This window comes from Castor canadensis, chromosome 10 (genome assembly GCF_047511655.1).
Source record: "Castor canadensis chromosome 10, mCasCan1.hap1v2, whole genome shotgun sequence".
NCBI lineage: Eukaryota > Metazoa > Chordata > Mammalia > Rodentia > Castoridae > Castor > Castor canadensis.
In genome coordinates, this window is record NC_133395.1 from 49060843 (window position 1) to 49205021 (window position 144179).

A 144179-nucleotide genomic window follows, 5' to 3' on the forward strand; every position below is an offset into this window, starting at 1 on the left:
TTCAGCTTTTCTCTATCAATAGCTTCAGCCTTGTGAATCACTTTTCTAAAATTTCTGTCTTCCTTTTTAAAATAGCCCTCTAGAGCTTCTATAAATGGTTTAGTGATAACATTTCTGCAATTTTTATTGCACAACTCTTACTTTGCTATTGTCAGTACTGTATTTTCCAGGTTTCTTGTCTTTTACATTTGAAATATATTTTGAGGAATCTGTGTCTTCACTATAGGATAAGCCTAGTACCCTGAAAGAACATATTCCAATGGAAATAACCAAGTTAAAGATGCTGTATTCCAAATCTAAGATTAAATGCAAATGCCTCATTAAAAAGCAAATTCTTTATTTAAAGTTATTCAATGGGATGGAACTCAAAATATCCAATCTGGTTAAATTTAACATACTGAAAAATCTTATTCAGAAATATTCAATGGACCCGGAGAATGTTAGATCAATCAAGTTGCTATCCTAGTGACTTTTTTATATATGCTATTCTCTTCAATGGCAGCCCTTGCCATTCTTATTCAATTTTGTTAGAGAATTTTAGAGAAAATTTTGGTTCAAATTTCTCTCTATCCAACATACTTTTCTAGATAATTCTGACTTCATGATATCCCAATATTACACATTTAAATACTGAAGCACAGTTTGTGTGTTGTACATTTTAACCTAACAATATCTTCTTTGTAATGTTACTTCATGCATTTATATTTTGTTATAATTAGATTTAAAGTATTTTAGTAGTATATATGTGATTTTACTTGTATATAGTTCATAAAACATATATGTATAAAATGTTTATTATATAGATAGGGGGTTATTTATGTAGACAGACATATAAAAGTGTTATGTGGAAATAATACTTGTTTGAGATGATATATTTTGTCTCCTACAACTTCCACAGTATTTTTTTTGCAATTATTGCCTTTCTAGTAATAGTACCAAAAATATATTGTGGAAGTATAAAAGGAGATAGGATAAAAGATAATATGTAGCTGTGAAAAGGAGTTTCTGTGTATGGCTATCATTTAATTGATGAAAAACTGAGGGAGGGTGAGAAAGAACAATATGAAAGATGAATTTAGCTTGGCAATATCAAAATCATCAGTAGTAAGTGAAAAGATATTATTTTGGAAGTGACAGAAAGCATAACAGAGTCCTTCAGGGAGAAAAATAGTACAAAATTCCTACTGCTGAGCTTTAGACACAAATACTGGGCAAAGGGGTGCAGTTTGTGTAGTATTCCAAACTTGCATATCATTTTATTCCTTTGAAAACTGATGTGAAATGAAGAGAAGATTTCCTACTGAGCATCTTTGATGGAGCCTACCATCCCCTCTACTGTACCTATCCTGCTTCCATTCATTTAGCCATTCATTCATTCCTTGAATACTTACTGTGTGCCCCACACATTCCTGAGTGTCTGGGTTAGGAAAATATTTTTTCATTCTTTGTGTCTTCAGTTTTTGATGGAATGGATTCATTCTTGAAGGAAGTACTGGTCTATCATGAAAGAAGCAAGTTTTATTGAAAGAAGTAACTAAGATTTAGTGAAGGGAATATATATTTTTACAACCAAGTTAAAATGTACAACTGGTAGAGATTATGTGTTTTACATTATATCTGACTTATTTTTCCAGGAAATTTTAGTGTGTAATCCTTATCATATTTTGCAGCAAATGTTTTCTGATCATGTTCTCACTTTCTATTAAAAAGCTCTTTCATTCAAATGAGTTATTTATTCTAAAACTTCATCGTGCCTCACACTAACACATTATTCTCTATATGGGTTTTGTTCACGACATTTTAATACAATGACCTTTTGTCTCTATCACATCTTACCCACTATGTCATCCATCATTCTGCATTCTGTGGTGAGCCTATCTTTAATTTTTCTTTTAAAAGCAAATGATTGAGGATTTTTAAATACATAGTGTCACTCTACCCCATTTTGCAGCTTGATATTTTGTAATTTAAAAGTTTAAAAAAACACTTTTTTAAGAAAAGTGTTACATTATATACTTAGGATGTCTTCTTTTACAGTCTCATTGGTTGAGTTCTCCTATGTGTTCATCTCCCAATTCAAGTTCACAGTGTATTTACTTTGCATGATGGATTACCTCCTACATATTTCCCTTACTCTATCTTGGTGTTTATAGTTGCTTCTTCCTCAATAAACTACTCCAGTGAAACCCTTTCAATTCCTCTTTTATATTCCTTTCTACTCTTGTTATATTCTCCTGCATGAGCAAGGGGCCACCACAGTCATAGAGATTAGACACAGGGATTTATTTTCATTAATCAGTTGAACAATATCCATAGTAACTAAGAGATTGTTTCTATTTCATCTTTTAAAGGGTTTAAAATTAAATTTAGATATTTGTTCAATATTTCTTGGTGTGCTAAGGTTCTTTTTCTCCCTTCAATTTATGCAATTCCCCCATATGACAATTTGTTATTCTCTGTATTAAGGAAATACTTCAATCTAGTTTGAAAAGAGATTGTAACTAACTACCTCATTTAGGGGATAAAGACAATCACGCAATAATTTAAAAATATTTGAAGTATATTTTGTTGTGTTAATTAAATAGACACACACACATAATTTTGATGAAAAACTGCAGGATGATTTAAAGTATGCTTTTCTTAAGAGATTTCCGACACAGCTCCAGACAGCTATGTTTTTTACTTAGTTTTAAAGGGAGAAATGACAGCGCTCAATGAATAAAAATCAAAAGTAAATTCCACAATCAGGAGGTCTACTTGCTGCAAGCCCTTGTTCCATAGGACTTGAGATTATACCCCGGGCAAACTAATAGCCTGCTGATTTCAACCTCAGTGAATGACAGGAGACCCATGGTGACAAAAGATCTAAAAATATACTGGGATTTGGCCATTAAAAGCCTTATCAGCAAGTAACAAAAATCAACAGAGCATTAGGATTGCCAATGCAGGGATTTAAAAAGGTTCCTAGCAAGGGAATATTACTAACCATCCTGATAATCTGTTGACATACAATGCTGGCTGCCTCTGTCACCACTTTCTGGCTGAGAGCTTTATGTGATGAAAGGCAGAGTGGGTGGAGGTGGGGTGTCTGCGTTGATACTGACAGCCTCATGGTCATGCTGAGGCAAGTGGTGAGCAGACGTGTGCTCTACATCTGTCTAAAAGTTTAGCATCCACTCTAAGGTCAGCAGGTCATTAGATTAGCGTCCACCTGAAAAAAGTTTATATATTTTTATATTCTCTATAATATCTCATCAGATCTTTATTGGTTTTAAAACTGTGAATACTAATTAGTCAAAGCACACTGCGTTATTATAGTAAATTCATATTTTTTATTGTCCCCAGATACCTCTTGGCACAAAATTTTAAGGAAATGGTAGTGTATTAAATTATTAATAGTCACTATGTCACTATTTGTGGTTTTATACTGCTCCCATAGAGGGATATAAAAATGGCATGCCAGGATACATTTGAGTAGCACTAGTAATTATTGACAAATGTGGAGTTTCCTGTTTCCATTTCCCTGTCTCCTGGTGAATAATTCTTTTTTTTTTTTTTTTTCTTTTTGTGAAATAGGTTCTTGCTATGTAGTCCTTGCTGGCCTTGAATTTGTGATCCTCACCTGCTCTCCTGATGGATTCTTTGGACTGACACATCAGATATGTGTTAAATGGATTGATAAATACCACGGTTGGGAGTCATCCTGTATTACAGTTGATCCATAGGAGCAGGTAAGAATCAGAGGTGGGTTTCTATTTATTTTGCTAGGACAGGAACACTCTTAATTTCCTCCAAGACAGAAAGTGGAGATAAGAATCAATCCAATTAGTTAAAGAAATAGAAAAAAATAATTTACCACCTGATATTCAGAATAAGAACTTATCCCCAGGGATGAAAAGTAGAAAGAGAACTATCGACAGTGTGAGAAGGGTTAAATGGAGCCAATAATGCTGGGAATATAAAATATAAACCAAAATGAGCAAGTTAGGCTTGCCAGGGATGCAGTCATTTCCAACTCAAGTAATCAGCACATATCATCAGTAGAGAACTGGTGGATAAGCCAATTAATGGCAGGTTCTAAAACACTTTTGTAGATAAGTTAGAGAGCAGCATTTTCTAAAGATCCCTTTGTGAAGTGGAAGAAGGAATTCCTTACCCCAGATATAGGTGTGATTCTATGTTTTAGTTTAAGGTATTTATAGTAGCTGCACTAACAATTTTCTGTCAAGAATCTGTCAGGAGTTCTCAGTCTGATGTTCAATGACACAGTTGGGTGGGGAAAGTCAATAGTAGAAAATTAAGAAAAAATGCAATAAGAGATTAAGAATATAATGTAAACATGAAAATTGCTTAGTAGATTTTATGATCCCCCATTCCCACTTTAGCATCCCTTTCACCACACATACTCTACCCCTGCTGTAGCCATCATAAGCCATTGTAAAGGAAAAACACAGTTACAAAAGAGCAAATGGCAGCCTGAACGAGGCACACAGATTGAAGGTGAGAAAGAAGACACGTTCAGCATTTTTGTTCTGGTGACACCAAGGGGATGAGCACATATGGTGGAACTTCTCCTTCCTATACTGCCACACTTGTGTTTTCATTATCTGCTTGAAAGTTTGAGGTTTACTAATTCCAAATCATTAGTTACAACATATCTAGAGGTAGCTCTCATTTAGGTTTTGAGTAAGTAGTGATTGCCTCTTTCTACATAGCAAGAGTTATTAAATATTCAGTACTTCTGAAATCCCTCAACTAAAATAATTCTTTGATGAGGTTGGGCTTTCAGCTGATATTTTGCATGACCCTTGCAGTGGCATTGACCTATCACTTTGTGTTCTAGAGCAAGAGTTATTGGAAATTGGTGAAATGATTACCTGCATCAGCTCAGTTTGCAGGGGTCTAACAAAAATGCTATTAGGATGGTGATGATGCAGCCGATGATTGGTAAAAGCTATGATAAAACTTGATCTTGATAACTTTTGTTTACTTATTTCCCATATAGCTCAATTACTGGTATATTTGTACATTTTGATAGTAACACATTGCCTAATGCTTAGTATGCTAAGAAGAAAAGCGTCTCCCTACTTTGAAAGCTGAATGACCAAGATCAGATAACCCCCTTTGTTTATTAGCTTTCTGGCTGTGTCATAGCACAGCAAAGAAGTGGATGGGAAATGGCTGTGGGTAAAAGGGATCTAGCACATGGTGTGGCCTTGCTTTATAACTCTCTCTGTACTTATCCAGTCCCAAGAGAGCTAGAAATCTGATGAGAAATCATTAATATATTCATGAGTGTGGGTTCCCCATGATTTAATCACCTCCCACTAGGTCTCACCTGTTAAAGGTTCCACCACCTCCCAACATTGTCATACCAGGAACCAAGTTTCTAGCACATGAACCTTTAAGGGACACACTTAAACTAGATTCAAACTATAGCACTAGTGTATAGAAAAACTGTTTTTAGGTCAGAGACCACGCTCAGTGATGCCATGACAAAGTGGCTGGAATAGAGAATCTCCAAGATGTTTTCTAGCTCTAATGCCCTATGATTGTATAGATGGTCATGAAAAAAAAAGTATGCATTGTTCAAAGGGAAAATAGGGAGAATGTGACTGAAAAATGACTCCATTTTTAAAAATAAGCTAACTTTAGTGGGTTTATGTTATCACCTTTGAAAAATCCTTTTTCTACTGGTTCTAAAATCAAGGATGAGTACATCCATTAGAATGTTAGCTTTATGCTATGAATGTAACATAACTAAATTCCTAAGATGAAAGCTGTTTTCTTAAAAAAAAAAAAAGCAGACCTCAGCATTTACTATATCTGGAAAATAACATATACGGTATATTCAACTCTGTTAAATATCAGTGAAAGTAAAAATAACTTTCTCTTGGAGTATTGGATAAAAATACAAAAAAAGTCAGTTTGACTCTGAATAGTAAATGTATCCAACGATCTTTAAAGACTTTGTGTTCATCAAATGCCATTCAAAGCACAGACATGAATGGCAAATATCCCTGTGATCTTTCAGTGGTGGCTCAGGAGTTTTGTGGATCACTCTCTCAAGCTGTGACATACCACCAAGGTCAATGATTCAATAGAAAACATTCATAAGCAGTCAATTATGAAGTGTTTGACTCTAAGCTTGTGTCTACGAAAAGCAAACACATGTTTGGCAAGTAATAAACCAATGTATATTACAGCAGGCACTAGATTCTTAATGAGAGCTTCACAGCAGCTCAGCAAAACTTTCTGTCTATCATTTTTTTAAAAACCCATCTATTTTAACTCACTTACTGGAGAAGTTAAGTCACATTGATCTTTTAAAAACTAATAATGCCACCTCTCTACAAGTGAATTCTGTAAGGTTATAATATTACTAAATGAGAAAAGAGGCCAGTTTGATGCGGGGTGAGGGTGATTTTTCAGATTATTAATTTCATAAGTAGTTTGGCTTTCATTGTTGGCATTTAATATAAATATCTTGTTGGAAGAATATGGGTGGGGAGGGACTATAACATAAATTGTTGCCATATATGTGAAAAGACTTTTTTTCAGTAGACAGGGTATTAGAACTCAACTCTCTTTTTTGCACACAAAATATCCACAGATATATGAATAAATCAAATTTATTTTTATAAAATGTGCTTCAGATAAGCTTGAATGTAAGGGGAAATTATAACCACTTCATGCTAGTAAATGCATTTTGTATATATTAAAATACAAATACATCCAACTTCTATGGTCTGTCTTTTGTTCCCTTTCTGGTTGCCCCAGAGACATGGAGATTGAGAGTGATGCTTACACTTTGTGATGATGTTTTGTGTTCACATTTGAAACATAAATTTCAAAGTATACATTTGAGCACAATCTCCTGAGAATAGTAGATCATGTCATTGCAAAACCCAGTGTTTATTTATCAAGAAATAAAAAGATTCAAGGTTTTTCAACTTTCTTTAGGATCTCCCATTTTCTGTTTTTCATATAAATCTGAATCTGGTTAATAAAATAAAGATGAATTTGAGAAAATACGATACTACAAGAGCAGTGGGGATATACCTGGGGCTTGGCGTGTGTGTGTGTGTTTGTGTGTGTTCAAAGAGGGTGGAATTGTATTCTGATGGCTCAGTTGTCTGGTTGGAAATGGTTTTGGACATCTTCAATGGGTTTCAGCTTAAAAAACTTCATGGTGAACCCATTTTTGATAGAATTGGATTATGTAATTCAGTAAGATGCCTGCCTATTGGAAGTTAGCTTCCTACATTGGTGGTGATGGGAAACCTGTAAGTGTGTCTTGTCATTTTTCATATTCTTTCTTTCAGTCCCATAGTTTTTAAGCTATTCCACACAAGAATATAAACACATTTGAGAAGCTTAGAACATTATCTGATAATTCGAAATGTGAAAATTGTTATCTGAGAACTCAGGTTTCTGAATCTAGACATTTTCTTAGTCTCCCTATTCTTTTGGTAGGAAGCAACCAAAGATCTTGAATGTGAAATGATTTGTTTGAAATCATACTGACCTAGTCCCTGACAGTCTAGTAAATATGGACTCTTCTGGTCAACATGTGATTGATGCTAGTAAACCTTGCCAAGTAATGAACATTGCATAACAAAATAATTTAAGTAGAATTAAAAATTATTAGATTATTAACAATGGAAATATGGTCCCTGAGATTATGGAAAAGATTCCTTTTCATAGCTTAGTATTTGTGGTTCTAGAAATGATGTGCCTGCCCTTTATATGTAGCTATTTCCAATTATTAAAACAAATTATTTATTTTGGTATTTCATTTTATAATTTACCACTTGTGGATAGATTATTTTGCATTAGCTGCACAATCATTTATATTTTAAAGCCAAATCTAGAGAACATGAAATTTCATCTCTTTATGATTTGATTATTGTGGTCAAAATAATTATTTTGATTGACACAGTGAAAATGTGATATGGAGGATGTCTACAATGCACACTTTTAAAAAATGTATACATTATTCCTTATGATATCATAGAAAGTCAACCAGAGTCATGGCCTAAAGCAACAGAATCTGAGTATTTCTAAATAAAGAGAATTAAGAATTAATGTTTTTAATTTTCTTGAGTTCTATGATGACCTCAAAAACTTGCCTTAGTTATAAGGTAGATTATGGTCAGATATATGCATATGGTGTGTTAGAAGTTGCATATTCTTTTGCAGTATCCTTATTAGCAAAGAAATAAATTGATCCTCCTGGTCATACACCCATATGCCCCTGAATTAAATGACACAGTGACATTTTATATTTCAGACTTCTTATGTGTGAAATGAATTTCTGTTTGTGTGAATGCACATAACATTGTAAATATTTATGAAAATATCCATATGCAATTCTTTTCTTTTGTAAATCTAAATAGCTTGTTGCTTTTCAATTTGCCTGTTTTACAGTAGAAATGATTGCAGGCCTCCTTAAAATCACTTGGCCTATTTCTTCTTTTGTATTTTTTTCTTGCAAGACTATTGCTGCTTAAGCCATCAAAAGTTAATTTGTAGATATATTTTTATTTTTCCCTCGGTCTTCTGTACAAACTGCAAAGAAACATTAATATAAAAATGCACTTCAATCCAGAACTTTCAACTGTCTACCTCTAACTACTTACCTACTTATTTATACCTTTCTGGTCAGCCATTTTTCTTGATTTTTATTGGAAAACATGAAGAAATACTTCTGAATATAAATATTTATTATAAAGGTATTCTGCAATACACCTTTGTTTATGGTTTTTGTTTTAGCTACTTGTTGTCAACTGAGACCCAAAATTATTAAATGGAAAATTTTGGAAGTAAATCATTCATAAGTTTTAATGTGCATGCCATTTTGAGTAACATGACAAAATTTTAGGCAATTGTGCTCTGACTTATTAGGACATGAATCATCCCTTTGTTCAGCATATCCAATATATACTACCCATCTGTTAGATGATTACTGAGTAATCATCTCATTTTTAATTATGGCTATTGCATTATTTTAGAGCTTATGATCCAGAAACACTTATTTTACCTAATACTGTCCCTAAAACACAAGAATAATGATGTTGGCAATTTAAATATGTCAAAGAGAAACTTCATTGTGCTTACTTTAAACCAAATCTCACATCTTCACAAGAAGAAGGGTGAGCACTGTATAATAAGATATTTTGAAAGAAAAAAAAGAAGCAGGAAGAAGAGGAGGAGGAGGAGGAGGAGAAGTCTGAGAATATTCACATAACTTGATTATAATATATTATTATAATTGCTCTATTTTATTATATATTGTTTTTGAGCTCCTGTGTCTAATTTATAAACTAAACTTCAGTACAAGTGTGTTTGTATATGGTAAAAGTATAGTATATATAGGGTTTGATATGATCTGAGGTTTCAGGTACCCACGGGGGTCCATGAGATATATGGCCTGTAGATAGTGGGTACTATTACACACACACACACACACACACACACACACACACACACACACACACTTGTTAACAACTGCATTTTGCATATACTTTGAAAAGTGTTTGATATAATGATAGTTCTTTTATTTTAGTAAAACATAATGACCACCATCATTATAGAGCACTGTAATAAAATCACTGACAACACTGAGTAATAAAAGGTTATGAAACTTTTTGATGATTGCCTTAGCTTTCAAGAGATTATTTTCAATCTTGCTGTGCTGAATCATTTTCTTCAATCTCTTTTCCCACCAAATAGAATGTGTGATTAAACTATAGGATAAGGACTAGCACTGTGTCTGAAGAAATACTGTTATATTTCTCAAGATCATGTTTACAGTAACAATTGAAAATGCTTAGACAGCATGTACTGGATGCCAGACTCAAAATTATTTATTTACTTAAATGACCTCATTTCATCTTGAAAATAATCCTATGAGGAAAGTAGTATTCTTTTACTGATGAGGAAACTTAGGGACATGGCTCTATAGCTTGTATAAGAATCAAAGCAGGTTGATCCAGAGTCTTTCTGTTAACCTGTTTGCTGATAGTTATGAGTGTCTTACTTTTGATTATCATGTCAGTTCTCTTAGACAAATACATATCATTTATTTCCTTAGTATATGGATGAGGGTACTGGGACTCAGGAATGTGTATGATGTATCCATGATCACTCATTCAGTCTAAGTAACAACCAAGATCCCAAGCGTGCATTGTTAACAACATAAGGTCAGTTAGGTTTAGTGAAAAATAAAAATACATTTTCCAAAGATGGTTTAGCTAATCCATCCAGCTCCCTTAAAACAGGAGTGAATATTATGTACTCTCTCACTCTTTCAATATACTTTATCAAGCTTATAAATTCAGTTTTAGAGATAATAAAGGCTGTCTTTCTGTGACTCTAAATAGTAACTTCATTCAAGGATAGGGTTGGAAGAAGAAATCGTGACATGGCTAAATATGAAAATCTTGCCACATTTTATTAAAATGCCTGGGATTCTTCCAATCCATTAGCATATTTTCTACTTTTGCCTTCTTTGCTACAGTGGGAATAAAGAGGTAACCTCATGTTTTTGCATTCTTTCTGTTTATATATATAAAGACTAAATTTGCATCTTAACCTCAATATGGCACTGCTATTCATGATTCTTAAATATGTTATTTATTTTTACTTAATTGTACATGACTTCTTGAAAATAGGAAGTTACAGAATTTGGATATAGCACCTTGAGCTGCCCCTGACTACATTAATTCTGTAGGTTTTTATTCATTTCCAAGTTTGCTACTTATCCTATAAATGTTGATGGAGTTCTTAGAAACTCCAGTAAGAAGGACTCAAAATAAAAGAAGAAATCAAACTCGTTATAGGTACAAATCATGACAAGTAAGACTGGGGTGTTGTTTAGTGGTATTGTGTTTGCCTAGCATGCACAAAGACTTGAGTTTGATCTATAGCACCACAAACAAACAAACAAACAAACAAAAATCAAGTAAACCATTTGTTTTCTCATCTAAATTATTAGTGCCCTGACACATAGAACTTGCCACAAATTCCATGCTCAGCTACCTGGGATGACAATTTAGGAAGCAGAGCATGATATCCTCTATTGGGCTGAGTGAGCAGAAGTATCGATGGACGTTTCACAGCAGCTCTTTCTTCAGAGACTATTTTTCTTTTGCAGATTGGACTGTCCAATTTTATTATAACCTTAATACGTGGAGAGAAAAATAGAATAAGGTGAATATCAAATTTTCTTCTCCTTCACTTGTTTTCTGGACAAGATTGTGGTGATGCTGGCTTTTAGTCACCTTACAGATAGTATTTTTTTTTTTTGCAGGTGTGATGATTTCATTTTATGAATACAGATAAGCTAAAGAAGCTCTGTAAAGACTCTTAAAAAATGATTTTAGAAGAACCCATCAGAATGCTTATGTTTGCTAACCAGCAATAAAAAATGCTAATGTACAGAAGGCCCAGGGAAAGAAGCTTTAATTCATAAAATGTAGTGCATTGTAGGAAAAGATGGCTTTCTAATGGGTTTTTAAAATGTAGCACATTCACAGTTTTTTGATCATTTAATAGCTGGTGTGATTCCTCTTTATATTTATGTTTTTATAGAAAAATTTTAGGGTTTTTTCTTCATGGATGAGAAACTTGATAGATTTAATGAACATTAAAATAAAAGATGGGTTTCATCTTTCCGACATGTCCAAAAAGCGTTCACAGAACAAATGTTCCATATGCAGTATAGACCCATAGAGACATCATCAAAGTACAAGATGAAGAGAACAGGATGTACTCAGAAATACAGCAATAGTATTAATGCTTTTAAACTGGGAATTTAGCACAACCTTTTGTTGAGATCATCAGAGGTACTGTGTTAAAAAATTAAAATTTCTATTCCATTAACATAGCAACTGATTATATAGCTATCCACATGTAATCTAACATGAATGGATTAACCAGATTACAGTCTTTTCATTTTGTGATAGTGCCAAATATTTAGTTTTCTCAAAAAAATAACCATAATAAAAATATGGCACCAGTACAAATCAAAACAGCATTTATGACAGGTGCAACTCCAGAGATGGCAACTACACAGTGCAATAGGGGCTTGGCTTGTGCTTTTTCTCTGGTCTTTCTGGGTAGTGGAGTGACTTAAAATTATTTAAAAATCATTGAAGTTGTTCTGTAATGAGTAAGAGATGTGCTTACTATTTAAGCAAATCTTAAATAAGCTGTGGCCACAGTAATGGTTGCAGTGAAGGCCAAAAGGAGCCTTCACTGTAATGCACTGCACTCTAGGCAGTGCCCCTGACACTCTGGCTCTTTACTACTGACAGCCTGAAAAACCAACCAACCAACCAACCAACCAAAAATTCCAGAATAAAATAGATTTTCCTTTATACACTATAAAGCAATACCTTTAAATGCAAGACAGTAGCAGCTTTGTTGGAGTATGGAGGGCTGACAGAAGCCCTGAAAACAATTGAATATTCAACCTTTAGCATAGAATAGGCAGGATGCTAGGATTTTTTTTTTTTTTCTGATTTGGTATTTTTTTCACTTCTTACTTTCCCTTGCCCCTTTTTGTCTTTTGTTCATCTTTCACGCCCTTTTCTGATATGGAAAGTCACAGTTCAGGTGCTGCAGAGTCTAAATCATCTAAAGCAAATCAGGCCAGAAATGGGCTGATAATGAAGGCCAAAAAAAAAGCATGCTTGCTTTTTACCAGTGAATCATCAGTGCAACAAAGGAGTCTAAAGATTCTATTAGCATCACAGAAGCTCTCAGGAAGCAATCTGCTTTTTCTCTCAAAAATTTTACTCTTGGTATTATAGAACCTTGATTATTAATTGAGATTGGTGCCACTGAAGCTCAGCATGGTGAGATGCTTCCTTTTCATTATTTTATTATTTTCTTTGGTTTGTTTTCTCATAAAGAACTTTTGCAATTGTTATTCTATTCTACTTACAGTTTCTGTCTTCCTATCTTATGCATTGGGAATTCTCTTTCATTGAATCACTCTGTAAACAATTATGGAATACTTAGGATTTATCAGACACTGCACTGAGTGCTAGACAAAGAGGAGAAAAAATGGTAAAAATAAATGCTTTTTTAGATCATGTAGTATGCACAAGTATTTAAAAACACATTTTCACTCAGTATCCTCTATGGGTCATTGGGTTTCTGAATTATTAATAGGTTATGTGAAGGTGTTCAGCTTACTTAAAAAAAATACATATCTCTGTTCCTTATAAAGGTACTGACTAAAATGAAATTGTTTGGAATTTTGATATTTAACAAAAGAAATAAGTTTTAAAAATTTAAAAATTTTTTTACATTACTGGAGTTTGAACTCAGAGTATCATAATTGCTTGTCAAGTGCTTTACAACTTTACCCACACCAACCCTTACCCAGAACTTAACCCTTTTTGCTTCAGTTATTTTTTCAGGTAGGATTTTGCATTTGTACCAGTCATCCTGAACCTACTTATGCCTACCTACCTATGCCTCCCATGTAGCTGGGATCACAGGTATATACTACCATATCCAGATTTTCATTGAGATGAGGTCTCATTAACATTTTGTCTGAGCTAGCTTCTAGTCACTATACTCCTGATCTGTGCCTACTGAGTAGTTGAGATGACAGGTGTGAGCTACCATGCCTGGCCCATTTTCATAAATTTTATATTCCATAAATAGTATATTCAGCATATGTCTAGTAAATAATTTTTTGGACAGTACTGAAGCATGCTAGCAAGTGCTCTAACACTTGAGCAATGCCTGCATCCCTTTTTTGTTTGTATTTTGTTTGTGAAATAGGGTCATGCTAAGTTTGTCTGTGGTGGCCTCAACCTCACAATCCTCTTGTCTCTGCCTCACAAGTAGCTGTGATGTGTGCTATCATGACACATACATAAATTGACAATTTATATAGTTGCACTAAAATATAGTAAGTATCAGTATTGTCTTTCCAGTCCTGGACAGTTTCACCTCCCTAATCTCTGTGCCCCCCAGTAGTTCACATAAGGACAACTGGCAAGAGTCACTGTCTGGGTGCCACTCACATTGAACTATGCAAGACTAGTTATTGTCTTTGTGTTATTATTTTTTTGGCAGTACTGGGGTTTGAACTCAGGGCCTGAACCTTGCTAGGCAGATGTTCTACCACTTGAGCCACACTTCCAACTTTTTTATTTAGTTGTTCATTTTGGATTTGGCCTCACACCATGATCCTCTTACCACCACTTCCTATGCAGCCAGACTTAGAGGCATGTACCACCATGGCCATCCTCTTTTCTGAGATAAGGTCTCACTTATTTTTTCTCTCTGGTTGGCTTTGAACCATGATCCTCCTATCTCCACCTTTTGAGTAGCTGGGATTACAGATATAAACTACCATGCTCAACCTCTCTCTGTCAATTTGATAGGAGAAATAGCAAGGGAACGAAGAAGGGAGGGAGGTATCTGTTCACCTTGTGAAGGAAAGAAGGCGGCAGCAAAAAGGTTTTAAATATCACATTGTCTTAATCATATCACAGTTCTTGACCTGTTTCCTCACAATTGTAATATGCTGTCATTTGTACATTTCTTTGTGATGTGTCAAACTTTGGAGAGTAAAGATAGGGAAAAGGAGTTACATCGGGTTTCTCTGATATTAGATTGGGTAAGGCCTCATTTGCTTTGAACATGAGGGAAGGACAAGATTGAAGTTACCTAGGGATTTTTTTCTCAAAAGTTAATATGATTATTAGGAACCTGAGAAACTGGGAGGATCTTCTCCATAATATTTATTCTGTCAGAAGTGAGAGAAAAGTCTCCCAAATGAAACAGGGTGGGAGAAAGGACCAAGCCGTGGACTTGTCTCATTATAGGTGAGCACATACACCTGCATACATGCAGCACTCAGGCACATACCTATGTATTACAAATTAGTTGTTAGAATCTGACTTCCTATTTGTCAGCTTTTGCTATTTCTGCAGTGGTGAACTGTATCCTCTCCTGTGTTTCTGCCAGCACTTGCTGTAGACAAATGATCCAGGCTGGGACAATTGGTTCATCCCATTCCCAGTGGACACATTAGTTAAGGGATAAACACAGGCCCCACTCTTGGACAATGAGACTCAATTCTGACACCTCCTTTGGAACACAAAGTCATTTTTCCTAACAGAATTCTTAAGATGATGTAAATAAAGTTGCTAGAAATCCTAAAAGTATAGAAAAGTATATAAGAACAAGGCATTCCAGGGAGAAGTAGACCAGAAAAATGGGAAAGCATTTGATTCTTGATACTATTGAAGACTCTAGATCAAGCAGCACCTGAAGATAAATAACCCCCAGATCTTTTAGTCATGTGATCCAAGTCCTCTTTTTTTTTCCTCTTTCATTAGTATAAGCTTGGGACTGGAGGTGCAGATCAAGCAATAGAGCACCTGCTTTGAGAGCATGAGGCACTGAGTTCAAAACTTCAGTCCCATAAAATAAAAAGAGGGAAATGTTAAATTAGCATGAGCTGGGTTTCATTTCCTTAGAAGAGAAAATATTCTGAATTCATGACACTCAAAGCTTGTTAGGAGTTTTCTCTTCAGATGGTTTTTGTCCTGTTCCTGTTTTCAAAATTGCTACTGAAAAACTAGTATATAATATTTAACTACTTTCTTACTTGCAATCAATAAAGTCTTCTCCAAAATGATTTATCCTTCAGGAAAGTAAAGTATCCATAGGAAAGACAAAATTCACAAGAAGAGACTGAGTATGCAAAAATATATTTATTGACTTTTCAGTTAACTCAAGTTTACCTTTCATCTTACTTTTTATATGACGCATAGAGAAGAAAAAGCTATTTGGAGATATACCTACATATCATGGCAGTATCTTTTCTTGTTTTCCTCATTTTTTTTAATGTATCTATCATTTCCTGTATATGTGAGATTGCTCAAAGGACATCCCTGTCTCAAATTCAGTATACTCCAAATGAAGCCCATTGTCTTTCCTTCAAACAGTTCTTCCTGCTTTCTCCATTTTAGTTTGTGGCTCCAATATTAAGCTCGTTCCACAAACTAGAAATGGAGTGGTCAAGTTTGACAGTTTCTGTGCTCATCCTGTCTCAGTCAGCTCAGACTGTTAAGACAAAAATGCATTGACTGAGTAGTTCATGAAACAGACATTCCTCACAGTTCTAGAGGCCAGAAAGCCCAGGATTAAGGCACCTGTAGATTTGGCTCCCAGAAAGGTCCCTCTTCCTGACCTGCAGACAATGTCTTCTCATTGTGTCTTCAAATGGAAGAAGAAAGAGAAAGAGAGAGAGAGAGAAAAGAGAGAGAGAGAGAGAGAGAGAGAGAGCATGCATGCATGAGAGAGCACACTGGTTTTTCCTCCTTTACTCATAAGACCCACTTTTCCTATAGGGGGTGTCCCACCTTAATGACCTCAACTAAAACTAATTACCTCTAAAAGGTCTGACCTCCCAAACTATCACATTGGATATTAGGCATCAGCATTTAAATTTGTGGTGTTCACAAACCTTCAGTTAATGACACCCTTGCTGTGCACATCAAATACCACCCTGCATCTTCTAGTTTTATCTTCTAAATTTTGCCTGAACTGACCTGCACATTGTCATCTCCATGATCACTATTCTAATGAAAGCTCTCCTCATTTCTCACCCCAATAATCATGATAAAGTGCAGTTTGGTCTCATCACCATATGTGTTTTAAGAAAATATGCTCTTCAGAGTAAAACCATTGCAGTCTATCCAAAATACAAGTCAGACCACATTAGTCTTCTGATTAGCATTATTCAGTGGATTTCTCAAAACTCTTGGCACAATATAGTAGACACCAGCGGCTTGCTCTGTATCTACTGATCTAGTTTCATATGAGATTATTGCAAAGTTTACATTTTATGTCTTCATGATGATGTACTCACTATTTAAACATAAAACACACACACACACACACACACACACACACACTCTGTAGTTTCTCACATCTATAACTAGTCAATGCTATTTTCTTTGTGGGAGCCATGTTCTTTCATTACTTACTTGGACAACTCACTTGGATTCCAAATTTCAGAGTGGGATACCTTCTTTTATGATTCTCTAATTGCTTATTCATGTGTCACTCATTTTGTTTATCACTCTGTCTTAGAAAATTAGCATCTTATTTGTCATATGACTATTTTTCCTCAGTGGACACTTTGTTCCACAAAGATATGATATATATATTAATTTTTACCCCATGTCTGGTATAACATTCAACAAAAGTAAGAATTTACTTAAGAATCCAATCATTTATCATACAAACTAATATATTGTTATTATTATTAATATATGTTAATTATTGACCACAATGAACTTTAAATGAATCTTATTGAAATGATGATTATTAAGCAGATGTGTGAAAGAAGACTAAGTCTGAACTCAACTGAAACTGTGCTCAGCACTCTGTAAGTCTGAATTGTAAAGATATCAAGTTCATAAAAGTAGAGCTTTAAAAAGGGAAAGGGAGAGTGAAGCAAATATTCAAGATAAGAGAAGAAAGAAGATAAAAATCTCATTAAACGGAGTTGTGATAACTCAGAAAATCTTATCAGGATATTTTTAAAAAAAAGTACTTTGAGTCTCTTTTTATTTACTAGGATGCCTTTTCTCCATGTAATATTTTTCAAAGCAAGAACACAATATGAAAATATGCAAAATAAAATCTCTATCACCATTGTCATACTCCCTTTGTTCCTCAAACTTAAAGCACTTTACAAAAATTTATTTTATTTTTTTTTCTGAAAAATAATTTTATTTCATAAGCAGGAAACAAATTCCAGCAGTGTATCACATACTCTTCTTCTCTTTTCTCTCTCCTTTTTCCCCCTGGGCCTATCTATACCATCACGCCAAGTTCAAGTTCTCAGAAGGGCTCAGCTGCTTCTTAAGGAGGACATTCATGTCAACTCCATGCGCTTTCACAGCTGCACAGCAGCAGGCACCAGGTTACAGCATTGCCACTTCCAGGTTTGTCATTTTTACAAAAAAGAAACAAAGCCTTTTTCCCCCTGAAAAAAGTACCGGAACCACTTAATCACTTATCCCATTGTGTTCCCTATACTGTGTCCCCTCAGCAGCACACTTGTGCATGTATCTGTGCTACTGCTTCTTTTTTTTTTTTATTAATTTAAAGAAGTAATGGCCTTCTCCCTTCCTCCAGGACTCACTAATTCCATAAACATAATTTTCCCAAGCCAGATGCCACCTAGTCCAGAAGACCCCATCACTCTACCTAGCTTAACTCTGACGTTCTTTCTCCTACTAGCGTGCATATTTGTTAAAAAATGAAAGTGTTCAAAATGCACCCAGCACACACACACACATACACACACATGCCCAGAATTTATGAAACAACAAAAATTTATAATTGTACTGAGACGTACAAGCATAGAGGGTAGAAGAGCGGGCTCTAGAGCTATTCAAGTCCTATGTCTTCCCAGTTCTATCAACTTTGTCAAATTTCTATTTTCCAAAGCTTGAATTTCCTTATTTGCAAATTTGATTAATAATAGTACATACCCCCTATTGTTGACTTGATGATTAAATGGTATACTGCAGCTAGACTGGTTATTGTGGTCCACAATAAATGATATATTACTATCATTATTTCTAATCAGCTATATAATAAACAATGTAAATTTGAAAAACAATGAATCAAGTTACGATTTCTCAAAACTTTTAATAGACTGATGTGTATTCACATATACATTATATTTTAATGTATATTAGATTTCTAGGAAAGTAAGTGGATTTTATAATAGTTTTTTGTCTTGTGTGACGATGGTTTCATTTTACTGTAGCCCATACCATGAGGTTGCTGTTTCACGTGACTCATTTAAGTAAATGCTACTTTAAGTGAGTGATACTAAACTGAGACAGAGTGAGAATTAACAAGAAAAAAGTAGCACAGAAAGAGCACAATAGAAGCAGGGAACAAAAGTATAGCTTCACGCAAATGGATTTATGAATAAACCATACTGTTCTAACATACTGTCATTATCCTTGGGTTGGCTGCAATCTTGAAGTTTCTAAAACTCATCAAAAACTTGCCATGAAGTTATAGATATTCCTTGTAAAAATTAAAAGCAGCAAAACAATTATTCACATGTAAAAATTAGAAAGTTTCTTTGTGAGAAATATGCTTCTAAACAGTTTGTTAATCTCAAAGGAATTCCATATATTTCTCATTTATCTCTTTTTGTTCATTTTCTACCTTGGGAACTTGTATATAATTTAAGTTTTTAGGAGATATCAGTGTCTCGTGAAAGGAGTAATCATGTCTGATTTATACTAGAATGACATGGAGACCTTTTTATCATAAAGAAATGTTGGCTGAAAGTCACATGCCCATGGGGTGCTCTGATTTGTAAGCACCACTATTTAAATAAAGCCCTTTTACACATTTCATAAAGCTTTACTAAAGCATGAAACACAGAATATTGGATACTGAGTCACAACTTAGCAATCACATAACAAAGGAATTTTATGGAAATAGGAAACTAGTCAATTTTAGGATCCACGTTATTTGCACTTACATTGTACTATGAGAGTGTTTAAAACTAGAATTACATAAAAATGATTAATATTTGCTATAGATACTTTGTTTTTACTTCTTTTATCATTAAGCTGAGATAAGCAAAAGCTATTCAATTTTACTACATAGTAAATGTTTATGGAGAACCTATGGGGGTGCAAAGTATAATTTTAGGATTTGTGAATGAAGCATGAACTACTAAGATTAATAAAAATTAAGGAAACTTGAAACTATGATAAGAGTAAAAATTATGCAATAGAATGTAGTAATGGTACTTGTCTATTTCATAAAAGAAGATATCCATTTATTCAAAGAAATTAGAGAACATGATTTTGGATGGGTTTTTGAGGAATACAAAAGATCCTGAAAGACAAAGACAGTGCAGAGGGTTCTTCTGACAGAAGGAATAACTTGCCATATTAAAGACAAATTTTGTGAATTATGATGAAAGACAGTCTTATTAAATTTATAATTTTTTGACCATGTGTTTTAATAAAATAATATTTTAAGAAATACCAAAATACCATTATGTTATATTTTTTGTTATAAACCCAGCAGTTGTGGCACTAACGGGTGACTTGTAGGATTTTTGATCTCCATTATCTGTCACTTCCCCTAAACCCATTCTAATAAGAAGCCATTATAATTTAAAAATTGATGTGTTTATTATACAAATATTGTTTTCAGATGAATGTTATAATCATGTTTTGACTTCATTTCTAAAGTTTTCTGTGCTAAAATTCTGAAGCCATTATATAACAGTGTAACTCATATGATATAAATAATGATATTAGCTTTCTGTAGAAATTGTCAACCTAAATAATGTGAAAACACCAAAGCCCAATCAGAATGTAAGGCACACAGAAAGAAAACAAGTATGACCTGTGAATTCTTTGGATGTCATCCTGGCAACTGCAAATTAAGCCTGCTTAGAAATTCAGGTGAGCCAGGGCCTGCCTCTTCTGTGTTCCGATAGCCCTTGGTTTAACACATGCCAAGCAGTATTGACATGACTTGGCATTTCTCTTAATTTAAGAACAATGTGCAGTATCTGTCTTATTTTTTTTTATACTTTAGGTGCTGCCTTCTTGCTTAACACACAGTAGTTGATCTCTAAATATCTTCTAAGCAGAAGGGAACTTATTTGTGGGTGAAATCTTAATACTTAAAATATATCAGTCTCACAACAAACTGGAGCTTAATTTAACTGGAATTTGAAATCACTGATTTGTCACTGTTGTTTTGTAGTCATAAGAACTCAAATATTTCATGGTCTAATATGTAATTAGGCCCTTGTAGATATGGACTATTTTATAAATATCTTTATTGTGTATTTGATCTCTGTCATTTTTTTTGTAACAAGAGAGAATTTAGTGAGATGCATTTGATATTTTACGACAATTGAAATGAATAGAGCAGTTATGAATGTATACCTGTGACACTATATAGCCAGATTTGTCTTCTTTATTCAAGTCTATCATATGCCCTACTAATAGAATACTGCTTTCAACAAACGTATGCATCATAATATAAATCTAATAAGGACCATTGGGTTAGCAGCATTTGACAGCCTTTGCTATTTCTCTGAAAGATTCTCCATGACACTGAATTAAGAAAGATGTTATTTCTCAGATATATCAGTTTTTACTGTCACATGCTTTATTTCTAGTGAAATTAAAGATAACTCAAGTAATTTGAAACTCAAAAAGTACATTTACCTCTGAGTAACATAATCTCTAAGTTTGCCCTAATAATGTAAAAGAAGTTTTATGTTCAATGTTAACCTTAAATCTCTGTGAGCATTACTGAAAAAACTTTTCAGATCATGACTAATGTGACTTTAATTGTGAATCATTGCTAACTGATTACTGCAAAGAAAATAACAAACAATAATCAATGATGATCTAGTACAACTTTCCATGTAACTGTAAACTATATTTAATTCCTATTGGACACTTATTCTCAGAAGAACAGTGTAATTTTTATATTAAAATATTTTCAAACATGCCCCTTTTCCCTTAAATTGTCAAAAGGAACAGTCCTCTAAATTGTAATAATTATATTTTGGAATTCATAATAGGTTATGGACAATGGAATGATCATTGACTCAAAGATATTCTGCCATTAACAGAGTTCTTCTTAAACTTGATTGAAAAGGAGGCTTTTCAATAACCAGCTTTTAGAGTATGCTGAAATTGCACGTGTTGACAAGCTTCTAAATAATTCAAACTTTTTTTCATGGGTTATGTCCGGCTCTAAGCCTTTGTTTTTTAGATATGTTCAAATATATTCCCTGTAGTAGTATGCGCTTTTTCAAAATATTTGTATTCCCTCTTATCATAACACAGACTAGTTTTGAATCTCTCAGTAAACAAGTCTGTTGTACCTTGGCTATTTTTGCTTCACTCTGTATAGATATTGGTCCACAGCATCCAAGAAATAGTCACCTCAGCTAGAACAGGAAAAAGCCTACTGCCAAGAGAGTGTGTAGTTTCTTTAGTATTTTTTCCTTTCAGGTAAAGAATTCATAATGTTTATTTTTCTAACTGGTCTGTGATTATTTTGTCTGTAATTTGACCAAACCATTTAACTTTTTAATGTTAACATTACTCATCTTTAGTTGATAGTGGCGATTAGTCCAAAAAAGGGATAGATAAATGAGAAAATTATTTAGCTAAATGAATATAGCAATTAGTTATGAAGAGTATAGCATTCCAGGCTGGTGCTTGCTCATTAAAATTACTAAAATAACACTTTTTTCATCTATAGTGTGGAAGTTATAATGTGTCCAGAAGATTTTATGAGTATTACCTGATTGAACAGTAAAGTAAGTTACACAAAATAAGCTCTCAACTTCTTTTCATTTCTCGTTAGTTTTTCTACATCTTCTCACTTTGTTATTACAAGTGAAATTTTTATTTTAACTCAAAGCTGGCAGTGGCTTTAAGGTTGAAATTTTGAAGCTCAAGTTTTATTCTACTCGTAAATCCTAAATTTCAGGAAAGTTAGATTTTGTTTCACTTAAAAAGCAGAGTTGAAAATAGCCTAAAACATAGGAAATATTTGATTTCAGATGCCACCTAAATGTTTTGGTAAGTTACTGTCCTCAGTAATGCAATCTCAATAGGTACAGGTGCAATAATAATACTCAGCAAAGCGAAGGTCTTAAGCCAGGTGTCAGAAAGAATACTGAGAATTTAATTGGAAAAAAATAAATCTAAAGTATGTCATAGAATTTGGTAAGCTCACTCAATTTAGATGCTATTTATCTTTGGTTTCATGTATATTAAGCTATAAAATTTTGTTCTTTTTGGTTTCTTTGCTGAAACAATTTAAGAAATTGTTTTATTGAAAGATAAAGTATATATTGACATCAACCAGCCACAAGAGGGAAGTCTTGGCTACATTAGGAATAGTGTACCTATAGGGAGGGGTATGTTTTTGCAGAAAAAAATTAAGAAATGAACAGAAATCAAAATTTTATCCTTTTTGTGTATCATGATGCTAAGTCTCCCAGAGAAGATTATTTGTAGGACCAGCACATTTATTAGACTTTTTACACTTGTAGAACAGTACTTTTGTAACACATTATTTTTTTCTTAAAACTTAAATCATTTGTTTTTTGTGAAATTCAATTAAAATCTATTTTAAAGATATGTATACACATATATTATTAACAATATATCTGTTTTTTATGGACCCAATACAGCTATTGAAAGTAACTGTTAGCTAGCTCTCTGAGCTGTATGCAGTGTGGTATCCATTAATTCTCTCTGCTATTTATTAGTGCTATCTTAGAAATGAATTCTGACTTCATTTTATAATGCTTGAGAATCATATTTATATAATTATGGTAATTAGATGCACATTATTCAGGAAATAAGTAAAAAAAAGAAAGCATTTTTAAATAAGATGAGCCATTAAAGTATTTGAAAATTCATAGTGAAGACAGCCCTGAAATGGCTATTTGTCTTTAGAATGGCATATTTTATTATAAAAGATATTGGCTAAAAGTTTCTGTTTGGATTCATTATTACTCATACAATAATCAGCCTCAGATGATATAGTTACTCAGTGCAATTAACATATAAAGAATAGAATATTCTATCAATCTGTGTGAGAAAAGGGAGGAGTCAAATTCCAAGTTTATGATTTGAGAGCTGTACTGGTGGCATAATAAATAAGAACTAAACATTATTAAATATCTCCACTCTGTCATCCTAAAAAGTATGTAGTTTAGTGCTTGGGCTTTCTCTTTGGAAGAATGTTGTAAAATTCTGTAAATACTGGAAGTACTTGCACTTTTAGATAAAAGAATGTTATAAAGGTATTTATTGAGTACAACATATATAAATTATATTTTTCTTTCCATATTCATCACTACACCCACTTATGTCTGTATGCTTTGAAGTTATAGACACTTGGAATCTATAATAAGTCTATCACAAATTATGTTCTTCAACTTAGAGAGACTTTGTCCCTAACCTAATTTCTAGAAACTTATTCAGACTTGTTAGTGATCTATTAACTCAAAGTGATGAATGGCATGCCTTTGGTTAGATTTAAGGTCATATTGAAGTGGATCTTTATGCTCTAAACCAAAAGTAAGTCATAAGCTGATTTTACTTAAATATTGGGTCAAATTATACTTTTGTAGATAACATATAACCTATTGAACATATTATACTACTCCCATATATTTAATTTCTATTCTGGCTAAAATCTTTCTTAATACAGGCATTTAAAAAATTTTTTAGTCATATGAAGAGTTTAACAAACTGTGAAGTGTATATATTTTATTTGCTTAAAACCCATCAGTTCCCAGTGTGAATGCAATCTATTCTGTCAAACCTCTCCCCAGCCCCCACTCCCTGCTTCCAGTGTGCAATTAGCAATCCCTCATGTTCTGGAGAATTTTAATGTGTAGGATAATCAGACTCTGTTATGTTAACCTTCTGTTTGGATGGATTGCTTACAAATAGTCCTGTTGTGATTGGGCATTTATTTTACAGTATAAAATCTATATGGGAATCATTCTTAATGTGTCTCTGAAGTTGGTTTTCGTCATTAGTCAAGAATATAGAGGTAAAGGAAAACCATTTAGGGAAGACATAATGTGTTTAAACATAGTTATAATGGGTTTGGCAAAGAAAAATGATTTATGAAAGATGTGCTTTGTTTCTAACAGTTTAGGAGCCAGATATGAGTCCACATTGGCACCTTTATTTTTGTTTTAGGCTTTCAAAATTAGAAGCAAGACATACTTAATGGTAGAGCAGGATACAATATTAGTAAGATATATTGCAGTCGTAATACTGATCTAGTATTTCAGCTCCCAACCTATGGTTACATTACATAAAGAATTAATGAACAGAATGAAGGTGGCTCAATCTCTAAGTCATTTTTTGAATTATTGACAACTAATACTGTCTTATTTCCTCTTGTTCTGTACGTGTGTTGTATGAATGGATATTTGTTGAAAACACAAATTTCTTGAGTGTCCTATGTTGTATATTTTTAATATAACATAGTTAAATTTTAATCAAATTTATTATAGAGGAAATAGTTTTTTAAAAATATTTTTGTTATTATTATTTTAACTGTACTTATTTATGGGAAGACAAATGATTACTCTGAGTTTAAATAGAACCTAGTGGTTATCTTTCTAATACATTTATTGTTGCATGGGACAAGATTTTTTGTTCACCATCTATAAATTGAGCTTTGTTTTTCTTCCAAACTATCATTAGTGATCTCTTATGTCTTTCCAAATCTCCATCACTTCAATGAAAGTTTGCCAAATTAATGGGTGAAAATAACATTAGAAAAAATTTAAAAACCAAGCTACAGCTAAGGATTGTTAAATATTTCAAACCACAGCTTCTTTTTATTTTAGAAAGCTACCACATAAGCCTAATCAATATGCTAGCAATATTAGGACAATCCTTAGATATTAAAACTGAGTTTTTAGTGGAGAAACAAATAATCTCCAGAAATATTCACTATTACTTATTTCTAGGGCTTTGTAATCCGAGTGGTCTACCAAATTTATGGGATGTAACCATTTGCAAAGCTTACTGTCATGATCAGTACTATAAAAGGTTGTTTCTAGGCAACACTACAAAGAAAGAAAAATGTATTTGATTGTGGTTCTTTTTTCCATTCACTAATGTCTCTTTTTGTTTTGATGAGACATACTGTCATCATGCAGTAATAATTCAGTACATCAGGCATCAGCAATGAAAGAGAAATTTTGCTTTAATGTTTTTTCTTTGTATTTATCTGTTTATTTTTTAGCTGTCCATTGCTGAACCCTTTTTCTGGTTTGGTTAGTCTGCTAATATACTTTTATTTTTAGGTAGCGCTTTACTAAAAGCCACCTCCTTGATCTCATTGGTCTCTGGCAACTGTAGTTTGAATATATGATCTTAGTCCAACTAATCAGATGCTCTTGCCAAAATTTAAGAGAAATGTTATTTCTTTTATTTGAAACAACTAATCTTGATGGTTTTAGAATTAGAAGTCATGTCATTTATCATCATCTAACTCAGACTGAGAGCAAGTGGGGGTGCCATAACAAACGGTAAAAACCAAGACTATTTACTTAAATAGCTACCAACGTGTGTAGCTGACACCAGTTTGAAATACAAGCTTTCTGGAAGAATTTGGATTTTACTTTATGACTGTTTATTTAAAAGATGTTTAATAGTTAAGGAAATTAATGTATAATGATATTGGGACAATCACTAGGGTTGATATTTTAGAGCAATGATCTCTTAGGAACTCCTTCGAATCACATGTAGGAAACTGTATACCAAAAAAAAAAAAAAAAACTCATTGGCTCTCTGACTGGGTAGGAAAATTCCAAAGAGTGTCTTTTTTTTTCTTTCAGAAATAATGAGGCTTTGCTTAGCCCGCTTGCTCCGCTAGTCACCACGTTTCCAGGGTGACACAACAGTGCTTCCTGAGGATTCCTTCCTCACCGGGCTGCAAAACTGATCATCTGGTGAATAGGTAATTATGGGCTGAACTAGGAACCATGCCGGGATGTGAATGTCTAGTAACCACATAGAGTTTGCATTGTAATTAATGAACACTCCCTTGCCTAATATAACCCAATCTAATTACCCATAAAGCTTTGGGTAATTTTCTCTTGACCCTAAACTTTGTACATTTAGCTGCTTCTCTACCCAATACTGAAGGGTAACTCAATAAAAGAGTAGTGAACATGAAGAAGAAAGGTTGTTCTCTTTGCAATATATTGTGTTGCATGGTATTTTAATTAGAGAAAATCATTTCTTTCAGTAAGTTCTCATTTACTTACCCAATCATTGATTGTCATTTTGGAGAAATGCCATCTCCAGAAAAAAGTACTCCAAATATTTTTGACTTTTTTTTTCTTTTGTTAAAGTTCCTTCTATAAGAGTGTCAATATTCATTGTAAAGACCAAAAAAAAATACAGTAAATTTACCACACTGAATGAACAAGACTGCGAGGTTTTTGGAAATGTCTTACTTAATTTGATATCTCCACGACTAATGGCTTGCCTATGGCACAGGACAGGGCTCAACAAATATTTAATTGTTCCTTGTTCACATATGTTGAGGTCATTCCAGATTGACACAAAGGATAACATTTAAGACATCTGGGAAGAATATTTTGATTTTATCATTCATAATTAAAATATATGAGAGAGGTTTTTTAAAATTTTTAGTTTCCTGATAGAAATTTGAGATATTATGGAGAGTCTGATTCTGAGCATAGTGGCACTAAATAATAAATAACAGTGAACAATTTCAACAGAAGAGTATCTTATCAATTGTGTTCTGTAAAATCTAGCATATTTAAGCCTTTCACAATAAGTTCTCGGCCACAAACTAAGCACCATAGAAATCATTCATAGACAGGATGGAAAAAGAAAAAAATGCAGCTTCTGACCATACTCATCAAACACGAAGGTTCTAGTAAGTCCAATATTACTGGCCACTTGATCTGGAAAAGTGACAGGATTAAGAAGAAGCCAGGCATGTTAGTACACACATGTAATCCCAGCTACTCTGGAGGAAGGAGGATCCTTATTTGAGGACAGCCCAGGTAAAATTAGATACACCCTATCTTAAAAATAAAATAAAAACAAAAGTACAATCGAGTTGTAGACTGCTTGCCTATCACATGCCAAGCCATGAGTTTAATCCCTGGTACCAGAAGTAGAAGGTAGAAAAACAGAAGGGGGAGGAGGAAGAGAAGGAGAAGGAGGAGGAGGAGGTAGGAGTCTCTAAAATGACAAAGATATCCTTTGACTATACCTGGGTTTTGATGAAATTAAACATGTCATTCACATGTTCCTAAGGAAATATTAGACCACCTTGTACTATGAGGCCACCACTGAGGTACTAGAATTCAAAGTCTTTGTTAAAAACATGGCTGAGCAAGATGCTCCACCACTGACGAATGGATTAAGAAAATGTGGTATCTATACACAATGGAATTTTATGCAGCCATGAAGAAGAACGAAATGTTATCATTTGCTGGTAAATGGATGGAATTGGAGAACATCATTCTGAGTGAGGTTAGCCTGGCCCAAAAGACCAAAAATCGTATGTTCTCCCTCATATGTGGACATTAGATCAAGGGCAAACACAACAAGGGGATTGGACTTTGAGCACATGATAAAAGCTTTAGCACACAAGGGAGGGGTGAGGATAGGTAAGACACCTAAAAAATTAGCTAGCATTTGTTGCCCTTAACGCAGAGAAACTAAAGCAGATACCTTAAAGCAACTGAGGCCAATAGGAAAAGGGGAGCAGGAACTAGAGAAAAGGTTAGATCAAAAAGAATTAACCTAGAAGGTAACACCCACGCACAGGAAATCAATGTGAGTCAACTCCCTGTATAGCTATCCTTATCTCAACCAGCAAAAACCCTTGTTCCTTCCTATTATTGCTTATACTCTCTCTACAACAAAATTAGAAATAAGGGCAAAATAGTTTCTGCTGGGTATTGAGGGGGTGGTGGGGAGAGGGAGGGGGCAGAGTGGGTGGTAAGGGAGGGGATGGGGGCAGTGGGGAGAAATGAACCAAGCCTTGTATGCACATATGAATAATAAAATAATAAATAAAAAAACAAAACAAAAAAAAACATGGCTGAAAGCATAGTGAACTATCCTAATTATTGATAATGTTTATGGTGAATGTGAAGAAGAGTATCTAAAAATGTGGTCAGCCAGAAATCTGTGAAAATAAACTTCCTTTGTTAGGGTTTTGTCTTTTAAACATACATTGCATTTATCCCTCTATGGAGATATGAGAAAATGAATTAAAATGTGAGTAACTGCATTGACAAAATGATCTGTAACTAAAAGTCAGATGTATTTTTGCCAGTTTTTGGTTGGAATGTTGACAGTATGCTGGGATCCAAACCTCTACAATGCTTAGAGTAAAGGATATAAAATCATCCATAATGCTATTGAAACTGCAGTTGTTTTCAGTGTTGGATTTTTTTCTCCTCAAGCTCATCCAATTTAAAAGCCCTGATCTGCCATTCTGGGATGACCAGAAAATTGATAGTATTGATACTGGAAAGGGAAACACATAAAGATTTGCCTTCTCAGATGAGGCGTGGTGGAGCATATTTTTTCACTTAACACTACAATTGAAGAAAAATCTGTCAAAATAGACTGCAATGCACGGAATGAATCTCTGCATGATAATAGAGTGCTTGTTCAAAGTGATGCACCATCAGTCAGATTAACTGCTGCAGTCATGTGACTGGTGGTAGGGAAATCATTCACTATGGCTGGTGTTGCTTTGGTCACCATTCTGAGCCATGTGGCTCACACTTATGTTGACCATGTACCCGGCCTGGATTATTACCTTCCTCACTTTCTAGAAAGTTTGATGGAACAAAGCAGAAGACTAATGCCTCCTTCTGATAAAAGGATGATCTCAGAGTCTTAGGATGTGGTGAAGTTATCATTATCATGGGCAGGCAATACTCTGTGTGTGGAGATCATCTCCAGCTATCCTTGATAAATATTCTGTGATACAGAACATGAGACTATGTCTTTAGGGTTCTTTGACACATTGGGAAGAAGGTTTGAGATCATTAAAAAAAAGTACATTAAAAAATATTCTTTTCACTTTACTGTGCATGAGCACAGCAGAAGTGCTGCCTGCTATCTAACTTTAACTTGGTGTCATTGATTAACCTTTCCCCATCCCAACTCCACCATCACAAATATGACTTTTTTCTTTTATTATTGTGCTGGCACTAATATGATTTTAAAAGCACAAATAATGACATTGATGAAAAAGAAAAAAGCATTGAGTGTGGATTACATATTTGCTCAGTAACTTTCATGTAATGTGTTGAAAATTTTCCAACCACTGTATAGGGATCAAAGTATAACATCATAGGAACATCACCACAGAAATATCGCCATGGGTAGTTTTTGTGGACACTCTTGTAGAGAGTCTGTTAACAAATCCATGATTCAGTAGCTAACAGGCTGAATTACTCTCCTGCCGTTGGAGATGTTGTCTGTGGGTCAGGGCTGTGGTCTGTGGACAAAATAAGGACGAGGAAGGAAAACCACGAACAGCTGTCTGTACTATAAATGCTCTGATGGCAAATGGGAAACACTGGTCTCTAAGGATGTGTAATCTGACATATGTCAAAAACACTAAACTCTTTTTTAAAGAACAAAATGGGGATAAATTGACCTCTTGTCTTGGAGGTTCCTGAAGAGAGGAGGAAAAAAAAACTATGAAACTTTTAGAGTCAATAACCTAAGTCGTACTGAAGCATCTTGCTGAGTACAGAGTCTTCAAGGTTATGCATCACATTTTTCTGATTATAAGTGATCCCTTGAAGTTGATAAGAGCTAAACACCTTAAAAGATAATTTTTGGTATAGTTTCCATATACATTTTGAACAATATTTACACCTACACTTAAATAGAAACATTTGCCCATAAAGATAACTAAGAGTGGAAATGTAAAAAACATTTATAAATGGAAACTCAAGAGGAAACAAGAGGATAAGCTTCATGTAGTATAGATGATGATTTAGAAAACAAGAAGCAAAATATCTCTTTCATTTATTAATTTAGCATTTAGTGAGTGCCTTTAAGAGGTAAGCTATTTGGATAAACAATGAGAAATACTACAATGAAAATAAATAAGGGCTCCTATTATCCGTAAAGTATTGGAAACAAATAATAATTAAAGAAATAGAAAATAGATTGTGAAACTCTAATAATGGCTAGAAAGGCATGGTAATAGATCTTGACTATAATGTGATAACTCACTGCTAAATCCTTCAGTGATTCCCTACCTTAGAACACAGTTCAGGTTCCTAAGTGTAGCCAGAGCTTGAACTTAACTTACCTCTTCAAACTTGTAGCTATGTGGGACACTTGCTCCTGACGGTTCTGGAGAAAGGGAAGAGAGAACATGGAAAATATGCATCTTATGTAAAACAAATTATTTCCTTCACATTCTATCATAAAAATAAACTACCTCAGCCCTGTCAACATCTACAAGTAACACTGAATTCATCAGAACATTTCATTTTACTGGCCTCACAGCCATACTCCATTTTCTAGTATAGGAATGGCCAGTGTGATGAAATGGTTTGTTAGGAAAATAATTATTTTCTCTAGCCTAGCACCAAACTTCTGTTTTACAATGAGAAATTCTTGTTTTTAGGAATTGGAACATATAGCTTAATATGGTTAGCACATTTTCTCCCTAGAGGTAAGCAATTTACTATGATATTAAACATTATTTAGAAAATCCTATTATGATTGAATAACTTAAAAAGAGGAATTTAGGCTAATGGCATGTTTGCTAGAAGGACTGAAGCTGCCTGGTAACTCCAATGAAGATAATCTTGTCAAAGGGTGAGAGATATTCAATATTCATTGAGGAATCTCTTCCAATTGGTGGGCAAATTGGTTTACTCCATATCTTGGCTTCTGTGAAAAATGTTGCACTGAACATGAGAATGCAAATGTCTCTTTGACATACAATTTTATTTCATTTAGACTTACACCCAGTGATGAAGTTGCTGGATCATATGGTGGTTTAATTTTAAATTTTTTTGGGACACCTCCATAGTTTTTTCCAAAGTGGCTCTATTAATTTATACTTGTACAAACAGAGTGTGATGGATTCCTCTTCTTCACATTCTTACCAACACTTGCCTTTTGTCTTTTTGGTAATTGTCAATGTAACAGTTATGAAGTGATGATACTTCATCTTCACTTTTCTGATGGTTAGTGATGCTGACCATTTTTTTCATATACATATTGGCCTTTTGTATGTTCTCATTTAAGAAATATCTATTTTAATACTTTTCCATTTTTTCTTTTGATTATTCATACTTTCTTTCCATTGAGCTATTTGAATTCCTTATATTTTGGGGGTATTAACTCCTTATCAGATATATAGGTAAGAAAAATGTGGCTTAGATACACAGTAGAATAGTATTCAACCCTTACAAAAGAAGGAAATCTTGACACTTGTGACAACATGGATGAGTGTGAGGATACTATGTAGAGTGAAATAAGCTAACCATAGACACACTCTGCATGATCTTGTTTATATGTGGAATGTAAAAAGTTGATCTCATAGAAGCAGAAAGTAGAATGGTGGTTACCAGGGGATAGGTTGTGGGGGAAATTGAAGCAATGTTGGTCAAGAGATATGTTATTTTCAGTTACGCAGGTGAAATAAGTTCATATGATTTATTGCACAGCATGATGATTACAGTTAATAACCTGATATATACTTGAAAACTGCTAACAGTAGATTTTAAGTGTCTTCACCATAAAAAATGTGGTAGGTGTCGGAGGTCATGAATATGTTAATTAATGGCTTGATTTAGCCATTTTACCTTTTTTACACATTTCCAAACACTATGCTATATATCATAGGCATATACAATTTTTATCTGTCAAAAACAAATAAAAAAGTAAAATAATCTCTGTCTATTGGACAGAATTTCATGGTGTTACACACAATTTTCCTATGTGAACCACCTTTTTCTCTATGTCCTTCAGAAAACAACTCCACCCCATCTCCATTCCCTGTGCTGTGATATATTCTTTCTTAAAACAGACTAGTACAATAAATTTTTGCTAACCTCAAATCAATTATTTTGAATGTAATTATGTATACACATGATTATAGGTTCATTTTAGGAATCAGCTTTCCAAAACTTATCTACTAGTTCTCACTTCCAAGATTTTAGAGAGTCACTGTATAGAGATGTCCCAATTGTAGAAAAAGGACCACTAAACATTGTCTGTACAAACATTCAGAGAATTTAGGGAGAATCAGGACTTTACTTGTTTCCCAATGTCATTCTACATGCATTGGTCTACTCCAGGCATCTGTAAAGAGAATTCTGTGTATTCTATGAAAATGGGCAGTAAAACTAAAACTAAATTTGTGGTGAAAGAGTTTTCAGCAACACACACACACAAAAACACACACACATACAAAGAAATGAAAAAGAAAAAAGATAGACCAAGTATTTTATTTTAATTTTTTTCCTTTTTCTATTGCTGTTTTTCTTTCCTTTTAAAATAAATTTTATTAGGAAATATTCATTATATGGGGTATTCATAATGACAATTCCTATTAGACTTATATTGTACATTATTTACATTGCCCCCCTTGCATCTCCCCATCAGCCTCCTCCCCCTCCCCACTTAAAAAATTTGCAAGAGGTTATTTAGTTCTGCTTCATACAGGTATTTGAAGTCCATCAACCATATACCATCACCTTAATCTCCTTCCTTCACCTTCCCCCTTCTCACTATTACCTCCGTACTTACACACACCATCCTATTTTTCAGTCCTGATTTTTGTTATTAATATTTAAGTTGACATTCAAAGGGGTGTCTCAATGTATCCCCTCTGTGGGTGTGATTTACTTTGATCTGTTCAATCCCTTTAAAATACTCTCCCTTACCCCTTTACCTCCCTTTCCCTGTTTTTCAAGTTTTTAATACACATCCTTATATCCTCTGCCTTCACATCTTATGGTATGTAATATTACTCATGCTTTATCATTCTCTTTTCCTTGGCCTCCTTTCCCTGAGTTCCATAGAGTAGTTCCACTCTTACAAACATGTTCTACATTTGAGTTTGTATATGGTCATATTTGTTTTTTTATATATGTTTATCTTTGAATCTCTCTTCCCTGTATATAGGAAAACATGTGTCCTCTGCATTTCTGATCCTGTCTAACTTCACTTAGTATGATTTCCTCCAATTGCATCAATTTACCTTCAAACTCCCTGTCATTACTCCTTGTGGCTGAGTGATACTCCACTGTGTATATATACCACAATTTCAAGATCCATTCATCAGTTGTAGGCCATCTGTGTTCTTTCCAGAGCTTGGCTACTGGATATTAATTTCTTATCAGCTGAGTAGCTGGCAAAGATATTCTCCCATTCTGGGGGTTGTCTCTTGAGTCTGGTGACTGTTTCCTTTGCTGTGCAGAAGCTCTTTACTTTTATGCAGTCCCATTTGCTCCTTGTTTCTTTTAGATGCTGAGCCTTTCTGTTTAGGAAGTTGTTTCTTATACCTGTCTGTTCCAGTGTATTTCCTACTATTTCTTGGAGTTGTTTCAGGGTGTCAGGCTGTATATCCAGGTCTTTGATCTACTTTGAGCTGATTTTTGTACAGGATGAAGGAGAGGGATCTAGTTTCAGTCTTCTACATGTGGATATCCAGTTTTCCTGGCAACATTTGTTGAAGAGGCTGTCTTTTCTCCATTGTGTGTTTTGGGCTCCTTTGTCAAAGACCAGTTGGCTATGGGTTTATATCTGAATCTTCTATTCTGACCCATTGGTCTTCCTGTCTGTTTTTGTGCTATTACCATTCTGTTTTTATTGTTATGGCTCTGTAATACTGTTTGAAGTCAGGTATCGTGATGCCTCCAGCATTAGACTTTTTGCTCAAAATTGCTTTGGCTGTTAGAGGTTTTTTGTGTTTCTATATGTACTTCACAATTGATTTTTCTATTTCTGTTCAGAATGTCATTGGAATTTTGAAGAGGATTGCATTGAGCATGTAGATTGCTTTTGGTAGTATGGCTATTTTCACAAATATGATTCTACTGATTCATGAGCATGGAAGGTCTTTCCACTTTCTGATATCTTCTTCTATTTTTCTCTTCAGTGGTTTACAGTTTTTATTAAAAAGGTCTTTGGTTTCTTTTGCTAAATTTATTCCAAGGTATTTTATTGATTTTGAGGCTACTGTAAATGTGGTTGTTTCCCCAATTTCTTTCTTAGTCTGTGAGTTGTTGGTATACAGAAAAGCTATTGATTTCTGTATGTTAATTTTGTATTTGCTACTTTGGTGAAAAAGTTTATGATTTCTAGTAATGTATGTTTTTTGGGGTCTCTTAGGTATAGGATCATGTCATCTGTAAATAGGGATAGTTTGACTTCTTCCTTCCCTATTTGAGTCCCTTTTATTTCTTGATCTTGTCTTATTGTTCTGGCTAGGAATTCCAAAACTATATTGAATAGGAGTGGAAAAAGTGGACAGCCCTGACTTTTCCTGATGTTAAGGGGAACAGTTTCAGTTGTTCTACATTTAATACGAAGTTGGCTCTAGGTTTGACATATATAGCCTTTATTACATTGAGGAACATTCTTTTTATTCCTAGTTTCTTCAGAGTTTTTAATCATGAAAGGGAGTTGGATTTTGTCAAAGGCTTTTTTAGCATCTATTGACAGGATTATGTAAGTTTTGTCCTTGCTTCTGTTCATATGTTATATTACATTTATGGATTTATGTATGTTGAACCATCTTTGCATCCCTGGCATCAAACTGACTTGGTCATGGTGCATGATTTTTTTTGACAGTTTGTTGAATTCTGTTTGCCAGTATTTTGTTGAGAATTTTTGCATCTATATTCATTAAAGATATTAGCAATAATTCATCTTTATTGGGTTTTGGAATGAGTGTAATGCTGGTTTCAAAGAATGCTTTTGGTAGTATTCCTTCCTTTTGTATTTCCTTGAGAAGGTTGAGGAGTATTGGTATTAGTTCTTCTTTAAATGTTTGGTAAAATTTGGCTGTAAATCCATCAGGTCATGGGCTCTTCTTTGTAGGGAGACTCTTTGTTACTGCTTCAGTTTCATTGTAAGTAATAGGACTATTTAGGTGGTTAATATCTTCTTGGCTCAGTCTTGGTTAGTTATGTGCACCTAGGAATTTATCTATTTTGTCTAGATTTTCTAGATTACTTGAATATAAATCTTTTAAGTACTTTCTAATGATTGCCTGAATTTTGCTGATATTCTCCCCTTTTTCATCTCTGATTTTATTAATTTGGGTCCTTTCCTTCCTCTGTTTTCTCATGTTGGCTAAGGGTTTGTCAATCTTTTTAATCTTTTCAAAGAACCAACTTTTTGTTTCATTGATTCTTTGTATAGTTTGTTTGGTTTCCGTCTCATTTATCTTGGCCCTGATCTTTATTATTTCTCTCCATCTTCTGGTTTTGGGTTAGGTTTGTTATTGTCTTTCTAGGAGCTTAATTAAGGTGCACCATTAGATTATTTATTTGACAGGTCTCTGTTTTTTTAATGTAAGCACTTATAGCTATAAAATTTCCCTTTAGCACAGGTTTGTTGTGTCCCACAGATTCTGATAGGTTGTATTTTCATTTTCATTGGATTCAGGAACTTTTTGATTTCTTTCCTATTACTTTACCCATTGGTTTTTCAGCATTGTGCTGTTCAATCTCCATGTATTTGACTATTTTCTGGGGTTTCTTTTGTCATTGATGTCTAGTTATATTCCATTGTGGTCTGATATGATGCAGGAGGTTGTTTCAATTTTCTTGAATTTGTTGAGACTTGCTTTGTGTCCTAGAATAGATCTATTTTGGAGAAAGTTCCATGAGCTACAGAAAAGAACATGTGTTGCATAGTTGTTGGGTGGAATACCCTGTAGATGTCAACCATATCTATTTGCAGACCAAATATATTAGACAGTAGCACTTATAAATCTTAGAGACAATAAAAAAGGAAAAAACATGATTTCTAAACATGTTAGAAATAAATATGTGGACTTAAGGTAGTCTGTATATTCTCAGAAGAGCTAGCAGCGATCAGTAGTAACCAGCATGGATTCTCTAAAATAAGTCAAGTTAATTTCAGTTTTGATTTTACTGTGTTTCCTAGAGAGATCAAGATAATATTATAGAGAAAAATATAGCATTATTACTATTTTGACAGTCTTTCATATTATCTTTGTGGACATGAAGAAGGTGTATGACTTAAAAAACATATAGTCAATTAAAGATTTATGCTACAAGTCTGATAGAAATTCTGCAAAGCTGTATCTTCAGTCTTATACTAATCAATATGTTAATTAATTAAGAGAATGAAGATATGAGAAACAAGGTTCCCATCCATTCTATCTACTGATTGAACAGAATCAATGGAATAAATATTTATTTGGTACCTATTATGACTTTAACCCTGTGCACAAAGTAAGAATTAATAGATTAACAACATGTGATTGTTAGCAAAAAATTTTACATAATTATAAACTTAATGTGAGAACATATGGGTTGTTGTTAAAACAATACATTACAATTTGAGTTTACCAATACAGGGCAAGTAGAGTGTAGGGATGAGGAGGATGAACTGTTGGTTTAGAATACTTAAGGTCTTATATGTTTCCCACTACTTCCTAACTGTGCCACTTTGGACAAGTTAATTTCTCTCAACATCAGCTTTAAATACTTAAAATGACCTAATGCTTATGCTATATGTTTATTTGTGAGAAATATATAAAAAAAAACTGTGTAAAGTAGCAAGCACTGTGCATATAACAGGGTATCTCTAACTAAATTTTTGTAACTATTATGAATTTATGAAGACCAAGAGATATATACATTGAAGAAAAGGTTATTAAACCTGGGTCTCTGTGTTAGTTCTTCTAGTTGCTAACCTTGACACTTTGTACTTATCTCTAGGTCATAATTCTTAGTTGTAGGCCTTTCATTTTGTTAGGCATATTGAAAATAAATGTAATTTGTTCAGCGAAAAGAGTCCAAGATGCTAATAGATCTAGAAACCATGCTACAAAGGAAAAACATTGAACTATGCAAATTAATTTGTTAATGCCTTGCTTTGTTTCAGAAAGGTATTTTAAATTGCTGTAAAAACACACAGAGTACAAAAGGATAAAAATGGCTAAAGCAGTTGAGGCAAAGAGGAAATAATAAAGTGAAATAGGGATTAATAAATGAATCACAGCTACACTAATGTAGGAAGTAGAGTTGATACAAGGCCAGGATAACATGTAGTCATCATTAGAAATTGCTTCCTTTTTTTGACTTTTACCTTCTGGCTTTCTAACTCACTTGCCCATTGCTCCTATAGCTATATTCCTCTGACCCCATTGAGACATCCCATTTTTCTACCCCACACCTTACAATCTATCAGATTTGTTTCACTGTTTTCCTATTCTTTACCTTAGATTTTGTGGTTTCTACTATAATTGTTTACCCTTTTCTTTGTCAATTATATTGTCAAGCTAAACCAACAGGTTGAGATAACGCACCGTATTTGTCTTTCCTTACTCTACAGAGGCAATTTCACAACCACATTGCTAGCCATGCTTGAAATCAATGAATATGAATGTTATATCTGCTACATTTTATTAGGTTGCTATCTCTGCTTAACAATTTCATACCTACTCACCTATTACTAAAATTGTTTCCCTCTCCTTACTTCTTCTGTTTATTTATTCATACTTCACTTAGAGAATCCCAAATCCCTACTACTCTATTTGTAAAGTTATCTGCTGCTGAAATTCCATTGTCTCCTTTTCCTTCACGTAAATATGGAGAAATAGGTCACCTTTCCATTCTGAACTCTACCCCTTTCCATCATTCCAGATAACTCATGCCCACAGCTATGATTTCCTTCTAAAGCATCATAAACCTTTGTCTTCCTATAGGATAGTTCCATCAGTACAAAATGAGCTTTACTGCTTACATTTAAAAAAAAAAATCCTTCAGCAACCTACAACCTTTTTCAGGTATTTTTTCCATTCTTTGAATCTTTTTCGAAACTTTCAATTCTCTAAAGAAAGACACACATTTTTTTTTTGCTATAGCTCACATGTCATCCCTCTCTGTCTAGATTCTACCTTGCCAATATTTTTGAACTCACTTAGAGCTTGTCATTTTGTAGAATTAATAAACACTTTTTGTCATTTCAATAGCATTTGACCACTTCTGTTTTCAAAATTATAATAATGACTATTTTATACCAGTTTCATGAATGTCTCCCTTCTTGCAATTGATCCTTCCCATTTCTGTTGCTAGTTTTGCTCCTTATTTAACTCTCATATTTTGATACAGTCTAAGACTAATCTTGGAACCTCATTTTCTTTTCTCTACATGTGTTCACTAGGAGATCATGTTCATATCTAGGCCATTAAACAGCATCTATGTAGTGATAACTCACAAATTTAAATCCTCAGCACATATATTATTTATAAAATTTAGTCATAATGGTAAATTTTGTCATTTTTCAAATGACATCTCCATTTGAACATCTCTTAGCAAAAAAAATTGAATTGATCCAAATTTGGATTATCCATTTTCACTTTTGATAACAACTTTGCAAGCCTTTCCCTATTACCATTTTTAGGAAAAGCACCACTCCATCCAACACATTAATTAATGCATTGCTTTGTTTCATAAAATTATTTTAAATTACTGTACAATACATATGGTATAATAGGATTAAAAAGGCTAAAACAGTTGAGACAAAGAGGAAATAATAAAGTGACACAGAGATTAATAAATGAACCCAAGTTGTATAAACAAAGGAAATAGGGAATATGTAAGAACAGAATAAAACAAAATTATTAGACAATTTACACAAACTCTACTCCCAAATCAAATCTTTAATTTGTCCCAAGTATCCTTGGCTTCCATTCTAGTCAAAGCTACTATGTTGGCTACCAAGGCTAGTTCAAAATTCTCTTTTATGTTTGTCCCTTTCTATAAAATAGAGGTTCTTTTCTTTTGGCAGTACTAGGGTTTGAACTCAGGGCTTCATATATTGCTGGCAGGCATTCTACCACTTGACCACAACACCTGCTGTTTTTTGCTCTGGTTTGTTTTTGGAGATAGAGTCTCCCTTTTGCCGAGGCCTGCCTGGACCACATCACTTAAGAGGACAAGCATGCAAAACCAGGCCCGGCTTTTTTTCATTGAGATGGAATCTAGCAAACTTTTTGCTTGGACTGTTGAATCACAATCCTTCTGATCCCAGCCTCCCAAGTATCTAGGATTGTATGTTTGAGCCACTGGCACGTGGCTCAGAGTGATGTTTAATAAATACATATTACATTCCTTCCTAAAATCTTTAAGTTGATTTCTCTTGCTCTTGGAATAATTTAATTATTCATTATGTCTTACCTCTTCCTGGATTATTTTTATTAAATGACTTTTAGTCACTTTCTATCACTGTTTAACTGATTTCTTGAGGAACTCAACTTAAAGGAGCCAAGATTTCTTCTGGCTAAGGTTTCAGAGTTTTCAGTCCATGGTCTGATAGTTGCATTTTTCTTTGAGCCTCAAAGGAGACAGAGATCATGCTGACTAGAGTGTGTGGAGGATAAGGCTGTTCACCTTATGGCAGCCAGGAAGCAAAACAGGAGACAGTGAAGAAGATGGGGAAAAGATACACTTCCAGGGCATGTCCCAGTTACCTACTTCCAATAAAGCCATCAAATTACGAATATGTCAACAAATTAATGTATGGATGCGGTTAGAGCTCTCATGATTTGATCACTTTCCAAAAACCCATCAGCTAGAAACCAAACTTTAACATGTGAGCTTTTAGGGGACATTTCAATTCAAACTTGAACAATGGCATTCAAGGTATTTTTCCTTTAGATTTGTTACCATATTTTCACCATCTTTGATCTAAATCTACTTTAACTAAGATCCTTCATAGCTTCTTAATTCTCATATTTTTCTACCTTCAGTGTAAATTTTAAAACTTTCTCACCTCGAAGAAAAGATTTTGAAACATAGTATCTAACTCAGACCTCAATTTTTCCCTCTCCTTTTTTCAGTATTATAGCATTTAACTAGTGTCATTCATAGCACATATCTCAATCTCTATTTCCTTATTTATTACTAAATTTTTTTTTATTAAGAACAGCTTCCTTATTTCTATTTCAGTACTATAAGCAGAGGTCTTATCTGTCTTATTAGTGTTACATTCCCAGAACCTAGTAATGTGATTGGAGAACAAAACACGTTTTATGAATGAGTAACTGAATTAATGGATGACATTATTTACTTTTCAGGAGAGAATATACTGTATTGCAATTACAAAGAACCATCACATACCATTATCTAATAGCAATGAAGGCTTATTTATTTCTTCATATTGCTGTAATTCTTTTCAACATGTTTTTCATTCCAGGAGCCCACTGACAAAGAAGACCCTACAGCACAGAGAAGGGAAAAATTAAAAACTATGAACCACATCTAGGTCTTGTAGCTTCTGCTTGAAAGCGACATTCATGTCCATGGATGTTTTTTTGTTAGCCAAATGGCTGCTCCAGAGTCAGAGTTGACAGTACAAACATTATTCTAGAAGGGAAAACAGAATTAGCATCCCTATGAGAGGCTGTGAATAACTTAAATAATAGTAGGTCTTTCATATGTACCACTGACCTCACATTGATAGTGGTTTCCTACTTGGTTGAGAAGGATTCTGAAGTTAGATCTAGAGTCAGTAAGAAAGATGGCTTGATGATCATGATACGGAGGAGTAGTACCACATTTGTTATGTGTTTTCAGTCTCTGAAATAAGTGTAATATTGTTCTTGTAAATAATTAAAGAACTGTCATGTGGATGAGAAATTGAGCAGAGATAATATATCAGAACTGAGTTCTTAATGAGGAACGAATGTAGTTGAGCATGTTTTATTCAACTAAGATAAAAGCATTCTACCATTTATAGCTTTTTAAAAATGATATAACCTGTTTTACAAGAAAGTAAATTTCTTAAATCACTAAGATGCATTCATACAATAGTTAAAAGTTAATCTATCAATAAAGCTGTGAATTTCCACTTTGAATGTCAATTATTTTCCTATTGCCTTCTAAACTTGAGTCCATGATTCCATTATTTAGTATTACAAACATTGGACACTTGCTGTGAGTTCTGTGTGTTGGTCTCAGAGTAATAGCCTTCTGTTTGCCATCCACAAAGTAAAGATATTTGACTATGATGTACAAGGATTTTTAGGTTTAAAATTTGAGGTTTTTCTTTTCTGTCAAGTACATATTGAATATCTACTCCATACAATCTGTTGTGCTAGGTCTTAATAGCACCTAAATGGCCCTAAAGATTATGAATACAGATCCTACTCTTAAAAATCAATTTATGGAAGAAGATAAGAATATATATATATATATATACATATATATATATATATGCATTTATGTGTGTATATGCATATTAGTTAGCTTTCTATCTCTGTAAAAATACTTCAGATTATTCACTGACGAAGAGAAGAGATTTACTTTGGCTTATAGTTTCAGAGATTCCAGTTTATAATCACTTGACCTAGTTGCTTTTGGGCCACACAATACATCCTATGGCAGAAACAACACATCTTGAAAGAGCAATTAAATGAAACAGCAAAGTATCTATCTTAAATCTCATCATTCCCAAGTAAATGGATGGAACTGGAGAACATCATTCTGAGCAAGGTTAGCCAGGCTCAGAAGACCAAAAATTGTATGTTCTTCCTCATATGAGGACTTTAGATCTAGGGCAAATACAGCAAAGTGGTCAAACTTGGGTCACATGATAAGAGGAGAGCACACACAGGAGGTATGAGGATAGGTAAGTAACCCAAAACATGATACTATTTGATGTCCCACTGCAGAGGAACTAATACAGAAACCTTAAAGTGACAGAGGTCAATATGAGAAGGGGAATCAGGAACTAGTGAAAAGGTCAGTTAAAGATGAATCAACTTGGGATGTAACACATGTGTACATGGAACCAATGCTAGGAATCTCTTTGTATAGCTATCCTTATCTCAACTAGCAAAAACACTTTGTCTTTCTTATTATTGCTTATGTTTTCTCTTCAACAAAATTAGAGATAAGGGCAGAACAGATTCTGTCTGGAAGAAAAGGAAGATGGGGAGGAGAGGGAGGGGTAAAGGGTAGGGGGGAGAAATTGCCCAAACAATGTATGCACATATGAATAAATGAATAAAAAAAGTATCTATCTTACCTTATGGCCAAGGAGCAAAGTGAGGGAGAGAGAGGCAGAGAAACAGAGAGAGAAGAAGAGAGAGAGAGAGAAAGAGAGAAAGAGAGAGAAAGAAAGGGAAGGGAAGGGAAGGGAAGGGAAGGGAAAGGAAGGGAAGGAAAAAGTCCTGATGTCCTACTATGCTCCAATAACCTAAAGACTTCCCATGGGTCTTGTTTCTTAGTTTCTATAACCTCTCAATAACACCATGGCTGAGGGACCAATCATTTAATACATGTGCCTTTGAGGGACATTACAGATCTAAACCCATGCTGAGAAGATCAGAATCATAATAACAAATGGTGGGGAAGGAGCTAAATAAGACACAAAAAATAAATGTTCTTTAAGAAATGACTAGAAATTTGTTAAACCAAGGTATAAGAAAGGGAAGAGCATTCAGAAATTGAATTACTTTTAAATTTTGGTTCAAGATGGTAGACTAAGAACAATGTTTTTTCGTCCAATTTTATTGAAGGAAACAAATGTATTGGAAAAAGCTCAGACTCATAATTCTATAGAAAAGAAATTAGGTAGATTGTGATTGAGGTATCTGATCTAAGAAAAATATCATGTCAAACACATTTAGGGAAGTGTTATAAGGCTAGGTCTAGACTTCTCATAAAGAACTTCAGCAGAAAGTCTGTCAAGAGTCCCTCTGCTATGGTTTGAATATGTAATGTCCCCAACAGGATTATTTATTTAAAGTTTGCTCTCCAGCTAGTGACACTATTTAGAAAGTTACTTCAGGAATTTGGAGGTAGGGCCTAGCTGAAGGAAGTGGGTCACTGGGGTCATTTGATCTTTCCCATGCCCTTTCCAGTCTCTTTCTGCCTGCCATCTACCATGTTGTGAGTTGCTTTGTTCACTACCTGCCTCCACCTTGATGGGCAGCCTCTCCTCAGGCCTTCAGCAATGGAAAAGGCCAACATGGATTGAAACCTTTGGCACTGTGAACCAAAATAAGTCCTTCCTCTCTTAAATTGTTTATGTCTGTTATTTTGCACAGTGACAAAAAAGTGACTGAAACCCACTTCTCAGCACATAATGCATATAGTCGCTATAGCTACCCTCAGGTGATATTACTCTTGGGGAAGTTAAATTTAAACAATGTGGATAATGGGTCTGTAAAACTGAAAGTGACTGCTAGAAAGTGCTCCCCAAAAGCAATGCCAAGTAAGAAGTTTAATTCTGGATGATTTGGGGAAAAAAAGAAAAAAATTTTGTAAATTTGCTGAAGCTTTTGATAGAAAATACACTCTTGAATATATGTTTTAAAATCTAAATGCAACATATTAAAAGTAAAAGAGAACACATAAGTTCCAAATTACAAGAAGAAAAAGAGTAAAAATAACAAAACTACATTATCTCATCAAAATAAAGTCTGAAATTCAGTGAAATAAAAGAATAAAGTAAAGCTATACTTTCATTACTTGAGCTATATCTAAGATAGACACAAAAATAGTTGAAAATAAGAGATTGCCAATGACATATGCATCAAAGTTTTAAAGACTGATGAGTGTTGATTTAATTTATTTTTATTTTATTTTGTTATTATTTTGGGGGTTTTGTGTTACTGGGATTCGAACTCAGGGTCTCATGCTTGCTACATAGGCACTCTCCCGCTTGAGGCACTTCACCAGTCCCTCCCCCCACCCATTTTTTTCCTTCTTTAGTTATTGTTCAAGTAGTGTATAATGTTTTTGCCCAGGACCTCGCTCAGACTGCAGTTCTCCTACTTATGTAATCAATATAGCTGGAATTATAGGTGTGCACCACCACCAGACCCAAATTATTGGTTGAGATGTGATCTCATAATGTCCTTTTTCTGCTGGCTTGGACTGTGAGCCTCCTGATTTTTGTCTTCTGAATATCTTTGATTACGGGTGTATACCAACACACCTGGTCATCCCAACAGTGTTGATTTTAATATTAGTCAAATAAAACATGACAAACAATATTCAATGGGACAATAATCTTAAAAGATAAGACAGATATCAAAACAATAAATTAAATAGCAAGATTGAGTGTTATGAACTCACAGTGAACATATTCCCAAAGTAAGCTTGAAATAGGAGTCTTTTTTAGTTTAGTTATCTGCTAGTTCTCATAGTATGTGTCACTAGGGCAAGTAGAGTATATTTCTACTGTTTAAATAGATGGTTTTTGAAAGCAGAAAGTGTTTTAAGCAAGAAAATGCTGTGGTTCTAGTTATTGCCGTGTGAAGATTAAGTAATATGATTCAAGAACAGTTAGAGTCTCAGTAGTTGAGAAGAGTATTTATGGGGAAAGTGGTGGAGGAGCAGGGTGCAGATTCAAGGTGTACTTTGGAGGTAGATTCAAGAGTAATTGTGATGGATTAGATAAGAGATGAGAGATAGGAGTGAGAGAAGGAGAAAGCGAAAACAACTGAGATGGAGAATTGTTTTTGGAAGGTCAGAACTTTGTGGTTTTTATATAAATATGACCTCTGGTAAATAGAGGAGTTGCTATGTCAAGTAGATTTTAAAAATATGAATCTATCTTATAGTGCAGAGATACAGATGTGAGATACATAAAGTCACAGTAGATACTGATAAATGAGTGAATTTGGTAATATCTACCTTCATGATGACCATAAATCAGGGAAATGACTTTATAAATACTATAAAAGTAGCTCAAAGAGGAGAGTTACCTACCATTTTCTCTGTTGTATGATATCTGCTCTCTCAGGGGTTTTGACATTTAAGACTTCTTCATTCTTGGGTTCTGTCTGAGACAATTACACTTACTAGAAGCCACAACCAAATAGGAAGCAAAGAGCTGCTTTGCAGATAGCTGAGTGAATCCTAAGTTTTGGGCTTACAGCAGTGATGGAAGGTAAATTAGAGAACCCTGCTTGAGACATGAGAAGCAAACAAAACTTTTTACTTTAATTCATGCCCCATGAATCTAAAATACCTGGGACTGTGTGCTGTCTTCAGCTCAGAGTCACTCATGGCAAAGTGAAGGAAGGATGGTCAGAACAGAAAAGCTAACTGACAGAAAGTGTGCCCAGATGTCTTATGACCTGAAAACTGCATGTGGCCTAACTCCGAGGACATTAGTAATAAAGCATGCTCTCAAACAGTATCTCAGGAACTCGCCACTCCAATTAATAACTCCTCTTTGGTTGAGAAGAATCCAATAAAGGGTAAAATTAGATCTGACAACAAGGGTTGAGGGGTCTGATGAGACTCCTTCTCTTACATGTGGAATCTTTAGAAAGCTGTTTTGTGACTCCATAGTAAAATAGCAGCAAGAGAATCAAAGAAATTAAAATACAACCAATTCGAAATAAAATGCTAGGAAATACTTCTCAAAGCAATGTATAATTAACCTGTCAAATGCTTTGCCTCACACATTATTCAGACAAACAACTGAGAAATATTCTACCGACAATGGAATGTAAACTACCTTGTTGGGAAGGACTGCTCTCAACTGTATTTTTAATATTCTACCTGTATTGTGTATTTTTTATTGTGACATATCCTCAATATGTATGAAATATGAATAGCATTTGTAGTTACATTAACTTAGATAAAATTGTAAGGATTATTAACCCCTATTCTTTACGACATATGCTTGTTATCTTCCTTTTATGAAGATAGAACTACCATTCTTAAAAAAAGTGACAAAGATAATTCTCTAGAAGGAACAGGGAAGGGTAACAGGACATAGTTTTCCGACCAACAATAGAAACTGTTTACATTTACAATTCTCGTTCTTGAGACTCTTAAAAATGCTTCAAAATGAAATGTGAACTACAAATCTACCAACATAAATTTTTTTTTATGGCAAAAGGGCAGATGTTGAGCAGAACCTTATGCATACAAATATTCTCACACAAATAATTCCTTAATACAATGTGCATTTCTCTTTGTTATCTGCCTATGCAGTTTGGTCTCATTTAATCTTTTCTTAAATATCTTATATTCCTATGTATTAGTCACAGACCTTCCTGATCTAGCCACCCTGCCCGCAATATATTTTGAATATTTCTCATAAGGGTACCTCTAAAAAGTCTACAATACCTTCCCTGATCCATTTTATTTGGCTATATCCTGCTCCTTTATACAGACTCTGAGGCTTGAGATATCACCTCCCAGGGGAGGACTCCCTTAACTTCTACAGTCTGGGTGCAGAGCCCTCTAACATGATTTTCTTCAGTTATCTTTGGCAATAATGTAGATCTGCCCTCTGCTCACCTGGCTGTGTTTCCTGATCATCTACTTAGGGCAAGGACCATATGTTTTAAATTCTGATATTTCTAGAACCTAGCACATGGTTAATCACCTAGTAGGCACTCAGGACATATTTTTGGATGAATGAATGAGTGAGTAAATCAATAAACAAAGTGGATTTTTAAAAAAATCTGAAAAGTCACTTTTTTGTCTAAACTGTTCATTACAGAGGAAATAGGATATAGAAATTTGGCTATAATAAAAGGGAATTAGACTGAAGTTTTGAAATAATATCTATATTCATATATGATAAATGTGAATAAACCATTTAACTTTAAATAATTATTAAAATGTTTATTTGGTAATATTATTTAGATGGTAAGTAAATTCTTAGTTTATTATCTACTTGAACATAAAATTTTTCCATATTTTTTGTTTTTTGAACGATGTTAGGAAAAATCCAAAAACAAACTGAAAAATGTTCACTATTTTCACCTACACGAAACAAACTTTCCATAGAACACATGTTGTTATTAAGCAGCATTTTTCATTGTTTTATACCAACTGACATTCAACTTATGAAGCAACTCCTTTGCTGTTGATTTTATTGTCCTCATGGTTTTCTTCTCTGGGTTTCCAAAACTAGGCATATGATTATTACTTTAATTGATATTCTTTCTCTATCTCTCCCTCTGTCTCTCTGTCTGTCTGTCTGTCTGTCTCTCCACAACACACACACACACACACACACAAGTCAGAGAGAGAGACAGAGACAGAGAGAGACAGTATATCCTCGCTATTGTTCTTATCTTTTCCATATACAAATTGTCTATGTTCCCCTTGTGCACAATGAAATTACCCTACAGGAGGTATTTGCTGCTACTACCATTTCTATCACTGACTGTCCAGCTCACCTGAACCTGAGTGTCCATCTCAAAAATAGCATTAGTATTCACAGCATCTGTTACAGGAAACCACATGAGGACCTAATTATATAAATTAAACTCTTGTTACATGTAATAAATGTGCTACTTATAACAACATTAAAGCATCAATGTTTGCTGCTTGTCAATGTTTCTTCAACAAAATGCAGATTAAGAACTAGAAGAGGCAGGAAGTATTAGCTAAAGCCAGACTTTTTCTTGTCACTGGGTACTTTGTGGCAAAGATGAGCTCTCAGGAGTATATCTTTAAGTCTTATGTCTTCTTTATATAAATACAACCCTCCTACTGGGGAAACTGTCATTGTTTTTCCCCAGTATATATACAAATATCAAGACATGGGATCAGATGGTATCTATCAGCTTTCTTCTATTCACATGAAATACAAGTGTTTAAGAAAAAGTACACCTGAATTTCCGAAATGATTATGATTACTCCATACTCTCTCCTTTTCTTTGCTCTAAGTATGTGTAAAAACTAACTAAAACTGTTTTTTACTTTAGTCCAAGAAAAAAAAGATGCAAAATCTAGGAAGGAAAGTTCACTGAGTTTAAGCTTCTATTTTGTTCTTCAGCTGGCTATTGAATAATTCAAAATGACTTTTGTTTGTTTTGTTTTGTTTTTGGTATGCAGCAAACACATTATGAAAGAAGGTGGAAATTATGTGAATAGATGTTTTGGCAAAGATGAAATATTTAATGGCATATTTAACTAGATAATTATGATAATTCTCCAACTGACTATTTATGTGCAAATAGTCCCAGTCTAGTTTAGATGAAATAAACATTTCTAAGTTGTCCTGGGGTAGGTGCTTTTTAAATTTTTTCCTTTGTCTTCTATCTGATAAAAGGTCAACTTGAAATTGAAAATATTTATGGAGCAACATAAAAACCTAGTGTTGGATATCCATAGGAATTACAAAATGCAGCACTCACTACTAGCCTGTGAAGCTAGGGTAGGAATCAAATTATTTCTAAATCCACTAGGATTCACGAGGCTCAAGTGGTAAACTTCTGTTTCTGAGTTATCTAACTTTAATTTCTTGTGAGGTCATTAAAAAGTGATTCTGAAATGATTAAATGTGTCTTTCAGGAATCTATTCTTGCAGTTTGGATACTTATTCTCTAAAATAAGCAATCTTTGATTGGGGCTGGGCATTCAGCTGCTTTCTCTACCTATACCTTCTGCTAACCAATGAATTATTTTGGCTTAAGTTATACTTTCATTATATAAGGACAGAATACTTGAGTGGAATGAGTTCTAGTCACCATTTTTTTAATCAATAGTGTCAGGAAAATTTCTAATGAGTAGTTTTCCAGTCATACAAATAGTAACACACAGATCAATAAACATCATGAAATTTGAATATTGAATGTACCCTTTGAAATGGCCTTAGAAAGTTAGCTCATTGATGTGGGAAAGCTTTAATTGCAGTTGCCATTAGATGAACACAAAATCCAAATGTCAAAAGCTACTTTGCAATTGGGAGAGCAATGAAGTTAAAATAGCCATGGTCATCAAAGTGCTGAGTTCAGGAAATTCCAGGAAATCATGAGTCCTTTGAAAAGCCAGGAGCAGTTGGGTCAACATTAGCATACATTGTGTGAAAAAAGGGCTGCTTTTATTCACTGTTATGTTCCATTTTTTTTAATGTAAAGATATATTTCAATTAAAGTGCCAAGATGATAATGCCTAAGAACATTTGAATGGCTTCTCTAATATGCAAGATTAAAATCGGTTAACAGAGTTAAGTAGGCAGTTTAAGAATCTAGATTTGAGGCTGCAATATCAGGGGTGAGGCTATCAAATACATACATAAATCATGAACTTCTGTGTCTGCACTATAGAACTTAAATCTGTGATAAAAAATGAGCAAAGGAATAATGGCACAATTTAAATTGCTGAGGAGTATAATTTTGCATTTAGGTGGTTAGACTGTAGTTGTGAAAATGGTGGAGGGAGAAGAATTAGGTGATAAAATTTTGACCTGAACTTTGAAAATTGATAGTCACTCTGAAGATCCATAATTGGTTTCTATTATAACCACTATTCACATAGTGGAAACTCAATAAATATTAATGAAATTATTTTCAATAATGATAACAATGATAACAAACACAAAAAGGACCTATTACTTATTGAGGTTATATGGCCAAAACATTTCCTAAATGTTTCTTGTAGGTTGACCCATTTAATCCTCATAAAACTCTACAAAGCAGACTTGTTACAGCCCACACTTAGAGATGAAGAAATTTAGTGAATCAAAGCTACAAAGCTACAAAATGATGACCTATCTAATTCTAAGAATAATCCTTATCATTACTCAGAGGGTCCTCTGAAAATTAGCTTTACTTATCTTAAGTGGTTTACTTGTAACCACTATTCTCAGATCCTAATCCCAGATTTGGAAAACTGAGCATTTTTTGTTTTCTATTAACAGCTTAAATTCTGACAATATTAACCTCACTTAGTATTTATACTTGTTGGCTAAAACTGGATAGCATATTTTATATTGCCATACTAGTTAGTATAATTTCTCTTATCTGATAATCATGCAGTCATAAAAATGAAACAAATTAAGGATAACTTCACCTTCATTTTTATGAATCTGATTGGTAAATTCAAGGAGGAAACACGGTCTCTTTTTATATACTTCTTTCATGTTGAACAAGAAAGAAAAAAATGATGGACACTTATCTTAAACAATAAAAACAGCATAAGTGCTTACTATATACGTACAGTTAACAAAACGGAGATGTAATATATTCAAGTACAAGCTAACTTAATGTCAGTAAATGCAGAAAAAGTGTTCTCAATTTCCCTTGTGATTAAAAAGTTGCTATGTTAGAGACTGAATATGTTATAAACTATTGGGGTAGTAAGCAGTAATTAATACTTGGGGTTTTATACAGAGCTCAGTGTACTTAGAATACAACATCAAAGCCAGGACATATTACCAGCGTTTAAATAAAGCAGCATAACCTGGGAGAGTGTTTGCCTTCTGATGTGGCTACAGTTTATACTCAATATTAGTTGCTAATATTTATCATTTCACAGTTTATTGATTGGTTAGTCTTTGTTGCTTATTAAGATATGAGTTGCCAAGTACTTGCCAATACACTTAGTTATTGAAAATTAAAAAGAAATTCCCTCAGAAAGTTGCAGAGAAAGTGATTCACAATTATAAAACTGGGTCTCATTACATAAAAAGTGGGTCTGTGATTTGCAATGACTTTCCTCTCCTATGTTGTAGTGACTTTGTTAGGGCTTTTGTATGCAGTCCCTTGAAGCTCCATGTGAATTCAATGACTAACTTAACCTTTCTGTTATGTTCCACTCCTAGAATTTGTCCATTATTCAATCTGACTATTTTGTGGTTGCTCTAGTTCAGTGCTGTTCCTTCAACAAGCATTTATTACAAGTCCATTATGTACATGTCACTGTGTGCCAGGTGCTCTATTGCTTTGATTTTTTAAAGACAGATTTGGTTGGTCCTAGGTTCTTTAAACACTGTTGTCAGCACCACTTATTTATTTAGTTATATTATCATTTGATGTAACTAAAAAGCTATTAGTTTACCATTGTACCAGAAATCCTTTTAACAATGTATTCTGAATTAGTAATCCTATGGTGTTCAGACTGTCCATGCCCTTAACACTTTTGCCTCTCCACCACTACCAATCTAAAAGACTAATTCCAAGACAGAAAGCATGCTTAGATTTGAAAATTGTTCTTTCCATAAAAGACCATCAAGCTTAACCCTGGTCTATCCTATATCTCTGTTTTCTTCAGTTGCATAAGAAGTCCAAGTGTTCCAAGTCAGCCAATATCACAAGAGTCCTGTCCTCATTGTTTTTTGCGTATCCTCTAATTTGTGTTAAGATCTGATCGCTCCCTATCTCAACTCATCAATCTCTTTCACTGTCCTCTCTGGAACTCATAGTGTATCAGTTTGCTGGGCCCACCATTAAAACAGTACCACAAACTGCATGGCTTAAACATCAAGAATTTCTTTTATTCTCAATTCTTTAGTGTTGAAGTCTGAAGTTAAGGTGTTCTCTGAATTGGTTTCTTCTGAGACCTCTCGCCTTCCTTCTGTGTCTTCAGGTCTTACCTCTGTTACTTTCTGTGTCACATTTCCTCTTCTTACAAGAACATCGATCTTATTAGTATTGGGTCCAACTTAATGACTTCAGTTTAACTTAATTATCTTTTAAAACATCTGTGTTCAAAGACAATCATATTCTAAGGTACCTGGGTTCAGCATACAGATTGTGAGGGATAAAATCAGTTCGTTATACTTAAACACACAGTTTCTTTAAACATTCCATTTATCTCTTTTTGTTGCTCACATATAGATTTCTCCTAAATGCTTCCCTATAAGCATCTTATTTTGTTTCTAGATAATATTAGTAGCTATGGTAAAAACTGTATAGCTCATATACAACAGAGCCAGGAGGTAGAATAGTTGTCTTCCTTCCCATGGTCATACCATAGATCATATCGTTACTCAAGCCTTGATAACTTCAGTGTACTAATTCTTTATGGTGTACTCTTTGATAATCAACTTTAGAACCTACATTCCAACTATCTCTAAATAATTGAGTGCACTAATTAACCCCTATCATTTTCCTACTGTTTATATACACCATTTATTGCTTTCTGTTTAAACCTGGCTCAGTTTTCCTGACCTTCTGCTATACAAATCTGGGCAAACCACAGTCTGTTAAATTCAGTATTTTATGACTATCCACCAGCATTTGTGAAGATTAAAAAGGCATATGCCACTGTGGTAATGTCATTGGTTTAAATTAACAACCCTAATTTGAGGTGACCCTTATAAAAAGTATTTCTATTTTATTTGCCTTGTCAGTCCCCTTTTCTCCTCTCTAACATGACATTTTGAAACCTTCTCATCTCTTTTTAATCCTCCTACAACCTCTCCCCTACTCTCACTTTTGTCTGAGGATTTCATTTTTTTAAGGCAAGAAAATAGATTCTATCTTTAAAAAAAGTGTAGTGAGCTGAATAAGTTACTTCTCCCTTCCCCAAAGATTTTCATGTCCTAATCTTGGAACATTGTGAATACTGTCTTATGTGTTAAAAAGACATTGCAGATGTGATCAAGATAAGAATCTTGAGACAAGGAGATTATTTTGGATTATCATGTGGGCACAGTGTACTTGTAGGATTCTGACAAAAGGAATTTGAACCAGACAATCGATATCAAATGGGAGAGTTTGGAGTGAGCAAAAAGATTGGAGTGATGTGAAGAAGGACCCGTGGGCCATGGAATGCTAGAAATTAGAAGAAAGGAAACTGATTTCTCTCAAAGTATCCAGGAGAAAGGCAACACTACCAACATCTTGCTTTTAGACACCTGATCTCCAGAACTGAAAGATAATAAACTTGTGTTGTTTTAAATCACGAAATTTGTGATAACTCATCTCAGGAACAATAAGAGAGTAGAACATAATCTACTTTATGTTTCAACTCTCAGATTCAGTTCCACACATTAGCCGCCAAATCCTCCTGTTCTCTTCCATTAGCTATGACCACCCCTTCCTTTGAAACAAGACTCAGTCACCATGCACCTACTACAGGTTTTATTCCATGGTTTATCTTTCTATTTCCCAATTCCTCAAACTTTCTCTAAGATCATTCCTATGAACATGCAAATTGATTGCAATATTGTCTTGTTTTAAGGCAAAATTCCATTCAATTTCTTTTTCAGTTTTTCAGATAAAATTTATCAAAAGAGTTGTTTATAAGCCCTGCCTTACATTCTTGTCTTCTGTCTTCCGTGAATGGACTCTAATAGGCTTTGAGTTTTATATTCTGTTCTAATCATTCCTAAAGTCACCAATGACTTCCAGGTTCTCATTTTTTTTAATTGTAATTTTTCATTGATAATAATGCTCAGAGAACCAATAGCAATGGACGTTTTCTGCTGTAGTATTTGTTTCTTCTTTTCATCACTTTCTTCATGATGTTTTGGTTTACCGTCTTTTTTCTCTCTGATTTGATTTTCATCTCTTTTCCTCTCCTCTCCCTTTGTTTCCTCCAGTCTACCACTAGATTAGTGATTTTCAAAGGAAATGATTATAGCACATGGGGTTACTTAAGAACGTTGAATATTAAAGGCAGGACTGAATGACATTTCCAATGCCTGGAAAAGGTCCTATTGACTTTAAATAGGCAGGATCAGGAACTCCAGATCTCACAGGATGACAATTTAAAAGGAATTATGCTGCATCCAAATAACTTTAGATAATCCCACTTAACGTTTGTGCTAGTGTAAAGCCTATTTAGAATTAGTCAAGCCTACCACATGACTCTATTTTAAATAAAAACACTGAAATTTTTGTAGTATTATAATACAGATTACTAGTCTTTGGAATATAGCTATTGTGCACATAGAAGGACATTAGTGCAATATTTTGTTTTGTTGTTGAACTTTTATGAAGAATCATATTATAAATGATAATGCTGCTTTGAGATTTTGAGGGTCTAGTACAACACCTGTTTTTCTATATATTTCAACATTTTTGATTCATATAAATAGTGGTTCTAGTATTTTCAAATATACTTAATTTGTTGGGGGTCTGACTTAAAGATGTTAAATAGAAACAAAAGGTGGTGAGGTTTGAAAAATTGAGTATGGCCATACTTACTCAATTATGAATTCATGTATGATGAAGCACATGTGGTATAGATATCCCTTGACATTTGACATTGCCTGTAAGTTAAATACATCGTATTTAATATCTAGAGATTTTAAATTTATATGAAGAGTGGGCTATTTTATACATAAAATTTCTTTTAGGCCAATAAAATGGATCTTAAAAGCGTATAATAATATGAGGGCAATGGCATGATGGGTTGAAGTCATAGTCATAGATGATCTCACTTGCCCTTAGTTTGCACAATATTCTATATTTCTCTCTCTCTCTCTGTCTACCCTCACCTAAAGTGACACTTTCAGGCACCTACTTAACATTTCCATTTAGAATTTTAGCAGACATTGTTGGAAATGTAGGCCCCAAAAGTGACCACGTTGAGAGGAGTGATCTGGCCAAGAGATTCTTTATTGCTGGGTGGGAGAGGGAGAGAGCCAAAAGAGAGAGAGAGAGGGGCAGGTGCTTAAATACCCCTCAGTGAGACTCAGCATGATCTGATTGGTTAGGATTTATGGTTCATGTTGATTGGAGGTTGGGGCAGAAGGAGAATTCAAGCTAGACTTGAAGCAGGACTGTGACCCTGGAAAACAGAAGCTTAAGGGTGCAGTAAGAACCGAAACCTATTGGTGCCATTACTGCCAACAGACATCACAAATGTGAAACCATAAAATCCTTGTCCTTACTGACCATTTCTCCAATGCCCCCATCTACAAAACAACTTCACTATTAGTCCAGTTTTTCAGGCACAACATCTAGAATTCATCCTTGATCCCATGTTGTGCTATGTCCATCACCTAGCAAGTTGTTTTTCCACTATCTCCTCTTTCCCACACCTCATTGTTTCTCAGTCTCTTCCCTTGGGTACTTTAACATATTGTAGCTTTTGAGGCAGTAATAATTTTCCTTTTCTTTTATTCTCTATTTGGCATCTATCTGGAGTCTGGGGTCTGAGTGCACAGAATAATCCTCACCTCCTTTATTTCAATACAGAACTGAGCAAGCAAGAATATTCAAAGAAATTTTATTTTGGTACAATTAAAATGGAATTAAGACTAAGACTCTTTTTGTATTATAAAGCATAAGAGAAAAGATAAGTGGCTATCTCCTTGTATAAATAGCCCAATTACACACTGAACTTTTCTGATGAGAACTTCCTTTCATCTTTCCTCTTCTTTCCTCCTTGTGTCTATCCCTCCCTTCTTCTCCCCCTTTCCTCCCTCCTGTCTTCCTCCCTCCCTTCCTTCTTTCTTTCCTTACTTCCTCCCTTTACTGTTATCTGAAATCTTCCAGTTCCATCAGAAAAATCATAAACAATCAAAAACAAACTGCAGAGATGGGAATAATTCAAGTGCAGATGATAAGACAAGAACTAGGAGTGGGAGGCAGGTATTCCTTCATTCAATAAATATTTTTTAAACTCCTACCATGTGCTGTATATTATTCTATTGCTAAACATAAGTGATGAACCATAAAATATTTGTTCTTTAAAGAGTAATATATGAGTCAGGTATGTTGGTTCATGCTGGCAGTCCTGGCACTGAGGAGCCTGAAGCAGGGGGATCTCAAGTAAGAGGCCAGCTTTGGCTATGGAGTGAGATCCTGTCTCAAAGAAAAAAGAGGTAACATATATTGAAACAATCCAGAAAGTGATAATTTCTCTCAAGATATTAAAGTATCTGGACAGTAGGGTCCTGGGAAATTAGAGTATTTGGCAGAATAGAGTTGGTAGAATACTTTTCTGAGAAGGTGACTTTGAATAGAGATCAGACTCATGAGGAGTTGTCTGTATAAACCTCAGAGGAAAGAAGGTAAGAGGCACAAAGACCAGTTATATTTCAGTAGGAGGATGGAAGTTACTGGGACTAGTATATTGAAGAAGAAGATGGTGGGACAGAGGCCATATGACAGATCATGATGGTAGTTTTCAGGTATGGCAAATAATTTGAATTTAATTCTAAGTGTGATAGGAGGTCTGAGATAGTTTTAAGAGCACATTTCACACTTAAAAAATCTGGTCTCTGTGCAGAATCAAAGATAGGAAAATAGTAAGAATCATAGAGAAACTTATAAGGGAGTTACCGTGATTGTTGGTGAGAGATGATGGTGGTTTCATTCTAAAAGGGTGATTTTGAAGTAGCAGAATGGGAAGACTCCTGGATTGACAAGGCTGTAGGAGAAAAGCACATGAGGGAGTGGTGCATGGAACTTGGGGAGGTGGATACTCTCTCTGAGAGCCCAAGTTGTCTTGTGGGCACTGATAGCAGAAAAAAGCTTCACCTGCACTTTAAGAATCAGGAGAAAGGACAAGTGTCAAGGTGATAAGGCACAGTAGACATTTCTGTGTGTATATCCAAGTGAATTTCATATGAGTTCAAATAGCTTAAGCCCATAATGAGTGCTTTATTTTCATTCTTCTGGACTCTACATTTTGATAATGAATTATGCCCTCTCATGTTAAGGAGTAGTGGGTTATTTTTATAGTGCAATTGTCTGGGATTGTTGAAATGTCAAATGGGTGGCTCTGGTTATTTTAATATTTTAGATATGACATACATGATATGGGTTTCTTTATGAGACTTCCGAGGCATGTGGAAACTTGATTGAAATTAGTGAACTCATCAAGTCCTAATGCTACTTGGATGGGAATAAATCTGTTCTTAGCTAAGTTCCCTATAACTCACCTGACAGTCAGTGCATGTTATCAAATAGAGGTCAGATGACACAGTGAGGCAGTCTTCAATTAGGTCCAGTTGTCAGGCTCCTGATGGGAACCAATGCTTTGGAATTAAATTTGCATGGTTTTGGCTTCCCAGAAATGGAAGGGAAGATAGCAAGGGAGATTCATAATCTAGGAATCAAAAATTGTTTCTCCGTTAGTGGAATGTAAGTTTAGAAATGAGAATGAGTTAACACGAACATAGCTGTTGTACCCCAGGCATATTAGGAAAGGTTTCAGGAGCATCACTCTGTCAAAAGTTAATAATTTAAATTCAAAATAAAAGAAATGTTAATAAATGGCATTATAGTGAACCTTAAGGTACTTGGGAGTTTGGAGTGCCAACTTCCCTACTCCTAGCCCATGCACAATTAAAATCTGAATATAAATTTTATAAAGACATTTGCTAATGTGTGCTTATAGCATTTTGACTTTTTTGAAAAAAGTAAGTTGTAAACTTTGATTACAAGTTTGAAATAAGTTCTTAAAAATTATAACTTGATCAGATATAAAAAAATTAAAATTTTAAAGTTTCATTGAGAAAAATTAGACTTTAAAAAAGATTACATTTGTCATTACCAAAAAGAGACATCTTTTCACAAAAACCATAAAAACCGCATGCTACATAGATAATGCAGATATTTCTAGCTATTTAGCTGATGGCAAAAAGCATGTACTTCAGCTTCAATCTTGTTCATTCATTATTGCTGCAATTTCATATTCATTTCTTCCTGTTGCACAACCTGATGGTGGCAGAGATGGTAAGCTGACAGCCCCGGCCTACTCAACCTCGAAAGCAGAGAAATTGTCAGCTGTGGAGGTGCTGCTTTTTGTCTCTGCCATCTTGTGGCTTACACTTTTTTGGTCATCAAATTGGTAAATGAAGTTGTGGTAGTCTGATTGTTGAGCTGGCTGCTAAACTTGGGTCTCATTTCCTTAATTTTTCTTCTCCTCTTCATTGCTGTACCCTACTCTACTTTGTCAAAGAGTGTCCCTGCAAAATCGTAGTCTAATGCCCCAATATATACTCTGTCTCACTGGTCTACCTCCTGTCCTGCACCCTGAATATTAGCACCCTCCATCACTACTCTCTGCACGGGAGGTTTTGAATACTGTAGTCAATGCCCATTGAGTCTCCCAAGGAATAATTTGGGGAACCTTTACCTGTAGTAGTACTGGTGTGGTTGGGTCTGGCATTCCCACTGCTCTCTTATCCCTTATTTTTCCTTCCATTCTAATTATTCTGGGAATTCTGCTGGTAACAATGTGGTGGACCCTATACCCTAGAAAGCAGCTATAATTTTTGTGACCTGCTGCATATTTACTGCCTTCAACTGGAATTATATGGGGGTATTTGACATTTGCTGCCTCCTCATGCTTTTATCCTTCAACCTCAACCCCCACAGTCTCTTAATTTGCAAAAGTACTTGCTGTGGTTCTTCTTTATGGCAATCTGGTATACACATAAATATTCCTTATTTTCATTCCTGTTGATGAATCTATATTCATTTTTTACATTGAACCATTTACGTTTCCCATAACTGTGGTTAGGATGAATTTCTTGTCAAACCTCCTCAAGTTATTGCTCCCAGTGCTGCTGTCAGTGGTATTGGGACTGGTGTTTGCAGTCTCAATGTTGCAGTCCTCTGATAGGTTTCACTTTTTTGCTCTAGTTGCAATGATGTTTCCTCATCAGATGTGATGGTGATTAGGCTCACAGTGTGGTGGTCCCTCTCATGGTTCTCTGGAATCCCTTCTCTCCTCTGTATATCTATCAACTCCCCAAAACTTGACTAAGTAATCTAATGTTGACTGAAAGCCTTACTGATAAGATAAACATTCTATTCACACATATCAGGAGTTGAACAGAGGCTTTGTTGAGCAGACAGAAATATCTAGAAGATGTACCTGAATTTAAGTTGATAACTCTAATAAGGATTGATACCAGTTTGGAAGGACTGTGTGACAGAATGGTATTAGGAAGATGGAGAAAATATGAAACTCAAAATCTGCTATGATATCTTGCTCATTACACTAGTGCTAAAGTGATTATTCAGACATTTTAAGGACTCTGTGGAGAAAATACCATTTTTAAATGTGGGCTAAGGTGATTGCCTTCCTTATTTCCCTTATCAATGATAGGTTGAATGTAATACTGGGAGGCAAATCTTTGTGGTGTTTATTGTTTTTCAAAGGGAATGTGCATGTTACTTGCTCACAGTCAGTCAGTGGAAACCTTTCTAGGGAGGTACAGAGAGTAACTTGGAAAGCCTATGATATCCCCCCCTGCCAAAATGTCAGCATCCCTGGCTTATGCAACCAAAGTCTATCATTGATTTTACTTTTTCTTAGTGGCAGATTAGCAAAGAGTCAATTTGGAGGTATAGATAGTAGTTGACAGGGAGAAGCAGACCCTTCAGGTAAAAGCATGAATCTTCTGCAATGTGGGAAAATAGCTGTGCTTTGGGAATAGCAGATATGCTCACACATTAGTGGGATAGTGTATAAAATAGTGGTTCTCAATCCTGGATCAATTTTTCTGGCACCCATCCCCATTCAGATGACATTTGGCAATACCTGAAGATGTTTTTCATTGTAATTACTTGGATGCTGCAGATGGCAGCCAAAAATACTATTAAATTTACTACAAAGCACAGAGTAATTCTTACCTTTCAAACATGTATAGTTGTCATGAGACTGAGAAACTGCTTATCAATATTATAATGTTATGTAAATTGTCTATCACAGTAATTAGTAGTACCCCAACATGTATCTCCTACATAATATCTATCATAAAAGGTGTAATTTGGGGGCAGGAGGAGGAGGCATATTTTAGAGTTCTTTGGACTATGTTTCATTTGCTCCAAATGGGAAGAGAATTTCCATCTATCAATGTAGGCAGCAGTAGAAATCATTTTCTCACCAAAAACACATTCAGAGGCAATGAAGACTATATAATGTATATAAATTTGGTTTTGGAACTGTACAGTGAATATCTATGTAACATCCTTATGGCTATGGATCATTTGACTTTTTATTCCTAGCATATTTCTCAGTTACCAACATTTGATGAAATAATGAATAACTTCTTCCTCTTGTCTGGCCTATGTTTTAGTCATTTTAAGTAAGCCACAAAACAGATCTTTAGGCCAAAAGAAAGGTAATAGTGAGTGGATAGTCTGGACATTGTTAATGTTCTATCTTGGATCCAGGAATTGCCAGCGAAGGCAACGGTTATTACTCCATCACACTGTGTGCGGCAGTTTCAAAGGCAGGCCTCTTAGGTTTTTTTAAATGTCAATAGTAAAGAAAATCATCCACACTTACTTACAAAATATTTTCATAGAATCTTTGTAAGTTTCATGTATTCAATTTGATTTAATAATAGGACAACTGTGGAGTAGTAACAATATGGCCTATAAACCTTAAAATATGTCTTACCTTTTATCCATTAAGGAACAGATGAAAGGAACTTAGCAGGGAAGTGAGTTAGCCAGTCTGTCTCCCCTAGGAGGGACTGCAACAGATTGCAGGGATAAATCTAGACTTCAGTAAACATATCTTAGAGACAGTGGGTAAGGGTAAGGAACTTAATTTTGAATATTCAAAAATAACCTTCTTAATGTTTGATGATGGTAAGAATGGACTTTGTAGCATTTGGGGGTATTCAGAGATTAAACTTACTTCTTGCTGCCCTAAAATGAGACCAAGGAAGTGAACACATTTTGGAAGTAAGGAAAATACATCTGACTGTCAGGAGAAATATCTGGGGTCCAGATACACAATAGGCAGTGATTGAAACCTTGAGGGTACATGCTTTCCTAGAGAGAGTATAGTAAGAAAGGGAGTGCACATTAAAGGGAGATAATCCAACATAAAGTGAAGACAAGGGACATGCATGTACAACTTTTAATAGGCTATTAAGGTCAGGAGAAAGATAAGAAGTCAATGGGAAGGAATATGGGGCAAGACAAAAATAATTTACTCTGAGAGGTAACTTAATAGGCTAAGTGTTTATAGAGAAGAACCAGTATAAAAGATATACCACAGACACAAAAGAGAGTGAAATGCTTTGCACAAAGTTGGAGAAAAGATAGAAACTGAGTAGACTTATTTACAAAATAAAAATAAAATGAAAACTATAGCTCCTAGATAAAATTTTAAAAATTAGAATTTTAGGAAAAACTGACTAAAATTTTTAGTATAACTATTTTCCAAATATTGCCAGAAACTTAAATATATATCTTAAATTCAAATTTAACTCAGAATCCTATGTTTTACCTGGCAGCCCTAAGAGATCGTTTTTACAGGCAAAAGATTAACTGTTGTGCCTGATACATTTTCTGTTGTAATAAAATGTGGTTTCAATTTAGATATCAGAAAGTTACTGAAACACCTCTCCTAGTAACTTTCTTTCTATGTGTGTGATGTGAGAAATAGGCCATTGGTTAGTTGAGAGGCATAGGTTTGGGGAAATATATGTGGCTTGAAATAACTGCTGTGGAGAGCAGGGAAAGGAGTTGATTAGGAAAATATAGAATTATTTCCAGGCACATTGAGAGATTCATTGACATCAGAGACCTTGAACTGATAAAGGTACCAATCTATGAAGGTCAGTGCCACTAATCTCCTGAGGACAGTCAACTGGCAGATGAAGTTGCTAGTGCTAAGAGGAGAATGATGGAAGTGCTGGACCTTGCAATCTAGGCTAGACAGAGAAAAATTAAGGGAGCAGAAGGAGGAGGTTGAGCAGATAAGGAAATGAATATGGTGTAATGATGAAATGGAAACTAAGTAAGACTAACTAGATGAAAGAGCTAAGAGAAGGCTTTATTAGTCAACATTCCATCACTACAATGAAATACTCAACCCAGTCCACTTGCAAAGAAAAGTAACAAATCTAAGACTTGATGAGCCCACCCTTGACTGTAGCTCATCATGGCACTCAGTAAGTGGTAATAGTGGGAGCACCAGTGTGGAGCACACAAGTGATTACATCTTGAATCAGGAAGAGAGAGAGAGAAAGAAGGAGAGAGTCAGTCAGTCCACTGACTCACAATTGCTCTGGTGCATACACCAAATGACATAAGAACATCTCATTAGACCCACCCTCTTAAAGGTCCACAGCATCTCCTTACACCATAATCATGGATCCTGGGGACTAGGATTTTACAATGGATGTTTGGATGGCACTCAGCGTTCTAACCATAGCTGAAGTTCATAAGTGAGAGCTGCATTCTTGAATTTAATGTCTCCAAATAAGTACTTTTGGAGTAATGGTAAATTTTAGTTTGGAGTCATGAGAACAGAAACCAAAGAGAATGGGAAGTAAATTTATTGGAGATGAGAAGGTAAGTTAAAAATTATTTAATTTGAAAAAAATATTTATTTTGTATTCATGTAACAATCCCATCTCTCAGCTCTCTTGACTCTCTATTCCAAAAAGAGATTTTGAATCCTGGGTTTTTTTTGTGGTACTGGAATTTGAACTCTGGGCCTCACACTCTACCACATGAGCCACTCTACCAGCTCTGCTGTGTTGGGGTTTTTCAAGGCAGGGTTTTCAAACTATTTGCCTGGGGCTGGCTTCAAACCATGATCCTTCTGATCTCTGCCTCTTGAATAGCTAGCATTGAGCCACCCAGCTCTTACTCTACAATATCTTATCTGCCAGTTCTCCAGCCTTCCATATAATGGACTCCAATGAAACTAGAAGAAAGGGAAGATGGCTTTATTGCACAGTAGGATTTCTGATGGGCCAGGACTGGAAGAAGTACTCACATTTTTCTTGCATTGGATTCGCCAAAATACAGTCACAGTTGGCACCTACTGCAAGGGTTACTAGGTCATGAACTCTGTGTGGCCAAGAGGCAAAGAAAACAGTTTCATTGAACAGATACCCAGCCTGGCCACAGGCAGCTTCCACTTGTGAGTTCCACAGAGTCACACTGTTTTTAAGGACAGAATATTTTGCTTAAGGCAAGGTGTTAAATAAAATTTTCAGTGAGAACAGAGGTCTGAGTGCAAAGATCAGGGAAGGAGAAGCACACTGAGAAGAGCCCTGTGAGGTAAGGAGGTTAGGAGACAGGAAACAGACTGTGCTTGGACAAGAGTATGAGATGGCAGAGATACCTGGAGATATTCAGATGCCACATGGAGATCATTGTCACCTGCAGATGCAGATTTTTCCCTTGGGCTTAGGCATCATTTTGACAAACTTTGGAAAGAGGGATATTTGGTCATTAACCTGTCTTCTGAACCTCGAGGTCCCATGGCACTAGATTTGAATTTAAGTGCCTGGATCTGTCCTTCAGAAATACTCTTCACGTACCTCATCACGTAATACATCATTTTCATGTCTTGTTAATGTATTATGCTGTACTCTACTTCATAAATGCAATTTTATATAATAGGTTACTGTACTGTTTGTTCTCCTTTCCCAATGTATGTATCTTTTAGAACTCTTAGATTATGTGGATATATAAGTAAATGTGATATTTGTGATTATTTCTGTAAAAATGGGCATCAGGTCTTCTCAGGGTTAGAAATGTAACATTCCATTATAATTTTGTTCCAATGAGAAGATAAGATACAAGCATCATTATTTCAAATTACAATCCCTTTTCCAGGAAATTTAATCTGCAATAAATTTAAAAACCATCTTTAGAATATAATATGTTAATAAAACACTATTATAAAGAAGGCAAAAATTTAACATAAGAAAAATTATTGGTAAGACATGTTAGAAGTTGTTAGTTGATGATAGAAGTTCTCAGTCATTTTTTTTAAAAGAGAGAGGTTTCAAAGACTCATACACTAGTCTTTTGAAGTAAAATAACACCACAATAGTTTTGAGAAATTAAGAAAGGCATACAGCCCTTTTAAAATTTATTTTTTTCTCATCAGTCATTGAGCCATTACAATGCATATGGTGCTATCTTCATATGAGGCTCTTTGAGTTTCTACCATCTAGTTATGGAAAACAAAGAACCAGAGAACAATAGCAAACAATTAATCAAGAACAAATAGAGAACAGAGTTTACTCATGTCCCATGTGTACCTGTCTCCTAAATTTTGGGTAAATAATAACTAAAATTTTATACCTGCAAAATATTTTAACTTCTCCATTTTCTCCTCTCAATCTCTTCTTAAATTTATATATTTTAATTTTAACAACTAATACATAGTCAACTTTAATAACTTCTGGCTGGACTTGAATCTTTCTTTTTAGTAGCTGATTTTCATGATCTGTATATTACCTTCTTCAAATATTGTGATTCCATAAATATTTATTTAACAAGTGGAACCAAGACAAAGGAAAAAAAACCATACCTCTATGTCCAGTAAAGCCTCAACTCACACATATATTTTTAAATATCATATTCAAATGACTAATAGGATAGAAGCTGCATTCTATTTTATCAATGACTAATAGAATAAAAGAAAAAGAGGTATTATACATAGTGAAAGGGTAGTTAAATATTGAATTACTCTTACATTAAAAGAATAAAATGAATGCTGTTCTTATAAGACATATATAAGAAGAAAAGTTCAATTTAAAAAATGGTACAAGCTGGAGCAGATCCTTTGTCTACTTCTGTTTAATTGACTTAAAACCAGTACAAATCACAATAATTAGAAGAGGCTAAGAAGCTAAAGCCCTTCTTAGTTGGCTTGCAGTATATACAATAATGTCAGAAAACCACATGAACAGCTGAGGAAGCACATCTTCTGTTGCTGGAAGGCTATAAGAATGGAAACTGTCTGGGAACAATAAATAAGTAGAGCTAAGACAGCAAGTGAAAAGAGCAGTGTAGAGCAGGGTGGACACCTCAATGCAGATGAGGGAAGAGGAGGAGACAGATTAATTTCAAACAACATATGATTATAAATACAACAACTAAATTTAATCTGAGACCTACTAAGGAAGATTAGGGCATAATGGATTCAGTTGATGAAAGAATAGTCTTCACTTCATACAGATTTTAGGTGGAGACATCTGTTTCCACAGTTGTATATATGGAGCTAATATAATTTTGTCATTAAATATTTTAATATAGATGAGAGAAAATGAAAGTCTCCTTTGGAGAAAAATAGCAAAGTCATAAAGCATCTCACTGTTGGAAATTTCTTTGAGCGATTGTGCTTCATTTTTAAAATTCATAATAATCCATGAGGGAACTTTATTCTCCCTTAATTAGTGTATAAAATATGCCACATGGTAGCTGGTAGCATACTTTTGGGGGAGAACACACAAAAAAGACCAAGAACATATGGGTTCTGTTCTTGATTTTGTTATTAATAAAGGATTTGCTTTAGATAAACACAGTTACTTCAGTTTTTCCTAACATTAGTTTCATCATCAACAAAATGAAACAATAATCTCATGTGACCTATACCACATGAGAAAGAGTTGAATTGTAGGACACAAAACTGTTATGAAGTATGATTTTTCCATATATATGTATATTATAAATGAAATCAGCTAATGTGTAGCTATAAATATGATTCACTTGTCAAAATTACTAAAATTTACTAGACCAAAAATTCATACTGCAAAATGTTTATCATATTTAGAATCAGTATTTCTTAATTTGAAAAATAAAGTAAACACTTATGAGACATGTTAGTTTAGCAAGAAGACTTAATCCTCTAAACCTTGATTTGTTCATTGCTGGAGTAGACAATAAACAATTTATACCAGACTCCTTCATTGCATACAACACATGGTAAATGTTCAATATGAAAATATTTATTATAGTTGAGCAGATTCAAATCACAGTGATATAAAATTACTTGCTTCTGGTTTAAATTTTATTTATTTCTTTGTTGCAATAAAAAGCATATAATATAAAATTTACCATCTTCATCAATTTTAAGCCTAAAGTACAGAGGTGTGATACATATAGTTGCACAACAGATCTTTCAACTTTCCCATCTTGCAGAACTAAAACTCTGTATCCATTGAAGAAGTCCCCGTTCTATTCTCCTCTGAGTCCTTGGAAGAAATCATTCTATTTGCCATTTATAGGACCTTGACTAGATACCTCATATAAGTGTAACCATGTCTTTTTGTGACTGGCTAATTTCCTTCTTTTTAAATATTCAATAATATTCCATTGTGTATATTCCATATATATGTATACATATCTATGCATTGTCTTTATTCATCCATTACAGAGATTTAGAACAATGCCGTAATAGACATAGGTGTGCAAATATCTCTTTGAGATCCTTTTTAAAATTTTTTTGAATATGTTTCTAGAAGTGGATTGTTTGCTCATATGGCTGTGCTATTTTAAATTTGTTAGGAATGCCTACACTATTTTCTTAGCAGCTGTGCTATTTTATAATCCTATCCCCAGTGCACAAGAAGTCTACATTGACCACATCCTCACAGCTGTTGTTATATTTTTTCTTCTAATAATATTGGTGACTGCTAGTGGGTGTCAGGTTATAGATCATTGTAGATTTTTGCTTGTTTTTGGCAGTACTGGGTTCCATCTCAGGACATCCCTGTGTCAGGCAGGCCCTTCACCATTTTAACCACACCACCAGCAGTGTCTTCGTAGTTTTAGTGATACTGAGCATCTTTTCATATGCTTGTCCAATTATATATTTTCTTTGGAGAAATGCATATGCAAGTTGTTTATTCAATTTTTGTTATTATTATTCATTTACTCACATATGCATACATTGTTTGGGTCACTTCTCCCCCTGCCCCCACCTCCAACTTCTCCCCCCTACCCCCTCGCTTCCAGGCCGAACCTGTTCTGCGCTTTTCTCCAGTTCCATTGAAGAGTATAAATAAGTAATAATAAGAAAGACATAGCATTTTTGCTAGTTGAGATAAGGACAGCTATACAGAGAGATTCCTAGCATTGCTTTCATGTACAAATGTGTTACAATCCAGGTTGATTCATCTCTAACTGATCCTGATCCTCTTCTCTTGTTGACCTCTGTTGCTTTAAGGTTTCTGTATTAATTCCTCTGGAGTGGGAACATCAAATGCTTTCATGTCTTGGGTTTTCTATCTAACCCTGTACTTCCAGTATATGTTCTCCCCTTGTTGTGTAACCCAAGTCCTACAACATTGCTGTATTTGCCCTAGATCTAAAGACCGCATATGAGGGAGAACATACAATTTTTGATCTTCTGAGTCTGGCTAACCTTGCTCAGAATGATGTTCTCCAGTTCCATCCATTTACTTGCAAATGATAAGATTTCACTTTTCTTCATGCCTGAGTAAAATTCCATTGTGTATAAATACCACATTTTCTTGATCCATTCATCAGTAGTGGGGCATCTTGGTGGTTTCCATAATTTGGTTACTGTGAGTAGCGCTGCAATAAACATGGGCGTGCAGGTGCCTGTGGAGTAACTTGTGTTGCATTCTTTTGGGTATATCCCCAGCAGTGGGATTGCTGGATAATATGGCAGATCTATGTTTAGATTTTTAAGATGCCTCCAATTTTTTTTCCAGAGTGGTTGCACCAGCTTGCATTCCCACCAGCAGTGTAGGAGGGTACCTTTTTCCCCACATCTTTGCCAAAACATGTTGGTGGTGTTTTTGATGATAGCTATTCTAATAGGGGTCAGGTGGAATCTTAGTGTGGTTTTGATTTGCATTTCCTTTATGGCTAGAGATGGTGAGCATTTTTTCATGTGTTTTTTGACCATTTGAATTTCTTTTTGAGAAAGTTCTATTTAGTTCAGTTGCCCATTTCTTAATTGGTTCATTGATTTTGGGAGAGTTTAGATTCTTAAGCTTCCTGTATATTCTGGTTATCAGTCTATTGTCTGATATATAGCTAGCAAATATTTTCTCCCACTTTGTGGGTGGTCTGTTTAGTTTAGAGACCATTTCTTTTGTTGTGCTGAAGCTTCTTAATTTTATGAAGTCCCATTTGTCCATTTTTTCTCTTAGTTGCTGGGCTGCTGAGTTTCTGTTGAGGAAGTCCTTGGCTATACCTATTATGTCTAAAGTATTTCCTGCTCCTTCTTGTACTAACTTCAGAGTTTTGGGTCTGATATTAAGGTCCCTGATCCATTTTGAGTTGATACTAGTACATAGATACATAGATATGGATCTAGTTTTAGTTTCTTGCAGATGGATAACCACTTTTCCTAGCAGCATTTGTTGAAGAGGCTGTCTTTTCTCCATCATATATTTTTGGCCCCTGTGTCAAAAATTGTGTGGATTCATATCTGGGTCCTCTATTCTGTTCCACTGGTCTTCATGTCTGTTTTTGTGCCAGTACCATGCTGTTTTTATTGCTACTGCTTTGTAATATAGTTTGAAGTTGGGTATTGTGATACCTCCAGCATTGCTCATTTTGCTGAGTATTTCCTTAGCTATTCATGGTCTCTTGTGTTTCCAAATGAACTTTAGGGTAGATTTTTCAATCTCTGTGATGAAAGTCATTGGGATTTTGATGGGAATTGCATTTAACATGTAGATTGCTTTTGGTAGTATAGCCATTTTTACTATGTTGGTTCTACCAATCCATGAGCACAGGAGATCTTTCCATCATCTGCAGTTTCCCTCAATCTCTTTCTTCAGGAGATTGAAGTTCTCCTTGTAGAGGTCACTCGCATCTTTTGTTAAATTTTACTCCTAGGTATTTGATTTTTTTTTTTGAGGCTATTGTAAATGGAAATTTTCCATGTATTCCTTCTCAGTTTGTTCATTGTTGGTGTATAGAAAAGCTAATGATTTTTGTAAGTTGATTTTGTATCTTGCCACCTTGCTATACCTGTTTGTGGTGTCTAAGAGTTCTTGGGTAGAGTTTTTTGTGTCTTAATAGGATTATATCATATGCAAATAGGGATATTTTGACAATTTCTTTACCTATTTTGTATTCCTTTTATTTCTTCTTCTTGCCTAATTTCTCTGGCTAGAATTCCAGTAATATGTTGAAAAGGAATAATTCCAGTAATATGTTGAAAGTCATTCCTGATTTTAGGGGAAATGATTTCAGTTTTCACCATTAATTATGATGTTGGCTGTAGGTTTGTCATATATAGCCTTTACAATATTGAGGTACATTCCTTCTATTCTTACTTTTCTTAGAGCTTTTGTCATGAAGTGGTGTTGGATCTTGTCAAAGGCTTTTTCTGCATCTATTGAGATGTTCAAGTGGTTTTTGTCTTTGCTTCTACTAATGAGCTGTGTTGCATTTATAGATTTGCATATGTTGAACCACCCCTGCATCGCTGGAATGAAGTCAACTTGGTCATGGTGAATGATCTTTCTGATGTGTTGTTGGATTTGGTTTGCCATTATTTTACTAGGGATGTTTGCATTGGTATTCATTAAGGAAATTGTCCTATAGTTCTCCTTTTTGGAGGTGTCTTTTTCTGGTTTTAGGATGAGAGTAATGTTGGCTTCATAAAACAAGATAGGCAGTGTTCCTTCCCTTTCTATTTCATGGAACGTTTAAGGAGGGTTGGTATTAGTTCTTCTTTAAATGTCTGATGAAATTCAGCAGTAAATCCATCAGGTCCTGGACTTTTCTTTTTTGGGAGACTCTTGATTGCTACTTCAATTTCATTTTGTTGAATAGATCTATTCAGGTGATTAATGTCCTCTTGGCTAAGTTTTGGATGGTCATAAGTATCTAGAAATCTGTCCATTTCTTCCAAAGTTTCAAATTTATTAGAGTATCAGCTCTCAACGTAGTTTCTGATGATTTCCATGGTGTTTGTTGTTATCTACTCTTTTGCATTTCTGAGTTTACTGATTTGAATTTTTTCTTTGCTCATTTGAGTCAGGTTTGCCAGTGGTCTGTCAATCTCATTGATTTTTTTAAACAACCAGTTTTTTGTTTCATTAATTCTTTGTATGGTTTTTTTTTTTTTTTGGTTTCTTTTTCCATGATTTCAGCCCTTATTTTAATTATTTCTCTGCTTTTGTTTGTTTTTAGGTTTGCTTGTTCTTGTTTTTCTAGGAGTTTGAGCTGTAGTATTAGATCATTTATTTGAGATCTTTCTGACCTTTTAATATATGCACTCATGGCTGTAAACTTTCCTCTCAGGACTGCCTTTGCTGTGCTCCATAGGTTCCGATAGGTCGTGTTTTCATTTTCATTAACTTCCAAGAAACTTTTAATTTTCTCTTTTATTTCATCAATGACCCATTGCTCATTGAGCAATGTGTTGTTCAGCTTCCAATTGTTTGCATGGTTTTTACTGCTGTTTTTGTTGTTGATTTCTAGTTTTAATGCATTGTGGTCAGATAGAATGCATGGGATTATTTCTATTTTCTTATATTTGTTGAGGCTTGCTTTGTGCCCTAAAATATGATCAGTTTTGGACAAGGTTCCATGAACTGCTGAGAAGAATGTATATTGTGTGGCAGTTGGGGGAAATATTCTATAGATGTCAGCTAGGTCCATTTGGTCTATTGTATGATTTAGTTCTATGATTTCTTTATTGATTTTTTGTTTGGATGACCTATCTATTGGTGATAGGGGGGTATGTAGGTCTCTCACTATCACTGTGTTGGAGTTTATATATGTTTCTAGATCCTTCAGAGCATGTTTGATGAAATCGGGTGAAATGACGGTGGCTGCATGTAGGTTGATAAATTATTTCCTTTTGGTGAATTTCCCCTTTTATTAATATGGATTGTCCTTCTTTATCTCATTTGATCAATGTAAGCTTGAAGTCTACTTTATCTGAGAAAACTATTACTACTCCTGCCTGTTTATGGGGGCCATTGGCTTGGTAGATCTTCTTCCAGCCTTTCACTCTCAGACAGTGCTTGTTTCTGTTGATGACGTGGGTCTCCTGTAGGCAGCAGATTGTTGGATCTTCCTTTTTAAAACCGTTTGCCAATTGGTGTCTTTTGATGTGGTGAATTAATTCCATTAACGCTTAGTGTTAGTATTGATAAGTTTGTGGTGATCCCTGTCATGTAGTTGTCTTTGTTATTTAAGGGTTTTATTGTGTGTTGCTGAATCAATGTTACTCTCTACTTTCTTGCCTTTTCTTTTCCTTTACTTTGGTTTTGCCTGCCCTTTCATAGTTTTGCTTGCTTTTATTTTCTATGTGCAGAATTCCTTGAAGAATCTTTTGTCTGGTGGCTTGGTGGTCATATATTGTTTCAGTTTCTGCTTATCATGGAAGACTTTTATTGCTCCATCTATTATGAATGATAGTTTTGCTGAGTGGAGTATCCTAGGGTTGAAGTTATTTTCATTTAGTGCCCATAAGACCTCACTCCATGCTCTTCTTGCTTTGAAGGTTTCCATGGAGAAATCTGCTATGATTTTGATGGGTTTACCTTTGTATATTATTTGTTTTTTCTCTCTTACAGCCCTCAATATTCTTTCTCTAGTTTCTGTGCTTGTTGTTTTAATAATAATATGTCATGGGGTAGTTCTATTTTGGTCAAGTCTGTTTGGTGCTCTGGAGGCATCCTGTACCTGGATGAGCATAGTTTTCTCTAGATTTGTGAAATTTTCTGTTATTATTTTGTTGAATATATTATGCATTCCTTTTTCTTGCCCTCTTCTCCTTCTTCAATGCCCATGATTCTCAGGTTTGGTCTTTTAATGGAGTCAGTGAGTTCTTGCATATTCCTTTTATAGGTCTTGAGTTGTTTGACTAATAGTTCTTAGGTTTTTCCTTTAATTACCATTTCATCTTCAATTTCTGAGATTCTGTTTTCTGTTTTATTCTGCTGGAATGGCCTTCCATTTTGTTTTGTACTTCTGTTTTGTTGGTTTTTCTGACATTTTCCATATCGTGGGTCACTTCCTCTTTAATGTTGTCATTATTTGTACTTATTTCATTTATCTCTGTATTTATGGTGTTTTCGGTTTCATTTTGGTTTTTATTTAGGATTCCTATGATTTCATTTTTTTGTTTTTGGGTTTTCTCAGATTCTTTTTTTTTTTGTCCTCTTGGAATTTCTTAAGTGCCTCTTGTATGTTTTGGTTGACCATGTCTAGTAACATTCCATTAAATTCCCAGTGATTATTTGCAGGATTTCTTCTTTCAGCTCATGCTTGTGGGCTTCTTGGTTTTTTTGGCATAGTTTTTCTTTGTTTGGTTGGTATCTGGATCTCGGTATCTGTTTTCTTCATTTCCTTCTGAATCTTGTACTAATTTATTTTTTGAGGGAGAATGGTTTCTAGCCCTTTTTCTTCTTCACATGATTTCACTTGGTACAGTTTCTGTTCCTGGACTATGTGTAATTTAGTGTTAGCTGAGTTACAATACTGAAACTAACAAAAACAAGGAATAAGGAGAAAAAAGGGAAAGAAAGAGAAACAGAGGGAAGAAAAGAAAAAAAAGAGAGAAAGAGAGAACCAAGGAAAACAGCAGGGAGAGATGGTGGATGATCAAAGAGTAAAACAGACAGCCAAGCCTTTAAAGAAGCAAAACAAAAGAAATAAAAAACAAAAAAAATCACCAGTTCAGGAATAGTGTAATTTCAGTCTTAGTAGTTCTGCTGTTATTCCTTTAGCATCTAGACCTTTCTGTGTCTCCTAGGAAGGTTTGGAACCCTTCTGTTGAGGTGAGTGGGGTCCCATGGGCCTGTGGGAGAAGGCTTGTCATTGAGGCAATCTAGTGGGCCTTTGGATCATGGGCCTGGCATACCTGAGGGTTTCAGGCCTGGCAGAGTGGAGATCCTGCAGGCCTGTGGAGCACAGGCCTGGGAAGCCTGACAGGTACGGTCCAGCAGAGATCCTGCATGCCTGTGGATCTCTGGCTTGGCAGGCCCGCCATCTGGCAGAGATCATGCGTGTGTAACTGTGGATTGCTGGCCTGGCAGGCCTGAGGGGTGTGGGCCCAGCAGAAATCATGCAGGCCTGAGGGTGGGAATTTGGGAGAGATCCAGTGTTCCTGTTGAGTGCAGCCTTGGTGGGGCTGAGGAGTGTGGCTGGAGGATCAGAGTTCCCACAGCCTCTGGAACAGCGGCTCTATGGGCCTATGGGTTGGGGCTTGGCGTGCAGCGCTGGCTGTTCTTCTAGTAAATCCTAGGGTGGAGAAGCCTTCCATGAGCTAGGGGTTCAGAGTGCTGATGTTTCACCTCTCCCTGGTGCTTTGCCTCAGCCAAGTGTGTCTCCAGCATCTCAGCAAAGTTCCTGGTTCACAGAGTTCACACTCAGCTGTGTCCCAGGCACCATCTTGGATCCCTCCTTTGTTCAATTTTTAATCAGGTGTTTTTTCTTACCTTCCTTTTTGTCTTTTTCTTTTCTTCTCTGCCAAATTACACGAGTTCTTTAGAGAGTCTGTATATTGTTCTCTTACCAGATATATGATTTGTGCATACTTTCTCCCATTTCCTAAGTTCCATTTTCATTCTGTTGACTGTTTTCTTTGTTGCACAGAAGTTTCAAGGTTTGATGTGGTACCATTTTGACTCTTTTATTGCTTGTGCTTTAATGTCATATTAAAGAAATTATTGTGAAATCCAATGTCATTAAACTTTAGTTTTCTGTTTTTGTATTAGTGTTTGCTATGGCTTGCATATGGTTATTCTCTCTGGAACTCATGTTGGAATTTAATACTCATTGTGAGGTATTAAGGGGCTGAAAAATCCCCAACTCTTGTGGTTAGAAGTAGGGCCTTCCAGTGGTAGTTAGGATTAGATAAAGTCATCAGAGTAAAGGCCCTGTGTTTGAATGTTAGTAGTTTTATAAGAAAAGAGAGGGAGAGAAAATACTGCACACACATATGTGCACTGTCTCTTGCCATGTGCTGCATGGGACTATGACAGCAAGGAGGTCCTCGGCAGATGGAGGACCTTGGATCATCAGAACTATATGATCCAAAATAAACCTCTTTGTTATTTATTTATTTTTTGTAACCTATCAAGTCTCTGGTTTTGTGTTATTGGCAAATGAAAACAGACTAAGACTTGCATGGTTTAAGGTCTTATGTTTAGATTTTGAATACATTTGGGTAGTCTAAATACACTTTATTTTTATAGGGCACCAGAGAAATTGAAAATTTCTAGCTCCATTTGCTGAAATTTTTTTTTAATCTATTGTGTAATTTTTTTCACTTTGGCCAAAGATCATTTTACTATGTATGCAAAATTTCATTTGTAAGACTTCTATTCTGTTTCCTTAGTGCAAATGTTTGTGTATACATCACTACTATACTGTTTTGATTGTAGTAGCCATGTGATATGATCAGAAACCAAAGATTGCAAGGACTCCAATGTTGTTTTTCTTTCTCAAGATTATTTTAGCTGTTCAGATACCAAATCCAAAGGATTTTATATGAATTTTAAGGTTTTTTTTTTTTTTTCACCTATTTCTGCAAAAGTGTTTCTGGGATTTTGGTAGGGATTGAATTGAGTAATTGTAAATAGTATAAGCACTTTAATAATATTAAATCTTTCAAACCATGAAACCTAAATGTCATTTATACTTTAAGAGCTAAATTAAAAATAACACTTTTCTATCAATTACTTCCTCCAATATGGTTTTAAGGGTAATTACCTTCTCCCCTCTTTCAAAACACTTCACGAATATAGAATCTAAGGAGTTTTCTGTGATGAATATTATGAGAAAAATATTGTAGATGAATACAGGAGTGCATGAGTGAATAGTCCTCCAAAGCCTTTCCACATTAATTATAGAACACTTTTTTAGTGACCCAAAAATGCTCAAATTTCAAATTAAGTCCAGTTAAATGATTTACCCCTTCTTAATACTGTCTCAAAATTCTCGCTTTCATTTTACTCAATAGTTCAGTTGCATAACATGTCATGACTCTCTTTCTCTCTCTGTCCTAAATGTTTTTCCTAATAACTCTGTGCTTGTTAACTTAGCAGATATTCTCCACTCCCTTCTCTCTGCCAGTGTAGCTCAACTCCCATTACAAGGGTTGAAAAGGCTTAGTTCTCATTTTTCCAGTCTTCCTTGCAAAAAAACACTCAGGTAAATTATGCTCTTAGCCAATGGGGTACAGAAAATGAGAAATCCAGGAATGTTTTCTTCCTGTATAAAATACCCATGTAGAGAAAATTTTTACCCTTTGGTCCCACTTTTGAATGTTGCCATACAAAGATGTAATTCTTGAAGCATCCATATCCTTTTGCAAAGAGCAGAACAAGATAACTATACTATACCAGCTCTCCTGCTGTATAAGATTTATTGGTGGATCTCTCTGTATTTAGTTCAAGAAATGGGCAAAAAAAGTTGCAAATTATACAATTCTAGTACTTGATTGTTAGCATAACATAGAACCTTAAAATAATAAGGTCTTTTCTTGGACAAATTTCCTAACCTTGATTTACCTCCATTTTCTCACTTATATGATTTGGATAGGAATATAGTTATTCACAAGTTTATTTTGAGGAGTCAATGAAACAAACTGTATACCTATCTATCAACACATTCAAATGGTGCTTTATCAACACTTTCCATCAACTATAAGACCAATATTTTAATACAATTGATTATTGTCTTTGCCAGCTATAGACTATTCTCAACAGAGTGGCCAATGTAATCTTATTAACATGTCAGTGGTCATGTTACCCTTATGCTAATCATAACTAAAGTCAAAGTTCTTACAATGGCCCACACAATACATACTTAATAACTCCCTGTTCCTGCATTTTATTGTTCAGTCCTTCATTACTTCACTTCTTGAATATATCAGGCATATTTTTCTCAGGGCCTTCCCTTTGTAATCTCCAAACCTGACTCTTCCATTTCTTAAGTCTTTATTCAAATGATAACCCTCTGAGTAAAACCTGCCCAGTCTAAAAGTTTGCACTATGTCCCCTTCCTTCAACACTTTCCATGTTTCCATTCCATGCTATTTTCCTTCTTGGAAAATTAACATCTCACATTGTATATGCTTTATTTCCTTTACTATTTCCTTTTTTCTCTCAGATGTTTTTAACTTTATTCACTACTGTATTTTCTGCAAATGAAGCAATGATTTTACATAGATCACATGTTATAAAAATATTTGTTGGATGACTGTGTATCTTAATACTCCTCTAAGTTTCAACTCAAAATGAAATCTGATTTATCTTACATAACTATAATTATAATAGTCTATTATAATTATAACAGTCATCATAATTAAATATCCTTGTGGATTTATTTTATGCTGCATATCATGTAATTTAAATGTAAATATAATAGAAATTAGAAACTTTACTATTACTCAAGATTCTTCTTGATAAAAACTTGGATCTGAATAAAACAAACTGTATATGTTCAGATAGCATAAGCTTATCTGATCATTTCGAGAATAAGAAGTTATAATCTGCAGAAATTTTTAAAAAGTGTGTGGAAACTAATAAATTGCTAGAAGGAAATGAGATATGTGCTTAACAAATGCTGTTGGTGGAGAAATTTGAGCAAGTTGCATGCTTTGAGGGAATCTAGATTAGGTAGAAAAGCAGCTTGACTGGCTTACTGAAATGAAGAAGGTGGATTAGAAAAGGATACTTTGGTGTACAGATGTTCTTTGACTTTCAGTGAGGTTATGTTTTTAGAAACCAATTATCAATTAAAAATGTCTTAAATCAGAAATACATTAAGAAGCATACAATTTACTTACCACACATCATAGCGTAACCTGGCCTACTTTAAACATGCCGAGAATGCTTGCATTAGCTTATAGCTCAGTGAAATTTTCTATCACAAACCTATTTCATAATAAAGTGTTGAATAGCTCATGTAATGTAGTAAATACAGGGAAATATTCATTATCACATAGGTGAAGGGAGTTGTTGCCACCCATTATTAGGAGATACCTATTGCATCTGAGAAAAGATCAAAATTCAAAATTTGAAGTAGAATTTCTATTCAATGCATGTGATTTTTGGTACCACCATTAAGTCAAAAAAATCAAGCCCAACCATCACAGGTCAAGGACCATCTGTATTGTGCCATTATTTTTCTGTTCCTGTGTCCAGAGAGAACAGGCTTTTCCTGAAGAGTATTTTTGTCTATGCCTATTGGTGGTTCTGAGTTGAATAAAATATTGTTTTCATCATAATATTTTACCATGAAATATCTTTAGATATCAGGTGAATTAAAAGTTGTTTTTATGCTTATTGACAATGCTTTATTAAAAAAAAAGATTGTCACTTGAGGGGGTGAATACAATCAAATGCATTATATGCCTGTATTGGAAATATCTCAATGAAACTTCTCACTTTGTACAATTAATACATGCCAATAAAAAATATACATTAAATTCTGGTCATTAATTTCCTGTACCCTAAAGAATTCTCCATTTATCTAGATAATCAATCTAAGCCCACACCCCTGTTTGCTTTTTTAGAAGTATAAGAAAGTAAAGTAAATCAAATTTATAACCATCATAATCTTTGGCAAGGACTTATTTTCAAGATTTTACTAAACATATTCAACTGTTAAATATTTATTTTTATTTGTAGTATATATTCTGTCATATTTTATAAAAGCAAAATTCTGTTACTAGTCCTTTAAATTAATTTTCTTTTTAGGAAATGAGATTTATGGAAATTAAGGGTGGTAAGAGATTTTTTACATCAGGATTTTTTTTTCCTAAATTTTTCCACTTGGAGAATAGACATTTAATGATGTAAATTTACATCTGCTTTCTACTTAAGCAAAAATAAATGATCATGAAGGACATGAAGGTTTGGAACATGCTTTTTCAGATAAGGGTGTGATGAAACTTGGAGGCTATTTTATTCATAAATAAATTAGAATTATAATGCATACCTTTCATCTAATCCCACAAATACTTAGTTTTTGCAGTAAAGTCTTAGAAATACTTCTAATTCATGTGATATCAGTGGTGAAAATGCTAAATGTATGAAAGATTCATATATTCATAAATATGTAAAGCATATTAAAAATCAGTGAGTAAGTAATGATAACATCACATAAAATCAAGGAGTGGACTCAGAGACTAAATTATTAAAAGCAAGACATGATGGTAAGAAAATTCATCAGATTACTAAGATTTGAAAACATAATTGAGAGCTGAAAATGTAATACTTAAATGAATTATAGTCCATATTGAAAGGAGCAAGTATCTTTGTGCTAATGCTCACAGAAATACCAAATGAACTCCTTGACTGGTACATTTACATGACTTTGTGTTAGCACATTTGCGGTGTCCAGAATTTTAATGTACTAGGAATCAGCACAGTGTCTTACAGTATAAATAAGGAATCCATTTTAAATGTGAAAATATTTTTATATTATTTTGGTAAATATTTATGCTGGATTTTCTAAGACAGTTCTTATTTCAAATATTCTATCCAATGTTGTTCTGACCATTTTGATACAGAAAAATATTCCTCCTCTCTCTTTGTTTTTGTTTTTGAAATATTTCTCTCTCCACAAATTCCATGGGTACCATTCAGAAAAATATTACATTCTTTCAACATCTTCTTCCAGACACTAAAATTCTTTACTCAAAAAATTACATTTTCTCCTTGTGTAAAGGCAAAAGCAGAAATTCCTCAGAATCCAAGCTATCATGATATAGATATTGTATTTATATGCTTTTATTATCATGGTAATTCATTTTGATGCAATTTCTTTATACTCCATGCCAAAGAAAATATTTTAGCAGATTTTAAAACTGATTTGGTGAGTATTGTTCAGCATTCAAAAATGAAATAATATAGCTAAGTATAGAGTAATGAAAGATAAACCATATGCCGAAGTTCAGCATACTAGTAAGGAAACTATAATTTCATAAAATGTATTAAGTATATAAATGTAATGAGTTGTGATTTGCCCATATTATTTATTGTGGGTTACAGTTTGAAAAATCATCACTTTCAAAGAAGACCAATACTGGATATGTTTAGCTAGAATTCATTAAGTGCTTAGTATAGTGCCATCTACATACTAAGTGGTTAATATGCATTCCTCTTATTATGCCTAATAAGAACTCCATGAACTAGTTGATATTATGATTACTGTTATTACTATTATTATTTTGGGAATTTACAAGCTGAAGCTTAGTAAAGATAAGATGCCCAAGGTTACAAAGCTGATAAGTTGTGGAGGCAGGTTTCAAATGCACAGCAAGAGCTCAGGTTTGATGCTATATATTACTTTACATGCTGTGTAGCATAGTAATTCTTAGATTGCTGCACACACTCATGCCCACAAATTTACCCTACAGTGTAAGTCACTTTTCAAATTAATTAAGGTACTAAAAGTCCTGAGACATGAGATTCCACATTTCTAGTAGAAAGAAAGGGGCTAAAAACCCACAAAGAATCAGCATCCCAATGAAGAAATAGGCGTATAAATTAAACAGGGCATTCTCAAAGGAAGAGGTACAAATGGCCAGTAAATACACAAAAAAGTGCTCAACTTTCCTAACTACATTAAGATTTCACCTTACCCCAGTTAGAATAGCCTTATTCAAAGACAGTAACAGCAACAAATGCTTGTGATGATGTGGCAAAACAGGAACCCTTATACACTGCTGGTGGGAATGCAAATTAATACAACCACTGTGGTAAACAGTATGGAGATTCCTCAAAAAGCTAAAGATAGAATTCCCATATGATCCAATGATATCATTCCTGGGCATATATCCAAAGAAACATACATTGGGATAAGCATTGGCTCATCACAGCACTATATACAGCCAATCTATGGAAACAACCCAGGTGCTCTACAACTGATGAATGGATCAAGAAAATGTGGAATATATACACAATGGAGTTTTACTCTGTCATAAGAAATAGTGACATGCAATTGGAAGGAACTGGAGGATATCATGTTAAACAAATAAGCCAGGCTCAGAAACACAAAGGCCACACATTTTCTCTTATATGTGGAAGACAGAAGCAAAAGATAAATGTATACACAAAACCAAATGAGATCATCTACAAACTCATATGTACAACATGTTTGTAATAGTGGAACTACTGTATGGAACTTGGGGAAGGAGGGAAAGGAAAAAGAGAATGATAAAGCTTCAATAATATCATAAAACATAACAACTGTGAAGGTAGAAGATATAAGGATGTGTATTGAAAGCTATTAAAAAATGGGGGTGGAAGGTAAAAGGATAAAGGAGAGCAATGGAAGGAGTTGGAGGACCAAAGTAAAGTAGACTCACAGCAGGGACACATTAAGAAACCCCTGGGATATTAATAATGAAAGATAGGATTGTAAAATACGTACAGTGTATTGGGGGACTACTTGTGGGTCAGGCAAGGGTAAATGAAGGAGATTACAGTGAAGATATATATTTGATAGACTTCAAATATTTACATGAAATAGAACAAAGAAACCTCTTGCAATTGCTTTACATGGGGTGAGGAGGGGCCGAGGGGGAGATATGGTGTTGGAGGGTAATCTAACAATGTACAATATAAGCCTAATTGAAATTGTCACAATGAATCCACCTTGTACAAAGAATATATCCTAAAAAAAAATGTTAAGTTTGGCTTCAGAAGATTGCAGTGTGTCATATTGTGAAGTAAACAAAACATTAACAAAAATGAAAATATCCACCATTGAAATTAGTAGTGATTAATTCAATTTTATCATTTTTCAATGATAAAAATAATTTTAATACTTAATATGTGTATAATACTGTACTACTAGAAATGGATGCAGTAGGGAACATAGAGAAGACATGTTACTCATGCTATGTGAATGAAATTTCTTATTTCAAGGCAGTTTGAAAGACAGAAACTACAAAATGTGTTTGAAAGTATCAGTATTACTATTTTCTTTATGTGCATTTCATTCCATAACTGTGATGATTTACAGAAAGAAATGGATGCAGTAGGCTCACTGAAGAGAATAATTTTGATAAAGGAACATATGGAATAAATAGAATGACATACAACATAGACATATTGAAAATAAAATACAGAAATCACCTTAGTATTATGATAATTATATACTACTCTTCCATGAATGATAAAACTAACCCTTTTTCTTTATAAGATGGTGGATATCCTCTGACAACTAACAAATTTTGTGGGTTTCAAATTTCTCATGTAGAAAGTAGAAAGGTTACTCAAAGTAGATCATTTAAGTTTTTTTTGAGCCCAACATTCTTCAAGACATTGGCCATTGTGACAGGAAGGAATAAAGACTCAGGGAGCAAAAATAAATGATAATTTGTGGAGACATAAATTTATTCTTGCTTAACTTTCCCAAAATTCTATCCCTGTCACTCTCAATGGCTCCCAATTCCTGCCCCACCCATTAATTCACATTGACTTTCCGGCTTTGTTGTCCCTTACTTCAGGGAAGATCTGTGTTGTGTGGGTGAAGTATATAATCTACTTGAATAAATTTTCTTTTCTAGACTTGGTTCTTTGGAAGACTGAGTTCTGTGAGACGATTTTATAGAAAGAGGGAGGTAGAGGCAGCAATAAATGAGGAAAATATGCATGGTTTAAGATGAGACATCAGAGTGAGATTGTGGGGCCTCTGAATGTCAGGTAATCTAGAACTCCTAAGGAGTTTTCCAGTAAAAGGTTTTCAGCTCAGGAAACAAGCCTCTTTCTCCATCCTTGGTACCGACAAAGCAATACCACCAAGCTTCCAAGGACTGAAGAGTTGGCATCCATGATAGACTGAAGATGCTAGGACCTCCCCATCATTGCTAGGCCCCATTCTGTGTCTGATTTTTCACAAAACCTTAAGGGGAAAGGACTGAGGAGCCATAATAAAACTCCAGAGTCAGATTTCAATTGATTTAAAAACATGCAGAAAAAGAAAACTTAAAGATAATGGCATTTTATCCACATTTGACTTTTGGAACAAGACTTGTATATTTCTCCAGAGGCATTCAACCCAAACTGTGTAAGTTGTGTATTGATGGAATCTGAGTCACCAAGTGATTATACAGACACTACCTTGGAGACAACTGATTGAGATTATTGTGAAGAGGTGAATTTTGGATGTTCAAGTTATTGCTGACTGGGGTTTTACTCATGGTCTGGGAGGCTATTTGAAAGATGGTCATAATGGATAAAAGCATTTGATAGAGTCAAGGGCTACATACCCAAAGTGTGGCTCACAGAGGAACATGGAAGCATGGTTAGCTGTTTGCTGTAGAAGAGAAATAATGCTGTACCAAAGATGAGCCTAGATATTGTAGGAATAATTTAGTATTGGTTAGAAAATACTGCTCATGGTTCAGAGGCAGTGACTTACTGAGAAACTGACAGCTGTGGCTCTGAAGCCATTTTCTTTCTCAGGACCACAAGTCCGATTTTAGTGGTGATGGCCCAATTATGTAAATCTTTACAATGTGAAGTCATACTAATCACCTGAGAACCATTCATTAGATAGACAATGCAAAGAAGTTTGTGTTAATATTGGAATTAAAGAGTTCACAAACATAAATACTGGATGACATAGCTTTTGAGTCAGAGAATGTGGAAGAAATCAATTTAGAATGGATGTGAGCAGCCATATAAGTATGCTGGGCTGCAGCTTTTACAAGTTATACTTGATTGAAATTATTATCTTCAGAATTAGTGAAGTCAATGAAAGAAATGGAAGAAGGAGAATCATTGGTTGTCTTGTGCAAAGGAAACCAGGAAAATATCCATTTCCTTTACTGGTATAGTCTCAAGTCTTATCAGCTCAGCACAGCTGTGAAAATCTCAAATACTTTGCTAGTTTTGGGATGATGTCCACCTCAGTTTTTTCAAAAACTGTTCTCCCAAGCTCCACACACATCCAGCACTCATGCCAACATAAATTGATTATCTGTAATATTCCTACTTACCACTGTATTAGTTGGAGGGCAGTTTTCTTTTTAACCTGTAAATGTACTGGCTCCTATGTAGCTTCTGGACATTGCTGCAGCAGTGACTAGATAAAAGGATTCTTGTTCCTACCTACAACTGTTTCAGGGAGCCTTAGCTTTCTGTAGTGAAACTGGCTGTGCCTTTTAATCCATCCTTAAGTCTTTTGCTTCACATATGGTTATTGTTCTCAGACTCAGAGTAACTTCCAATGTCCAGAACCATTTGCATACAAGACTAAACTTAGACTGCCCTTAGTTTCCTGTCCTTTAGGAAGCCGTACCCTCATCACCAGCCCCTCTGTTCTGGCAGGGATTCCAGATCTCTTCTTCCTTGCAAGGAAAAGTAGCGCTGGCACTTTTGGGACAACCCATGCAACTGTATTGGAAAAGCATCTGTGAAAAACTGAGAACATTCAGTAGCCATCGTTTAAATTACTTGATTTCATCATCATTTAATAATTTACCATTAAAGAAGAGATACTTTTGTAGATCATACTTGTCTAGATTCAGAATATCTTAATTATAGAGAAATATGCTCCCACTCTGAAGGCTGCAATTAATGCTACAATGGTACTCTGTCTTGTCAACTTTATTGTGTAGAGGACATTTCCAGAATACAGCAGACTTTCTGGCTGTGTCTTTTGTTTATTAAATACTTTATACATTGACATTTAGAAATATCTATTTGCTTCATTTCAGATGGTCATATATTAAATAAAAGAAAATTAGAAACGATTATAACTTTTCCTAAGTTGGAAAAATCAATATCTACTACATTGTGCATTTTTCCTATGCAACATTGAAAAATACATTTCTAAGTTCCAACTGCCTTTCTAGATCCACCACTGGTAATGATGATGGACTGTGATTTTCTAGCAGCAATACCACTCATAAACCAATTCAGCCATTGCCCCTATATCTTAATGTTGTGTGACAAGAATATGGGTGATTTAAATTGCTAAAAGTTATACTTATATTGTATGGATTACCTTTAATACATAGATACCTTCAAGATTCTTATTAAGATAAAAAAATCACAGTAAGACATTAGAAAAGTGAAGGTATGAAAGTAAAAATTTATATAAAGCTGTTCAAATGTGTAATACATATAGTCCAGAGGATTTTTGAAGATGAACTCAAAGAAACTATAATGATTAATAGTGATGAAGCAGTACATGGCTAGTTTTTATTCATACACAATATAGGAAGTAGAAATTGAACTTTTGAGGCTTGTATTAGCATTCTGCTATTCAGTTTTATCAAAGCAAAGAACAAAGGGAGAAATATGCAACAGCAAAAAAAATGTAATGTGATAAGACTGTCATCAGCTAAATATTTCACCTGTCTGCCCTCTACCAAAATGATGCTGGTTTTAATACAGTAATTATTTGGGCAAGATATGGCCCTTATTTCAAAAATCCATTTCATATTTAGTCATATACCTTTTGTGGATAGAGACAGCAGTTGGTTTGGCACTGTTGTAGAACTATATCTTTGAGTCCTCTTATTTATGGTTTGTAGCAAGAGCTTATTGTCATTTCTGCACAGCACTGAGACAAGGCAAAGCCTTTGCATTTTTTATTGCTGAAGAAAGCATAGTGGTATTGTGGAACAGGTCTTAAAAATCTTATTTGTGAGAATAAATTAAACTTTATTTAATTTTGTCTGCCTTAACCAATCTTGCAACATTATTCTTTTCATTCTATGAATATGGTTTTGCCATTATTTTCCCACACGAGTTTATTATTTAAGGCACCTCTGTGAATACCTGTTCATTTATCTAATATGTTCACTAATGACCTACTATATGAGAGACATATATTTTTCTTCATACAAAGTTAAGTATAAGTATCAGAAAAAGATGTGTTAGGTGACTTTCTTAATGTTGAACAGAAAAGACACTTTGCCTGTGGTTTAGAAAGAGACAAAGGCAAGCCACTTCTTAAGAAATTTTTCTGTACTAGTACTTAGCAGAATCATTGAGAATTAAATTTCTCAATATTTCTGACAAATGTTTCTTATAAAGAATGCTTGAAATGATAAGAAACAAGCCCTCAAAAGTTAGCAAGTGGTCCTAATAACATGTTGCTTTGCAAGAGCTAATCCTTCCAATAACCTCTACAAATAATTTCTAAAGTATTGAGCTGTCAAAATTGTCTTTCAAAGTTTGGCTTTGGCTTAGTTGTGGATACCTGCACTCTAAGATTTAACCTGCTCAGTAGGGCACAACTGTCAATCTGTCAGAGCCACACAGCTCTGAGGCAGACCTACTTATACTTCAAAGATAATCCATTATTAATAGGAGTGTATGTTAGATATTATACCACATAAACATTTCATTGTTAAAGTCTAACTCTGTAAATTCTTTTTTCGTTATTTAAAGAACATGAAAAAATGACTACTCTACACTTTTGTGTCTTGAAAAAAACAATTATTTACATTAGATTAACATAGTGGCAATGAGATAGAGCTTTCTTTTAAAATAAGACTTCTCATTTTCTTTTTCCTTTATTTGCACCAATGGTATCATATTCTTGTTTATTACATTCATTCAAATTAAGTACTTCCCTTTAAGGAAGGTAAGAATGAGCCTAATTTGAACAAATAAACCAAATTTCAATAACCTAAATATGAATACACTAGGAATTGCCATTCAGAAAACAAGTGACATGTCATGAGACACCACTTGGATATTTTTAAATATAGCTGAAGCTCTTAAGCCTTTGTATTTTGTCTTTTTTTGCTGTGGTTTGTCTTAATCGGAAGTTTCAAATGTCAGGTTCTGCATCTGTGTGGTTTTCTTTTTTATATCATCAAGTTCATTCATCTGATTTTGACATAATTTTATTAAGTTATATTGTCTTTTCTAATATATTATATACTTTCTGAAGAAGGTGAACTTTTCTTTAATGCTACTGCTATATCCTCTGTGCTTAGCATATTGCTTGGCAAATATTAAACATTAAATTTACTATGCAGAAAGAAAAAGTACTTTAAAATGATATTTATTTTCTTATGGATAATGAGGACTATTATGTGAGGAAGTACTATTTCTGTCCCACCAACTCAATATATACATTTTTCTTTCAGATTTCACGATTATATGAGAACAAATTAAAAGTGTTTTTCCCTTGAGGGAAAAGGTGGAAATGTAAGAAAAATGTTAATATGCCAACATACCAGAATATACCAATGCTGAACAAAGTATTGCTTAGTGTATTTTATAGATCTATGCATTCAATTGTGACTCCAATACCAAAGAAAATATATTCTATATACTGTGTCCTTGACATCACGTGTGTTAATTTTAAAATTATTTGAATAGCTTAACATTTGAATAAAATAATTTGATGTTAATTTAGATAATTATAATTGCATACATTTAAAAATATTTCTCCAGGGAAAAACTGGCAAAAATAACATAAGAAACAGGCTCAAAATTAGAGTAGAATAAAACTTGGAGAATCTGACATTTGCAAAGCCTTTTTCCATTTGTTAATCACATTCCCATGCATTTCCCCATGTGATCTTCACAAAAACTTAGTGGCAAAGTGGGGTCATTCTCCTCATTTTATAGAAGCTAGTCTCAGAAAAAACTGACTCAGTTCAGGACATCCCTGCCCTGCCAAAAGAAAAGAAACTTGGATTCAAATTCATTTCTGTGTTTCAAAGCCTATCATTTTCCAAAGAAGAGTCTCAGATTTCAGGAGTAGATGTCTGTGAAGGACCAAGCAAAAAGGGTGGATCCTTTTTCAGGCTAAAGTAAGAAGAGGATAAGAAGGTTAAAAATCTACTTTAAACCTAATATTGGAGCCCATCTGACAGTTTCCTGACTATCACTAGCAGGACGTTGTGCTTCTTCCATCCTCATTTTTATCGCTCCCCTACCCTTCAAGACTTGAATGACACATTTCTCTATTCTTACATGAAAACTGTTTAAAATTCAGCTTAAGAATTTTCAAATATTGATTTCTTTCTTTCACATCTTTTGTGAAGTCTTCTATCATCTCCAACCACTCAGACCTACATTGGGTCTCTCCAGACTCTCCTGTGGAACTCAGGAGCATATTTACTAGTTACACTTTCATTGTCTTTGTCACTAAACTATGAGGGCTTTTCATTGAGTTTATTTAAACATCAAAGATACATTGTATGTGTCAGGAACTGCTAAATGCTAAAAGATACAAAGCTAAGAGCACCCACCTTTTCTTTGGCAAATGTTAAGCCTAGTTGAGGAAAACAGATCATTCAATGTAATGTTGAAGCAAAGACTTACATTTAAAAAATTTGCATATATTAATTGTACAATATAAAGAGTTTTATGATGACATTTCCATCCATGTTTATAATGTACATTTGTCTTTAATGTACTGTGTAGATGGGGTCAGAAGCAATATGAATGCCAAACTTCTAATGACTCCCTGTAGCCCAGGATTTTAATCCGTTTGTTAAAGCCAAGATTGACTAATATTGCCTGAAAGTCAAGTTAGATTCTTTGAATTGCATCTATGGAGAAATAGTCTGGCTGATCGTAGAAGGGCTTTAATCCCATCTAAATCAAACACTTCATTTGTTTGATACTGATTTTGATACTTCATTTGTTTGATACTGATTACTTGCAGGTTAATCTTATTAAAATACATATATTAATCATCACAAATTACAATGTAAAATTAAGTGGAACCCTGGATTTTTATCACCTGATGCAGATAAAATTTAGAAGCCAATGCCTGGGCAGTGTTGGAGTTATTTTATGTGGGTAAATCACATGTTCAAATTATTTTTTAGCTAGATCTTTCTATTACAGGAATAGAGTGAGAATTTGGAGGATGCAAGCAAGATAGGATGGTTTTAAACTTGAGAATTCAAACCCTGAAAAGCCTCAAAAAGTTGCTGTTCCAAAACTCCATGAACAGCTGCTTGGAAGCTGCAAGCAAGCTCACTATGACCTTATGCCTAGCCACAGGGAACTGCTACTTAAAACTGCTATTATCTCACATGGAGTCCTCTCAGAAAATTGGCAACGTCTCATGATCACAAATAAACATCAGAGAGATGCCATATCATAAACAGGCATAAGCATTTGTGAACACAGCAGTAGGTCTTCTTGTCCATACTTACTTGGTGATTATAAGAATCATTCTTACATCCTCTTCTTGTCCATCCCTTCTTACAGTGGTAGTCATTACTCCTGATTCTGCATCCATGAAACAGACATAATTTCCATATTTCTTCCACTTCTGGAACACTAGCTCAGTGACCAGGTACCTTCTTGCCAATAGACTCTCTTTTTCTTAATTAGTCTCTTCACATTTTTTTCTTAAAACTTTAATATACTGTTCCCTTTCAATTCTTTCACGAAGAGACTCTTATTCTTTCATATGTTTATGAATCTCTGAATGTGAGAACATGGAAAGTTCTTTTCAAACTCATTACTGCCTTTCATCTCTTTCTAGCTTCTTTTCCCTCCTAATTCACATGGATACATTCTTATTCACCTGGAGCTGTATTGCACGAACCTTTCTTTAAGCAATATTGTCAATTCTCTTTCCCTTGGTTTCTTTTTACATATATCACCAGCAAGCTCCAAATCTGAATGAGTCTTGGATTCCAGCTTCCATGACTTTACCTCAACAGTTAGATGTTGATGGAGAACATCACAGTATTTACCTGCTCTGCTTCAATTAAATTAATATTACTGAGGCATCCCTACATTATTTCTCTACCAAACTTGTTTTCCTGTTCCTACAGATGATATCATAGCTGCTCATCCAACAGCCTCACCCTCCATTATATACACCTGCTATTAAGCTAGTGGCCTCACCTCAAACAGCCACCATCATCTCCAATCTGGTGTGCTGCCACCATCAATCACCGTATGTTTATAGTTAAAAATATGGTTTAGATGATACTACCAGACTGCTTAAAATCTCTCAATAACTTGCCACTGTATTTAGAACAAAATCCAAACTTGTTCTAAAGCCTTTTAGAAGCTGTATGTCTGGTCTTTCCTGTCTGTTTATATTGATGATTCTTTAATCACACTGGTGCTTTTTAAAATATACTTTTTCAAATATGCCAAGCTTTGACAAACTTTGATGTTTTTCTCTCTCTGAAATTGCCAACATTTTGCCACCAGATTTTTCTCTTCCTTTACATCTCAGAAAAAGGAATCCTTTACAGCAGGGCTTTTCTAGACTGTCATGTCTAAAAAGTAGTCCTTGAATCTCATCCTCTATATTGGTTGTTTATTTCTTATTTTGTACCAAACCTAAAATAAATATATACATACATATAAAAGGAACACATCCTTAGTTCAGATACCATTAAACTGTAATTTATTTCTGTTCCCTGTCTAGACCCTTTCTTCCTTTACAAATATGGGTGGGGGGAAGAAGTTTCTAAATTTTGAAATTTTGTTGGAGTGGAGGGATTCACTTAAATTTAGCTTGGCTTTAAGATCACATCATAGCAGGCTTTTAATGTATATACTAAATTGTAGAGTTTTCTGCTTACTTAAATTTACCTCCCTACTATAATAGAAAGGATTTAGTGAGAACAGGGACTACTTCATTCTTGTTCAGTATTTATGCACACAGTGTTTGGTACAGCATAGTAGATGTACATACATATTATACATATACACATGTATAAATACACACACATACACACAATATCCCACATTACTTCAACAATATTTAAAGCACAGGACATGTGATGTGTGTGTATAAATTCCTACTTGTATTTGAAAAGATTTAACTTTCCTAGAAAGTCAACAAACTTAGTAAACCTTAGCTCTTAATAAACCTTAGCTACTTTCATCTCCTTTATGCTTCTGAGTGTTATAAATTTAGAGGAAGCAAATTCCAAAAATTCAGATTTCACAGATTACTCTCTGCCTTAAGTCTTCTCTATACTTCTTGCTATCAGATAAACACTTCTTAAGTAGACTCAGTAAGACAGTATTTCTATAAAATGTTCACAATTATTAGAGAGTGGAAAAGCTTGCAAGTTAGTTTGGCAAATGATGGTTTTAAAATAGTAAATAAGATTATCTACCACAGAAACTCATAAAATGGTATGTGAAGATGTCTTGCAAAGTTCAGTGTTTTATAATTTACAATATCTGATAGTACTAATACCCAAAATACATTAGTTTGCTAAACTCTACTATAAACTCTTTATTTTTACTATTCATGTGAATAAATAGAATATCATTGCCAATGTTCTGTAATATTCAATCTTGTGAAGTCTTAATGGAAGACAAAAATTTTACTTTTCTATTTTAAATCTGACTACACATATTTTCAATAGAAAAAGATTTGTGTTGCTCTTTCTTATCTGATTTGGGCATAGGAAAGGATTTATACTTTACTTGCTATGAGCTATTTTCAATAGCTCCCACCCCCACTATAGAGGAACACATGGCCCTGTCCATGCTAATTCTTATTATAGCTTAGAAGAGAATAGCAGATCTCTTTGACCTGGTTATGTCAACTCTTTCAGCCACCCATCAGCTCCAAACTTGCTTAGATGATAGACTAGAGTTCTAAGGTCCCAGTCTTTACTTCCTCTGTGGCTGGTATGTAAAAATAGCTAGAACCATGGCTTGTCTGCTTAATTTTTACATTTCCAATAACTTTTATTATTGGAACTAACTATACTCACTATCCTATAGATGGAACAAAATCTGAACACAAATGAGAAAAAAGACAATTCATTTTTGTTACTTCATAAGTATAAGACCATGTTCTCTGAAGACAAGAGTAGACTTGTAGGGAGATAAATTTAAGTAAGCAGAAAACTCTACAATTTAGTATATACATTATAGATAGATTTTTCTAACAAAACAGTATTACATAGATGTCATCCATGTTTTGTGCTGAGTGAGAATTAATTAAAAGTATATATTTAGCTTATTTAATATATTTTGCAAATTATATACTCTTTAAAAATTTTATATCCTTAAACATTGTCTACCCTAGTCATCATTTTAAAATGTGTGTATGTGTATATTATGCATATATTTTATATAATTGGCATATGTTTTTTCAGTTCAGGGGATATAAAGTTATTAGAAATAGAAAGTCACAGGTTTTAAGTTCAATCATTATTGTTCTAGACTGAAAATTCTGTCTAAAAGCTGGGTAAAATACTATAAGCCAAGAAGCAGGTGAGCTTGTACTAGTTATATAGTTTATTAAGGGGGTACTGCTAGTGTGAGATACAATTACTTTAATGAAATCATTGATGCCTTGAGTAAATACAATTTTATAATAAAATACTTTATTTATGGAAACAATAAGGCATAAAGACTAGTATCAACATATCCACTGCCAACGACTTTGAAGACTCTTTAAGGGCCTTTCCCGGGATATTCTCACTGCTCTTGTACACAGGTCTCTGTCAACACGAATGCTGTATTTACTATTCCCCAAATTTTCGTCAGGGTTTTACTGCCTAAGGATCTATCCCTAAACAACTATCACTGAATTTTCCATGTTTTTATGGGGTGTAATTCAAGTCATGCCATATATCTTCTCTATAACTTGTTATTTTAAATATTATTTTGGCTTGGAAGATTTAGTCATGTTAATGTATATGGTTGTGATTCAGTGATGTTTTTGCTGTATAGTGTGCTATCATTTTTATTTATGTATTGTACTCTTATGGAATCAGTTTATATTTTGATTTTGCTATTTTAAGCCAATATTATTATACAAATTCATATATATATATATATATATAATATATATATATATATATAATATATATATATAATATATATATATATATATATATATATATATATATGTATCCTGATTCACACGTGCAAGTGGAGAGATTGGTTACTAGGATATATAGATTTTCCATTTCACTCATTATAATGTTCAGTTGTTTCCAAAATACATCACATACATTTGTACTCTTATGAATCTCATATGAAAATTTGTAGATGATATTTCCTATTCTGTATCCACTAAAATTGGATATGTATTTTTAGGTTTTGCCTATATTAAGGACATAATTGCATCTCATGATTTTAATTTGTATTTTTCTGTTCGCAAAATGAGGTTGATCATATTTTCAGACATTTAAAGGCTGTTTATTTTTCTCTAAAAACTGCTTGAAAACTTCTATTTTTTTTTATTATTTGTCTGATCCTACATATTGTAGGAGACCTTTATCTATTTGTGATACTAGTCTTTGGATATACTTCATGGTTTATAGGGTGGTTTTTTTTTTGCTCCTTTTTAAACATTGTTTCACTGATAGAAATTCTCTATTTAACATTAGACTTCATTAACGTTTTTCAATATGTTTTATATTTTTGTATATAGAAGTGTTTTATATTCTGAAGTGACACTAATGTTTTCTTGTATTGTCTTTGGAAATTAAATTTTGGAATAACATGGGATATGTATGAAGTTTCACCTCACATGGATAGCCAATTGTTCTAACACCAGGTGGAGATCCCCCTTTTCTTTTTGCGTTGCTAGCGTTTGAACTTGAGCCACTCCACCATCCTGTTTTTGTAAAGGGTCTTTTCAAGATAGGGTCTCTCAAACTATTTCCCTGGGGTTGACTTCCAACCTCATTCCTCCTGATGTCTGCCTCCTGAGCCACTGGAGCCTGGCTAAAAGCCCTTTTTTGATAGTGATCTGCAGTGCTGTATTTTCTCTGCTCCACTGTCTACTTGTTCTTCCAGAGCCCAATACCAGTCTGATTTTCATTTCTGTAGCTCATGTAAATCTTGCTATCCATTAATGCAGATTTGTACACCTTGTTTTCTTCTTCAAGAGGCACTTGGATATTCTTAGTCATTTTTATTTCTATTTCCATTTTGTACTAACAGATCAAAGTGTTTGAAAGAAAGCGAGCAATACAGAAAAAAAAAGGAAGGAAGGAAGGAAGGAAGAAAGAAAGAAAGGAGGCAGGGAGGGAAGAAAGAGAAAAAGAAAAAACAAAAAAGAAAAAAGAAAATGTCATTGAATTTTTGAAAATATCTCTAATATATAGAGATATTTAAAAAGAAATTATGCATTATTGTTCTGGTATTTTAATGGTTTTCAATAACATTTTGTATCTGATTAAAAATCATCACATGATTTTTAATAATTGCTTTAATTTTTATTGCTTATAATATTATGCAAATTTGTATTTCTTGAATATATATTTTATAAGAATAGTTTTGACTGTACTTTCTCTAAATTTTTGTGTACAATAGTAATAGTATCTTATTTATTATTTGCTGTCTATTCTATCTATAGATATGTTCCTTTTCATCATTTCTTTCTCTTCCTCCATCCCTCCTTCCCTCTGCATGTCTGTCTGTCTGTCTGTCTTCCTTGTATGCTCATGGTGCACACATACACACACATTTCTTTCTCCTTTTGTAATTTTCCTTTTTTTATTGTTGTGCTGGGTGGGGGTACATTGTGGCACTCTAATGTTCTTACAATATATTATACTTGAATTTACCCTCTTCACTGTTCTCCTTCATCCTTCTCACCCCATTCCTAGAATAGTTTCAGCAGATATCTATTATTTTCATTTACATACATGTGTACACAGTATTTCCATCATATTCACCTTCCTATATCCTTTCCCACCTCCTTACCCCTTCTACTGGTATCAACTCCCTAAGGAGAACCTATTTCACCTTCCTGCTCTCTGATTTTGTATAAGAAAATAATGACATGTTTACTTACTTAAGATAACTACAAAGGGAGTTTCTTTGTGGCACTTATATATATATATATATATATATATATATATATATATATATATATATATATATAAAATAGTCCAAATTGGCTCATCTCCTCTATTTTTCTCTTTCTACCTTAGTCCCTTTCTTAGGGTAGTTTCAACTGGTTTAAAAATTGTGTATTCGTTTTTGTATAGAGAGTGCATCAACCATATTCACTTTCTTAACTTCCATTTTTTACCCTCCCCCTCTTGTAAGTGACTTCCCCTTAGCATAACCTGTTTTCATAATATTGCTGAACTTAAATTAGGTCTATATTACACATATGAGAGAAAACATGTGGCTTTGGCCTTATAAACTTGGTTAATTTCATTTAAGATAATGTTCTCCAGTTCCACCTATTTAACTGCAAGTAACAATATTTCATTCTTCTTGGTCGCTGAATTGAATTCCATTGTATATAAATACATTTTCTTAATCCATTTGTCAGTAGTGGGGCAACTTTGCTGTTTTCATATTGTGAATAATGCTGCAATAAACATGGGTGTGCAGGTGCCTTTATTGTACTCTGACTTACTATATGTAGTAGTGAAATTTACTGGATCATATCACAGTTCTATTTTTAGTTTTTTGAGGAGACCCATACTGTTTTCCATAGTGGTTGTACTAATTTACATCCCCACCAACAGTATATGAGGATTCCTTTTCCCCACATCCTCAACAATATTTGTTGTTATTTGTGTTCTTGATGATAGCCATTCTAACAGGAGTGAGGTGGAATCTTATCATTGTTTTAGTTTGCATTTCCTTTATGGTCAGGGATGTTGATCATTTCTTCATGTTTATTTATTTATTTATTTATTTAACCATTTGGATTACTTCCTTTGAAAAAGATATGTTCGGTTCATTTGCCCATTTCTTCATTGGGTAATTGGTTATTTGGAAGTTTAGGTTTTTCAGCTCCCTGTATATTCTGGTTATAGCTGATAAAGATTATTTCCCATTCTGAGGGTGGCCTCTTCAATTTAGAGATCATTTCTTTTGTTGTGCAGAAGCTTTTTAATTTCATGTAGTCCCATTTGTCAATTCTCTCTCTTAATTGCTGAGCCACCTGTGTTCTACTGAGGAACTCATTTCCTATGGTTACTGCCTGGACTGTATTCCCTGCTCTTTCCTGCACTAGCGTCAAGGTTTGAGATCTAATATTAAGGTCTTTAATCCATTTTGAATTGATATTTGTACCGGGTGACAAACATGGATCTTGTTTTAGTTTTTTGTGGGCAAATACACAGTTTTCCCAGCAACATTTGGTGAAGAGGCTCTTTTCTCCATGTATGTTTTTGGTGCCTTTGTCAAAATTTGGTGGGCATAGCTGAGTGGTTTTATATCTAGGTCTTCTATTCTGTTTGGCTGGTCTTCATATCTCTTTTTGTGCCAGTACCATGCTGTTTTTATTGCTATGGTTTTATAGAATAGTTTGAAGTCAGGTGTTATGATACCTGCAGCATTGCTCTTTTTGCTTAGAGGATATTTGCTGTCTTTTGTGGTTCCAGATGAATATTAGGGCAGACTTTTCAATCCCTCACACACTCATTTCTTGTGCAATTCTGTTTTTGTATTCAACTTGTCACAGGTTTGACAATTTCATTAGAATTTTCATACTCCAAATGATTTGTTACATTTGTACAACTATATTACTAGTTTAATTTAGTAATTATTTCTTCTATCATGATTGTTTACTTTCTGTCTCTATGTTTTAATTGTGGTTTTTTAAATCCAACATCTGCTAGATGACTTAGCTCATTAGTTATTAGCCTTTCTTCTATTGTATCAAAATATTTCCAATGTACAAATTTTCCTCTATCACTTTAGCTGAACCAATACTTTGATATGTAATATTTTGTTATTTTTAGTTCTAATTTTTAAATTTTTTCTATAGAAAAAATGAATTGATCCCTGAATTCTTTTGAATCTAGTGGCTTTGCTTTTAATTTTCTTTTAAAATTAGTTTCAGGCATAATTATTTTATAATAAAAATTCAGGTTCTCTATGGTACATGCATTTACATGCAACAAATGCATTTACCTTTGTTGAGATTGCTTTATGGACAATATATGCTCAGTCTTTTAAAATCCTTTAAAAATTATTCATTACCCCCAAATATATAGTATGCTATATAACCACTTTTTTAAAGCTTGCTAAATCTATACTTAAATCTTTGATATTCTCACGGCTTCAGTGTTCAATTTGATCTACAGTTTACTGAGAGATGTTTGTTAAACTTTCCCATTATGATGGTGGGCTTGTCAATTTTTCCAAGAGGTTTTGTCAGTTTTTTCCTTCGTGTATAACAAAACTATATTACAGGAGTACACAGACTGGAATCATTATTTCTTCCTAGGGAGAAGATTATTTCACGATGACACTGCAACCCTGGTTGTTGATTTCCTCGGTGTGGGAGATGGTGTTTTGCGAGGATGATGCCAGCGACATCTCCCTTCTTATAAACTCTTTTTCCAGTGTAATTTTGATGCTCCTTTTGAAAGATGGGTCTTTGTTCTTTCCCTTTGAATCTGGGAAATTCATAATTTAGGGGATAGTAACACTATGCATCCTTCAAGATGAGATTGTGAAAGGCAATAGCATTTCTACTGATCTGCCATGCTGAAGGAAGCCCTAATGGAACATGAGAAGACTGGAGAGAGACCACATGTAGCTTTCCTGTCTGACAGCCAAGATCCAAGTTGATACTGGCATCACCAGCAAAGCATGCAAATAAAATCTTTTCTGAACAATTTCTAGTCTCTGACATTAAATCATCCCAAGAGTTTGAATCTTTTTAGCTAGGACCTTAAGCATTGAGAATCAGAGACAGATTATCCCTGAACACTATTTGAATTACTGACCCACAGAATCTAAAATAATAATAATAATATTCAAACTCTTGCTTTTGGAATGATTTATTATGCTTTAATAGATGTCTAGAATAATCTGATTGTAGTTAGGTACACAACATTCTTTTGATTATTGTTTTTGTGCCACTCAGGACATATTCTTTTTCATAAAAGGAAGTCTGGAGACAGGCAGTCCAGGACTAGAATGGCAGCCCTTAGTTACAGTGGGACAATGCTCCTCATCTTTTTTCTTTTGTCATTTTTAGCAAAATGCTTTAATTTTCACCTTCACCTTATATCCCCATTCCAGGCATCAGTGAAAGAAACTGGTAAGAAGTGCAAAGTGGATCTTCCTTGCAATTGAGTGAACTTCTATTAAAGATATTTCCTTGAAGCTACAGTTAATGCTTCATTGTCTACACCTACTGCAAGGGAACCTGGAAAATGTCGTTTTAAGTTTGACAAATTGTCATTTGAAGGAAATTGTGTTCAGTTGCTAAGGAAAACTGAGTGGATATATTTGAAATAGTTCCTACTAATGTTGTTTGTGGTGTTGTGTCTTTCTTGTTCTACTTTGCCTCTTATAAGAGTACATATTGGAGGATCTGCAGTTTCATTCATATGAATACATTCATATCTATTATAATTAGATCAATATTTTACCAACTTATTTCATATTACTTTTCCTTTTTTCTTATTGGAAGTATCTGATACTTGAACAAGCACACTGATCATTCATGAAATGCAATTGTTATCTTTAAATTGATAATGTTGAAGAGGCTCACAGCTTAGTTATTTATCTTTATGTTCCATATTTAGTAACATGAAAGTTTTTCTGAAAGAATTATTTAAAATAACCTAAGAGGTAATGTAATTTTAATTACTATTTTTGTTGTTATTAACAATGCTGAGGATCAAACTCGGGGCATTATGCATGCTCTGTAAGCACTCTACCTTTGAGCTATATCCCCAGTCTTTGATTTTCTGTGACAAGTCTCACTATACAACTTAGAATGATCTTGAACTCTCATTGTAGATCAGATTGGCCTCAAATTCAAGATCCTCTCACTTTTGCCTCTTCCTAAGTCCTAGGATTACAGACACATTCTACCATGCCTGATAATAATGTGATTTTTGAACCACTATAATCTTATAAATTTAAATTTAAACCTTATTTTAAAGAATTTGATAAAAAATTTTGGCAATAATCACACCTGGGTTCTCAGAGAACCATGAAACAACTAGTGCTAATTGAAATTAAGAAATATGATTACTAGAGAGTAGATCTGATAGGAATGAAGCATAGTGGCTTGTATAATCTTGAAGTGTGTGTTATAGTGGTTCTTTTGACTATAGGAACAGGAGCTGAATCCCACTTGCTCTAGAAAAGAGGGATTTATTGTGAGGAAATGAGACAAGGACATAAAATACAGACAAGCCTGAGTCCAAAGCAGAAAATTGGAGAGCTATTATCATAGGGTGCAATTCCCTTGAGCACAGATTCTGCTCATTATTCTCTTTTCTTTTTTTCTCCTCTTTTTCTCATCTCCTGTGGATGTTCAGCTTGCTTCTTCAATCTATTTCATTTTCTTCTCTCTTGCATTTATCTTCTCATGATTATTCTTCTCATCTATATGCCATAATGCTTGTCCCCATTTCTTTCACCTCATGGAAAAGAAGCATGTATTATTTTTTTGCCACAAGTGAAAGCTGGCATCTCTCATCTATTATTTCATGGTCAGAATTTTCTGAGAGAAGTTTGAACTAGATCATAACCCAAGTTCATTGGCCAGAAAATGGATCAATTTCCCTTGATCAGTATTTCATACATAGTAAGTTAAAGCCAGGGTTTTGGAAAATCAGTTGTCATATACACTAGCAAGTGCAGTTGAGAGCCCTCATGGAGATACATTGACGAATAATGTGTATGACAGATGTTTCATAACTGACAACACTTTGAGGTTAAATTTTGATATTATATTTAAGATTTCTTATCCATCCACCTGGTACTCATTGCAATGTTATTCCAGTATTCTTATAAAAAAATTGCTATTTTCTATCTGTAACTAGACATAATGATGTTTGTTAAACTTGTGTTTTTCCTTTTATATGATTTTAATGAGCTTTTCATTTTAGAACAGTTTTAAATTTGCAAAATTATTGTAAAGATAGTATTGAAATTGTGTATGCCTCACACCCAGTTTATTCTATTATTAACTACATTAGTATGGTACATTTGTTACAATTAATGAAGCAATGTTGATATATTAATATTAACTGAAGTGCACATTTTATTGAGATTTCCTCTTTTTCCCTACTGATCTTTTTCAGTTCCAAGATCCTATCCAGTATGCCATTTACATTTAATAGTCATATCCTTTTAGGCTCATCTTGGTTGTGACTTTTTTATTCTTTCTTTTTTCTCTTTTTATTTCTAGGTTGTTTTCTTGATTTGTTTTGAAATTCATATTGATTCAGCTTCAGAATGTATTTCATAAGTCTTTGATAAGAGTAAAAGCTTAATTTTGCAGCTTAATGGAAGTATAAAATCATAAGCAAAATGAAATTCAAGGGTAAGACATTCATACACAGAAAGCCATCATTTAAAAAAAAATAGCATTTAAAGCCCTATGATCCTAATATTCTGATTGCAATTGTTTTACTTTACACATGTAGTCACAAAATTTAACTGATGAAATAAATTATTGCTTAATTAAACATTAAAATTCTACAAGTCATGTTTGTCCAAAGTTCTTTTATAATTTTTAATTTAATTATCTGAAAATTATCAATCATCTTATTAGTCAATACTTGAAATTGCATGCATGTCAGTGTAATTATTAATGCTAGACCATTTACTGGCTCATTTACTTTGGCTATGCACAATTATGTGTGACATTTAAAAAAGAACACTGTTTTCATCATGATACAATCATTTTTCTGAAGATCAAGAAAAGATCTATTTCTGATAATTCTCTTAGTGTTTTCCTGACTAAATTCATAGACTGAGAGGAACCAGATGGCAATAGAAAATATATCAGGGTAGACTATTTAATTAGTATCTTAAATTGTTTTTTATTGTACTCCAGAAGAATGTATATTTTATTTCTTTTATTACAGAAAAGCAAGAAAATGCAATCCCTTACATTTTCATTTGAATCTCACACATATTCTGTGATATAGGTAAATATAAACTGAACACCACTAGGATTCTCTCACCTTTGAATAAAAGTGAAAGCAAATCAATATTAATAGACATATTTTATTGGCTCAATTAACCACATTTGCAGAACATGGAGACTCCATTTCTTTTCTCACAAAGTCTTTCATTCTGTTCATTATGTAGCCTTTAAGAAGAATAATCTGAGACAGCCACTGGGTGAGCATGCAATGTTGATACTGACATATTAAATACATTCACTAATTGCTTAACTCTTCTATAAGTTCATATACTCCATTTGTTTTTCCCTTTGTATTATTTATTCTTTCACTTAGGCATATATATGCCCCTACCATGTGCCTACCTCTGCTTTGTGTGTGGTGGTTTTAGTACTGCGTAATAGAATCATTTCTTGACTTTAAAAATTTTATATGCTTAAATAAAAAGATTAGTAAATAAGCAAAAAAATGGTAACAAATAGACAAAATAACTTCAAAAACTGATGATTGCTGTGAAGAAAATAAAATGTAGAAAAGATAAAACAGGTGCTAAGGGGTTGGCAAATAAGTTGAAATTCAGTGAGGAGAAGGATCTGAGCATAAGAGCGGTCAGTTCAAAATCTCAGAAGTGGGAGGAAGTTTTGTGAGCTTCACAAGTTTTGCAAGAAATGTGTGACTACCACACATAGAATGAAAGGAAAAATTTATTTTCAAGCAGGTGAATGAGGTCTTAATAGCACCAGAGTGTCTCACACTTTCAGAACCCACCCACCCCCTTTCTCTTCTCTCCCTACAGCAAAGCCCTATTCATCTTATAAGACAAACTAATGTGTTCCCTTCCAGGAGAAATATTTTTGGTGTCCTTAGGCTATCAGCTCTGGGAGTACACTGTGAATATCCCTTTTAAGGAACGTAATATGTGTTACACTGTAATCTGTTTCCCCCCTCACTGAATTTGTCAATGAAAGGGCCTTACCCACTCATTTTTGCATTTGTCCCACCCCACTGTGTCTCTCTGGCAGAATTGAATTACTCACAAAATAATTATTGGTTCAATAATGAATGAATTAATAAACATGATAATTTTAAGAAACATTTCCATTTATTTTTATTTTAGATTAAATTAAAGTGGCAAATGGAGTGATGGCACACTGTAAAAGAAATTGGTACTAACAGAGTAGCAATAAATGCATATTGGTTATGCTTATTGGGCTTATGGAGAAAGTTATGGAAAGCTGATAGAGACTTAGTTGCTCTTTTAATTGACTACAAAGTAAGGATTTGCCTGATTTATATACAAATATTTAAGTTAATTCTTGTTCATACTCTTGTGGGAAGCAAAAAGGAAAAACAACTATTTCTAATATTCTTGGTATTTTATTCTTGAGACAAACTTGTAAATACATATGTGAAAAGTAGATTCTAAGCAAAATTCTTACTAGGACTTCAATATTTTTCCAGCTGGACATCTTTCTCATTGTTGTAAAGCAGACATTGGTGTGTTTGGTGTTTCATTGATATTTTGGTGACAAAATTGTCATCAACTGTTTATACCAATTTAATTGAAGGGGTCAAAAAGAAATTCTATAAGAGGATAAATAGTACTGTCATGTAAAAAGACATGGAAGATATGTTATTGCATGTGACAAAGTTTTATATACGAATATATATGTATATCTTATATATATATATGTATATTATTTTTATTATGGTATCCAGAAAATGAAGAATTCAGTTATGATTGGTATATTACTTAGAGAAATAAAAGTTATTTGAATGAAAAGGAATTTGTTTGAAGTCACTTTATGCTTTTAAGCAAAGATGAATTTTGTGATGAAACAAGTTTAAGGGAAATTTTCAGATAACTTTGCAATTTTAGCTATCAGCTAAACTATATTTAACTTTATTATATAAAATATTAACATGGAAAATATCTAGTGTAGTGAAATGATAATACTTCTTGCTAACTGATACAGGAAACTATTTATATATATCCAATAGCCTTAGGCCCTGTGAGAGCAAGAGGTTGAAGAGCTGAAATACCTGAATAATGAGTGGAGGATACCCCAATGCCCACATGTTGCCATTTTTCAAGAATAGAATCATAGATTTAGAAAATCTGCATGAGCTATTCTGTCTTGTGTCATGAACTCACACCTCTGAAAGTAAATGCCGGCCAAAGTTCCTGAGGTTTGAAGGGGCACTGGGAGTGAGCAATGGATTTTACACTGCCCCAATGACTTCTTTATAGGACCCAAGATCAACATGAAGTATACTAACAGAGGTCAGTAACCACTTTGCAATATAACACCAGATACTAAAGCCTTGTATATTTGTTGTTACTGTGGATTTTAATTTGAATTGGATGTTCGCTACATCTTGCCAATTTCATCTTCCGTTCTCCTTCATCTACTATCTCAATAATAAGTCAATAAACTTGCACTACATATCCATTTTGTTTACCAAAGCTAGCAAAATTGTTTAACTTTATTATTTTATCATTTTAAAATTTCCTATTGTGTAAGGAATACATTCAATGCAGGCATTCTGTTAGGTATAAGAATATAAGGAGAAGGAAATTTATTTACTCATATCCTGCTATGTATAGGCAGTGACTAAACACATTTTGAAATGTTGAAACACAATATTTAATAGATATATAATATTCTATACAATTTGAGTTAGAGTATTTTAATTAATTGCCTTATTTACATCATTTCCAAATTCATACAGAAAGGTAAAACCACAATGTCTTCTTTATGCTGACAGCTTTGATTTTGTCCTTTAAAGCAATTTCTAAAAAGGAGATTGATTTAAGTGTAAGACATATTTTTTTATTTGACATAAAATCTTACATTGATTTCTAAAGAAATTACCCAAATGTGTACTCCACTAAATTATTGCTAATGTCATCAACAGTTAAGATGTATCAGGGAACTTAATTATTACTATAGGGTAAATAATACTTCATTGCTTTAATTAACTAACATTCTTTCAGTCAATAATGAGGTAGAACATTTTATTACATATACATTAGACATTTCTTTTTTCCCTTTTGTGAATTTTTTTATTTGTCTGATGGATCTTAATGTTTTCATTATCAGTTGTGACTAGTTTTATATTTTTGATGAAATCTTTTGCAGTTACATTCATTTCCTTTTCAGATTGATGCATGGCTTGTGACTTTTTGGCAATTCTCTGTGGGACAATTAAAAAAAAAAAGTGTGGGGTCATTTATATAACTAGTTGACTCCACCTCCAAGTTATTTTTGGCATTATAAGTATATGTGGTCTCCTCTCAGCTCTTCCATAATGTGTGTGGTCCATGTAAAACTCTGCAATGTTTGGGATGCACAGTCTCAAGTCATTTTATTCAAAGATTTTCTAATGGCATTCCTAGTTTTTGTCATTTCTCTTTTCAGAATCTTTTTACTTTAAATAATTTACATTGTGATTAAATCTGATTATAATTTTGTTTGTGCTGTACATGTGTTTTTAAAGTCATTTGCTTTTTATGTGCCATTTCCTGCACTGATCGGGAAACAGTACAGTTTCTTCATCAGACAACGAGGGGCTTAGCTTCAGTGATCTTAAGAATTGCTATACCTTTTTGATTTCTATGATTCTATGATTTGGATTTTATGAACACAAAATAGCTCTTTCATTTCCTTATTATTGTATGGTATTAAGTATAATAGCAATGTGAACAATAAACACTTTTATTGTAGCACAGAACTGGTAGTTAAAGTGCAAAGCACTTACTACTTGGTATTATGACTCTGTACGTGTTGTGCTTGGTTTTGGTGTTTATATATTTAAGCTGCTTTGGTTTCCTCAGAAAGAATGAATGTTTGGTCACAACTTATGTTACTTACTCTATTCAACCCCAAAAATACTTTGTCTTCAGTACTCAGCAAATGCTTTCCAATTATGAGTAGTAGACTAACAAGGTGTTTTAATTTATAGTGTGCTATTAATAAAAAGTAGTAAAAATATGAAGTGTGAGGCAGAGGTGGAAACACTTTGAAGCACTAAAAACATTTACATTTTAAATTACTTGACTATAGAACAGTTCTAATCCTTTTTTTTTTTTTTCTTGTGGTTCTGGGGATCAGACCCAGGGCCCTATGCATGCTAGGCAAGAGAGTTACTATTTGGCTTCTTTCTCAGCTAGCTGGTTTTATTCTTTGTTCTTGGATAAAATAAAAATTAAAAAAGAAGCATCCCTTGACCAACCTGTCTTCTGACTTTGCTGTGATGTCTATACTTACTTAGTGAAGGGATCTTGGGAAAAATCACTTATTTAGAAATTTCAGTATTGTTTAACTTTGATAATTTGTTCTACCTATTAATTCATAGGATGGATATTATTTTTTGCCATTATCTGTAATGATCCAGAGAAATTTATTCATTTGAAACTACTATTGTCCATATTTTTTTTCTCACTCTAAATTAATATGGAGACATATAAGCTACTGGCAAAAGAGAAGGGGAAAATATTTTCCAACATGCTGCTTTCATTCACATATGAACATTCTTTTGTAATTAGCTTCCCTGAGGTAGATATTTTTGTTTTTAGTATATAATTTTTTGCAGGTGGGTTTTAAAATGAACACTGAGCTTTTAAACTTAACTTATAAATTGTTAGGCTGAAGTAACCTCAAGATTTTGATCTTATATTAGAAATTAATGAATTATTAACAGTATAGTATTATTTTGAAATTGAAAAGTGATCTTGGGTGTAAATGAAATTTATATCAGGAATGTTTCTGATAATACAATAGTAATTTAATGATAAATAGTAATTTTATCATGGAGTGTAATAATATCAGCATATTAGTGTTGTAGCATATTTTGTAGACTGTGTATATGTTAAGGTTGATATACAAACTCTCATGTAAAAATCAGTGATTTTTACTTGATAGATATAATTTTGATGCTTGTGTATCATATGTTTATGAATGTAGTCAGGCAGATAGACACAAAAATGGATAATTACCTCTTTTTCTGGCTGATATGCTTATGTAAGAAGCACTATTTGGTTGAAATAGACCTATTACATGCAGATTGGTAACTAAAACCTGCCTATGTAGAAAGAAAAGTTTAATAGAAAACTTGGAAATGAAAATCAAATTTCATAACACTTAATTTTCTTACCACAATTTATAGTAAAAAGTCTTAGAACAATCACCTCAATAGAATTCTTTTGCTATTTTAATTCTGTGAGCGGTTGGACAAAAGCATGTGGGTTTTTATTTTACTTAAGTGTTAATAGTACAGTATAATTGATTCAAAGAAAAGTAGTGAATAAATACACACTGAATGGAAAAATGAATAAATGAATATAGAATATATGAATGTATATGCAAACAAGGTTATCCAATGCTTGAGGCTGAACCAGTCTTGGTTCTAACAAGAAGAAACACTGGGTACTATTTGAAGATCCAACACCTTTCTACTTACTGACTGACATCTATGACTAAGGAAAGCTAAACAGTTTAATTCAGGTACTTCTGAAATACAAATAGGATTAACAAAAATGAGTGGGCTTTTTTGTGAATCAAGGGCATTAGTTTATATTCTGTCTTTATTAGCAACAAGTTCAGTGTATCTCAGTTATTGTCTTCTGTTCCTACCTTGGCTGTCCCTTTTGGAGGCATCTGTCACACTGTATTCTGTTAATGCTTTGAGCTAGCTGTAGGGTATCTACTTAGGAAAGACTAGAGGTACTCCCAGTAGGGACCAGTGACAGCGGAAAGAATAAGCAAAACTACCCCCAGAAGTACTGGCTTCCAACAATTTTGCAGAAGTGTGAAGATTTATAGTAGAAAATAAAGCACCTCATGCTGTGTCTGGCTCCAAGCCTCCCTGGAGAACCTTCCACTTGGGCAATCTCTTTTTTTCTTGTGAACACAGTGTTCTATCTGATGGAGTTTAAGTTTCATAGTAACAAATTGGCTTAATTATTTTTAACCAAACTGTTAACTACCTGCAGTGACTTTAGGAAGAGCTTCCAACAAGTTTTAGCTGTTCTTTCAAGAGGAAAGTACACACAGCTGTTAAAAACTGAGTCAAGTTTTCTAGGCTGGTATAGGAATTTCTCTTCCAGGGAGAGCTTGAACAGTCAGGTGGGCAGCTTACAGGCCACCTTGACGTCTAGGGAAAGAACTGCTAAATATTTGAGCTTGCTTGCAACTATAGGTTTGTTTATCATGAGAGAATTCTTTCCATTGCATTATTCAAATTTCTAATCTGTTAGCCATCAAAAAGAAGCATTGAGGTATGCTGATTGAGGTGTGTTCTGCCAAACTCCTCAGAGCACATAGATATGGATATTTTATTACAAAGAATCCAGGACAAAGAAAATCAATATGATGGGTTTCATTTCACCCACTGTGTATGGCTATAATCATTTAAAGCTAATTGTGGTCAAGAATTAGTTTCTTTTCTTTAACACAGACTTATTGATGCAACACTCCATTTTCTTTTCTAAGTATCAAAAGGTTGAAGAGTTGTAAAATTATAAAATATTTTATCCATGACTACTTACTAGAGAAGATTCATAACTTCAGAAAGATGTAGAAATATGTCTTATGAGTACCTTATTGTTTTATTGATGATTTAACAAGCTTAACACTCATTTTTGATCATCATCATGTTAATATGACTTTGTTTCATTATACTGAACACATTCTTGTACATAGCCATTGGATTGTATTGTTTAACAGGATATAATGGTGCTTTGTTAGTCGGCTGTGAAAACTGATAATTTTATTCAATTAATCTGGGTTTACTTGGAAAGCTTCCAGATGTCCTCAGTGTAGGAGAGAAGCTTCTGGAGCAGTTATCTGCAAGATGCCTATGATTGACCAAGATGGCCTTCATCTTCACAACTTGACTAAATTTTAGCCAGCTTTCTTCCTGACTCTAGGCCCCTTATCTCCCTTTTCTCAGGAGGTTATTTACTTTAGAAAACTTGTAGTTTTCGCCTTTGAGATGCAAATCTTTTTCTAACATTTTACAATCCAGGAATGTCTTTTTCAGGGACTTGGGAACTATCCATTTGAAAAGTGAATATTATGGGAGATGGCTCACTCTCATTTTCCTGTAGTGGTAGGAAACTAACTTTTATAAGGGGTAAGCAATGAGTGGCAATTAGCAAACACAGATGGCCTAATAGCAGATCATTCTCACCCTTAACTTCCTCCAGTACTTTCCCATTAACTCACACCAGCATTTAAAAATCATTTAAAAATACTCTTCCCTGCCCTTTCAGTGAAGTTTTAAGTTCACCCCTTACCCCGTTGCAATAGTCTTAAATAAATTCTTCCTTATCTGTTTAACTCCATTTGCCACCATTTTTCTTTGGCCTGGCAAATTTTGACCATTAGGATTATAAGAGATACAGATAATGAATAAACGATAAAGAGTGTTCCACTCATTTGGCAAAAAATTTACACATAACTTTTACAGTATTGGAAAATGATAATCACACTACAACCAGTCACCAACAATTTAAAAATCTTTATTTTATTAGAGACAGAGGCAATACATCTTGAATTTTTGTTAGGCTGTCATTTTAACATTTCATGTTGCATATGCATGCTACTTGCCCTGAGACCTAACATTGGAACATAACATCCATGAGCATTTTGTTGGTTGATGCTTCTTTTCTTGGACTATTTTAAGGCTGTATATCTAGTTTGAACACTGCTGACCGTGTCTTGCTTTGACAGGATTCTGTTTCTGAATTTTCTGGAATTAACATGGGTTGCTCTGGGTAGTTTCTTTATCCCTACATTCTTCTTACAGTTTACTCCTTTAGGGAAAGGTTTGTGCTTTGCCAAGTGACTTTCAGATTCCCCTGGGGCTTGTTTGAAACCCTATTTAGTTTTATATTTAGATAGTTTTAGTGAATAACTTTATTCAATGCTGTGGTCTTCAGTGTCATATGTATGCAGACGGTACTCAGATATTCTTTCCAGTCCCTGCAGACCTATGAAGTGGCTTGGTGTTTTGCATAATTGTCTGTGTGATATTCAAGCATGGATGTCTTCAAATTTCTCTGCATTTGGTATGGATAAAATTGGGTTGGGTTGTTACTGATTGGTTCTCCAGGATAAAAGTTTAAAATGTAACTGATGCTAGTAACCTTAAAGAGGTGATTTCCTATGCTCTGAAATCATACTTTTGACTTTAGGATTATTGTAAAGTCTTATCTCTCTCTAGCTCTCTCTCTCTCTCTTCCCCCCCATCTCTCATTAAGTTTATAGTTTGCTTTTTCCTTTCTCTATTCATCCTGTACAGACTTGTCACATAATGAGTTCTCTATTTCAGAAGAATTTCTACCACAATTTACAATCAGTAACCTTCACCTGCCACCTTTTAGTCTGGTTCTAATAGATCACAAATCCTTGCACATCCTTCCCTTCCACTCTAGATTCTATTCTTTTATGCATGAGGGTTTTATACTTACTGTTGATTTGTAAGGTTCAACTAAAAGGCTTATTTGTTTGATTTAGCCTTTTAAATATTTATTGTATCTTCATTTGTATTAAGTCTCCATAGCCCCAAGATATGGACACATGAAGGACACTTCATAAATGTAATTGAGTTGATTGATAAGCCATGTGAAGTGTTTGCATAAAGTACAATTTTACAATGAGAAAGGCTATTAATGAATGCACAGTGATTCTGTGCTGTGACTAAGTATATATCTGACATATCCTTTCACTAGGCAGCCAAAAAGCATACATTTTGGATATTGCATTAAATAAATGGAATAGAATACAATTCCTACAAATGGTCTGGTAGAATTTAGGTACCACTTTAACTAAAAGGGTGTTCTAGATGATACCTGTGTTTTCTTCAAACACTTCAAAGAAATAGGGCTTTACATTCCTGTGTGATGTCCTAGAAAAGTTGAATTAGTTTTGAGTCTGCATTAAATACCAAAATGCATTTTATTGATAGACCATAACACAGAAACATCTGAAAGTAATATATGCTTTATCAGATATAGTTATGAAATTTATGAATCTGGTCAAGGCTTCCTGATAAGAGTGGAGAATGTAAATACAAATGTCTGTTGAAGAAGTCAACCAGAAGTGGAAGGGAGCAGGGCCACAGATAGTTTGCAGAGCTGCTGTGTACATTCCCTTCCAAACTTTCTTACTGGGGTCCCTAACTCACCAAAGAATGCCTGGGCACTTCTGCTGTCTTCTAAGAAGTGTCTGTAACCTGGAGTGCTATTATTTTAGCTAGGTCAAAAGACATGACCACAAGGCATACAAAAATTGCTATGATTATGGCAAACAAAATTAGTTTTTTCTATCATTGGTGCAAAGATGATTCGACCTCAACACAGTAGCATCTTAGGCTGTGGGGTTTTTTTTTTCTTTGTATTTTTGGATAAACTATAATACATAAATGTATTTTATATTATTTTGCAGTTAGGAACTTTTGCAAGCATTGATCAGAACAACCCTCATCCATGTTCTCAGGAATACTACCTATGAGCAGCTGCTCATACTCTGGTAGAAGCACACTAATATTTAAAAAATGTCCAGTGCCTTTATTTCCCATTGTTAAACCTTCTACCTGACATCTGCTACTAAAACAGAGTGTTTAAGACCTTTGTAATTTCCTCAGTGATAGGATCATCTGACACAGAACTGTTCCTAATCTCTTGAAATTTCATGTATGATAGTAATTTCTTTTGTTCTATTGAGGTTAGATAGGGGCTGGTCACCAAAGGACCAAACCATGATTAGAAGGTTGAAACTTCAGTCTTACCCCTCATCCTCCAGGAAGGAGAGAGGGGTTGAAGATTGAGTTGCTAAGCAACCATACCTAAGGGATGGAGCCGGGGTTCAGAGAGCTTCTGATTTTCTGGAGTTATAGTGGTGTGTGCTAGAAGAGAGCATAGAAGCTCTGGGCCCTTTTCCATATACCTTGCCTTATGCATCTCTTCATATGGCTGTTCAATGGCATCCTGTGTTAGATTCTTTATAATAAATGTGTAAAGTTAAGAAGGTTTCTGGGCTCTGCAAGCTACACTAGAAAATTAATTGAGCTTGAGGGAAGAACCATGCTGGGCGTGGTGGTGTACATCTGTAATCCTAGCACTCAGGGGGGCTAAGGCAGGAGGATGGTGAGTTTGAGGCCAGCCTAGGCCTAGGTACATGGTGAACTCTAGGCCAACCTATGCAAAATAGCAAGACCCTGTCTCTAAATAAATAAAAAAATAATGACCAGAAAAAAAAAAAAAAAAGAATCTTGTTTTATACTTGATCAACCAGAAGACTAGTGCTAGATTCTGAAATGGAAACAGTTTTGTGGTATTTAACTTTGTAGGATTTAAACTGTGGGATTTGACTCTAACTCTAGGTAGATAGTGTCAGAATTGAATTGAATTATAGAAATACCCAGTTGGTGACTACTAGACAATTGGTTGTTGGTGGGGAGACATCCCCAGAAATTTTAATGACCAGAAGTGTTGTGTTGAGTAAACAACGTATAAAAGAAGAAAAAGTTATGATCCAGATAATTAACAGGTACTCAGTACATATTCAGAAGTAATTGTGAAGATAAAAATTGAAGATTACAAATACATAAATGTATCAGTGCAACCTACAAAAAGGTTTTAAGCTTTGAGTCTATTTCCTAGAAGAGTTTCCTGACTATGACCCATTTTGAGAAGTAGTGCACATCACAAGAGTTTTGGTTCCCTCCGTAATAATTCTGGATAGATCTTTAATTTACAATAATTCAACATTCTAGTATATAAAACAAGAGACTGTTACTGTCTTCACCCTGACTTCCATTCTATAATTACTTAAGGCCCTGCTTTATTAATTTACTACAGGTACTTGGTATTCGCTCAGTGTTTATCAACCTTAGTCACCCTTTCTACAAAACAAAATAGTTATAATAAAAACAATGTTTAAAAAGAGAAACAGAAAGTCATGGATATGGAAAGGAACAGTTAACACAGAAACATTCACTACCTTCACACTCAGAAAGTATTTCTAAAATCTGATAGTAAAACAAAAGGGTATAAGGGTATATATAATCATTCAAGAACCAAAACAAGTATGGGCAAGAAAAAGAATAGGCAGCATGCCTTTTACACATACTCAGAAAGATAATGAGAGGACAATACAGACATAGGTGTCTGTGAGGTAGTCTCTTATCATACTTCTCTCGATAAGCAAAATTATGAAAGGGATACAAGAATATAAATGAATCCATTGGTAGATTGAAGGTATACATAGAGAGAAATAAATGTTAAGAATTTTAAATAGGTTTTAAAGGTTTGTCATGGTACTGTAAACTGACAAAAGCAGATTGAACTTAGCTCTCAAGACATTACACATTGTGGAAATGAAGACCTTTAGGCTGGGCACACTGATCTTAGGCTTCCATAGACTTTGCCATTTCCTACTGCCTTACATCTGTCAACCTTCACATTCATGTTTCCTGATTGGCCTTTTGTGTATATAAAAGTTTCAGTATGTTAAGGTTGAGAAATTAGAAAATAAAATGAAAGGAAGAAGGGAGAAAGGGAGGAAGGAAAAAAGGAATGGAAAATCTGCTTTCCAGTTCAAAAACTTACTGGGAATCCAAATGACATTTTATGCTGCACTACTATCTTACAAATGTCTTTGTAAGAGTTATATGATAGAATAATTTACCTCATCCAAATTAAGGAATGCTTTAATATCATTTAAAGCACATAGAGGAAAACCAATTTCAATGTACCCTTTACATGGTATTTCAAACTAGGAGATACCCAAACTTGCTGTCATATTACAAATCCATTAAGGGACTATGGCATTTAAAGTTGTTCATTCAGAAAATTAAAACTTGAAGCAGGAAATTAGTGAATTATTACATTACCATCAAAGGAAAATTTTATACATGGAAATGGAAATTAAAATTCTGGGAAAAAGTCAAAACATCTAGGCCATGTATTATTTGTTTTCTTCCATGAATAAAAGTGAAGAGATTCTAATATCAGTTAGTTTTGCAGAATAAAATTAACCAAAAACATATAAAGAGTAAACCAAAATTAAAATTCCCTATTAGTACAAAATCTTTGACCTTAGTGTTTTAATTTTGGAAGTATGAAAGGGGAGTGGAAAAGAACACAGCCACCCGTTCATTAGTGTGGATTCTTGGCGCACAGAAATTATTTGCATTTTTCCTTATCCAGGAGGCAGTTGGTGCATATTTAATATCTCACTTCCATTTCCAGGCCTGTGCACAAACAGGTACTACCAGTTACACATGAGAATAGGATGTCTCATGCATATAAAGTGTGTACCCAAAGACGAAAGTTTTCATGAAAACTTGGAAAACAAATATTCATCTCATTGGAATACAATTTGTGAATTTTTCAGCAGATTCATGAAAAACTGAAAACTATTTGAGAAGAATAAATGAGCAATTTCACACAACTCTAGTTTGCTTCCTCTTGTTTTCTGTTTTGCTCTGTTATGCATGGTAGAGAATCTTATAAAAGATGCTTCATATTACTGACCCAGCTCTTTCTGAAAGTGGTTTTGTCATACTTCAAGTCCTTGAAGAATAAGATGAAAGAAAAAAATATGGAAGTGTTTGCATTGAGGAAAATGAAAGTTGAAAGGCACTAAGAAGAACAGGGAACACAGAGACAGTGGATACTCATAGACATTCCATATCTAATGAACATTTCAAAATAGAACCTCAATAAAAAGAAATAGTCTGCTTTAGTAGAAAAGGAAAAAGATTAGAAAATAATTCTTAGAAGAAATAGAGCAGATTTAGACTTGCTAAAACATACAGAGGAGGTTTACAGCCTGTAGAATTCATAACTGAATTGGTAAAGGTATTACTTGATATAATATTTAACCTAACACTGAAAAATGAAAATGCATTATGTCCTAATGAAATTTGATCATTTGTTCACTATTCAACACTACAATAGTCTTCAGTACAGATGACTGAATTTTTCTTCTTCAAAATACTTTTTAAAATAGATTTTTTCTTACAATTTTCCTAAGGAGTTAGAATAGTAGTTTCCAGAAGGATTGGAAGTTAACTTTTGTTTCCTCCCTCAAAAGTGCTGTATCTTTTAAAAAAGAATTTTATAGATGAAACACAGTTTAAGCTCTGACTATAAGGAAAATGATTAGTAGGAAATTTTTCACCATTAGCTCCTCTTTCATTATTTCTAAATGATGACTTAAGGTATGATAATTAATTGGTACTCTGAGTCTATGTTGAAATCCACATGTGTCATGTCAGCTCTGTTCTACAGCAGTTGGATTGTGGTGTTCCATGAGTTGTGATGAAAATCTCTCATCTACTTCAGTAAGGGGAATAAAAAAACCTGGATGCTGTCTCAAAGAAAACTGTCCTTGTCCTCATATTCCAACCCTCACCTCCAGAGGAAGAAAAGAATAAAATTCAAAAGATGGTATGGCAATATGGTAATAGAATAAAAATAGATTATATGGCATATGTATATATATATATGAAGCATCATGTTCACAAAATGGTTTAATAGTAGTAAGTATAGTGCCTTGAATGTGACTTTATTTTGGTAGGTCATATGGAAACAATGGATTTACTAGAATAAACAGAGAACAGCATATATGGTGACTATAACAATTTTGTCTGATTTTGTTAATGACATTTTCACATGCATTGTTGTGTGTATATGAACTTTTCTATAGGAATTGGTGCCTTGTGGCATAGATTTAGGAAATAGACCTATTTAATCTGCAGTTTTAATAGTAAGAGTTGCAATCTATTGATGGCTTACTATGTGTCATGCTCTGAGCCTTTCAAAAGTTTTAAATTAGTGATTCTCATGATAATGCTATTATATCTAACTACCTTCACTTTCCAGATTTAAACACAGAGGTTCAGAGAGGTTCACTGGTCTGCACAGGGCACCCAGAGGACAATGGTAGGTGTAGACACTAAACCCAGGCTGAATGGAACTGAATTAGAGCTCTTTAAACTTTGCTTTGCTGCCACTGACACAACTAGTCTTGGTGGGCTTTGCTAAGGTTCTATGAATTAAAACAATTATCCATGACATTTGACCAGATTTTTGAAATGACTTTAATCAGATTTTCTGTCAAGCTATATCATATCTGTTAACAAAGAACATAAGAGACAAAATTATAAAAAACATGCCTGGAATGTCACCTTTTTCACCACCTACATCACACCATTTAGATTGTTTTAAGTGATTATAAAACATTGCTGTAGACAAGAAAGAAACATTCAGACACTATTACAAAATGCATTGAATGTAGTGAATATATTATATGGCTTTTTACAAACTCTTAATTATGTAATGACCCTACATCAAGCTCTTAGTTTTATAGACATACAGAAAAATATATTTATCTCCATAGATTCCAAAATTTACAAGACACATGATGAAGGGGCCCATATTTTACAACTGTGCTGTCAAGAACCTCTTTAGATCACTATTTTATTCTTTGGCAAGGATCAATAGAAGTCACTTATTGTGCTTTTTTGTGGGCGGAAATAGAAGAGAGATCATTGATAGGCATAATTCAAAATCTCATCCTGTGTGTATAACTATTTGGGAGTTACTGGGACAATGAGTGTAACAGCCTATGAAACTTACTTTGATTCATTTGACCAAGAGACTGGCAGAATTAGCCAGTTCACAAGACTGGACTGCCTCTATAGACATTTTAATGGCTCTCTTTGATAAAAGTAAATTTGTACAGGATTTCAAAATGTTTGAGTGATCTGAGTAACTTGTTTATGAAACATCTGCCTATTTGTACGATGTGTGCTTTCTAAAATCTTGAGAGTATAATGAAATTTGTTGAACAGCAGTATTTGGATGTTTCTGAGAGGCCAGGGAAGAAACAATCTTTTAAAATGCTATAAGTGGTAATAATTAAAAGGAGGAATTTATTCACTGTAGAAAAGTTGCTCTGCATTTAAGATGCATAAAAGGGTTCTTTCATTTTCTTCTCCTCTAGCAGGTTGTATGTGTATGATAGAAGGTATTGGTTCATGTCATAGGTGAGGTGTTAATTGAAATTAGTATAACACATGATCACAGTGTGGTCACCTAGCAAGCACTCAAAGACATTGATCTGATAGATAGTAGTTGCAAAAAAGATTTATGTTGAGCTAAATAGATACTATAAATACTTATATAATTTGTTATGTGAGATAATTATTTTTATTAGCACTTGCTATTTTCTCAGCCAAAATGCTGATAATACAAATGCTGAAACTAAAAATATTATGCAGGACATAGGTGTTGTTCCAGTTCCACATACAAAAAAAAAAATCCAACATTGTACTTTATATATTTACAAAAGTTTTCCTTACTTACATTTTACCTTATTTAATTCTGACCCAGTTCTTATATGTCATTGAATATATTTGTTATTTTCCCTCACTATTAAAAGGTACATTTATGTATATATTTATATTCTATATGGACTCACAAGAAACCTCAGTGTTTATTGGCATATTAACTTAATATATGCTCTCTAAAACTGCTAAGACACATTCTGAAACAAATTGACACAGGAAAAACTGTCAGATAATTTGGTTTACTACCTATCGGAGATTACATAGCTCAAAGACACAAGAATGGCAGGCAACTAATTGAAGGAGAAAATAGCTAATGGAAGGCTTTGAAGCCCTTAATAAACCAAACAGAAAGCATGACACCATAAAATAGACAGAGCATAAACATCTATTTGCAGCAGATTTCATACAAAGTAAAAATGAACACAAGGAGACCCATCAGGGAGCCACACTGTAGAAGAAGATGCTGTTAGTGGAGGCAGTTGAGCCCTGGAACTGAATGCTGTGTTGCAGCCAGGCTCCATGGGAGCTCATGGAGAAACACTTACCCCCTGAAGACAGAAATGCAAAAACAATGGGCTGGACATTTGCTGACAATGAAAATCTAACAGATCATTGTAAGAACAGTACTATTGGTGCCATGAATGGCTCAAAGTCATCTATGGCCCCTTTTTGCTGTACCCTCTAAGTGGCCTTCCCAGATCTTTCTTAATTAAACAATGGAAGTTGAGAACACTATAAAGAGATCAAATGTCTTTCAAAGCTTCATAGAAGATAAGTGCTAGTATATTGTCATAATCATTCTTACTGGAATCAGAAAAAATAAATTTAATTGCCTCCTTCAAGTAACTATAAAACTCAGATAGCAGTTACATAAATAACCCTGTGATTCCCAACTAGCAAGTAGAGTGAAATCAAGGGCTACTTTTAGACAACTAGTATGGTTATATTTTTTAATGTAATTTACTGTAAAGAATGATCAAGTTATGTAGAAAGTAGATAGATGATCAAACAGAAATTGATCTGTTTTCCTCAATAATTGTTCATATAGTCTAACAAATACTGACACTAGGTATTCATTTAATGCCTGCTACTTCTTTCAGAACACCAAACATGCAGAGATTTAGAGGAGAAAAGTAAAGCTTGAAAAGCTTTGGATCAAAGTGAATTTTTTTGTAGTTTAGTTTTATACATATTTTTTAATATTTTTGTTAGTATATGATAGTCATACAGGGGATTTCATTGTGACATTTTCATATACACACATATTGTAGCCTGGCTTGGTTCATCCCTTCTATTATTCTCCCTTTTGTTTTTGCTAAATATTGGTCTTGCTTGCTTTTGTTGTAAACTTGACAAAAAATTTTGAAAAGACACCCCCCTCCCCATACCAAAGCAAAGTATATATATATTAATTCATTGTAAATGTCTTAGAATTTTTTAGGAAAATAAAATTAAATATATATGTCTGTATCTAGAAAGAGAGAGAGAGAGAGAGAGAGAGTGAATCTGTGACAAGTTGGGTACCCAGTCCTGTCATAGTACCCTGTGAATCTTAAATTATATATCAAAACAAACAAACCCCTCAACTTTATCAATATGATTAGTAATATGGAGATAGGGAGATTATCCAAGAGTATTTTCCCTGTGGACCCACAATTGTCCTTAGAAGAGCAAGGAGACACATTCTATTGTGGCTGACGGCTCATCAAAATGAGTCCAGCATCAGCAGAGAAAAAGACTTGAAATGTTACTCTTTGGGCTTTGAAGATGGAAAAAAGAGGCAGGAGTCAAATGATGGAAATCTTTAAGCTGATAAGGCCTAGAAATAAATTCTTACATTATAGTTTCAGTTTCAGTGAAAGTGCTTTTAGACTTCTGGAGCTATAAGAGAATAAATTTGTGTGACTTTTTTGTGGCAATTTGTTATAGCAGCCATAGGAAACTAATACAATGCACACAATATTTTCAAGACGATTAAAAATTGTCTAAGTAGAAGAATGGCCTAAATTAAGAAAATCTACAACAACTCTCAACATTAGTGTGTGTCAGAGTCATCTTGGGAATTTGTAGAAAATCAAATTTCTAAACTTCCCATCAATAAATCTCATACAATTAAGTTGAAGAGAACCTTCCCTGGGACCTGCATATCTACTCTCCATTGCAGATAATACTCAGAATAAAAATTGATGTAATTGTCATAGAAAACAGGACTTAACTTGGCTCCTTGGTTGACTTTTTTATTTTAATGGTGATACCAAATATTTTTCCAGTTAAAAGGCTATTTGGAAAAACATCTCTTCTTTCTCAATGTCTCTATATCCTTCTGTTTGTACTCCCTGAGATCTAGTACTCTAATTAAATGTTTAAAAGATTTTAGATATATGAAAATTAGCAACCTTCTCAGTATTGCTAGGAGTCTGTTTAAAGTTAAAAATATTACAAAAAATTTGTGTTTTCTCATATATATGTACTTTATTTATGGTAAATTTATAAATATTTTGGTCCAGACTCTTTGAAATAAGGGCTTTTGAGGAAAGTGTACATTTAGTTATATAGGATAGAACTATATAAAAATCATAGCTTTTGAACTAAAGATGTATCTCTGTATCCACAATTTACCAAAGGGCAGGAAGTGATCCAAGTCCCAGCTCAAGCGACAGGTAGGAAGGGAATGAATTTTCCCTTCTTTGCATTTTTGTTCTATTCAGACCTTCAATGGATTGAATGATGCTCAGCACATTAGAAATACAAACTGCTTTTTTGATTTCATCAAATTCAAATCTTAATGTCATTCAGAAACATCTTCATAAGCACTCTTAGAAATAATGTTTAATGAATCTCCCCTTGTATAAGGAATATATCCTAAATACAATTTTAAAAATAAAAAGAATGTTCAATCTGGGTATTTGACTCAGTGAAGTTGACACGAAAAACAAAACATCACAAAAAGGTTACAACTTCATTCTTGTTTTATGCGAATATTGAGTTTTTCTGGTACTTTTCCTCTCATTGAAAATCATTCTGAGTGAGGTTAGCCTGGCTCAAAAGACCAAAAATCGTATGTTCTCCCTCATATGTGGACATTAGATCAAGGGCAAACACAACAAGGGGATTGGACTATGAGCACATGATAAAAGCGAGAGCACACAAGGGAGGGGTGAGGATAGGTAAGACACCTAAAAAACTAGCTAGCATTTGTTGCCCTTAACGCAGAGAAACTAAAACAGATACCTTAAAGCAACTGAGGCCAATAGGAAAAGGGGACCAGGAACTAGAGAAAAGGTTAGATCAAAAAGAATTAACCTAGAAGGTAACACACACACACAGGAAATCAATGTGAGTCAATGCCCTGTATAGCTATCCTTATCTCAACCAGCAAAACCCCTTGTTCCTTCCTATTATTGCTTATACTCTCTCTACAACAAAATTAGAGATAAGGGCAAAATAGTTTCTGCTGGGTATTGAGGGGGGGAGCGGGAGGGGGTGGATTGGGTGGTAAGGGAGGGGGTGGGGGCAGGGGGGAGAAATGAACCAAGCCTTGTATGCACATATGAATAATAAAAGAAAAATGAAAAAAAAAAAAAAAAAGAAAATCATTTGACCATCTACTTAAGGGATTATTTCTGTCTTCTCTATTCTATTCCATTTTTGAATAGAATATTTGTGTATTTTCATGCGAGTACCACACAGTTGTGACTACTGTAGCTTTGCAATCTATTTTGAAGTAAGTGCTAGAAAGTGTGGCTCTGCTTTCTCAAAATTATTTGGCTATCTGAGGTTCCTTCAGAATCCATGTGAATTTTATTTTTGTATTTCTGAAAAAAATGCTAGTTATATTTTGTTCCCTTGATTGGATATGTTTTGTTTATTTTTATTTTTTTCCAGTAGTGGGGATTGACCAGGGTCTTGTGCATGTTAGGCAAGCACTCTACTACTGAATTACATCCCCAGCTTTCCTTTATTCCTTATATGTCTAATAATTTTTTTTTGAGGGAAGGGATGCTGGCATTTGGCCATTGGAAAAGCAACCACTTCTCCCAGTCTTTGCATACTAACTTCCTATAGGGACTACATTCTCCACTTGCCCTGCCAGACATCCTAGGACCTCTCAAACATTTTTTAATTTCTTGTTTCCTCTGCCATTTGCCTACACGATGGCAGTCCTATCATGATGCTTGCCTGGGTTTTCAGCAGTCTCTAAACTCCAGCAACCAAGCTAACTCTGAGTCAGGTCCCATAGGAACCAGTCTCTTATCTCCCAGATAAGCCTGTCATATAGCCAACTCCTTTGGTAGACTAGTTGGTCACATGGTACACTCCTGTGTTTCTATCCCAAGGCAGCAGATGGGGACAGGGGACTTCCTTCTGCTCACTCTGGCTTTGCTATGTAGGGGCAGCAGCATAGAAAGGTGTTCCAAATATAAATTTTCCTTCTTTTCCACTAGAATGCAGTCTTGATTTAGGGTGGCATGGGTGCCCTAGCTGCTGAAGTGGTCTCTGAAGTCCGCATAGGATTATTTTAGTCCATACACTGCTGAGAACTCGGTATCCTTATAGGAAAGGACAGTCTACGCTTCCATCTTGCTGGTGTCACACCCACGTGTGCTAACATGTTCATGTTTTCAAAATAGGGATGTTTCCTTAAATAGTGTCTCAACCCTCAGTGATACATGAAATAAACGTGTACTTTAAACCAAGACTGATATCAATTTGATGAAACTCTGTAAGTTATGTGATTTCCAATTAAAAACCTCAGTTTTTGCAAAAGAAAAAGAATAAAATTGGAACCAATGTCATAAGGTTAGTGATGGCTCAGTCCGATCACCTATCCAATAGGTTTTATTTAGTTTTTCACCAAATGTTCCCTCTCTATCTCTAATCTTCAGAGAAAAGAGCAAGGAACTTATAGTTTCACTCATAGTCACCACCTTTACTAGATAGTAGACATTTCCAATAGGTAAAAACTACTGAGAACCTAGGTATGAGGTAACTCTTCAGATCTATAGATGTTACTGTGGGGATTTCTACAATATTTCACTTGAAGTGTAGGTATTTCTGAACAAATCCCAGAAAGACAGGTTCAGTGCAAGGATAGTCTAAGTCTTAGAAAAATACTATTTATAATTATTCTAACATCTCTTTTTCTTCCTTCTACATATTCTATAAGGAAGGAAGGATAGCCTTTCCAGTAGTTCCCATGAACACTCTTAATAGATCATACAACAATAAAGAGCTGTCCCAGCATTTAATTTCTCTCTATAAAGTGAGATTTCACTTAAAGGAACAAAATCACAATGAAATATTTTATTGGATAAACTAGGTTATATATTGAAATTAGTTCAAAAGACAGTTTGATAAACAAAATAATTGAATTGAATTTGGGAAATTACAGATTAAGTTATTTCCTACAAATAAAATGGAACCAACGAATTATAAACAGTCTTAACTTTAAGACAGAAAATAGTTCACACAATGGTTTTTGCCTCAGCATGTTTTGCAACACACTTACTGGAAATATTTCTCCTTTAATTTAATTGCTAATTGTTTACAAGTAGACTTGAAAATTATTTTCTTGAAGGATGCTGTTTTGTAAGTTTTATACTCTAAATTAATATGAAGCTTATTTTTCCAAACCCCAAAATAATGTGTAAGTCTTTAAATGCAGGTCGTTTAGAATAAAATAAATTAAATTCAAAAGTACTAACGTGTGCACATCCTTCACACATCTATCAGACAGAAGAATTGCTGCGAGTGGTAACACAGATGCCTCAGATAGACATAAAAGTGCTGTGATCCTTGCAAGTTCACTCCCTTTCTGCCCTTTCTCCACCAAAATGGTACTATTCCTATCTACCAAATTCAGTGCCTTGCAGTAATCTTGAACACTTCTCTCCTTTCCCCTGTGTAGTTAATAATTCGCCATTTAATTATTTGCCAGTTTTTATTTCAAAACTCTCCAGTATGTGTTCCTTATTTCTCTTTCAACTGCCACTATTCAGGGCCAGTCTAACAGAATGAATAACTGCAATAGCCTCTCGATTAGTTTTCCTCTCCATCCTTCCCCTCTCATTATTCCTGTATCCAATGACATAGTGACATTTCTAAATCACTGTTTTCATCATACTGATTCTCTGTGCAGAACTTCCTATGGTTTTCCTTGTGGGATAAAAATCCAAATTCTTCAGTCTGGCATCAAATCTCCTCCACCAGCTGACCCTGTTTGCTCATTCAACAAATATTTATTAAGAGTTGACTGTGTATTGAGTATTCTCAGTCTCTTATAACTCCAAATACCTTAAAAGATTTCACTTTCTTGTTGGAGATTTATAAAACTATTTAAGACAAGTTAAATAACAGAGCCAGATATCAACTTTAGAGTTCTTAAAAGGCAACGTGTGTTTGCATAATTTATGTAAATATATTTGACAAATATTATATATTGAATGACAATAATCATGTGTTTATACTGCATTGCAGCTATTGCAGTTTATAATGCACATATAGGTTTGCTTTATTTTAATACAACTGAACAATAATTACAAATAAAGAAAAATTGTGTTAAAAAGAAAAGGACATTACCTAAAATAAATAAAATATTTTTGAGCAATAATCCTGAGATAGAGCTGGATCCAAATATGACCGTTTTATGGGATGTTATTTTGTCTGTTAATGCAAATGTTATGAATGCATTTTCCACCACTGAAACTATTGATATTACAGTATACAGATAGTACACCATACATTTCTAATTCCTGGACACATTGGTTGTCTATAAGTCTTAACTTGCCCCATGTCCCTAGTAATTAGACTGAATTGCATGACAGTTCTGACCAAGGTATGTGGGTAAAGTTGAGATGAGCCCCTTTAAGTTATGTCTCCTTTTCCCTGTTGCTTAGACTTCTCTTTACCTGTTGAGGGTGTCTATAATGGTACCCTACTTCTGATGACTGAGCTGACAATATGGAGGAAAACTGTAGAAAATGTTTCAGACTCTGCACATTAGAAATTACCAACTATATTTTGTTAAGTCATTGAAATTTGGAGGCTTTTGTTATTGTGGTATCCTGGCTAATGCAGGAATACTCTGTGTTGAAGGCGAATTGTCATTCTAGTTGTAATATCACCACTTTGTTCTCAATAAAATACACTAAAAAGCAAATAAGAGTGACTATGAATAACACTGTTAGAAGCACACAACTTGGAACACACCATGTAACTGAGATGGTTGTGAGTGAAGACGCCAATTATCATTGATTTTCCTGGAAAGTACTTTCCAAGTGTGCCTGTTCTTGGTCACGGTTTCTACGTGGGAGATACCCCGGTGGCATACTCACTGGCTAACGTCTTACTCATTCTCACCATAACCCTCTTCTTTTCACTCTTTATGTTCAGAGTAGCTTTATTTGTCTGTCAACTTTCTCTTTTTACTAAGATCTGAAGTTTTTGACAGAAGAGGCCTTCTTTCCTTTGCTTGTTCCTCTTCCTTTAATTTACTATCTGACATATATTCTCAATAAACATATGAATGCATGAATGACAGAAAAAGAATTAATGCTGTATTTTGGAGGATTTAGTACATGTTGTTTTAAGCTTTGTATCACCATGAGTTGAGAGGAACTCGAATATACGTGTATATATTTGTGATAGGAATTGAATCTAGGGCTTTGATCAAGCTATCCAGGCACTCTACCACTCAGCTCCACAGCTTGTTCTTGACATGCATGAGCATTCTCTATTTATAGATACAATTGTGTGTAGAGGATACACAAAAGTGTTTAAGTTAGTCCATGTTTTTGGAACCCTGATGGCAGAAGGTAATATTAACCATTTTGTAATATTGACATTATTTCCTTTATTTTACTAATGAGGAAGCAGAGACTCAGAGAGCATCGGTGACATACAGGAGACCCCATAACTGATGGTTGATTTGAATCCAGGTAGTCTATTTCCAGGTGAGCACATTTCCATTATGATTGCCTGCCTGCCACAAAATGAATGATAGTGTATAAGATGGCTTTATGAAGATACAGAGTATGAACTGACCCATAAATAATAAGTAAAACCTTTCCCCTTTGGGTACAATTTTTTGGTTTCTCCTAAAAATTTTCTCAAGATTATTGCCTTGGGACTCTATTTTCCTCTTTGTTATTATATATATTTTCATAGCTCCACATTTTCCTGATCTTAATTCTATTACTTCTTCAAATGCAACTCTGATTTTCCATTTCTTAGATTAAACCCTAAAACATGACTCCACAGACTCTGTCTCTAGCTTAGGTATTTACAAATGAATTTTATCTTTTTGGGTGTTCTATTCATTTCTGAATATTCATATCAATTTAAAATTTCTTCAATTCAGTTATAATTATTTATACAAAATCCATAGGGTCTTCTACAAACCTGCAGATAAAGCTGACAGTTCATGCTTACCCTGGTATTTGCAGGTCTCTCCCCTCTAGTTTTTGGTCACCTTTTCCCTCGCAGATCCTATCCGCACACAGCCTTCCTTGTCACATTGGGCCATTCTGTGGCCTTCGGCATGCCATTTTGTATGATGAAAACATTGTGCACATCATATATCAAAGACATTTTCATTAAATCATCACGTAGAAGCTATTTCCTAGATTCTTTCTTTATTATTCTGTCTCTTTTCCATACTACTACAGATCATGCCTTCGCAATGTCCTTCTTTGAGGCTTTGCACAATGATATGTTTTCCATTGCATTTCAGTTACTGATGCATATTTTCTGTTTATTTGCTAAAGGATACATTTTTATATTCACTGCTGCGTGTACTAAAATACTTAGGAAATTCTTATTTTTGAGCATTTTAGAATAATGAAATTAACTTGCATTCATTGCATGCTCTAGAAGAGAGATTTTAAATGGAGACAGCATTTTTACTTAAGTGTAATCTAAAACCATTTAAAATTGTTTTTGAATACAATATGTAAATATATTTTAAGCAGAGACTACTCCATAGTCCAAGAATATCTGCTCATTTAATGATCAGGAAGAATAAAAAAAGCAATTTTGAATTATCCTCAAGTATACATTAATATTTACTAAAAGCAAGTACTATCTAACCTATCCTTTCTTAAGGTAATTACTGAAGAAATAATAGGGTACATTTTTCCAAGTAAAGGACCTGCTATTATTAGGCTGTTATATTATTTTACAATATGCCAGTTATAATGTCCATTTGCATAACACAGGCAATGAATTTAATATTATCCTTCAAGTGAATAAATTGCAAGTCACATAATGACTTGCTTGATAGTTTTTTAACTTATAAAATGGCTCTTAATTAACAGAAATTTTAAAATATTTATTTAATTTTAAAACATTTTATACTTGAATGTTCTCTTTCTTGAGTATTTAACTCTAAACTGGTGATTGTCAACTTCAAGTATCAGTCCATGTTAAATGCATTTATAGCAACAGCAAAGATTAAATACATATACAAATATTCTCCACAGGATAAAATGATTCATAGATCAGGACAGGAAGATTGTGGTTTAGAAGCCAGACCAGACAAAGTTAGCAAGACTTTCAGCTCAAAAACAAAACATAAACAAAACAACAACAAAAGTATCTGGGGGCATGGCTCTGATGGTAAAGCACTTGTGCACTAAGGTCCATGTTCAATCTCCAGTATTGTCCCATCTCTCTCTCTCTCTATATATATATAATATGTCTATCTGTATAACTAGGTGTATGTGTACATATCTATATTTTTATATCTATAAATCTTGAAAAATATATATACACTCATAATGTATGTTTTGGAATCACATGTTAAAGTGACTAAAGTTTTACATGAAAACAGCCTTGCTATCATGCAACATAACATGGAGTCATAGATTCCTAGGAGTTCTTTTTTTAAAAAAAAATGTCAGAAGACATCTCTTACACAGTGCTTAATTTATGCTACAACTTTTTCAGATATTTCACAAATATATTCTTTCTCTGTTCTCTGAAATACAGAAAAATAAATATGTGCTCAATGTCTGCATCACTGTCCTCTGTGCAGTTAGATTTTGTGCCCCATTGTGGAGAGTGAACTTTTCAATGCCTGTGTAGACTAGGGTTTTCACCAATAGCAAATGTCAGTGAGAACATCTCATGGCCAATTCAACACAGCTTGTCCGTTCCATCTGCAAATGAAAAAGCAATTAGCCATTCAGATCTTTGCTTTTGGCAGTGTCAATACAATTAATGAAGGTATAGTAATTTTAGACACCGTTGGCTAACAAAGTTTTGTGTTTTGCAAGATTAAGCATATTTCAACATTATACTTATAAGTTTATATTTTATGCCTCAGACAATTTAACTTTTGAATCAATTTTACTAAAAGTATATTGAAAGCATAGGATAGAGCACATATTTTTAGGTGAGTGTAGTGTAATATACCAGGCAGACATTTTTCTTTTTCTTTCTTTTTTTTTTTTTTTGAGTGGTTGAGAGAGTAGATCTGACTGCAGTTGCTCTAATTTTGTCTGTTCTTTGGCAAATAAACAAAACGTAAATGTATACAGATATCTCTCTTTGCTGAGCAATTTCACTGCGGCCTATAATTGCACTGCTATTAGTGATAAATTCTGATTTACAGCTTAATTGGCCAGAAGTGAATATACCCTCAAGGTCATTGCAATAAAGATAGCAGGAACTTTAGGGAGGTACATAAGTTAAGCAAGACATTGCCTTGTGCAGTGAATGGAGAAGATCTGCTTAAAATATTAGAATACAATATGGAGCCATATTGTGCAGTGCTGACTCCCTACATACAACACAAAAGGTCAATTTGAAGTGCTCACAGAGGTACCCCAATAAAATATTTTATATTTAACAACATGACTCTGGTGCTTTTCTCCTACAAAAGATACCAATAATTACATGATGCCAAAAGGGCTTAAAAATGGACCAATTAAAGCCTCCAGGAAAGTTAAGCTTTAAAAGAAATGCAGCAGAAAATTAGAGAAAATAGAAGCAAGAATTTAAGAAACCTAGTTGCATATGGAGCTGATTCATTTGAATATGCCTGTTATTTCTCTGTAAAACATTAGTGAAAGCTCAGGATGTAGGGAGTGATGCTGAATATGATAGAAGAAACAATAACAAAGGCATTTTTATAGAGAATTTTGAAGCTCATTATTTTCTGTAGTACATTGAAATATGCAAAAGACATCTTCATTTTTACATGAAAATAGAAAAAAGTGAGAAATCTTATTGATTGTTAAACAACTGATTTTTAGTTGATACCTAAGTCATGCAAATTTGAGGCACAATTTATAAAAGAGAGAATAACATGTAAAATTGTGTTAGACTTAAAGACTAGAATGAGCTTAGTCCCCAGAGACATGAATAAAGTTTGAGAGGGTGTGAGTAGAAGAAATACCCAGAAAGCTAACAAAACCTCTGCATTAATAGCCTTGCTTGTCTCCAGGGACTTTAGCATATTGCCTGGTTAAAATGGGGCTTTAAAACTACTTTACTAATATCTAATTATTTTTGCTATAATAAAAAGGCATTATGTACTAATAATATGATCTACATTTAATAAAAAACAGGCTCTTTTCATTGGTTTCACATATTTGAATTCTTATAAGCATTTATATTTAAAGGAAGGAAATGTCCTAAAAGAGAAAGAAAACTTGGACTTGGGGCATGGCTCAAGTGATAGAGGGCAAGGCCCTGAGTTCAATCCCCAGTAGCAGAAGGTAGAAGGAAAAAAAATGGAGAGAATATTTGTGTTCACTGAATGAAAGTCATGGTCACATTTAAAAGTTGTTCCTTTTAGTAGGTGTTGACTTGAAGTCTGATAAGAAGTCTCCAGGAAATGAAGATTCACTCCATGGGCATGCATAGATTCTAGAAAGAATGTGTCACAGGAGAGGAAAAGGAACAATATTTCACAAAAACTATCTGGAAAGTAGATCTTGGGTACTTTCATGGCTTGAATTGGCCTGCTTCGTGTATCGACTTCTCCTCCCTTGAGATAAACTTCAGTCACAAAGATTTCAGTAAGTCTATGACATTAGGAATATATAAGAAATAATTCTCAGATTTGTGTTTTTTCCCCTTCTGGTGCTCTTTTTCATCATAATCAGTAGCTTTTAGAGGTTCAAAAGACCCAAACTCCCATTATAAGTAAATTTATAACCAGGCAAAGTCCTGTTGAGGACAAATACATGCAAGAAATATAGGCAACTAAGGGCAGTTAAGTCTCCTCAGACATCACTGGAAACAGAGACCTGGACATTAGTATTATTTTGGGCAACTCAAGAGCACTCCATAGATTCTTGTTACTACCTAACACCTGTATTTTGAGAAGAATACAACCTACAAAGAAAATCATTAAAAAATAAAGGCAATCAAGTAAAAGAAGGAAGAATGATAATTAGTCTTATAGGAAGTCTTGCAAAAACAAAGTGATAGCAGTTTGGAAATATATTTGATTATGAATAAGTGGTCAAACCAGAGCTTTTAGTGTGAACTTGTATGGTGATAAGGCAGATAGAAAAGCACATTAGATAATAAGTCTATTTATTCCAGGAATATGGACCTTTTGTCATTTTAGACTGACTTATAGAAGTAGCATGGGTGGTGATAAAGGTATAAATACTTTCAAAGTATATCATGTTCCTGACACTCAGGGATTTCCACATTTCAGAAACTGAATAGAGGTTCATATAGTGCAAGATGTCCTAATGGTATGAATTTAAAAGAAGGTTCTTTTAAATAATACCCTGCATGACATCGATGGTAGCATTTAATCTCTTTGAATCTTATTTGTACAATGAAGTTCATAATATCTGTGCAGCTCGATTATTTCAAGGTCACTTCTTATTCAAAATTTCTATGATTTTAAACATTTTCTCCTTTCATTTTCTATTGTATTTTTCAAATTTCCCTGAATTTTAATTTTTAAAAATTGTTTATACATTTATTCATATGTGTATATATTGTTGGGCCATTTCTCCTCCCTGAATCCTGCCTTCCCCCCTCTCTTCCCCAATTTTGTAGAAGAGAAAACATAAGAGATAATAAGAAAGACATAGCATTTTTGCTAGCTTGAGATAAAGATGGGTATATACAGAGATTCCTAGCATTGCTTCCATGCATATGTGTATTATGACCTGAATTGGTTAGTCTCTACCAGACCTATGCTCTACTTCCCCGTTACCTTCCCATAGTGGCCTCTGTCAGTTTAAGATTACTTTATTAGCTCCTTAATGTGCACATCTCATTCTTCCTCTTCAGTTTCTGAGCTACTCCTTCTCCAAAAGGTAGTTATGGTAGCAAAAAAAGTGTTTTTGTGGTTTGGATATGGCTTGGGTGACCCCCATGTGTTGCAAGCTTGGTTCTCAGAGTGGCAGTATTGACAGGCAATGAAATCTTCAAAAGGTGGGGCCTAGTAGGTGGTCATAGGGTCATTGAGGGAATTAAACTCTGAAGAAATTGATGTAGTTTTCTTAAGAGGGTTGTTGTAATAGGAGCAAGCCTGTTGGCCTCCCTCCCCCACCTCCTTCTGTGCTTTCTGGCTCTAAATGTGACCAGTGTTTCTGAAACAACCATGAGGTGACTCTTCACTACATGTTAAATGTGAATGAGCTGAAGCTGACCAGGAGAAAAGACATTTCAAGAATAGGAAACTGGAATTTTTTTAAAGCAGGGTACAGAATTCTGAATTATATTCTAGATTACTTACTATGGTAAAGTGCTGAAGAAAGGAGGTTAGTTTTGTTTTTCATTTTGCAGTGATTTATATGTAATCAGTTTAGCATAGGAGGAATTTGAAACATTGAAGGAGTTTGACAAATTATTATTCTTCTAACTACAGGAAATTAAGAACTCTATTTCATTTTCTATCATATAGCTAATACACACCACAGAGCCTGGCTTTTAAATAATATATTTAATATCTACAGCATAACATCAATCATTAAGTTCTCATATTTCTTAATATGAATCATGTTCTTATAAAATAAAGCAGGGACAGGTGTTTGAGGTGTTTAAGTAAATTGCTGTTTTAGAGAAGGGTTTAGAAAAAGTTCCCTGAGAAAATGTCATTAGAAGGACCAGGATTTAGCCATGTAGTATGGGGGTCAGGGAGACATAACAAGTTAAAGGAATAGTAAGTGCAAGGAAACTGAAGGAGAGTATGTTTAGTGGCTCTGAGAATTAGCAAACATACTATGCCTCTGGATCCCAGACTTTGACACAATTCAGACAGAAAAGAGAAATTCCAGTGAAGTAGTATTATTATGGGAGAACCAGGTTCAGTCTTCTGATGTTTAACTTTGAGTTTCAGAGGACACAAAGAAAATGATTTGAGTAAATGGAGAGTGGACATGAACTTGGGAAGAACAGGCACTGTTACAGAGTCTAGTGAAGGCTAGAATCCAGAGGGTGGGGTATGATCAGGAAATCCAAGATGTTTTATGGTGACCTACCTTAACAGGAAGAAAAGGGTAAGATGAGCTTACTCTTTGCTGTCACATTCAGGTGCAATGGATGGAGGAAGAGTAACGCTATCCTTGATTATATCAGCATTTTTAACACTCCATCATTGGGAAGTTCATACTTTTTGCAAAGTAATCTTAAAATAGAGGAAAAAGTACAAATAAGCACTTTATCAAGCATGATCTTTACAAAAATAAATGGTATGAGCACTATATCTATGGTGGGAGCCAGAGCTAACAGAATGTACTGTAGGGAGAATTCAAATGTGGAGAAAACCTGGTTACAATCACATCAACCTCTACTTAGGTTCTCAAACAGTGACTGAGCTTGCAAAGGTAAAAGGATTGTTGTACGTCTTAAAGTTAATTACTGATTGGTACCTAGGTCAATCTCAGTTAAGCATTTTTAAAGAGCTATAAGGGAATTATCATAATCTTTTAAGATTCTAATTAGTTTTGAACAATGTGTTTAAAACATTTATAAATGATCATTTTATCTTAAAAATTTAGAAATTAACTTTTGGGAAAAACTTAATTTTCATTTCTCAAGCAAATTTTAGAATTTTGTTTCTGAATCGTACATTATCCAGTAGGGATTATGTTTTAGATATCTGATTTGAAAGATTAGATTTATCAAATTCTTTATTTTCTATCCCAGAAAACTGACATGTTTTAAACTCAAAAATGCACATCTCACTTCTTTGTTCTTTAAAAGAATAGGACTATCTCATTACACAATACACCAAGGTTTTTTTCGGAATGAGCACTTTATTGTTTTTATGGGTTTGGCTAAATAGCATCTATTTTTTGGTGACAATTTGAGTTTGAAGATGATATAAAACTAGCACCTCCTCCCAAGAAAGCAGGTAAGATAAACTATAATAAAATAAACCAAAATCACATCTTGGGAAATGGTTAATTTTCATTTACTATTAATTGCTGTTTTATTTGGCATTGAGTAGCATAATTATTGTTATCCACTGACTAGGAAACTGTTTTTCTTCTTTTCTTTCATTTTTTATTAGCATATATTCATCACAAATAATGACTTCATACCTATGTTATGGGAAACTCCTTTCTTGCTTTTAGAAATGTAATCAGAATATTATTCTGGTGTTTGCTGAATTGATTAAGAGAAACCTAGTCCAGGGGTAGCTGACATCTTGCATTAAGTTTCTTCCTATTTGTCTTTTTCACTGGCCTAAGGCTAGAGAGTACTCTCTGTGATTCAATCCTTTCAGAATCTGCTGCAAAAACTCATAACAACTCCATATCCTGTTACCCTGGTCCAAATTGATAATCCCAGGAGGGGAGACAGGATACAGAATGGTATCTCCCAAACTGTGGATATATGACATTGGCAATCCAGGCAGGGGAGGAGGGATTTTAGGTGATATTTTGGTGTTACAGGAATCTCAAGCTGAGATATGGGACACTGAGGCAGTTTGTCCAAAGGCTGGACTCCAAGAACAAAGGGATCTCACTTTATATACCTTTGCAAGCAGGTTACAGAAACAAAAGGTAAGGTCTAATCCATATATGGTTATATTCAATTCTATAGGTTACTTTACCCTAGTGCTACATGACCTTCCCTACGTTCAGATTTCTTAGGTTTTATCTCTCTGCTACTTTACCTCCCTGCTACTTTATCAGAACTCAGGCCTAGTCTGTTTTCTTCTGATCCTCCTCCCTGCTACATTATGTATGCATTTTATTTAATTGAGGTTGAAAAAAGAGCTGAATAGATGATTGCTTTCATTTAACACTAGCATTCACTGGAGTTTTCCTTTGGGTCAGGTGTTGTACTCTATCTAAAAAGATCATCAAGATCCAAGATGGTGACCAGGACACAGCCACAGACCTTCTGACCTCCATGATCCAGGGACTTTGACAAGAAGCTAGAGACATGCTTGAATGAAGTAAAACACCAGGGAGAGCTGAGACATCAGCATTCTGAACCCCTTCTCCTGGGAGGCTTCTCCACCCCACCATATGCTAAAAGAATAGCAGGCACTGCATGCCAAGCCCCACCCCATAGGCCCGTAGAGCTGCTACTCCATACACCGTGGGATCTCCGATCCTCCAGCCCTGCTCCTTTGCCCCACCAGGGCTGTGCTACCCCAAACTCCCACCCGTGAAACCCACAGGATCTCCATGGGATGAGCCCTTAAGGCCAGGGATCCACAGATATTTATGATCTTCGCCAGGCTGTGCCCCCCCCCCCCAGGCCTGCAAAGCCTGCAGGAGCTCCATCTCCCTGGGCCATGCTCCCCAGCCCTGCACGATCTCTGCTTTGCCAGCCACAGCCCCAAAGCCTGCACAGCACTGCACAATATTCACTCCACAAGCCTGTGCCCCTAAGACCTGACAAGCCGGGGACCCACACACACACTATCTCCATTCTGCTTGACCACGCCCCCCAAGCCTGTCAAGCCATGGATTCATAGACACACAGGATCTGCCCTCTGCCAGCCTGTGCCCTTCAGGCATGCGAAACACACACTCCAAAGGCCTGCTACTTCACCTCAGCTAAAGGCCTCCATCCAAAAAGCCCACCCACTGTCCACTTGCCACAGGAAGGCTCCAAACCTACCTAAGAGACACACACAGACAGGCCTGGATGCTAAAGAACTAGCATCAGAACAACTAACACTGCAATTCTACTGCTCCTGAGCTGGTGATTTTTTTTTTTAATTTTAAATTTTTATTGTTTTCCCTTCTTTAAGGGATTTGCTGCCTGGTTTACTATTTGGTCATTCACCATCTCTACCATTTTTTTATCTTTTCCTCTCTACTCTATTCCTTTTATCTTTCCATCTCTCTCTATTTTTTATCCTTCTCTCTTGGTTTTGTTAGTATTAATATTGCTACCCAACTAATACTAAATTACACATAGTTCAGGGATAGAAATGTTACTTAGTAGAAATATGGGAAGAAGAAAAAGGGAAGGAAACTATTCCCATCCCAAAAATAAAGTACTGCAAGATTTAGAGCAAAATGAAGAAAACAGATACCCAGCTCAGGCTCCAACAAAACAAAGATAAACTATACCAAGGTACCCAAGGAAGCCCACAAGAACACCTTGAAAGAAGAAATCCTACAAGTAATTTATGAGCATTTCTTAGAGATGTTACTAGACATGGTCAACCACAATGTACAGGAGACACTCAAGAAATTCCAAGAGAACAAAAATAAAGAATATGAGAAAACACAGAAACAAATAAATGAATCCTAGAAGCCCTAAAAAACCAACAAACTGAAATGAGACCACCATAAACAGAGAGATGAAAGAATTAAGGTAAAAAATTGACAATATTAAAGAGGAAGTAACCCAAGATATGGAAAACCTCAGAAAAAAGAATGAAGCAGAAATACAAAACAAAATGGAAGACCATTCCAGCAGAATAGAACAAACAGAAGACAGAATCTCAGAACTTGAAGATGAAATGGCAATTAAAGGAAAAACTGAAAAACTATTAGTTGAACAACTCAAGACCTGTGAAAAGAAAATGCAAGAACTTGCTGACTCCATCAAAAGACCAAACCTGAGACTCATGGGCATTGAAGAAGGAGAAGAGGTACAAGCAAAATGAATGCATAATATATTCAACAAAATAATAACAGAAAACTTCTCAAATCTGGAGAAAACTATGCCCATTCAGATACAGGAAGCCTCCAGAACACCGAACAGGCCTGACCAAAATAGAACTACCTCATGACATATTATCATGAAAACAACAAATACAGAGACTAGAGAAAGAATGTTGAAAGCTGTAAGAGAGAAAAACAAATAACATACAAAGGCAAACCCATTAAAATCACAGCAGACTTCTCAACAGAAACATTAAAAGGAAGAAGAGCATGGAGTGAGTTCTTCCAAGCACTGAATGAAAATAACTTCAACCCTAGGATACTCTACCCAGCAAAACTATCATTCAAAATAGATTGAATAATAAAAGTCTTCCATGATAAGCAGAAACTAAAACAATATATGACCACCAAGCCACCACTACAAAAGATTCTCCAAGGAATTCTGCACACTGAAAATGAAAGCAAACAAAACCATGAAAGGGCAGGCAAAACCAAACCACAGGAGAAGAAAAGGTAAGAAAGCAAAGAGTAACACTGATTCAGCCACACACAATCAAAAAAGAAAATCAACAATGACAACTACATGACAGGGATCACCACGAATTTATCAATTCTAACACTGAATGTTAATGGTCTAAATTCCCCCATCAAAAGACATTGATTGGCAAACTGTATTAAAAAGGAAGAGCCAACAATCTGCTGCCTGCAGGAGACCCACCTCATTGACAGAAATAAGCACTGGCTGAGAGTGAAAGGCTGGAAGATTTACCAAGACAATGGTCATCAAAAACAGGCAGGGGGAGCAATACTTATATCAGACAAAGTACACTTCAAACCTACTTTGATCAAACAAGATAAAGAAGGACACTCCATACTAATAAAAGGGGAAATACACCAAAGGAAATAACAATTATCAACCTTTATGCATCCAATGTCAATGCACCCAATTTCATCAAACATACTCTGAAGTGCCTGAAAGCATATATAGACCCCAACACAGTGGTAGTGGGAGACTTTGATACCCCCCATTACCAATAGATAGGTCATCCAAACAAAAAAAATCAATAAATAAATCCTAGAACTAAATCATACCATAGATCAAATGAACCTAGCTGATATCTACAGAATATTTCATCCAACTTCTGCACAATATACATTCTCCTCAGCAGCCCATGGAACCTTTTCCAAAATTGATCATATCTTAGGGCATAAAGCAAGCCTCAGCAAATATAAGAAAATAGAAATAATCCCATGCATTCTGTCTGACCACAAAGCATTAAAACTAGACATCAACAACAAAAACAACAGTAAAAAACACACAAACAATTGGAAGCTGAACAACACATTATTCAACAATGAATGGGTCACTAATGAAATAAAAGAGGAAATTAAAATGATCTTGGAAGTTAATGAAAATGAAAACACGACCTACCGGAACTTATAGGACACAGCAAAGGCAGTCCTAAGAGCAAAGTTTATAGCCACTAGTGCATATATCAGAAGGATAGAAAGATCTCAAATCAATGACCTAACACTACAGCTGAAACTCCTAGAAAAACAAGAACAAACAAATCCCAAAGCAAGCAGAAGGAAAGAAATAAGATAAGGGCTGAAATCAATGAAATAGAAACAAAAAAAACCATACAAAGAATCAATGAAACAAAAAGCTGGTTCTTTGAAAAAATAAATAAGATTGACAGACCCCTGGCAAACCTGACTAAAATGAGGAGAGAAAAAACCCAAATCAGTAAAATCAGAAATTTAAAAGGAGAGATAACAAAAAACACCACACACCACAGAAATACAGGAAATCATCAGAAAGTGCTTTGAGAGCCTATACTCTAATAAATTTGAAAATCTTGAAGAAATGGACAGATTTCTAGAAACTTACATTACAACCACCCAAAACTGAACCAAGAGGATATTAATTGAATAGATCTGTAACACAAAAAGAAATTGAAGCTGCCATCAAGAGCCTCCCAAAAAAGAAAAGTCCAGGCCCTGACAGATTCACTGCAGAATTCTATCAGACATTTAAAGAAGAACTAATAATACCAACCCTCCTTAAACCCTCCTAACTCATTTTATGAAGCCAATATTACTCTCATTCCAAAACCAGACAAAGACACCTCCAAAAAGGAGAACTATAGGACAACTTCCATAATGAACATTGATGCAAAAATCCTCAACAAAATAATGGCAAACTGAATCCAACAACACATCAGAAAGATCATTCACCACAACCAAGTTGGCTTCATCCCAGGGATGCAGGGGTTGTTCAACATATGCAATTCTATAAATGTAATACAGCACGAAGCAAAGACAAAAACCACTTAATCATCTCAATAGATGCAGAAAAAGCCTTTGATAAGATTCAACAACACTTCATGATAAAAGCTCTAAGAAAACTAGGAATAGAAGGAATGTACCTCAACATTGTAAAGGCTACATATATCAAACCTACAACCAACATTATACTTAATGGTGAATAACTGAAACCATTTCCCCTAAAATCAGGAACGAAACAAGGATGCCCACTATCTCCACTCCTATTCAACATAGTACTGGAATTTCTTGCCACAGCAATGAGGCAAGAAGAAGAAATAAAAGGAATACAAATAGGTAAAGAAACTGTCAAAATTTCCTTATGTGTAGACTATATGATCCTATACCTTAAATACCCAAAAAACTCTACCCAAAAACTCTTAGACACCATAAACAGCTACAGCAAGGTGGCAGGATACAAAATCAACCTACAAAAATCATTAGCTTTTCTATACACCAACAATGAACAAACTGAGAAGGAACACATGGAATGAATTCCATTCTCAATAGCCTCAAAAAAAATCAAATATCTAGGAGTAAATTTAACAAAGGATGTGAATGACCTCTACAAGGAGAATTACCAACTCCTGAAGAAAGTGATTGAGGAACATTACAGAAGATGGAAAGATCTCCCATGCTCTTGGATCGGTAGAACCAACATAGTAAAAATGGCTATACTACCAAAAGCAATCTACATGTTTAATGCAATTCCCATCAAAATCCCAATGACTTTCATCACAGAGATTGAAAAATATATCCTAAAATTCATTTGAAAGCACAAGCGAGCATAAATAGCCAAGGCAATACTCAGCAAAAAGAACAATGCTGGAGGTATCACAATATCTGACTTCAAACTATATTACAAAGCAATAGCAACAAGAAAAAGCATAGTACTGGCAGAAAAACAGGCATGAAGACCAGTGGAACAGGATAGAGGACCCAGACATGAACCCACACAACTATACTCACCTCATTTTTGACAAAGGTGCCAAAAATATACAATGGAGAAAAGACAGCCTCTTCAACAAATGTTGCTGAGAAAAGTGGTTACCCATTTGCAAGAAACTGGTCTATCACCCTATACTAGTATCAACTCAAAATGGATCAAGGACCTTAATATCAGACCTGAAACTCTGAAGTTACTACAGGAAGGAGCAGGAAACACTCTGGAACAAATAGGTATAGGCAAAGACTTCCTCAATAGAACCCCAGCAGCCCAGCAACTAAGAGAAAGAGACAACTACAGAACAACATCTGAGGCACCAACTCCAGGACTGGAGATTGAGACGGACATCCAAATTATTAAGACTGAAATTGCATTGCATATAAACTTGGAAGTTTTTTGGTTTTTTGTTTTTTGATTTTTTTTTTAATTTTCTATTTTCCATTTTATTTTAATTCATTTTTATAAATAGATATTACTTTCATATACTTATTTTTTATTTTTTTTATCTTTGATTTTCAATCCTCTCTCTGTCACTCTATTGTCTGTTCAGCTTACTGCCGATTAGTACACTAACACTCCCTGTTTATACCTTTGAAATTCTCTTGTCTGATACCTTGTTCTGCTTTCTCCCTCTAGTCTGTATATTTGTTTTCCCCTTTTCTTTAACTTCTTGCTTTCCATCTCAGCTCACTCTTCCATTCTCAATATTACCATTGTTATTATTACAAGCTAGAAAATACTTAATTACACACAGTACAGGGACAGTAACAACACCAAGGACAATGGCAGGAAGACAGAAAAAACAAGGAAACCAGTTTCCCCACAGCAAAAAATTAGTACAGGAACCAGAGGGGAATGAAGAGAACAGAAACTCAGAGCCAGACTCCAACAAAATGAAGATAAACTATGCCAAAGGACCCAATGAAGCCTACAAGAATAATTTAAAAGAAGACATACTACAAGTACTCAATGAGAATTTTATAGAGATGATACTGGATAGGGTCAACCAAAATGTACAGGAGACACTCAAGAAATTCCAAGACAATAAAAATAGAGAATTTGAAAAAGCAAAAGAAGAAATAAAGGAAACCATAGAAGCACTGTATAAACACCAAAGTGAAAGAGAGAACACAATGAATAAATGGATAAATGAACTCAGGACAAAAATAGACAACAATAAAGAAGAAAATAGCCAGGATATGGAAAACCTCAGAAAAAAGAACGAAACAGAACTGCAAAACAAAACGGAAGGCCAATCCAGCAGAATAGAACAAACAGAAGACAGAATCTCAGAACTTGAAGATGAAATGGTAATTAAAGGAAAAACTGAAGAACTATTAATTAAACAACTCAAGACCTGTGAAAAGAAAATGCAAGAACTCACTGACTCCATCAAAAGACCAAACTTGAGAATCATGGGCATCGAAGAAGGAGAAGAGGTGCAAGCGAAGGGAATGCGTAATATATTCAACAAAATAATAACGGAAAATTTCCCAAATCTAGAGAAAGATATTCCCATACAAATGCAAGAGGCCTCCAGGACACCAAACAGACCAGATCAAAATAGAACTAATCCACGACATATCATCATTAAAACAACAAGTTCAGAAACTAAGGAAAGAATATTGAAGGCTGCAAGAGAGAAAAAACAAGTAACATACAAAGGTAAACCCATCAAAATCACAGCAGACTTCTCAACAGAAACATTAAAAGCAAGAAGAGCGTGGGGTGAGATCTTCCGGGCACTGAATGAAAATAACTTCAACCCCAGGATACTCTACCCAGCAAAGCTATCATTCAAAATAGGTGGAGCAATAAAAGTCTTCCATGATAAGCAGAAACTAAAACAATATGTGACCACAAAGCCACCATTACAAAAGATTCTGCAAGGGATCCTGCACACAGAAAGTGACACCCAACTTAACCATGAAAAGGCAGGCAGCACCAAACCACAGGATAAGAAAAAGCAAGACAGTAGAGAGTAACATCAAGTTAGGTACACACAATCAAACCTTCAAACAACTAAGATAACTAAATGGCAGGAATCACCACATACCTATCAGTACTAACACTTAATGTTAATGGACTTAATTCACCCATCAAAAGACACCGTTTGACAAAATGGATTAAAAAAGAAGATCCAACAATTTGTTGCTTACAGGAGACTCAACTCACCGACAGAAATAAGCATATGCTTAGGATGAAAGGCTGGAAGAAGATTTACCAAGCCAATGGCCCCTGAAAACAAGCAGGAGTAGCAATACTTATCTCTGACAAAGTAGACTTCAAACCTACATTGATCAAACGAGATAAAGAAGGACATTCCATACTAATAAAAGGGGAAATAGACCAAAAGGAAATAATAATCATCAATCTGTACGCACCCAATGTCAACGCACCCAATTTCATCAAACATACCCTGAAAGACCTAAAAGCATATATAAACACCAACACAGTGGTTGTGGGAGACTTTAACACTCCATTATCATCAATAGATAGGTCATCCAAACAAAAACTCAATAAAGAAATCCAAGATCTAAAATATGCAATAGATCAAGTGGACCTAGTAGATGTCTACAGAACATTTCATCCAACCTCTACACAATATACATTCTTCTCAGCAGCCCATGGAACCTTCTCCAAAATAGATCATATCCTAGGGCACAAAGCAAGCCTCAGCAAATATAAGAAAATAGAAATATACCATGCATACTATCTGACCACAATGCAGTAAAAGTAGAACTCAACAACAAAAGTAAAGACAAAAAACATGCAAACAGTTGGAAACTAAATAACTCATTACTTAATGAAGAATGGATCATCGATGCAATAAAAGAGGAAATTAAAAAGTTCCTAGAAGTCAATGAAAATGAAAACACAACCTACCGGAACCTATGGGACACAGCTAAGGCAGTCTTGAGAGGAAAGTTTATAGCCATGAGTGCATATATTAAAAAGATTGAAAGATCCCAAATCAATGACCTAATGATACATCTCAAACTCCTAGAAAAACAAGAACAAGCAAATCCCAAAACAAATAGGAGAGAAATAATAAAAATAAGAGCTGAAATCAACGAAATAGAAACCAAAAAAACCATACAAAGAATTAATGAAACAAAAAGTTGGTTCTTTGAAAAAATAAACAAGATCGATAGACCCCTGGCAAACCTGACTAAAATGAGGAGAGAAAAAACCCAAATTAGTAGAATCAGGAATGCAAAAGGGGAGATAACAACAAACACCATGGAAGTCCAGGAAATCATCAGAGACTACTTTGAGAACCTATATTCAAATAAATTTGAAAATCTAAAAGAAATGGACAGATTTCTAGATACATATGATCATCCAAAACTGAACCAAGAGGAAATTAATCACCTGAATAGACCTATAACACAAAATGAAATTGAAGCAGCAATCAAGAGTCTCCCCAAAAAGAAAAGTCCAGGACCTGATGGATTCTCTGCTGAATTCTATCAGACCTTTAAAGAAGAACTGATACCAACCTTCCTTAAACTGTTCCATGAAATAGAAAGGGAAGGAAAACTGCCAAACACATTTTATGAAGCCAGTATTACACTTATCCCTAAACCAGGCAAAGACACCTCCAAAAAGGAGAACTATAGGCCAATCTCCTTAATGAACATTGATGCAAAAATCCTCAACAAAATAATGGCAAATCGAATTCAGCAACACATCAAAAAGATTATTCACCACGACCAGGTAGGCTTCATCCCAGGGATGCAGGGGTGGTTCAACATACGAAAATCAATAAACGTAATAAACCACATTAACAGAAGCAAAGACAAAAACCACTTGATCATCTCAATAGATGCAGAAAAAGCCTTTGATAAGATCCAACATCATTTCATGATAAAAGCTCTAACAAAACTAGGAATAGAAGGAAAGTTCCTCAACATTATAAAAGCTATATATGACAAACCTACAGCCAGCATTATACTTAACGGAGAAAAATTAAAACCATTCCCTCTAAAATCAGGAACCAGACAAGGATGCCCACTATCTCCACTCCTATTCAACATAGTACTGGAATTCCTACCCAGAGCAATTAGGCAAGAAGAAGGAATAAAAGGAATACAAATAGGTAAAGAAACTGTCAAAATATCCCTATTTGCAGACGACATGATCCTATACCTTAAAGACCCAAAAAACTCTACTCAGAAGCTTCTAGACATCATCAATAGCTATAGCAAGGTAGCAGGATATAAAATCAACATAGAAAAATCATTAGCATTTCTATACACTAACAATGAGCAAACGGAAAAAGAATGTATGAAAACAATTCCATTTACAATAGCCTCAAAAAAAATCAAATACCTAGGTGTAAACCTAACAAAAGATGTGAAAGACCTCTACAAGGAAAACTATACACTTCTGAAGAAAGAGATTGAGGAAGACTATAGAAAGTGGAGAGATCTCCCATGCTCATGGATTGGTAGAATCAACATAGTAAAAATGTCGATACTCCCCAAAGTAATCTACATGTTTAATGCAATTCCCATCAAAATTCCAATGACATTCATTAAAGAGATTGAAAAATCTACTGTGAAATTTATATGGAAACACAAGAGGCCACGAATAGCCAAGGCAATACTCAGTCAAAAGAACAATGTAGGAGGTATCACGATACCTGACTTCAAATTATATTACAAAGCAATAACAATAAAAACAGCATGGTACTGGCACAAAAACAGACGTGAAGACCAGTGGAACAGAATAGAGGATCCAGATATGAAGCCACACAACTATGAGCAACTTATCTTTGACAAAGGAGCTAAAAATATACGATGGAGAAATAGCAGCCTCTTCAACAAAAACTGCTGGGAAAACTGGTTAGCAGTCTGCAAAAAACTGAAACTAGATCCATGCATATCACCCTATACCAATATTAACTCAAAATGGATCAAGGATCTTAATATCAGACCCCAAACTCTTAAGTTGATACAAGAAAGAGTAGGAAATACTCTGGAGTTAGTAGGTATAGGTAAGAACTTTCTCAATGAAACCCCAGCAGCACAGCAACTAAGAGATAGCATAGATAAATGGGACCTCATAAAACTAAAAAGCTTCTGTTCATCAAAAGAAATGGTCTCTAAACTGAAGAGAACACCCACAGAGTGGGAGAAAATACTTGCCAATTATACATCAGACCAAGGACTGATAACCAGAATATACAGGGAACTTAAAAAACTAAATTCTCCCAAAACTAATGAACCAATAAAGAAATGGGCATGTGAACTAAACAGAACTTTCTCAAAAGAAGAAATTCAAATGGCCAGAAAACACATGAAAAAATGCTCACCATCTCTAGCAATAAAGGAAATGCAAATTAAAACCACACTAAGATTCCACCTCACCCCTGTTAGAATAGCCATCATCAGCAACACCACCAACAACAGGTGTTGGCGAGGATGCGGGGAAAAAGGAACCCTCTTACACTGTTGGTGGGAATGTAGACTAGTACAACCACTCTGGAAAAAAATTTTGAGGCTACTTAAAAAGCTGGACATCGATCTACCATTTGATCCAGCAATACCACTCTTGGGGATATACCCAAAAGACTGTTACTCCAGAGGCACCTGCACATCCATGTTTATTGCGGCACTATTCACAATAGCCAAGTTATGGAAACAGCCAAGATGCCCCACCACTGACGAATGGATTAAGAAAATGTGGTATCTATACACAATGGAATTTTATGCAGCCATGAAGAAGAACGAAATGTTATCATTCGCTGGTAAATGGATGGAATTGGAGAACATCATTCTGAGTGAGGTTAGCCTGGCTCAAAAGACCAAAAATCGTATGTTCTCCCTCATATGTGGACATTAGATCAAGGGCAAACACAACAAGGGGATTGGACTTTGAGCACATGATAAAAGCGAGAGCACACAAGGAATGGGTGAGGATAGGTAAGACACCTAAAAAACTAGCTAGCATTTGTTGCCCTTAATGCAGAGAAACTAAAGCAGATACCTTAAAAGCAACTGAGGCCAATAGGAAAAGGGGACCAGGAACTAGAGAAAAGGTTAGATCAAAAAGAATTAACCTAGAAGGTAACACCCACGCACAGGAAATCAATGTGAGTCAATGCCCTGTATAGCTATCCTTATCTCAACCAGCAAAACCCCTTGTTCCTTCCTATTATTGCTTATACTCTCTCTACAACAAAATTAGAGATAAGGGCAAAATTGTTTCTGCGGGGTATTGAGGGGGGGGAGCGGGAGGGGGTGGAGTGGGTGGTAAGGGAGGGGGTGGGGGCAGGGGGGAGAAATGAACCAAGCCTTGTATGCACATATGAATAATAAAAGAAAAAAAAAAAAAGAATGGACAAATGGGACTTCATAAAATTAAAAAGCTTCTACACAACAAAAGAAATAGTCTCTAAACTGAAAAGACCACCCACAGAGTGGGAGAAAATATTTGCCAGCTATACATCAGACAAGGGACTGATAACCAGAATATACAGGGAACTTAAGAAGCTAAACTCTTCTAAAATCAGTGAACCAATTAAGAAATGGGCAACTAAACTAAATAGAACTTTTTGCAAAGCAAAAATTCAAATGGCCAAAAAACACATGAAAAAATGGTCACCATCTCTGGCCATAAAGGAAATGCAAATCAAAACCATACTAAGATTTCACCTCATCCCTGTTAGAATACCCATCATCCAAAATACCACCAACAAGTGCTGGCAAGGATGTGGGAAAAAGGTACCCTAATCCACTGCTGATGGGAATGCAAGCTGGTGCAACCACTCTGGAAAAAAATTTGGAGACTTCTTAAAAATCTAAACATAGATCTGCCATATGATCCAGCAATCCCACTCCTGGGGATATACCCAAAGGAATGCAGCACAGGTTACTCCAGAGGCACCTGCACACCCATGTTTATTACAACACTATTCACAATAGCCAAATTATGGAAACAACAAAGATGCCCCACTACTGATGAATGGATGAGGAAAATGTGGTACTTTTACACAATGGAATTTTACTCAGCCATGAAGAAAAATGAAATCTTACCATTTACAGGTAAATGGATGGAACTGGAGAACATCATTGTGAGCTAGGTCAGCCAGTCTCAGAAGACCAAAAATCGTATGTTCTTTCTCATATGCGGACTTCAGATCTCAGGCAAATCCAGCAATGTGGGTGGACTTGGATCACAAGAAAAGGTGAGAGCACATACGGGAGATATAGGAATAGGTAGAAAACCCAAACATGAAAGCGTTTGATGTCCCCACTCTATAGGATCTAATACAGAAACCTTAAAATGACAGGTTATCATGAGCAGGGTATCAGGAACCAAAGTAAAGATCAGTTAGAGTTGAATCAACATGGGTCATAAAACATGGGTATATGAAAGCAATAGTAGGAATCTTTCTGAATAGCTATCCTTAACTCAACTAGCAAAAACACTTGGTCTTTCTTATTATGCATATGTCCTTTCTTCAACAAAATCAGTGATAAGGGCAGAACGGGACCTGCCTGAAACTGAGGTGGGGAGGGGAGGAAGGGTTGGGGAG